We start from the raw sequence: 144179 nt of genomic DNA on the forward strand, positions 1-144179 counted from the left end.
TAGATCTTAAGAGTCTGCAGGAAATGTAGTGTGACAGAGCACAGCACAGTTGTCACTGAGAAGTGTGCCACCTCTGAACCCCGGCACGTGGATCAGCCACTTGAGACTTGTGATCTGGCTTCACAGGTTCGTGGTTCAGGGATGACAGCGATGGACATCATGTCTGAACTCTACGTGGTGAACGGAGGAGTTGGAAATTCATTTGTTTTCAACCTATTATCTCTTTCATGTAATGTTTTCCAGAAAAGAGAGCCCCCAGCCAATTGGTGCCGGGGTTCTCCTGGACTTGGCTCTTTTAACCTCATGGTGGACGATCTTGAAAGGAGGGGACAGCTCTGGGTGGTGATGCACTTACAGCCCCAAACAACAGCCTATCCTGCTACCCACCCACTCTCAAACAGCACGTACTCAGACTTTCAGGACATGAGAGTCAAGGGGTGGGAGGTATCACTATTTCTAGTAGTTACAGGTTTTTCAGAAATATTACGACTTCAATATCAGACTTCGAATCTTGCCAGAACCTCAAAAAAAAAAAAAAAAAAAAAAAAAAAAAAAAAAAAACCCTTCAAGTTTTGTGTTATAAAACTCTTAAAATAAAAAAGACCATCATCACTTGACATTTTTCTTTGCATTTTCCTGTAAATGAAAACATTTGTTAAAAAGTTCATCTATGAAAAGTTCTTATGTTTCTAAAAAAAAAAAATCTTCTGTACATGTGTTCCCATAATGGAGTTGAAATTAATGGGAAATTAAAATAGCCAATGCAAGACAAAGGAAGGCAAATACTGTACACTTGCTGGGAACCTCTCCCACCGTGAGATTCACTGCTTTCCCAGTTCTGGTCATAGAAGCCATTGCAATCTGGAAGTGGTTAAAGAAGCTATGAAAGGCGCAACGTGTTTGGCCGAGGGGCCACAGGCGCATCAGGAGCGGTAGTCAACAAGCATGACTCAGCACTAAAATGTTGGACCAATCACATGAGCTTCTAGTACCTTCCCTCCCCACACGCTCCTTTACCTGGAGTATCTACAATCCTACATGGATGTTTTAAAAACTTGCTGTCTCACATTAAAAAATAAGTGCATCAAGTGTCTTTGTACATTCAAGTCACTTCCTAAGGCAAAATGTCTCCCATATGGACTCCCAACTGCTTTGGTATTTGCTTCAGTTAATTGGGGTGGACGTGGCTGTTTCTGCATGCAGGTTGACTTGGTGTGGACTAAGTGGGTGGACAGATGCTGGGAGCATGCCTTAGATCAACCTACTCAGTGTCTGAAAAGTCAGAGAGTTCTGAATGGGGCTCAAGCCAGTCGCATGTCCAGTCTACACTTGCTACATTATGCCGCGTGCAGCCTTTATAGTAAAGGCGTTTAATTAAGGCGTGAAAAAAAAAATCTCATGCCCTCATAACAGGCTTCGCTCTTTTAGGAGATTAAGACTCTTTCAGATGACTCTGATGAAAATGGAAAACTCCACCAGTGTAGACCACACAACAAGCTGCTGTCAGAGAAAATGCAGACCTAGTTGCTGGTGTCTTCTGAATACCCCATCCTGCCCACTCTTTCTCCCTGGGCATCACTTCAGAACTCTCCACCATTACATCTCCCAATGGCGTTCTTTTCCTTTCCCATTCTTTCTCTCTCGTTCTCTCTCTCCTGCATCCTCTTTGTCCCTCGCTCCCCGCTCTCTCCCTCCCCTCCCATTGCCTCTCTTTCTCTCTCTCTCTCTTTCTCTCTCTAAGACAAATGCCAATACCTAGCAGAAGTCAGTTGGGTGCGCGAGTGCATGGCTTCCAAATGTTCAGCAGAGATGAACAGGGGTAGGTAATTTTGCAGTAACTTGAATTCTAGTGTGGGAACGTGGTTACTTCCCTTAGCGATCAGCAAAAATTGAGAAATATTAGTGACTTGCATCACCATGACACAGTATAGCATTTGGCAGGTAATTGTTCAGTGACTTAATTAGATGAATGGACATTTTAGAAAAGGTAGTTTCAAATTCAAGAATTTCTGGAAACAAAGTTCAAATCCTGTGGTGTGGCTGGCCGCGGTTTCTACAGTTCTATCTTGCATGCAGGGAATGACTCATCTTGCATGACCACCGTACTGCTGCTTGCTAAAACCATGATGTTGAGGTCTTGCTGCTTCTCATGGGTCTCCTGGTACCATTCCCTCATCACCTCTGAGTCGTGTGTTGGGATCAGAGTCACCTACAGAGGGAGAGAAAAGGAGATATTGAGACATTTAACCGGCATAGATGGATGCTGGAAGTAAAAACAGAACAATGTATCAGTTGGATCACTAGAAGAAGGAGACAAAAGAAAAACATTGTTTTCTCAAAAAAATGCAAATGAAGTTTACAACTGATATTTTCCAGGAACCATAACCAAGCTGTAAAAAACAAAAAGGTTTTTTTTTTTTTTTCCATTGAGGGGAGGGGTTGGAAACTAGAATCTAAATCAGCTAATCAGCTAGGGACTTGTCAGTTCATTCATCTAAATTATATTGTTGACTTTTCAATACTGGAGTATTAAGAAGTGTTTGGATTAGGTACCACTTCTCATATTTAGACTATATTCCATATTTAACACAAAAAGTTTTAGTTATTGCAGCCCAGAACCTCAGAAGCCCACTACTGGGCCTGAAAACTGTGTTATACAGGAGTGGGGTGCTGACTGGTACTTCTCATGTGAATACTATGGAAATATTATAAATTAATCTTATTTAAGATGCGAACATGGGTTACTCGGTAATTACATGCAAAAAAAAAAAAAAAAAAAAAAAAAAACCCTCCACAAATCAGATAACCAGTGATCACAGTCCAATAGAGAGACACAGAGACTGGATGGTTCATGGCCAGACCTGAGGGTCTGGAGTTGAATAAACAATGCCACCACTCTGGAATTCCACCTGGAGACCTGATCCCCATGTCCCTAGCCCAATGGCCATGTTCCCAGTTCTAGTCTACTGGGGAAACACAAATGAATGAGTAGAAACAATTCATTAGCAGCAATTCCACAGACACAGGCCAACTTTGATTCACACGTACAACACTCAGCATGCTGGAGGAACAGAAATCTGTTTCAGGTCATTTTACAGATGCGTGAACTCTGACTTCAGTAAGGTAGTTCTCCACTGCCACCAGAGGGAACCTATCAAGAATTTTACTTTGGGATAGGCATGGCAGCATACGCCTTTAATCCCAGCACTAGAGAGACAAAGTCAGTCGGATCTCGGTGGGTTCAAGGCCAGCCTGGTTTACAAATAGAGTTCCAGGACAGCTGGAACTGCTACACAGAGAAACCCTATCTCGAAAGAAAACTAAACAAAGATTCCACTTTGGCCTGTCTTCTGTATGTTGGACTGTGTGCAGCATGTTTCACATGCAACACTCGGGAGGCACCATGCGTGGATCTGCAATCACACAGATTCCCTTTAAACATGGTTCTGTCTCTGCCTCTAGGCCTAGCTCAGATGCAGCTCGGTGGATTTGTCCCCTTACCTGCATGTTGCTTCCCCACTGAGCCTTCCCTTCCAACAAGGCATCCAGGACAGCCCGGCTGGGCTCCTCAGCAGCAGGGTCATTCCCACTCACCACGTAGTAAGATGACCTCACTCTCTTGAAAAATTCCACATCAACATTCTTACTATTGCTGTGGTTGGGAATGTAGCACAGATCCAAATACACAGGAAGGCCTGGAGGCACGGGGGATGACTTGGCCGTCTTAGTGGCTCCTGGTCCTTTGGAAACAAAGACAAAGCAAGTGTCATAGCAGTGTGAAGACACCGATACACCCACTTGTCCCCAGCTGGGTCCTCTGGGACATGGAAAGGCGGGTAATGTTACTGTTGTACAGGTCATCAAACACTGGGAATCTGAGAAAATAAACCACCGTTGTTTATCACCTCAATAAGAAAAATTGAGGAAGAGTTGGCTTCCCTTCGCAGACAACTCATTAGGAAGGAAAACATTCTCAGGGCGTTTCAAAAGAAGGAATGCAATAGTAAGCCTCTCCACCCAAGGATCTATTGATGTCCATTTTAAATTGGAAAGCACTATATGATGGTGGCTTAAACCATGGGTCCTGATGACATATGGATTAAACAACTAAACATGGAAGGATCAAGAATAATTTTTTTCTACAGTAAGAGATTTCTGGTCACCAATGACCAAAAATTAATTGAAAATCAGATGTGTAATGAATGCACGAGGTCTCTGGCAGTGCTTGCCAGCATGGCTCACACAACTTATTTACTTGTAGCCTTGGACGAAAGCATGCCCACTGTGGGATGTGCTTGCCGTCATACTGTGTGATGGCAAAGGACAGTGTACAAAACACACTGCTCTTGGAGAAGCATAATAGTTTAATTATAGAAAGACAGACTTTGCATAGTTTTGTATCATCACCTCAACGTGCAAGTATCAAATGAGTGTATTTTAGATTGATTTGTGCTAGAATGCTTAGATTTAAAAATATAACACAGCTATTTGAATTAATGGCCTAAGCTTCAGGGAAAAAAAATTGTTCAACAAGTTTTGGGTTGGAGCTGGGAAATAATTTCCAAAAATTTCTGAAATGGCCCTAAACATAGTTCTGCCATTCTCTACTACATATTTATGTGAGGGAATACTCTCAGGGTTGATGATGAGAAAATAACAAATATTGGTCAAGTCGGAAAGATGATGATCATCCTCTCCTTTGCACAGTATCAAGTACTCAGCTAGAATTTAATACTTCATCGAAAAAAGGGAAAAGTGCCCTCACTTGACCAGTAAACAGATTTTCATTTTTAATAAATACTATATATTATATATTACTATATATACATACATATTTATATATATATTAAAGAATTGGCTTAAAATAAACTTCTAAATGAGTTTGTATCAATAAATGCTTGATTTGCATACCTATTTATATGCCTGGACACCTAGGGTTATATAAAAATTTATTTTATATACAAAGGAAAAAGAAAAAGGAAGAAGTTTAAGAAGCCCTAATTAATAAACATTTTAAAAATCCACAGGAAGCATTTGTATTTGGCAAACTATAGTTTAATAATCATTTTTAGGGTCTCTGAAAAGTAATTTTACCCACAGTTCACCGGGATTCCCTAACAGTTGATCCAGGAAGTAGTTCAGACCTCAACCCCATCTGATTCATAGTGTCCTTAGCGCCTCCAACTTATCCCGTAAATGGATGAGCTAGCCCACTCTCCTTAGAAAATGGAAATGTCTCTCCCTAGACAGGGTTGCACACCAACCTTTGGCAAAGGAAGGATCTGTCTGGGGAAACACCTGGCAGCCAAAATTCCCAGCCTAAATCAGAGAGAGCTGGGAAAAGCCAAGATTTGATGGTCCCCCAAGTGTCTGGGCGCTGCTGTTTGGTTTAGTATTCTGGACACACTAGTGGAAGGAAGGAGCAGCCTGGATCGGCCACCCGCAGTCTGCCACATAGTCAGAACCGTCTCAGATACTTAGTGACATGACACTCATCTTGCAGAGTCTGACCTAACTGTCACAGGGCCTGGACATGCCCCATGATTCAAATGGTAATGGATTTGAGGACACCGATGCAAAGCCATTCAAAACAGCTAGATTCTAAATGCCAATCTATTCTTGTGCGTGCATACGTGCTTGCGTATGTGTGTGTGGTAGAGACGGAGAGACTGAGATGAAAACCCTCAAAATACCCATTTGAGGACTCCCTAAGGAATTTTGACTTATAAGCCAGCTGTGGTGGCACACGCCTATAATCACAGAACTTGGGAAGTGGCAAGAGACGGGTCAGATGTTTGTAGTCACCCTCTACTGCATAACAAGCAGCATGTCTACACTTCTCCCTTGAACATAAAAATCTTTATCACTAACAAGTGAGTGTTTTGCACAGATGTACCAATCATCAAAGCTATCAAATGTTTACCCGGGTTTGTTTTCAAAGTCAATTTATGATTCATTTTGCCTCTCTTAGAAATCTGAGTGTGAATGGGTTCAGGGGCACATGCATGCCAGAATACATGTGGGGATCAGAGGGGACAGCTTTCCACATTGGCATCCAGAGACTGAACTCAGGTCATTAAGTTTGGGCCATCTCAACAGCACTCTTTAAACGTTAAAAAAAAAAAAAAAAAAAAAAAAAAAAATTAGTTGTATGAGCTAGTATTTTGACAAATTTTTTTCTACTAGGTCCTATTTAGATGAATTCCATGCTTTCTCCTGGGTTTAATCTGATTGTGAAAAAATTCAGTTTGTTTTCCGTGTGAATTGTAGAAAGGCCAAGCCTGACCAAATCTGATGTCCACATAAAATAAAAACCTGAGGCTGTAACTAACATGTCCTAAAGGCACTGGATTTGAAAGCCCCAGAAGTTGGTCTCTGGGGCTTTCCCTCATAGGTCAAGGAAATGCTTAAATAAAGTTTTTGCTTTACACATTTGGATAAATGCATATTATATTGTGATCAAAGACCTCGGGGCAATTATGTGACACAGCAAAATGTTATTACTATAAATGACTAAAGCAACAGGATGAAATCGTGTTGCCCAGGAGCCATTCCATCAAAACGCTACTCATACTGGTCCTGGTGGCGCACTCCTGTGATCCCAGAACAGGAGGTTGAGGCAGAGGTATCACCAGACCAAAAACCAGCCTGCAGTATAAGGCTAGAACCTGTCTCACAAAATGGGAGCCTCAAATCACTGCTAAGAAATGGAGGATGTGTGTATCGGTGGCAAACTGGGAGCTCTCAGCTCCTGTTGAGTTAAATTCCAGTCTGGAAAAGCAGTGTGTTAGAGCGACCATGAGTAAGAAGGGAGAAGGGACAGCCTTTAATGTGTCCTTCTCTTTGTACTAGACTCTAGTGGTCAACAGGAATTTCACTGTTCATGAGCAGGTAAGAATACACGGCAGATGCTTAAATGGGCACAGACTGCCCAAATGATAGCTTTAACAACAAGTATAAATTTTTATAATTTTACATTTCAAATTTTTCAGGAGAAATAAATATTGTGCCTAGAATGAAAATTCCAAGTTTGCTAGAGAAACCCTGGTTTGCTATATAGGCCTTTGGGAGCTCCTGGCCTATCACCTCAATGTGATTTTTAGGGCAAATATGCCTGAAGTCTCCCTGAACAGCCTGAGACATATTCTTACTTCTGAAGGTTTGCAACAGGCCTGCAGGTACATCCAGAACGACACTAACCCAGCAATCCCACTTAGTGGATTCCAGCAGCATTGGGCCTTATACTCCGTTATCTCTAACCCTGGGCCAAGAGGAGTACCTTTAGGCAGAAGAGGAAGGCAGAGGGAAGGTAAAACATCAGTCCCTGCTCCCTAGTCTTCCCAGCAAAAACCCTAACAGTGGTTTCAAGCTTCAAGCGCAAATGCTCTGTAAAGGGACACCTACCTGCTGTTGCGGATTTCGCTGACTTGGACGCAGAAGCATTTGCAGCATTCTTAGTCTCCTTGTCTTTCTCTTCCCCTCGTGTGGCTTTGACCTCGGGAGTGGTGGTGATCTTAGTAGCCTTTTCCACAGATTCTTTCTTCTTGGGAGAAGCCACTCTGGACACCTTGTCAGAGGATTCCTTCAAGGCTCCTGGTTTAGGAGACGCTGCCAAGGGCTTAGACTTCCCATCGGCCTTCTTCACAGGAGAAGAGGACTTGGTCTTCGTGCCTGGTTTCTTGGTCTTGGTCTTCTCTTTCAGGTCCTTCTTCAGAGCTTTGCCTAGATTCTGCTCAATGGCCAAGGCCTCCGGGTCCACCATGGACACATCAGGGTGGCGAGGAGAAGGACTTCGGTCTTGCATGGGGGCGGGAGGTGGATCCATGTGCTTGTATGTGACAGTTTTGTCAGTGGGGATGGTCTCTGACTCATCTTCAGAGTCGATGTTGGCATCAGCTGTAATGGATGGGCACTCTTCCGTCTCCGGGGGGACATCAGAGTCAGTCTGGGATGGGGCTGACTCACTGACTGAGGTGGGAGGAGTCTCGTCGCATTGCCGTCCCTGTTGCTTTCCTCCTGAAGGGGGCGGGGCTCCCCCGGACTGGGTGAGGGGCTTCTCAGAATCTTCAGTGGACTCTTCGCTGGCAAACCACTCGAGAGGATTTGGATTAATGAAGGAAGGCGAGAGCTCCGTCTTGGGATGTTTGTATTCACAGGAGGACACAAGACATAAATCAACATCCTGGCGCGCCTCTGAGGGGGACTTCTTTTCCGTAGTGTAGCATCGTTCTGAGGTCTCATAGGAGTATGTGGATGCCTGCGGGGTCTTGGTGATCTTCTCCATGGTCTCATAACAGTATGTGGCGGCATCTGGACTCCGTGTTGTTTTTGTAGATGTCTCGTAGGAATAGCTCTCGGACTCAGGGAAGCTGCTAATTTTCTCCGTGGTTTCATAGGAGTAGCTACAGTCTGCAAGTGTGTGGCCACCATCCTCAGAGTCATCATAGCCATTGCTAATGTCATCCAGGAGCCTTCTGGATACCTCAGTCTTTTCATAGGTGTGGCCACTCACTGCGGGGGTGCGCGTTGTCTTCTTGCTGATCTCATACGAATACCCTCCTTCTTCGGGGGTCCTTGTGGTTTCCTCAGTAATGTCACAGGCGTAGCCATCTTCTTGGGACTTGGTGGTCTTCTCAATGGTCTCATAGGAGTATCCACTGTCACAGGGGGATTTTATGGTTCTCTCCGTCTTCTCATAGTAGTAGCCACCCATGTCAGGGGTCCGGGAGGTTTTCCCATATGATTCATAGTCATAATCTTCTTCATCTGGGGACCCAGTGGTCTTCTCAGGCTTTTGATAGGCATAGTTAAAGTCGCCGGGTGTCTTTCCTCCACTCTCCTTCTCCACACTAGATGTGGTCAAGTCTCTGTTCAAGGCCAGATGATGCTGCATGGTATCAAACAACATGGAGGCACGGAAGCCATGGGGCTCTGCAGATGCGGCATCCATCGGTGGGGGAGAGGTCTGTCGACCTGCTGCATTCTCTGTGGTTGCAGAGGTAGAATCTGAAAAGCCAGGCGAATATAAAGGCGAGGACTCTCGTGGGGTGAGTGGAGAAATATCGGACTTTGGAGAGAGCTTCTCTCCATCCAGACTTTGCACTTTCTCGGAGGTGAGTGAGGCATATAAGGACATATCTCTGGGAGGAACAACATCAGATAGAGTGTCTTCCTGGAGAGGAGAGGCTATCTGAGAAGGGGTGTGAGCAGAAGAGGTGGATGGGGAAGCCTCCACCTGAGACACAGAGATGAGCTCAGACAGATCATTATCTTGGGTGTAGGATGGTTCCTCCATTGGTGGAATCTTATGTGACAAACTGGAATCCTGGATATCAGAAGGACTATAGTCCACTTCAGTTGGCCCATTTTCGGTGATGTGAAGCATACTTGCACCCATCGTAGGGTGATCAGGAGACTGTCGACTAAAGTCCATAGCAAGGGAGTGCTCAGGGGATTCCTGGCCAAATTCAATAGACATCGAAGACTGTTCAGATCGGTGGTCTTGAACTGGTGTCCTGGACTTGGCCGTCTTAGGGGAGAAGTCTGGAGGAGAGATGGACATTGGTCTTGGGCACTCTTCTTTAGATGGAGACATTTCTGTTTCCTGGAAAGTTGTAGGTGTCTGCACAACAGATACTGAAAGGGAGTCGTCTACCTCTGTGGAGTGCGGGGAGCCCACTTCAGCATGCAGAGAAGGAGACACATCATCTGTGGTTGGTTCTGGAAACGAGCTTGTGGCCACAGAGGCAGTGGAGACTGAGGCCACGCCCTCCATGTGAGAATAAGTGTCTTCTGCCACACCCTCATCCACAGGAGTGGCTGATTTGTCTGAGACAGTGCCTTCTGAAATGGACATCTTGGTGTCTTCTTTGAAGGAGCCAAACTGACTGACATCTATTTGTGTTGGCGATACATCTCCTCCCAATTTTCTTTCATCCAAAGCCAGAGCTGACTGAGAGCTCATGATTTCAACATCATTGATTTTCTTTTCCGGAACAAAGTCTTCCTTTATTGGTATGAAGCCTGTGCCTTCCCCTTCCTGTTCATCTTGGTAAAGGCCAGTGGAAGTCACCTCAGATACTGGGCTTTCTTTGCCTGGGAAGCCTTGCTTTCCATTCTTTCCTTCAAAGGGGCTCTCGGTACCTCTGCCAAGAGTCTTGCCGTCAGCACTGAGAAAGTCTTCATAGGCAGACTCAGATCCGATAAGAGGAGGGCTGCGTAGAGGAGACAGAACTTTCTCAATGGGAGACTCTGAGTCAGGCACAGGCTCATCCATGGGGCTAATGGAAGCTCTCTCGTTCTCATCTTTGGCGTCCTCGCTGAGTTCAAAACTCACTGGAACTGCCTGTGGTTGTTCAGTAGCTTCTGTAGGTAGGTGACTGGCCTTCTCATCAGTGGGAGATTGGTAGTAAGGTGTGTGGCCAGCACTGCCAGTCACAGACTGAGATGGTGACGCTACTTCCAGGGTCTTCTCCTCAGGACTGGCACAATGTTCTTCAACTATTGCTTGGGTCACTCCAGGAGACACTGATGTCACTTCTGCCTCTGCAGAGACTTTAATCTCATTGGGTGTCAGAGAGAAATTCACGCTACGTTCACCCAGGGGAGTCTTCTCTATGGGTGATGGTGGGGAAGGACTCAGGGATGGACTCTTGGTTGGGCTAAGTCTCTCATCTGGAACATCTTTGATGTCCAATACAGCACTGGCTCTCACTTCTTTCTCTTCTGAGCAGTAAGCATCACGCAGAGCAGACTTACTGAATTTGTCTTCTTCCATGGAGGAAGGTGGGGATATGGTGGAAGCAGAAGCATTGTAGTCCTTGCCATCCGTGGCATCTGTTTTTGACCCTTCCGACAAGCCATTGAATGATGCAACAACGGGTTTGGAGTATTCCTGAGAATACAGTGAAGACTCATATTTGGTAATGTTTACGAACTCCTGAGATGGGGACTCCGTTTCCTCATTGTTGGTCTCATCACTCATCACATCACGAGGAGTAGACATGTCATCCATGGGAGTAGGCTCACTAGAGATCTCAATGGTAGACTGAGTATATCCAGAGGTAGCAGTGAATTCCTCGGGCTGGTCTTCTCGATTCTCCTCATCAGACGCGGTGGCCTCACTCTCGGAGCCTCCAGGTAGAGTCTCATCGTGAATTGAAGATGCAGGTTCTCGGCCAGGAGACTGGGCTCCGGGTTGCTTGGTTGGTGTGCTAAGGAACCCATACTGCTCCTCGGCAACACCGGCCTCCGCAGCCTTGTCAACCACAGCCATCACATAATCTTCAGCCTCAAGTTTTCCAGGCTCATAATCCTCCTCTCTGGCATCCTCTGCTTTGTCTTCCTCTTCACCCTCCTCCTCAGATGGTTCGGCTTCCTCTTTCTCAAGTGCCTCATCCATGTCTTCTTCTGCCCGGTCATCACCGCTGGCCACTGACTCCCTCTTCTCCTTGATGTGCACATCCGCCTCAGCCTTTGCCCTTTCATCATCTTCTGTGGGGCTGTGCTTAGAGGCGCTCCCACTCACATTGTCTTCCCCATCCTCTTCGGGCTCCTCAGCCTCTTCAGTTTCTGCCTTCTCTTCGTAGTCTCCAGTCTCTGAGGATTCTTCAAAACCAGCTCCCTCGTCTTCAAATTTCTCAATGTCGTCCACTCCCTGCTTCTCGGCTGGCTCCAGCTCCTCAGGGGTCTGTTCACATTCCCCTTCCCCTTCAGTGGTAGTGATCCCCTCGTCAGGTGACTCAGCAGAACCTTTGATGCCGTCTGTCTCTTTCTGGATGACGTAGGCTTCCACGGGCTCAGTTTCCTTCAGTTTCTCTTCATCGTCGATGAGTTCCAGCTGAGGCTTGATGTCCTTTGCCACGTCAATCTCCTCAGCCTTTAGCTCCTCAAAGTCCTTGGTTAGGTCCTCAGGGGATGACATAAGGGACCTCTCAGCTTCAAGTTCTTTGGCAGGACCAGTGGCCGCTATGTCAGCTGCCACCGCAGCAGCTGTGGTGGCCGCAACGCCAACAGCTGTGGCGGCCGCCTCTGCTGTCTTGCCGTCCTTCTTAATGACTTTAACTTTGCCCTTGTCCTTGAGCTTGCCAGCAGCAGCGGACTCCTTCTTGGAGGGCTCTTCTTTCTTTGCTACTTTTGGTTTTAGTGCAGCTGGTTTTTTTGTTTCTGACAGAGGAGTGGATTTCTTTATGTCTTTGGAGATCTTCTTAATTTCCTTTTTGGGTTCCTTCTCTTCCTTTTTAACTTCTTTCTTTTCCTCCTTCTTCACTTCCTTCTTGGCCTCCTTCAGGGGTGTCTCCCTCTTCACCTCTTTCTTCAGCTCTTTCCTCTCCTCTTTCTTGATTTCTTTTTTGACCTCCTTTTTCGCTTCTTCCTTTTTTGGCTTCTCGTCCTTCTTGAGTGGTGTTTTGTCTTCCTTTTTAGCCACTTCTTTCTTGGGCTTCTCCTCTTTCTTTTCTTCGGGTTTTGCCTTTATTTCTTTCTTCACCACTTTCTCTTTGGTGACTTTGGGTTTGCTCTCGGTGGCTTGCTTCTCGGCCACCTCGGCTTTCACAGGGGACTGCTCCTCTTTGCTGGACACCTCCTTTTCCGTCACTGAAGGTTTGGCTTCTGTCTTTACTGGCTTGTCTTTTTTCACTGTTACTTTCTCTTTGCTTTCAGCTTTGGGTGTCTTTTCCACCTGGCTAGGCTTTGTGACTTCAGGGGCTTCTTCTTTGGATTCTTTCCTCACCGTTTTACTGGGGAGTGGTTTTGTAGCTGGCTTCAGGCTTTCCCGGCTGTCAGCCCTCTGTTTCAATTTGACTTGTTTCACTGTGGGGGTGGGCACCTGGCCAGTGAGATCTTTTTGGGTGGCCAGCGGCTGCTTTAGGAAGTCTAGATGCTTGAGTTTTTCCAGTCCTTCCAGGATGTTGTATTGGGTGCTGTTTCCGGGAAACAGAACTCGGATGATTTTCTCTGCGGGGTTGGCTGGATGCCACACAATCAATGATGAGACTGAAGTTAAGTAGGAAATTGGGATATCTACTTCTTGACCATTGGGCAGGGTTAGTTCAGCCTTGTCTTTGTTGGTACCAGTCCACTGCTGCATGAAATATTGCATTTCTTTGCTGCTCTTGACCGGGTTAAGCACGTACATCTCAAGCTTGCCCACTCCCATTTTTTGGAACAGGATGACAGGCTCAATGGTATTGCCTACACTTCTAAATAGAGGCTCTGGTTTCATCGACAGTTTGTTCAGGTACTGGAGGGTGAAGCATGCTTCTTCGATGCTCCTCTTCATCTTGATGTTGGGCTCTGGATTTTTCAGGCTTTCAGGGACATTGAGAAACACCACCCCCAGGTCAGGGGAGATGAGGTTTTTCATCCAGTCACTGTTGCTGGTGGAACCCTGGGACCGTTCCTCTTCCAGCTCTGCCATCTTCCGCTGCAGCATGCTATTGATACCTGGCAGATTGTCGTCCCCAATGTGGGTAAGCAGGATGGAGTCCACCCGATCCAAGTGCCGAATGAGCTTCCAGAAGCAAGATTTTCTTTCCGATCCTCCGTTAATAAGCATATTGAATCCGTTCACTGCAAACAGGGCAGAATCACCCCGGCCCCCTGGGAAAATGTAACAGCAGGGCTTGGAGAGCTTGAGAAAGCCACCCGAGGTCGGCGGTTCTAGGATGTCAAAGGGAGAAGGGACTTCCACAGACTCCGAGAGATACTCCGTAAACTCAGAAAGTCCCTCCATTTCTGGCAAGATAGAAGCTGAGTTGAGCTTAATGTTGATGAAGTCTTGGAGATTGTGTCTGTCAAGGTTAGAGTTCTTCCAGTCTCCCTCCTCGGGGCAGAAGAGAGTGAGGCTGGCTTTGTTGGCGGGATGGGTGGTGCTCAGGAGCTCCCCAATCTGGGTTTGTGAAAAAGAAAGGAAGGAAGAAAAGGGTTAAGTGATGTCATCGTTGACCCAGCACTCCATCTATTGTTAGTTACTTTAGCATCACTGACTTCACATAGGGCTAATAGCAAATTCTGGTCACAGTTCTGGTTAAAATACTGATAAACTTTCATTTTGGAAGGTGGACAGCCTCTGTTCTGAGTCCTTGTATGTACCCTTTGCCATCTCCTTACCTCTGCCTTGAATCCTCTCCATGTGTGTCCTTTCCCCAGAACCCTGCTTGGGTTCCAAAGCCTGGGACCATAAGAGTGGTTGGTGCTTACACTGCAATAGTTATAAAGTAATCTAAATACTGCCTCTGGGTGTTTGGCATGCAAAGATGCTCAGCAACAAATACTAGGATATCACGGGAGAAAGTGGTATCCGTCATTTCACCATGGCTTAGCAACCTTTACCTTAGCTTAAAGCCAGACAAAATGCCAGTATGGAGAGAGGCTAGGTGTGAAGCCCCACTGCCAGCTAAGGGGCTACTGCGATTGGTAGCTGCTAGAAAAGGGGTTGCCAATTTTCTTTAAGGGTGTGGTAGGCCACACATCCAAGAATATATGGGCAGCACAAGTTGGAGAAAATGGGTTTTAGAAAGATGAAAGAGGACACAATGTTAATTGGTAGGGAAAAGGGTCAGATCTGGGGGGAGTTATGAGGAAGCAAATATAATCAAAGTACATTGTACAAAATTCTCAAGGAACTAATAAAAAATAAAACCTAGGTTTTCTTAACCCACTGGACTTGACAAAAAGAACATGAATGATGCATTTGAGGAATTTAGATATTTCTTGGTATCTCCTTTCAGAATTCAATAGGCACAAAAGAAAAAAGTTTGGTAGCTAAATTCTATGTTTTGCTCTAGGAGACAGGAAGTTATTGATTGCCCACTACTACAACAAATTACTAGGCTCTGGCACCCACACTGTCTAAGTGCCTGGCCCAGCAAATCCTCTCCAAATGCAAATGCTCCTATTGAAGCCATGATGACAAAATGGTCTGGCAATCGTACAAACCAGTGGCCACATTCATCCCTCCACTTAAGTTTAACTCCAAGGTGGAAAAAAAAAAGAAAAAGCAAAAATAAATAAATAGAGAATTCCAAGGTGAGACTCCCATGATCCCAATGGATTCGAAGCAAGCTGGCTGTCAGTGAGTAAGATCTCATTTGGCTTAAACAGTTTTCAACATGCCATTCATTACTTCCCAAGGAATGGAATACAGAAAACTGAATCAGGACCAAAACACGTCTGGTTTTGGAAACAGTTTTCTTTTTCAATATCTAGGTCATATATTTCTTGGTTTTGGCTCAGCAAATGCAAATAATGCCATAAGCTCCAAACTTCTGTTTCAGCAAATCTTACATTTCAGTTCAGAGGTTCAAGTGACAAGGGCTCTAAGTCCAGATGCAAATGATTCAGGGCCAAAACAAATGGCCATCCTTGGGCCATGGGCTCTGAACCCTTGCCCTTGGTTTCTGGTCTCAAAGATTTCCAGAATACTATCACTCCTAAGCTATGAGTGTGAGGGTATGTATGCAGAAGCAATGTATGGAAGCCGAACTTTCCTATATTAGTTTGCAGGAGAACAGCCATCTTTGTTTTGTTAGGCTATCAATCCTGAGCATAACAGTTGATGTCACAAAATACCAGCATAACAATGCTTTGCTATTTTCCTTTGACTTAACTTAATCCTGTTCCATAAAACAGTTAAGAGTCAACTCCTGTTTGGGGAACTAAGAACACTAACACAGCAAATGGCAAATATCCATGGGGGTAAAGGGCATCACTGATCAAATCATTCCTTATAAATGTCAGTCATCCTTGGGAGAACTTTGGTCAGATTATTTGGTGGCCAAAGCAAACATGAATAAGGTTTTATTTTTATTGCCTTCTTCATTCATTCATTATGTATATATGTGTCGTGGTGTATGTGTGTGGCGGTCAGAGGGTAATTTGCTGGAGTGAGTTTTCTCCTTATAACATGTAGACCCTAGGAAGAAGGGGGGGGGGGGGATCTGGCATGGTAGTGCCTTTGCCCACACAACCATCTCATTGGTCCTTTAAATTTTTTTCTTACTCCATTTTATTTATCTTAAAATGTGTGTTTTTTGCTCAATAATTGGCATAGACCCTTGTCACCATAATTTTATCACAATAAGAATTCTCTTATTTCCAACTTTCACACAGAGTATGTGAGAACTATTCATATTTACATAGTAGGGGGCAAATCAAGAATAATCTAAACTGCTAAGACTTTCACAATGGAAATTTAAAAAGAAGTTGAGTTCATTTTAATCTTTGAGATCCAGTCTAGCTGAGCTGAGACAAGCTGAAGGTATAGTTTACCTGTGTGTGCCAGAGGTTATTCACTTATTAACTTGTGTCAATGATGTTAATGTTTTTAATGCATTTATTTTGTTGTTATATGTATGAGTGTTTTGCCTACACATATATATGGGCACTGCATGCTAGCCTGGTACTTCTAAAGGGCAGGAAAGGGTAAGAACTACCATGTGGGTGCTGGGAACAGAACCTGAGTCCTCTGGAAGAACAGCCAGTTCTCTTAACTGCCGAGCCATCTGTTGAGCCCCAGTTTGTAACTTTTTAATATGAAATATACAAGTCACCTCATTCAAGGAGAAAGTAAAAGGACTTGAGGGATATTATCCTACTTTCCAGCTCTTTACCTGTCCCCAGAGAGTTCCTATGAAAAGCAGAAAATGGCTCAAAAACAGATAAGGTTGCTGAGAATTCTGAGGAAGTCAGAGAGCATGAAAGACAGCCAACAGCCATCACTGGGTAGAAAACGATGATTAAATGAGATCAGGAAAGCAAGTCAGAGAACAAAAATTTAATCATCCTGGAAAAACATCAGCACACTACATCCGATGAGATCAGAACGTAAAGACAAGGGTTGGAGAGAGCCAGTCAAGGAAACAGGAGGGATAGGGCAGGAGACAGGAGGATGTCATAGCATCCTTGGGGCTACCCAGCAGAACTAAAGCCCCCATGTCTTCCCATAGTCTAGCTCCAAAGCTCTGTGGCAAGTATCATGATGAGGATGGGATTCAAGGGTAACAGATGACTGAAGATACCCAGTCCATGGCGATGCTCCATCCACACTCACTCAGTGAATGGTGGGATCAGTAAGAAGGATATAGGAATGCTGGCGGTATGAAGGGAATGATGACTAGTTCTTTGAAACTTGGGCTGCTAACCACAAACCATGTTAATAGTAACAACAACCCTATGGCATACCCTTAAACAATGAAAGTTTCTAGTTAGCAAAAACATTTTCTCTCCTTTCGTGTTTTAGTTGTCTTTGTTTCCTCATTGTATAAGCAGACTCAGTACACTAGGTTATATATTGCACTTAATTTGGTCAATTCGCCACATGATGTCTTCTTGCAGCTGTGACAAGTGCCTGCTGATGCTTATCAAACACAGTTCCCCTGCTTCTTAAAAAGATGGATGACAGACATGAGTAGGAGAAACACTGCTTGGAGTAAACTCATCTCTTTTGTTAATTACCTTTCCTGACAAATTCAGGCACACTTAAAGACAAAGAAGATAAAAGGAATATATGGCTTTATTGGTGACAGTAACAAAACAAGATTTATATTTCTAAACCATGGATTTCATTGTATTTCCTTTTTTGATTAAGTGACGTGCTGAAGAGGAAATACTGTAGACAGTGTATCTCTGGGCTTTGGCCAGACATTTAACAGGGTCTTGGGACAGTGTGATAGCAGAATTAGGTGGGTTTATAGGCAGCTACATAAGTAGTGCTCCTTAGTGTCAGCCTGGAGGGAGGTCTGTGATAGGCTGCATCAAGCTTCACTTCTGTCCTGTTGAGCATTGACTAGGATTAAAATGGAGCAGGGTGCTTGTCAAATCTGTGCATGGCTTCAAAATAAGAGGTGTAATGGAATGTGAGATGGCAGAACTAAGGTGTTTAAGACAGCTTTGGACTTCACATAATGCCAAGGCAACTGCAAACAGCTGGGCATTCTAAAGAGATAGATGTAAGTTTCAACAAGCCAGCAGGGTGAAGGATTGGAAGATGTGGCTTAACGACTATATCCCTGGAAAACCTCAGGAGATTTTAGCTGACAATCAAATGGATTTACATGAGCCAAAGAAGCTTAAACTTCAAGGTCCCTCACTAGCCTGGTCCTCTATTGAAGTAATGTACTTTAAAAGTGTATTAATAATGGGTTTCCTGTACTTAGTGGGAATCTCCATATCATGTTAAGTTGCAGAATGCCTCAAGGCCTGTATTTCTTCTCTGTTGACATTTAATTATGCTTGGAGAAAGCTGAAAGCCTTTAGACTTATTTATTAACCGGACTGGAAACTGTATAAATTACTGACTCTGGATACATGAATTCTGGAATATGGTGTCTAGGTTAGGTCATGATATCCAACAGTTGTATGAATGTATGTATGTATGTATGATCTCTCTCTCTCTCTCTCTGTGTGTGTGTGTGTGTGTGTGTGTGTGTGTGTGTGTTGATGCTGGTTGTCAAACCCAAGGTCTTGAGAATGCTAGGCAAGCACTCTACCATTGAGCTACATCCTCTACCCAAATTGTGACGTTTTAGAGAAGCCTGACTAAACAAACAAAACTCCTGAGACAAGTCTCTCTTGCTAGATCCTTCCCTTTGACTTTAGCCTCTAGAGTTCTTCATGCTTCTCTCTCTAGAGTGCATCTATCTTCTGGGCTTTAAATGCAAATATCACACAAAAGGATGACAAATGAATATCACTAAACAAGTCAATGATTCTTAGCTCTGGGCTCAAATATCCACCTGTCTGATAACTCCAAGCTGTGTCAAAGAATGACAAGTGCTGAAAGCTTGAATTCTCCCCATACCTACTAAGACAGGGAACACACAGGGCTATTTGCAACTTATGGAAAACCTAGAGTAAAACCAACCATGATTAATCTAGGGGATGAGTGGAAAGTGTAGGTAGACACAGGGTCAAGGTCCATCTTTGAAGATATAATGAAACAAACAAACAAAAAAAAAAGTCTTTCCTGTGGGAAGGTTGAAAACGATTCTGGGAAATGCTTTCCCATGCTGGTTATGTTTCTTTTTCAGTTGACTAGTATGTTTCAAGGGTTGGAGAAATGCAGCAAGAGTGAACAGCAAATGACCTCACTGAGCCATTCTGCAAGCCTTCTTCCAAGGCAACAGTAAGTGATCATAGCTCCAAACACGAATAGCCATTGATCTAGACTGGTAAGTTTTTAAAGTTTTTATTAACTCTCCTGCACGCCTGTCCGTCTGTGTAGCGCGTGTATGCGGTGCCCTAGATGGTGAGAAGAAAGTGTTGGTCCCCTGACACCTGAGTCACAGAATGTTGTCTGCCACCATGTGGGTGCTGGGAATTGAACCTGGGTCCTCTGGAAGAGCAGCCATTGCTCTTAACCACTGCCATCTCTCCAGTCGCTAGTCTAGTAATTTTTAAGCCATTTTAGCTGTGGCATCCTTGCTTTCATGTCTAGGTAAAAGAAACACAGGCTGAGTTCCATTGGCTTGGCAAGAGGGCAGGCATGAATCCCACACTCCAGCCATCACCCTAATACTAATGATCTAGTCTATTAGAGAAAAATTGTCCATCTGTTTTGTGCACAGAGCATGACTTCCACCAGAGAAGGTAGGGTAGGAGAGAAGAATATGGACGCTCATGACCTCAGTGACGGCTGCTCAGGTGTTAGCATCCACCTTTATTACTACAAACCCTGGAGAAGCTGTCCCTTCTATAGAACTTGAATTCTTTAGATAAGGTTTTCCTTTTCTTTAGAATTAATGGTAAAATTAGGTACATGCACAGCCCATTGCAGAAAGCCTCCATTTCCACAACTTTTAGAAGGGATTTAAGTAGCAACTTCATAAAACTATTCCCTACGTTAAAAGGGGGGATTACTTGGGGCCCAGATCGGTGGCATGTGATGCCTCCTTATATAAGATCTTGGCCGTGATAAAAATGCTTTCCTTTCATATTTCCCTTGTTTGGTTTTCATGACAAAAAAACAAACCCATGATGTGGGCAGAAAGCGAACACTAGGAAGGCACTGCAGAACTGAATAGGAATGCAGGAACGCGTCCATGAGCGTGTAAATGAACCAAGGCCTCCGGGCTGAGATGAGCTTACCGGCAGAGCCCAACATAACACCAGGCCTCTACAGCCCACTCCGCTCCCTGGGACAAGATGCTGACATCTGAAATGCCAGACAAAGGCCTGAGTGCCCTTCGTAGTGCATGATCTACCAACAGGATCTTGAAAAAGAGCTGGCATTGCAGTGACTATTCACCAATTTCGGGGCAGTCTAAATGGGATATCACGGCTCTTTCTCTCGGCATTTCAGGGCAATTGAGCAATGTGGGTGCAATACATCAGCCCCAGAGGAAGAGAGAACACAGCTCTGGAGAAGGACACAGGCAAAGCTTCCTCCTTAAGGTGGGAAGACAGGCCAGCTGTGATGAGCCCCGAGGACTCCCAGGCCCAAGGACTCCGAGCCCCGAGGGCTCCTAGCAAGGAGCCACTTGCCAGCCAGGTTTCTCACTGTGCTGAGCGGGTGTGATGTGCCTGCAGGTACAGACGACCTCACACTCTCTGAGAGAGTGCCACACTATGTAAAATTGTTCCTTTGCATGATTCTGTGCTGCCTAACCCTCTGGTGTGGGGAGAGGGAAAACTGCCTTGTTATCTCGTCAGCGTTTTACTAAAGAATGAATCTGGGCAGCTTGCTGAGAGGATGAGCACACAGAGACTTCTCCCTGAAGTGAGGGGCTGAGGAAGCTTGAATGCAGGAAGACCGGACAAGAGCCCTTCCCAGCACGTGAGAGACGCCAAGGCTGCCATCTCAGGGAGACAGAGCTAATGGCTATGGTAACTCCTCTCTACCCCACCCCACCCCACCCCACCCCAAGCTTTTCCCAGTGCTTCACTCTAAACATAGGGGCCAGTCATTAGAGATAAGAGAAATTAGAAATAATCAGGTCAGGAAAAGTGGCAGAAATCCTATCAGAGATCAAGGCAGGGACATCCTGCTGAAGTCCAAGAGATCTATAGAGAAAGAAGTCTCTCAGAATACAGGAAAGCTGGGTTTCTTGTGGAGTGTTGTCCTTTCTACTGCCTCCAGCATTTCTGCCCACCTGTAAACACTGCCCGCCTAGCACACCAGCAATGGCTCCCACTGCCCGCCTACGTCTCCGACACACCAGCAACTATCTGCAGCAACTATCGGCCGACTGGAACTGTGGTCAAGCCCAGGCCCAAGTCATTTGGCGTCATAGTTTTGTTTATTCCAAAGGGGCCCGCCCCTCCTGGGTTCCCTCACGCATCCGGACACCCTGTGCGGGACCTACCTCTTGATCGGTGAAAATCTCTATGAAGTTCTGGAAGGAGAAAGAGCCTGACTGGAGAATGAGCTCTCCAGTGTTCTCAAAGCACTGTCCTGTGAGCACCAGCAGTTTGTGGCGGGCCGCGTCAGTGATCATCAAACGCACCTGAAACACAGCGAGGGTCACAGAGCTGAGGAGAGGCTGGGAGACGGAGCCTGAAGCTTTTTACCAACCAAACACGTTCATTCCAAGAGTCTAACTTCTTCAGTAGAGGGTGGGGGCAGGGATGCTGGACAGAGCTCTGGCTGTAGGAGTTATGCATAAAATTAATCGTGGCTATTAGTGCGCCTGTGAATACGATTTTAGAGCTTTCCATCAACCAAAGACAGAAATGGTTGCTGACTTTGTCCCCTGAGGCCCCTCCTCTTTGCAAAGCAGTTTTCATAGCTGGCAAGCATTTGTTCCATAGCTGTTGGAAAGGGTGTGCTAGCAGCCTGCAGCCTGTGAGGCCAGGGGAGACTTGTGGATATGTCAGTCCAGGTCCCCGCCCCCATCCCCCCAGCTACCCTCAGAAAAGAGGTGTTTCCAAGTAGCGCCTCAAAGTTACACATTCCTACCCAGGATTCCGTCCTTCTAAGCCACAGAACAAGCACACCATGCTAAATGCAGACTCCAGAGCTAGCCGCAAGGTGCTTGACACTGAACACAAAGGCGACCCCTGAAAGGCAAGCTAGGAAACCGCATTGAGAATTGTCTGTGCTAAAGAGCTCTCAGGGAACTTTCAGTGACAGGGAAGCCAGCTGCCCCCCCCCCCCCGCCACCTCCCGCCACCCCCCTTCCCCACCCCACCCCCACCCTCCACCCCCCCGCCCGGGAGAAACACCACACCCAACGCCAATGTTCTCAAGCGAGGTTGTGAATATTTACCACACACTATGCGGGCCACATCATGTTCTGCACTGGGGAGAATTCAAAACTAAACAGGCCATGACTCCCCCGCCCCCCCACACACACACTAAAGAACCCCACAGGCCACTCCTGGAAAAGCATGCATGCCTAAATAGTTGTTTCAGACTCTGAAACACAGACTAGCTGGATTTAAAAAAAAAAAAAAAAGCTTTCCTTTTTATTTATTTATTTATTTTTCCACAGCTATTCTAGGCAGTCTGTATAGTAATCCTCCAGCTTTTTTGGTGACGGAAATTGCTATCCCAATGCTTTTTAAGACTCCACGCCTTAAGGGATGGTCAGAGCTTTTGAAGGCAGAAGTCAACACTGGCCCGGTTATGATAGCCCCAAAGTAAAAGCCACCTATGTGCTAGCAATTAAGATTGAGCATATGCAAATGTATGCAAAAGGGTACCACACACTCATCCAAAGGAGTGCAGCACTGACACAAGCTACAGCGCAATCGAACCTTAAGCTAAGTAACTTAAGCTGAACAGAGGAAAAAAAAAAAAACAGGTCACATGTTTGCATGATGCCATATACATGAAATGTCTGAAATAGAAAATTCTGGAGAGAAATAATAGGGGTTCCCAGAAGCCAAGGAGTAGTGGAGTGACTGCTAGTAGGTTTAGGACGTTTTGAGGGAGTGATGGGCATGTTTTGGAGGTAGGTGGTGATCATATCTGTTCAATTTTGTAAACTTTCTTTTAAAAAAAAATCACAAAATTACCTACTTTCAGTGGATGAATCTATGGTTTATGAATCATATCCCAATTTGAAAAACCATATAGTCAAGAGTTGCAAAGGCATGGGCAGAAGATACCACAGCAATGATGCTGCCGGGGCCTCTGGCTACTTTAATGTATAAGAAGCAGCTATGTCTCTAAGGAGGTGGGAAAGAAACTCTGTCAATGCTCGGCCAGGGGGATGAAATTCTTATGTCAAGAAGGGTCCTGAAATGCCCAGTTACTCTCTAGAGCAATAATTTCACATGATGCTAACGATACAGTAGCAAAGGCCACCATGTATACTTTAGCCACCATGCATCAAAATGGGGGGGGGGCGGTATGGCGTTATGATCTCCATTGCTGCTGTGCAGCAAAGCAGCAAGATAACTTGAGAGAGGCCAGACCTTGGGTGAAGAAGCCAGGCGATCTGGCCTGGGCTGGACACTAAGTTTCTGATGCTTGTGCTGGCTTGTCTTCCAACTGTGGCTGAGGGCTGGCCTGGAGAGCTCTGAACAGGGATGCTACTAGGATGCTAGCCTTCTCTGAGTCCCATCCCTGGGGGCTTGCAAGTCCTCTGCTGCATTCCTATTCCCCATCCTGGCAACAACACAGCCGATGCATGCCCCCAATTCTACACCCCTCCACAAGTACTCTTCCAGCTGGCACTGCCCACTGTGTTCTGAAGGGAAGAGGCTTTCTGAGGTGATACTAGATGCAGAGAGCCGGCCTGTGGGTATCAAGGGAGACTGGATCCTGGGACTTCTCCTGCTTGCATCCATCTCCAACTACCACCTACCTAGCCCCTCTGATCAGCCAAGCCTCCCTTCTGTGGGGCTCTAAGGAAGACCGCACAGAACTGAATACTCACCTCGGTGCTGACCGCTTCATCCGAAGGGTTGATCAGGACTACTGTTTCCAAAATGTCACTTCGGTGATGAAGGATCTTTTGTCCTGAAGGCACAAAACACACACAAAGAAGAAACCTTTAGCTTTTCCAGACGAAAGCTGCTCGCCTGCCCCTGGGACGGCAGAGGAATTTCCAACTCTGAAGTGGCCCTGGAAACTGGGAAACGCAGTGGGTGCTACTGAGCAGGAGGGTGTACACACAGCAGGCTGAGCTGTGTTGGTGTAGCCTGAGGCCCCCAGGTTCTCACACTTGGTCTTTCATGGTCAATGGCGGGGCAGCCTCCTGACCCAATGGCGGGGTTTTCATCTGAGACCAGGGAGGGATGCCAGTGAAACTCAACGGGGCTCTTGACATTTCCTTTCTCATGGTAATCAGGGATGTTTCTCCCTAACGGCCTTTCTTCTGGTGAGAACTGCGCGGAGATTAATTAGGAGCCTCATTGTGAAGTGAATGACGGCCAGAAACCCGGCTAACAATTAACCCAGCAGCCAGAATGGCTGTCTGAGGCAGGCTCACGGTCTGTTGGGGTATTCACTAATTAATTCGCTTGCCCCGTAGAAGAGTGAAGAGACTTCAGGCAAATGAAAGTCCGAGAACAACCCTCCCACAGGACAGGGTGGCCGAATTGCCCGCCAAGACAAAATGGATGGAGAACAACAACAAAAGCAAGGTGTGCTTTGAGATGAGGGAACCTGTTTAGGGAAGCTCCGGCAGGGCCTTGGATAGCCTTCTCTTTATAGGGCCATCCCGAGGCTGACCAGACTCCGCCTTAAGTCAGCGGAGACCTAGTCTACAAATACTACCCTGCCTTGACAAGATGAAAGACATGGAGTGAATGTGGCCAGCCACTGATGTATGGATGCTCTTCCAGCACACAAGGGACGGAGCAGAGGGGGCCCTCGGAAATGTGGGAGGAAGCCACGTGGTTGGGAGGAGAACATGCCTGCTGTTTGGAAGTACAAAGAAGCTTGGGAGAAAGGAGGAACCAGAAGAGAATCCGAGGGACACACCAACAGAGAAAAACACAAACGGGAAATGGAAAATAGATCTAGGGTCCTTCAAAAAGCTAAACAGAAGCACGTATGACCCACCATTCTGTATGCTGCAATTTGAAAGCAGAAATTTGAACAAATACTTTTTTTTTTTTTTTTTTTTTTTTTTTTTTAGTTTTTCAAGGCAGGGTTTCTCGATGCAACAGCCTTAGCTGTCCTGGAACTTGCTCTGTAGACCAGACTGGCCTCGAACTCAGAGATCCACCTGCCTCTGCCTCCCTCCTGCTGGGATTAAAGGTGAGTATGCTACTGCCTGGCTGAACAAACACTTTTATGCTAATGTTAATTGCAGCTTTATTTTAGTAGCCAAAGGTAAAACAACCCGAGTCTGTCTATAGGTGACTGAACAAAATTTGGTCTACTCACAGTGGAATACTAGTTAGGGATAGAAAAAAAATGAAGCTCTGATAATGTTACAAGGATGAACTTGGCGCCCACTACACTAAATGCAGAGCTGGACACAGTGGGCAAACAAAATATGATTTTATTTTCACGAAATATCCAGAGTAGCCTGGTGGTGATAGTGCATGCCTTTAATCCCAGTACTTGAGAGGCAGAGACAGGTAGATCTCAGTGAGTTCTGGACCAGCCTGGTCTACAACATGAGTTCTAGGCCTGCTGGAACTGTTACACAGAGAAACCCTGTCTTGAAAAATCAAAATTTAAAAAAAAAAAAGAAAGAAAGAAAGAAAGAAAAGAGAAAAAGAGAAAGAAAAAGAAAAAAGAAATATCCAGAATAGGTAAATTCAAACTCCAAGGGGAGATTAGTAGTTACCAGAGGTTTAAGGAGGGGGAATTGGGGAGCTATTTCTTAATGGATACTATTTCATGTTTGGGGTAATGAAAACATTTTGAAATGGAGGTGTTGGTTTACACAACCTTACGGGTGTAATGATCACTCCTGAGTTGCACATCTATAAAAAAAAAAAAAAAAAAAAAAAAGCTACAATGGCAAATTTTTCTTTGTGCATATTGTGTCACAAGATGACAATTAATGTGGCAGGGCACCTCACATGGGTGAGAGCCTGGTATGCATGCTGTCTCGGTGAAGCAGTTAGAAGGAGACAGCTCCATGCACTTGACTAGAGTTTTCCCCTTTGTATCACCAAGGATCTGAGAAAACAGAAACATCCGCACAGTGAGGCTCTTACCATGTCACCATCATTGATCAGTCTTGCTTTCCGCAACAGTAATATTTACCAACAAACTCTAATGAGGCATAGGAGCGGCCCAAACCAAACCATAATGGTCCTGAGCACAGTTCTGAGACACACACAGTTTCACTCAATCCCCTCAAGGGCTCTCACACGGCACTAGGACCATCGCCCACTTCTGCTAAAGACCAAGAGCTGACAGAAGACTCCACAACAAGCAAATGGTCAGGCCAGGGTGTGGCTCCAGGTTGCCTGGCTCTATATCCCTTCTGGATTATCACTTCTTGTGGTGCTAGTTATTAGGACTTGGATTTGGCAAAACGGACATCAAACCCTGAAGAAGAACTTAGAGAAAGACCAACAGGATAAAAGCAGAGATGTGCTTAAAGAAGCAGGAAGTCAGCAGAGGGTACCGGGTGGTCAGCTGAGACAGCACACCTAGACACAGAAAAATAAAATTAAGTGGAACCACGTCAATGTCCGGCTCCAAAAGACTGGTGACAGAGAAACTCCTAACAAGAACCGCTCTGTTTGAGCAGGCAAAGACCCGAGACTCGTGAAAAAGATGCCCATCCATGGAAAACAAAGTTCCTTTCACATGAATGCTATAACTTGTAATTAATTTAAAAATCGCCTTTTGGGTTTTTGATTGTTTTCCCTTTTGACAACCATGCACACTTGAAGCTAAGGCAAAGGCAATGCAAATAAGCAGACGACACAGTGAAAAATGACACAAAGACCTCCTCGATCAAGGGTCTCTAAGCCTTCCCTCTTCTGTCCTCCTTGGAACAAAGACTTGGAGATCTTTGAAGACATGAACTTAAGACAACATTAAGCTGACACTTAAAAACAAGAGCTGAAAGGCTATTTCTTCATCATTTCTTTGACCTGAGTACCCAGAGCACCAGACCATTGGTGAGCCCGGGTATGACCACTGTCATTAACTGCGTTCTTAGGAAGTCACAGCAACAAACTGAAGAAAGGTCTGCAGAAGCAACCCCCTTCCCAAAGCGACACATGCAGCACAGGCACGCTCCTGCCCACACAGTCCAGCCTTCCCAGAGGGGTCTCCAGCCCCTCCCTGCCAGGGGCTTCTTACTGTCCACCAGACATTCTCTTCCTCCTTGGCTTCCTCACTTGCAGACAAAACAAATGCCCAGTAACAGCTGCTGGGAACCTCCACTCTTCCTTAGTCATTTTCAGAGTAGCCTGCCCAGGAATTCGGCTAATGATCTTCTCCCCATCTTTGCAAGCGTTCAGGGGGTAAGGCACCGACAACGCATGCGCAGCAAGATGCCTCTTGAGAGGGCTGATCCAAATGCAAAAAGGGATATAAAGGCAGCCAGGGAAGCTTCCAGCTCTTGCCTCGGCTGGAATGTTGTCCAGATTCAACCTCAAGACTTAAGCAGAGATCAGGCTTGGCAAGGCCAGGGCCCGGGCTGAGGGACCTGTCAGCCTGTCAGACCCCACACCCAGCATCCCGCGGGTGCCTGCTCTGTACCAGCAGGCGGCTGTCTGCTTGGGCAGCTGCGAAACTCACAAAGCCACATATTTGGGGAATGCTTCACACTGGGAACAGGGCCAGGCATTCTGAGGGAGAAAGCCACCAACCACCCTTGCCTGTAAAGGTCCCATTGAGTTGCTTTAGAAAAAAGAAATTCCCAGCCTCTCGCCTCACCCTCTTGTCTGCCTTCTCCATAGATACCTCATAAAGAAACCAAGGGGCACCCTATGAATAGTGAACCGTCCTCGGCCTTGTGGAGGCTGGACATGAAGTGATGGAGTTCTGTCACTCAGTTTCATATGCTTTGAAATCTTCCTAAAAAAAAAAAATCCCACATAGCCATGAGGCTCGACCTGGTGAGGTGGGGGCGGCAGAGAGGGCCATTGTGTGACAAGGGGTCTGCTTCACTCAGAATAAAAAGAGGATGAGGACCCCTGAAGCAGCAGGGCCCTTCAGACAGTGGGGCTTTTGTCTGTGGTCTCCCCAGGCTGTATTGAAATTCAAACAGTCCATACTTTCCAGTTATTGATGGGATTTTTTTCTTTTTCCATTTTGAAAATCTGATAGATTAATTGGATCTTCATGTCTTTTAAAGTTGGGTTGTTTGGGGGGGGGCTTTATGTTTCACTACATCTAGGCGATTTTTGAAATTTCTTAAGATAAAAATGACATTTCCTAAGGTAAAAATGGCATTTCTGTGATTCCAGGGTAACTGTGGGTCTCTTCAGGGAGTTTAAGATTCCCTCTTAGCATGGCTGTGACATGCAGGACAGAGGCTCTCTCCTGGGTGTCAGAGACTCAAGCAGACTCTTCACTGAGGGCCTCCACACAGAGCCTGGACAGAGATGTAGCTCAGGTGACAGAACCCTTGTCTAGCATTCACTAGAGGCCTAGGTTTGATCCCTAGCGCTACATAAAAGTGCTCATGGTGATGCATGCTTGTGACCTCATCACTTCAGAGGTGGAGGCTAGAGGACCAGAAATTCATGATCACCCTTGACTACCTGTTGAATTCCAAGCCACTTGGGACTATCCAAGACCCTGTCTCAAAAAAGAAAAATCTAGAACCTTCTTTTGTACATGTGTAGGGCTTCTCTCCCACACACGGAACCCATTATGTAGTAACTGGGTCCAGAGCAACCCTAGCATCCAGAGCCGCAAGGTAGCTGAGGAACACAGACCTACTACAAGTGTTTACGTTGTTCTTATAAGCACAAGGCCCATCTTGAATTCCCTTTCAATGGTTACAAGCCAGTACTTTATTTGGATGACTTCAATTTATTAAATTGTGTGGTAGGGAAAGGACGAAGAGGGTCAAGATGGTGGCCGGGGGTCTCCAGCAAGAAGAAAAGCCCTGTTGCTTCGTCCCTGTCCCTTCCTCTGCCGGTTCCCCGCTGTCGCGCCTTTGCCAATCACCTCTCTCAGCCTTTGCCAGATGAAATCTAGAGTTACTCTTCTTGGAAAAGGCACCTGGTCTTGTGAATCAACACTAGATAGACCCCTCTTGTAAAGGACGTCCTAGGGTTACACTGGGGAACGTGTGGGCCGAAGGTCTGGCCACTCAGCGGCCATGAATACCCCTGGATGTTAAAGCAGTGAGGAAGATATGGAGTGTGCTTCCATCTACAAACCCCAGCTCTCCACCACAGTAGGGCTGTGGAGGCGAAACCTCTTGCCTCAAACCTTTACACTCAAAATAACATGCCAGGAGTTCAGCTCAGTGTTTAGCTGTGGGTGTCCCCTGACCCTACTGAGGTGGAGAGGTGGCGTTTATGGATGGAAGCACTCTCCATACCTTCCTCCCTGGAATCCAGCTAGAGAGGGAGGAGTGATGAACAAAGGGGTCAGGACCAGGCTGGAGAAACCCACAGAAACAGCTGACCTGAACAAGGGGGAGCTCACGGGCCCCAGTCTGGTAGCTGGGAAACCAACTTGGGGCCAACCCAGACCCCCTGAACGTGGGTGTTAGTTAGGAGGAGTAGGCATCCTCTGGTAGTGGATCAGTATTTATCCCTGGTGCACAAATGGGCTTTGGGAGCCCAACCCACATAGAGGGATACTCCCTCAGCCTAGACACAAGGGGGAGAGCCTGGGCCCTGCTCCAAATGACATGGCAGACTTTGAAGATTCCCCATGGAAGGCCTCACCCTCCCTGGGGAGCAGAAAGGGGATGGAGTGGAGGTCGGTGGGGGACAGGGGAGGAGGGGAGGGTGAGGGAACTGAGATTGACATGTAAAACAAGCTTGTTTCTAATTTAAATAAAAAATATTATTAAAAAAATACAGTCTTTAAAGAAAAAGTAAAGTAACTAAAGAAAAAAAAATCAGCCACATAGTTGGAAAATACACAGTGAGTCTGGATCATGTATGGCGTGGTATTATCTTTGAAATTTTTGATTGCTGATGATAAAATAATAGCTTCTGAAAAACTTATGAAAACTGCTAAATTAAGCCAACTTATACATCTTTAAAGAAAAATACTATGCCGGTGAAGTTTAGCTAAATGGATAAAAGCAAGGAACAAGAGGTGTGCCTCACAGGTATGGAAATGACAGACCTGTGGTAAGTAATTACCTCCAGGCCTCTAGACAGCTTTTAGTAACATACCCAGGCCTCCTTACGCTAGGAACCCACATACTAAGCAGGGCAAAAGTGTGGTCAGTTTAAAGAGACTCGGAGGTGGAATGGAAGGAATTAACCCTGGGCAGAGAACAAGCCTTGGCTCAGCAGGAACTGTCACTGCTCACCCATCAGAGGGGACAGGGGGTGCTGGGAAGGGCCCAACTGCAAAACCAGAGAAAGTGAGTGAACACGGGTTACCTGGTAACAGGGGGCTTCCGAGAGGCCACAATTAGTGGGTCCCATTGCCCTGCACTCAGGGTTAGAGATAGGAAGAAGTATCTAGAGGAGAGGCTGAGACAACCTGGGAATAAGCAATGCTACCTTGCTCCCTAGAGCAAGAATTCACCTCAGCCTAGAGACTCACGATCACAAGGCAGGGCAGACACTAAATCCTTTATGACTGCTTCTGAGGGACTTGAGAAAACAAAGGTGCTAGGGGACTTGGTATGGCCTGATCGCCATGATCCCCAAAGACCAAAGGCATCAGCAAAGAAAACAGAAAGCCAGCTGTTACCAGGAAATGATGCAGCTTCCCTCTGGAGAGGCAAAACCTCTCCCCCTATAGGGAGTTTGATTTCTCTGAGGCTCTCTCACATCAAATCGAAACTTGTTCATGTCTTCCTATTTACCCGTTTAACCTTAGGCCTGACAAAGGAACCTTTTCTAGCCTGGCATCCCAGAAGCAATGGGGACCACAGGTAAAAACCAGCACAAGCATAATCCAATAAATGGGATGACGTCATAGTCATGGTTGAGTAAGAGAACCTTCCATGTGGTTTGTGTCAATCTCTCTGGGTGAAAGGGGCTAAAAGCCCATCCCAGGAACACAGCTATTAACCCTTAAACATGGAGAGTGATGTAGGATAGCTAAGCAATTGGCCTTGGCTGCGGCAGTGGTAGTGGCATGGGAGGAGGGGCGCTGAGTTTAAGTCTTCTAACACTCCTAAGACATTCTGAGTACGAATATTCTCCCTTCTTCATGGACCACAAATCTGGGGTCTAATGACTTGCCCACATGTCACTCCTGGCCAAGGTCAAGGATGTGACAGTATCCCTTTCCTTCCTTCACCTGATCCACTCACCCAAAATAAAGGTTGCCCAAGTGTAATGCCAAGGCTTCCCTTTGTAAGAGGTTAGCACGCAGTGTGGGCCAGCTGACAGTTGTCCAAACCTGCTGGATGCCTTGACCAACCCTCCTACCAGGCTGTTTCTCCTGCATGGCCAGCCAAATTCTCTCCCCCCCCCTTTCCCCCTGATACTCCCTGAAATGACATTTCCTTTCTGTTGAAAATGAATTTTTGTTTCTGACATTTCAGCTCTGAGGCATAGTCTTCAAAGCCACATGGCTCTTCAAATCTATCCATTTGTTTTTCAAGAATATTTAAAAATAAATAAATCCCATTTACACAAATTCGGGGCACATTTTTCAGTGTAAGAAAGCTGCACAGTGCTTGGGAGTAACGTCACTTGATTTCATCATCTTGGCTTCTGGAGATGCAGAACATTCAATGATTTGAGTCTGTATCTTGTTTTCCCTATACTCCCTTGCTGTTAACTGGTTACTGTTTTGTTTGTTTGTTTGTTTTATTGTTGTTTGTGGGTTGTTTTTTGTTTTGTTTTTCGATATCATTTGATTTGGTCTTGGTTTCCATGGCTACTGGCCTTCAAACCATTCTTCCCTTGGGTACTCTCCCCTCCTGGACTGTATATATCCCCAACTTGGAAACAAATAACTAAAGCCCCTTACTCCCAAGGTTCTCTCTGTCCCAAGCTGGTCCAGGTAGACAGGAACCACCCAGGCTTCTGGCTACAACAGGCTGGCTTTTCCCCTGCTGACAAGAGCATTCTTGTTTGACATTCTGCATTCCCTCCTGTGTCACCTGAGTACCAGGAGCAGAACTTGCAAGGGTAGGATGCAAGGTAGTGGCTTCTATTCCCTTTGCAGAGCTCTTACTCACCTTCTGCCATGTTCTCACACCTCTGTCCTCTCTCCAAGCTCTTCTTTTGCTTTTTAATTTCTTCCTTCCACTATCTTCCCTAAACCTCCTTTTCCTTCTTTTTATGTATATGTATGTGTATGTAAAGTCTGCACATATTTATGCACAAGTACGTATGTGGGCCTGTGGAGGCCAGAAGAGGGTATTGGCTCGTCTGGAGCTAGAGGTGTTAGTGGCTGCGAGCTGCCTGACTTGGGTGCTGGGAACTGAACTCCAGTGCTCTGCAAGAAGACCAAACACTCTTACTCACCAAGCCTGCTGGGTCTGCAGCCAGAGTTTCACTGCATGGCTCAAGCTAGCCTCCAACTCATGATCCTCCTGTCTCAGCCTCTCGAATACTTCAGATTGCAGGCACTTGCCACCATAACCAGAACATCTTCACTAGATTTTCTTTCTTTATTCTGTTTTGTTTTATGTTTTTGAGATTTACAACTGGGTGATGGTGGCACACACCTTTAATCCCAGCACTCAGGAGGCAGAGACAGATGGAACTCTGAGTCCAAGGCCAGCCTGGTCTACAGAGCTAGTTTGGGATAGCCAGGGCTACACAGTGAAACCCTGTATGGAAAAACCGATAGATAGATAGATAGATAGATAGATAGATAGATAGATAGATAGATAGATAGATTACACACATGCACACACACACATATGTGTGTGTGTGTGTGTGTGTTTATGATGGTTATATTTTCTTAGAATGGAGAATAAACCATTCTCTGATAATGTTGGGGGCTCTTATTTTGAAATCTACCTGCTATGTGTCTTTGTCCAATATCAGTACTTTCACCTTAAAACAACATTTTACAATTTGATGTAACTTTTTGGTCTTGTGGTTATTGACTCTGGGGACATTGTTTATTATGGTGTAGTGGGTATTGACTAGGGCCTTAAGCATGCTAAACAAGAGCTCTATTATTGAGCTACATCCCAGATCATATATATATATATGGAAAGGTCTCACTAAGTTGAGCAGGCAAGTCTTGAGTTTGTGGTCCTCTCCTGGCTCAGCCTCTTGAGTAGCTGGGATTTCAGGCATGGGCTATTAAGCCCAGATCGGCTTTCGTGAGAATAAGGTTTTTGGGAGAGTTTTTAAAGTTGTAAGGGCCCCCTGCTGCCTTTGTAAAAAGATGTATTTCTTATTTGTTAAGACAAATATGACTTATGGAGGACAGACGTTTCTGGAATTTAGTTGAGACAGATCAGTAGGACTTTCATAAATAAAGCTCTGAAGTTAAAATGTGCATGGACAGTGCCTCTGTCCTGAGAAGAAGCCAGTTTACCAGGAACACTTGTCATTCTGAGCACTTCTTAACCCAGGAAACCTAACTCTGCAACAGTGTCTCATACACAGCACAAGGTCAGTAGACAAAGGAGTAAATAATAATAATGGCTATGACATATTGACTATCTGCCCTAGGTCAAACACTGACCTAACTTCTTTAGGTTCATCATCTCCATCAATGTGCACTTTGAGGCCGTGGGAAGACACACCCCCATTTTACAGGTGAAGATGAGAAACTTGAAGTCCAGGGCCATGACTGCCATGTGGTGTGAGGACCAGAGCATAGCATAGGCCAGGGACTGGGTTACTATTTTATTTTATTATTTCTTTTTCTTCCTTTCTTTCTTTCTTTCTTTCTTTTTTCTTTTCAAGACAGGGTTTCTCTGTATTGCTTTGGAGCTTATTCTGGAACTCACTCTGTAAACAAGGCCGGCCTTGAACTCACAGAGATCCACCTGCCTCTGCCTCCTGACTGCTGGGATCAAAGGCGTGTGCCACCAACGCCCAGCTTATCATTTCAGTTTTTAAAGGCTGGTTTCCAGTACACATAGCTCAGGCTAGCTGCAAATGTTAGGCCAGTTTGTGCTTAAACTCACAATCTTCCTATTTGATTGGTCTCCCAAGTGCTTGGGATTACAGGTTAGAGTTCAACCCTTAACTATCTTAAAGGTGTTAGGTTTGAAGACTAAGGACAGAGAGTTTTGGGGGAGGGGGAGGGAGACAGCAAAAGCAGACAGTGAGTTGCACATGGGATATGCTGCATTGGACTGCCCAGGCGGCTATGTCCTGTAGCAGATAGAAACACGGATCTGAAGCTTGGGTTATAGACTGAGCCAGATCAGGGTCTATTTCTAGTTGATGCTGTTGGAGAATGCTACATGTTTCTCCCTGATTACAGTCTTGAGAAATGTCCATAATTAAAGGGCAGGAAAAGGCTGATGGAGGAGCCAGAGCAAACAAAGGGGACATGAACTCCCAACCTTTTCCACTCACTTTTATCCCACACGAGGTAATCTGTAACTGCAGCCCGTTCTAAGGCAAAATTCAAACCATCTCTGCAATAAACTTGAGGCAGAATATCCCACACACCAAATAACCTAATGAGAACTCATACCTGGCATTCAAATTTAATCCCAAACCCTCTTGGTTTGACCTCCATAGACACTATGATATGTTAATATAGAGGCCTGCCAAATGGGCCAGCTCCCAATGGACTTCATAAAATTCTCCTATGCACAGACCACCCTTAGGCATTCTGATTCAGGAGGCCTGGAGGGTCTGGAGCTCTATACTCTGCAATCGCCCAGGTGGTTCAGATGGGTCCGTGTATCCTCTTCTTTGAGGAACACAACAGTGTGATAATGACTGCTCTGATGATCAATAAGAACACAGTAAGTAGCAGCATTAAAATCATCTTCATATTGTTTTCCTGTTACTCTCTTAATGTCTGAGCATAATGCTAGAATTGTTTCCCTGGAGCAAAATATGATCATTAAAGGCTCAATTAACTTTTCCCACCACCTATTGATTCTCTGAATTCTTTGATAGGTTTATCTGACATTGAATTTGCCACCAAAAACTCCATCCATTGAGTAAACCAAGGAAATGGCTGGCCTTTTCAAATCCTCTTCTGTTGTTCTCAGAACCAAATTAACACAATGCTGCTTATCCTCAAATCTATCTGCCCTCAAAACAAAAGCTGTGTTAGTCCTTTTTAGTATTTGGCTATTGGACCTTGGCTCCTTGACCATGGAGAAATAGTATGAGCTGTATTTGGTTTGCTTGTTTTTATTTTGTTTTGAGACAGTATCTAATGTATGCCAGGCTAACTTCAAAGTCATTATGCAACTGAGGATAACCTTGAACTCTTGGTGCTGCTGTCTCTACCTTCTGAGTGCTAGGATTACAGGTATATGCCATCACACATGATTTATACAGTGCTGGAGATCAAAGCCTGGGCTTTGTGTATGTCAGGAAAGCACTCTACCAAGTGACCTTATCACTAGCCTCACGAGCCAGACTTTTTTTCCCCGTGAAGGCCAAGTGAGCAAAACTACCTGCGATGGCAGCAATCAGTCTAATAGCCCAACAAAAGGGGACCCTTTGGATTCAAGATCTTGACTTAAAAGGCCAAGAGTCAAGATATTAGAGACCTTTATCTAGCTGACGTGAGGTCCCAGGAGCCACCATCCATAACAAGTGACATATAGGTAGCTCTTTGGGTCTGCCCATAACTAAATCTGGCCATCTCTACAGATAGATACTTAACACATAGTCTCAGCCCATATCTTAGTTAAGGTTTCTTTTGCTGTGAAGAGACATCATGACCACAGCAACTCTTATAGGTTTAGGTTCATAGGTTTAGGTTTAGGTTTTAGTTTATGTTTAAGTTCATAGGTTTAGGTTTAGGTTCATAGGTTTAGTCTATTATTGTCATGGCAAGAAGCAAGGTGGTATGCAGGAAGACATAGTGCTAGAGAAGGAGCTGAGAATTCTATATCTTGATCCACAGGCAGCAGAAGGAGACTATGTGCCACACTGGGTGTAGCTTGAGCATATGAGACCTCAAAGTCCACCAATATAGTGACACACTTCTTCCAACAAGGCCACATCTATACTAACAAGGCCACACCTTCTAATAGTGCCACTCCCTATGGGCCAAACATTTGAATACATGAATCTATGGCGGGCTATTCTTACTCAAACCACCACAGCCCACCTCCAAGGGATGTAATTTTTATTGCTTGTTTGCTGTGTTTATACAGTGACTCATTCAAAGGAGGAAGTAGGATGATTAACTTATATGTAGACAGACTCCGGACCTGATTTCCCAACAGTGGTACTGTCATTGCTCAGTCATGGCTACCCAGACAAGTACACCCAGTTCTCGATGGCCTTGGCCTTCCTGCTCATAGAGCTGGGGCCTCTCTTGTTCTTTACCCTGAATTGTACTTTCTTCTGAGGAACTAAATATCTCCCTGCAGTCTGATTATCAACTTCTATCAGTTGGGTTTGAGTGGATCCTAAGTGTGTTCTTTCCATTTCTAAGTGTGTCCTCTTTAAATCCAAGGCCAATGGACAGACATTCAAGGTCTCTGCTATATCTGCTGGTTCCTGGGTTAGCTCACATGTAAACATGAAAACTGCTCATGTGCTCTCCTCCTTATCATCCCTCTCATTTATTCTAAGTAAGGAAGCAGTGAGTCTTTCCCTTGGGTCTAGTTCACCCTTTTACCTTGTGTGTTGTCCCAGACAACTGAGAGAAAGGGATACCGTTTTTTAAAGACTTGATAGCTTCCTGAACAGGAAGCCCTGGGTGTGTGTGCTAGCCACTTATTTATTTGCTTGTTTGTATTTTTTAAACACGGCCTCTCCAAATAGCACTGGCTGTCCTGGAACCCACTGTGTAGACCAAGCTGGCCTCAAATTCACAGATAATATGCCTGCTTTTGCTTCCCAAGTGCTGGAATTAAAGGTATGCACCACCATGCCTGGCATAGTCCTTTATCAAACACTGAAGGAGTTAACTGCTCTAACCATGTCTTCAAAAACTCTGCCACAGGGAATGCTGAGCCCTGTGTAGAAGGCGTAAGGATTCAGGCATTATGCTGGCCTGCCCCTTTCACCTGGGAGAATGCACTCAGACAGTACTCTGGTCAGCCCAGGGTTCCATGGGTACTAGCCCTGTGTAGGAGGTCTTTTCTTAACAAACATATGGTTATCCAATAGAATAACTTCTCTAGCTAAATCCACCAGTTTCCCTTGCTCAACTAAATCCAACCTGGTATTTAACTATTGCGGTTTAATAAGGATCAGGATAAACAATTAGGCTGAACAGATGTTTATTCAGGGAGAAATAACTTACAACCTAGACAGATGAACACCAGCAGGTCCCACCGGATGCTCTCCTCTCCGCTTCCTACCAGCAAGAACGCTCCAGGCTCCTCCTCAGACCTAGTTCCACAGGTCACTTCCGGCCCTGGCTCCACTCCCCAATGGGCGTGGTCAGTGCCACAGAAGCAAAGTGAATATCTCACTACATTTAACAGTAAAATATCTCAGGATTTTTACCCTACTTTTGTTCATTCTAGGCTTCTGAGTTTTAAAAGAATCCGAGTGACAAACCCCAAGCAATGAACTCATCTCTATGAACACAGCAACACACAGCAGGCCACCTCCTCTGCTCACGACAGCCGGCCAGGTTTGCAGGGATCATGGGCACGGAGCAGCACAGTGGAAGCCATCTTGCAAACCCAATCCCTTATTTGCCTTTGTTTCTCCTCCAAGCTCTTTAAACTCTACATTTTGGCATTTCTGCTTTGCCTCGTTGGTTTTGGAGCTTTTACACTGAGAATTGAGAATTTCCTTTGGATGAGAGAGAGAGAGAGAGAGAGAGAGAGAGAGAGAGAGAGAGAGAGAGAGAGATCTAGCAATTAGCATACATTATGTGGCTGCACCAATCTGATAGACTCACAAACATGCCTGCATGGCAGAACAGAGGCCCTGTTTTGTCTTGTTTCCTAGCCTGCCCCGCCCAGCTCACAACCTGCCATTTGCCAACTGGAGGCACCCACCCTTTCCCTTCCTCTGCCTGCAACTTCCCAGGCAGCCACTGCCCAGCCTTCCTTGCTAAGTACTTAATGAGGTTTTAATTCAGTTTTGGGTCTGGAACTGGGCCAGCCACCACTGCTGAGGCTCAAGTTGCCCTGTCTACATCTGAGAATAGTCATAAAGACTAGCTGGGTCATCACCAGCTTCCTGTGAGGCTCTAAGGGAGCATTCACTCGACCTTATGTTATCACAAGGTCTTGCTGGCTTTAGATGACAAAAAGGCTGACCAGGAAGAAGAGGGAAACAACTATTGAGTCAATTTCTTTGACCCATCCAAGGGTTATACAGCTCTGGATATCAGTGGACCTTGGTCCAGTTGGAAGAGAGAAGAGTACAGTACATGCAAAATGCTTTGGGTCAAAATCGTACATATTTTTACAAACACGTGCCTGTTATATAGAAGGATTGTGGAATATCCCTCTTGCCAATAACCCTGTTGCTGGAAAGGGGTCTGAGTGCTTCTCTTACCCACTTAGACCCTGGTGTAGGACACAAAAAGCTCACTGAGCTTAATGTGCTGAGATATACCTCTACATGTTTCAGTTTTTCTTATATTTTCCAAGCCATGGTTAACATATCATACATAATCTGGAGTTTCAGAGCCTGGGACTGCAGCCAGAAAACCTAGGTTTAAGTTCCCTTGCCATCTCTGTGAACGGTGGGTCTCTGAGCAAGCGATCCAAAACCATATGAAAAGCTGACCATAATAATGCCTATCTCTAACAGCTGGTGGGACATCAGAACTAGGGAAAAGATTCCCAATACCATGATTTCTCCTGCCTAGGTCCACTTGTGGCCAGTTAGAAAATTCCCTCTATGGTACTTCTTGGCATGTTCTGCCACCTCATCTTCCAACAGGCACATGCTTTCTTGTCAGTGTATGTCATGCATATGAGTACAAGGGCTCTTGGAAGATAGAGCTGGAGTTACAGGCTATTGTGAGCAATCAAACTCAGTCCTTGCAGGAGCAATACATGCTCTTAACCACTGAGCCATCTTTCCAGCCCCCATCCCAGCTTTTTGTGTGGATGGTAATTAAAATCCTGGTTTGTTATAGATGCTTGATCTAAGGGCCTTATTGAAACATGAACCGATCATGTTTTAAATATCCATTCAGCCATTTGTTCATTAATAAGTATATACTAAGAAGTTCTATGTGCCAAGACATGAGGATATAATTGCCAGCAAGACTCCAGCTACAGTGGGTATAAAAAGGCAAAAGCAATCAAATCAGTGAGAAAAAAAAAAGTTGGTGATTGGCAAAGAATTAAAATAGGGCATATGACTGTTTCTTTGATCAAGGGGCCAAGGCAGATTACATCAAAAAGTCATTAAGTTATTAAAAAGCCATTACCTGACCAAATATTTTAGTTCTAAAAAGCGGGCTTCCTCGGTTCCTAGTCTGTGGTTTAAACCTATCAAGATTCTCTCATGCTATTCAAAACCCAACAGTAGAGCAATATATGGTCCATAACCTAAGTAACCAATTGCTGAAAAAGAGGACTTTAAAATAAAAAGAAAGAAAAAAGTCTGGGTGGTGGTGGCATCACATGCCTTTAATCACAACATGTGGGAAGCAGAGGCCTTAAGTTCAAGGCCAGCCTGGTCTACAGAATGAATTCCAGGACAGCCAGGGACTACACACTGAAACTGTCTCGGGGGAAAAGAAAAAGGAAAGCCTCCAAGAAAATTAGTACACGTCCCTAAAAGACAAGACTCCACAATAAATAAATAATAAAGTTGTTGGGATACAATATCCTTAGCATCCCAGAGGTCAGGGTAACAACGGTTCCCCCAATGGACAGGAAGACCCTGAGATCCTTCTGCCTCAGCCTCCTGCATTCTGTGATAGGGGACATTCACCAGCACGCTGGTTCTGAAAATCTTCAGTTACTTCAGGCACCTGCTCCCTGGCTACCCTACATGAGATCTCCGGGAGATTTGACGAGAAAGCTGGCACCCAGCAAAGAACAAAGGTACCAGCAACGAAATGCTTTCCACCTGGCTCATCACCAATCCCTTTGTCAACTGCAAGAAGAGGCCCAGGACAAACAGGCAAATTAGTGCCATTCAATAAAAAAGCAGAACATCACTGATCAAGAAATCCGGATGTAGAACTCGCAGCTCCCTCTCCAGCACTGTGTCTCCTTACCATGCTTGCCACCGTGATGATAAGGACTGAACTTCTGAACTGTAGTCCAGACCCAATTAAATGGTTTCCTTTATAAGGATTGCCATGGTCACAGACTCTCTTCACATCAACAGTACCCTAAATAAGATAGACCTCAACATGGCCCTGCTATTCTTAGCTATGTTTCATGTGTTTTCAAGATAAAGCTGAACTCCTTAACGTTCATGATCTGGCCCACTTTCGGAATTCCTCACCTGAAGGGAAAAAAACTACTGCCAGCCCCGGAGCTGCTCTCTGTCTTCGCTTTTTTGTCTAGTGAATGCATGTCTTCCTGTGCGCTCATCTGTTTCCTGCAAGGCCTGCAGGTCTTGAAGAGAAATTGCCCTTCCACGAGGTGTTCCTCAGAATACTTGCTGCTCACTCGTAAGCCCCAGATACCACACTATGTTCCTCTGCCCTGGTGTCAGAGGTCAGGTGTCATGACAGCGTGTCTCACAAATGGAGATGCTTGGCATTTATTTATTATTCATCCGTGGGGATGGCACTGAGGAAAAGTCTTCCCGTCTGAGAATGTGGGTTTGAGTTGAGTTTAGTTTTGTAAAAAGAGAGAGAGAGAGAGAGAGAGAGAGAGAGAGAGAGAGAGAAAGAAGTCACAGTAAACGAATGTAGTAGAGTAGAATAGAGGCTTTGCAAAGGGGTGCCTAGATAAAGATCTAGGATTAGGGTTAGGTTAGGGTTAGGGAGTTATAGTCAGTATTTTTAAGTTTTACTGTGTGTGTGTGTGTGTGTGTGTGTGTGTGAGAGAGAGAGAGAGAGAGAGAGAGAGAGAGAGAGAGAGAGAGAAAGGGAGAGAGAGAGAAAGGGAGTCTGCAGAAGCGCTGGATCTCCTGGGTTCTGAACTCTGGTCCCCTGCAAAACTAGTAAACACTCTTAATCAGCAAGCCATCCCCCGGCTCCTATAGTCACTATTTTTAAATAACCACACAAACTATGATTCTTCCTGTTTATAAATACCTCCTTGAGGATGTTGTTAAACATAGCTATCTGGCTTAATTTAGATATCAAATACATTACTAGGGTTTTACCTCAACCTTTTGTTGTTTTGAGACAGAGTCTTCCCATGTCATCCGGGCTGACCTAGAACTCTCTATGTAGCCAGGGCTGGCCTTAAACTCACAGAGATCGGCCTTTCTCTGCCTTCTGAGTGCTGGGATTAAAGGAGTGCACCATCATGCCTGGCAGCCTCAAATATTTTTATATTTTTGGTTGTGAGTCTTGCCTGTAATGGCTGAGCCATCTCTCCAGCCCTCAAATGTTTTAAAATCTGACTGAGTGAGAGAGTTTTGTAGTTCAGGTGCACTGCCAGACAAAAGAAATGGGTTATAGACATCTTATGAGAAAGTGAAGTTCCCCTTGTAAAGATGGATATGATGGACCTACTGGTCTACCAGCCTGCTATCCAGAATGGGTCCTGGTCCTGGTGACCATTGGAAACAAAGGAGTGCCTCTTAAAATGATGGATGAAACCTCCACCTGCCCACTGGGAGTATCTGTGTGGAAGGGGTCTAGGCAGACCGGAGCCTATGCTGTGAACATTGCTAACTGACAGCTTCAGGACTAACTGCCACGAAACATGCTAGAGACCCTTTTGAATCTAAGCTTTAAATTTGTCCCTATTCAAATGAAAGACGTACCTTGTCACATGCTTCTCAGACTTGTAACTTGAGACAATCATAAGAACCTTTTGTTAGGTAGAAAGGAAGAAAGAAATAGCTTTTCAAAAGGAAAGAAAAGATCTCCGGACAAGGGAAAACCAGGAAAAAAGAAGGTTAAAATTAATTAATTAATTAATAATAACAGGAAGCACAGTTAATGTGAGAGGAAACAAGCACCTGAATGGGAGACCTCCTAGTACTTCCTGTTGGGTGGGATTCAACCCATCAAATACTGACAGAGCTGGACTTCAACACTGGGGAGTAGAGACTAGCAGTGTAGGGCATGCATGGACGCCGAGGCACCTTGAGCAAGCCTGAAGCAGTTGGCTGGAACATCTTGCACCAGAGTAGTTCTTGGTACTCTTCTTGATTTGCTAACACCCATCTGCTGGGGAGGAGCTAAGCCCGAGGACTTGCACGCTTGACCCTTGATTTTTTTCCACTGTGCTGTGAGTCAGTACATAAACCCGCTCCTTCCCCTCAATAAATGGCATTCGCAATTCCAGCATTCCTGTTGCACGAATGACCGGCTGTCTTGTCTTTTATTTAAATCTCTAGACCTTCGCCCGATTAGTGGAACAGATTGTAGCTCAGGTGCTACACAGCAGAAAACCCAAGATGGCTATCACCTTCTGCCTCACATACACTCTGGAGAGGACATGAAGCTCTTAAGGACAAAAGAGAACCACAGTGAGAAAGAGGGCTTGGAAAAGCATTCTAGGTAAGATGGCGTTAAGGTAGGGCTTAATGGATATTGGATAGTGGGTAAAGTTAGGGAAGGGGCATATAGTAACGAATCTGTATGACGCTATAAGTCCCAGTGAACTCATCCTCTAGGACAGAGTTTGGTAGTCCAAACAGAATCCCTGTAGCCTGTGTCTCAGGAAATTTGTATGTATGGACTCCGTGGTTTCCAAGCTAAGACATTAAGGTTCAAAAAGACTGACGTGTCCAGTGGCACACTATAAGATAATGGCAGAGACTTTGGTTAGGGGTGTGTATCCAGATCCTTGTGGTGTCCAATACAATCCCTGGAGAAGCTAAGGTAACCTCTACCTGATCTGGTAAACTTTCTCCTCTGTGATGGGACATCTCCCTCCCACCCTGACCTTCTATCCCATGGTAATGGGAGCATTCTATCAAGCGATAGCATCCCAAGTAGCATGAAAGATGTCTTTGATTCTTAATCTAGATATTTCTCAAATTCCTCCCTGGAAGCCACAGCTGGACTGTAAGAGTAGTTCAAATTCAATCCTTTGGTTACTGATTTGAGTCACTGAGGGCAAAACATGGAAATCTCATCCACTTGGCTAAAACTGTTGGCTTAGATCTGCCCTTCTTTTGGAAAAGAAACAGCTAGAAAACATTACTGACTATTTTATAAACTATTTTAAGGGGCTGGAGAGATGGCTCAACAATTATGAGCACCTACTGCTCTTGAAAGGGACCAGAGTTTTGTTCGCAGAATCCGTGTTAAGCAGCTCACAACCATCTGTAACCCCAGTTTAAGGGCATCTGACACACTCTCTCCCAGTCTCCAAGGGCCCACACATGCACGTGATTCACTCGCAAAGATGCACGCACAACATCAGTTTTATACATATAAAATAAAAATAAATCTAAAAGAAGAAAAACGCCAAGCTGTTTCAAAGGAGACAGGGAGACCATAATAGGCAACTTCCAGTGTCTTTATGTGACTCTCCATGCTTTGGTTCTAGTCTTCAGAGACTTCTTATGGAGATTTGCATGTGATGGATGAAAAAGCCTTACATTCCACACAAGAGGGCTTGGAGCTGTGTGATAGAACCCCCCCTTAGCAACACTCACTGTGCGATAATTATTATTCTACTCATGTGCATTCATGAAACCAAAAGGGTTCTTGTTGAAAAGGGAAGGAAACAGCAATGAGTTCATATTTGTTTTTTTGGTTTTTTTGTTTTTGTCCATGTCAGATCACTCACCCTGCACATAAACAGCTAATACCCTGAGGCTTTCAGGGGTGAGAAGATCCATTCAACCAAGCAAAAATTCTACAAACATCTTTGTATTTCCTTAGAAATCCTTCCAAATTACACCACAGGGCAATGTGTGTAGCTGCAAGGAATAAGTGCTTTTTATTTTTTTTTTAAAGCCCATTTTATTTTAATCTCTCCTCCAAAGAGTGAGAGGAATGGAGAGAAAAAGAAAAACACTACACAAAGCTCTAAGGCCCTTGCTTCAAAGATTTTCAAGTTTCTTTGAAAGTAAGGTGCACGGAGAAAGTGAGGTACAGGGAAATTGAGTGATTGACCCAAGGGATCAGATACACCTGGCTGTAGAGAGCCACCGGTGCCATTCCCGAAGATGGCACCGGTTTCCTGTCCATAAGCCAGCAAGGCGCGGATGTGCGATCCACGTCATGGGGTGACCGTTATGAGCGTTGCGGGCTGCACCTGTCAGTAACGGACACAGCTCCGATGCAACTGTCAGTAACGGACACAGCTCCTCTATATAAGCAGAGCCCTTTTTCCTCCTCCGGGTCTTCCCTCAACTTGCTGTAATGAGCTGCGCAATAAACATAGCTGCAGAAGAATCCTGTTGTTGAGCGTCGTTCTTGCAGGCAAGGCGATAGCGCTCGACACCTGGCATCAAAGTGTGCCTTTGCTCCTCACACACAGAGTACCGCTGGGCCAAACTCTTTGACTGACTCGGGCCTGCCTGTTCTCTGTGCCCTAGCCTGGGCTTCTAAAATGTGAATGTCTAAACACCTTGGAGGAAAGCAACAGGTTCCCCTCTAGGGTCAGAATGGAATGTTGCCCAGGCCCCAGGGCTCATCTTTCAACAGTTGTACAATATAAATACTATTCAGTAGTTAAACTAAAGGGAAATGTGGTCTGGGTTTTCTTGACCTGAAAGAAAAATCCCTCATCTCTCTCTGAGCGAAGGCTAGTCCCACATCCTCATTAGGTGACAATGTGAGGCCCAAGACAAGTGAGCCATCACTGATGTTCATGGTCAGTCTGGTTTGCTCTTTAACATCAGAGACAAAGGTTCTGTCAGCCTGTCCCAAGTCATACCCAGGACCTATGACCTTCTAGTAGAAAGAATGAGATCCCTACTGTTTGCCCTATTCTCTGCCTTCAGAGGGTTAAGAAAGTCCTCACAGGTCATTTTGAGGGCGAGGAGTACTGACACAGGGTCCTGCTGTGTACTCTAAGCAGGCCTTGAACTCACAGCAGTCTCCTCCCTTAGCCTCCCAATTGTTGGGATTACAGGGTTGCATCGCCACACCCAGCTTCTCCAGTCTTTGATGCTCTCTCTATATTTATCTCAAGGAATAGGCCTGGCCCTATTCACTCTATAAAAGGCTTAAAATGATACAGAATAAAATGATTATATCTTTAGATTACTACATTGATATAAAGAGAAGACACAATGGAGCAATCTCAGGGACATTTATGACCCCTTCCTACCTCAAAAGAGTGCAAAAAAAAAAAAGAAATACGGTTTATTTCTAAACAGTGTAATCATCGAGTCTATTCCCAGCCTACACTCATTGGTTAGATAACAGTCATGATTGTTTAAATAACTTCAGCTATTTCTAGCTGGGCAAATAAGTATAGGCTCCCAGAAAAATATAGCGTGTAGTAAAAACCTAATGCTACCTACCATGGCTCTTGATTAGAGATGTTACTGGCTTTTATGTCTTTTCTAAAATAGCCGGGAAGTAGCTACAGGAAGTGTTTGGGTTTGGGAGGGTTTGTTTCGTTCCTACCATACACTGAGAACCTCCCTTTATAAATGCTCCATCCCTAATCCACAATAAGAAAAAATTTCCCAACTGTTTCCAGATTCTCATTAATGCTGAAACTGAAAACGGAAACACAAAGAAGAGAAAATGAAGAAATAGCTAAAACGCTTTCCCTCATTAAATTCAAAAACGCCCACTAAAAACCCCAAAAGCCATAGTGTACTCTAAAAGATACCAGATAAAGACAGGTTACAGATAAAAAGCCAGTTGGGCTTAATTCTGATAGAGCTCCATCCTCTCCCAGCTGGAAACCAGTTTCATGCGGACAGAGGCTCTGTGTGACACTGACTTCTTCCCTCATGGCAAGTTAAAACAATCATGAGTAAGTTCTGAACCCCACTCCAGTCAGTCCCAGGAAAGCAACTCCCCTTATTTTTTTTCCTTCTTATTTTACATATCGACCCCAATTCCCTCTCTCTCCCTCCCTCCCATCACCCCTCCGTCACTCCACAGGGAGAGTGGGGCCTTCCAGGAGTGTTCATCAAAATCTTCAAGTCATTTGGAGTAGAGTCTAGGCCCTCCCTCCTATCTCTGGGCTAAAGGTGTATCCCTCCATGGGGAATGTGCTCCCAAAATCCTTTCATCCACCAGAGATACATCCTAGTTCCACTGTCAGAGTTCCCGTAGACTGCCCAGGCCTTCCAACTGAGACCAATGTTCAGGGGGGTCTGAGTCAGTAACAATGCTGGTTTCCCAGCTATCAGTCTGGGGTCCATGAGCTCCCTCCTCCTTGTTCAGGTCAGCTGTCTCTGTGGGTTTCTGTAGCCTGGTCTTGACCCCTCCCTCTCTGCAACTGGATTCCAGGAGTTTGGCTTAGTGTTTAGCTGTGGGAGTCTGCTTCTGTTTCCAACAGCTACTACATGAAGGCTCTAGGATGGCATATAAGTTGGTTATCAATCTCATTATCAGGGAAGGGCATTTAAGGTAGCCTCTCCACTGCTGCTCAGATTGTTAGTTGGGGTCATCCTTGTATGTCTCTGGACATTTCTCTAGAGTCAGTTTTCTCTTCAAACCTATAATGGCTCCCTCTATTATGGCCTCTCTTTTATTGCTCTCATCTATTTATCCCCCGAGTCAATCTTCCTGGTCCTACATGTTCTCCTCTCCTCCCCTTCTCTTCACTCCCTCTCCACTAACTGCTCTCCCTTCCTGTGAGGGACCCTGTATGAAACTCTTAGGTTCCTCCTTATGGCTAAAATCAGCTTATGCCGGAGAGGATGTGGAGACAGGGGAACACTCCTCCATTGCTGGTGGGAGAGCACACTTGTACAGCCATTTTGGAGATCAGTATGGCGGCTCCTCAGGAAAATGGGAATCAGTTTACCACAGGACCCTGCAGTTCCACTATTAAGCATATACCCAAATGATCCACATCCATGAAACAAAGACATCTGTTTAACTATGTTCGTAGCAGCATTATTTGTAATAGCAAGAACCTGGAAGCAACCTAGATGCCCCTCAACTGAAGAGTGGATAAAGAAGATGTGACACATCTACACAATGGAATATTACTTAGTGGATAAAAACCAATGGAATCTTGAAATTCACAGGCAAATAGATGGAACTTGAAGAAACCATCCTGAGTGAGGTGACCCATTCATAAAAGGAGGAACATGGTATGTACTCACTCATATATGGATTTTAGACATAAAGCAAAGGATCACCAGCCTACAATTCACATCTCCAGAGAAACTAGGATACCAGCAATTCCCTTATAATTAGACTTTAGTATGAAACACTAGTTCCTGGGGCTAATGACATTCCTGTTGAATCTTTACAAAGGTTTCCTTCTTCATTTTCATAAACTGATGTGTTAACAGCTTTCTTTAAGACCCAGCAACGCCAGCTTCCCATGACCATTTGGAGAACAAGACAGCACTCTTCTCCGGGGCACAAGTTAAGTCACGTGTGTGATGGCATTTACCAACAATATAACACCAGGTGGCCAACACGCAACAGACAATTGTGCACACACACAACCCAGTAAAAAGATGGCCTGAGTGCATGCTGTGCCAAGATGTGTCAACCCACATAGTCAATGGCCAACGGCAAGGCGGGGACCCATACAAAATTCCCAGCTGCTCTTATTTTTCCAGTCCGTGCACATCAGTAGTCCTCTCTGAACTTGTCAATTCCACTCCCTCCACGAAAGTCCAACACCGATGAAAACCTTGCTCATTCAGCCACTTGACACCTCCCGAGTGTATCTCCTGCTTGCTGTGTGTAAGTGGATCCAGTAACAACTGCTCTAACTGCCTGAATAATTGTATGAAGCAAGGACAAGATGGAAAGCTAATTTTGGTTTGCATTGTTGAGAGATCCCCACCAACCCTTACTGATCCATCCGATTACTAGGAAGAGCTAGCCTTTACTAATGCTTTACTAAGGCAGCACTGTAGTGCTTTGCAGACGTTATTTCCTTCTCCACCACTCACTCCTTCTCATTCATCTAGAAGCCATTACAGGAAGGTTGGGAATTGCTTTTACCACACTCATTATTAGGACATGGCTGAGAATCTTATCAGGAGGGCGAGGCTAGCTAGTCATCATTGTCCGCTCTCAGCGACTGGGACCAATAATTTCTCTTAGTTCTGCTGCCCATATGCCCTGAGAAAGCCAGTCCCTCCCCTACAGTGAAAGACATGCTTCCCAGATCTCAGAGGGCTGTTCTCAGCATTCCATTTCCATCCTTGGCTCCCACGCAGCACCCACAGCTACAGCTGCTGACCTGTGTATTGCTGTTATTTGCATTCCAAATAAGTGCATGAAAACAACAGGCGAAATAGTAAATTGGAGATTTGTGTTTAACAGCAACAACAAAGCCTTTGATTAATCCACAATACCACAGAAAGCAGCTGAATGCACTACTGCTGGCCCTTCACAGACTCACAGAACCTGTCAGTGAACTACCCAATCTGGGATTTCCAAACTGAGCGAAAGTGGATCAAGACAAAGAAAAGGAAATGTGTTGCTTTGCATACAGGTTCAATTAAAGTCAGGCAGCCATCCATCCATCCATCTATTTAACACACATTCACTAAGTCCTGGATAAGTGATGGCCCTAACCCATGGGATTATTTTGGGGGTTTTTATTCCAAATCTATTGCTTTCTGCAAGGAGGAAATCCGAGGTCTGACCCACAGCATGCTACCTTTGACTTGTGACTTATGAGGTACCCCTAGGCCTATGTTCTCATCTGAGCAAAAGTTGAGGCACATGGACAGAAGTTTGGAGTGCCTGCTTGGAGAGTCCCTCAGCTGGAACCATGAGAACCTAGGGTCTTGCCCTGTATCTCTGTGCATGTCAGAGAAAGTGCTGCACCCATACTGTGCACTGAAATAATGAAATTCACCATCATACACAAGTCCTTAAATCCTACCGGGTCTTGGTTTCTTTGTATTCAAATGTGAATACTGCCGATTCTTACCTATGCAGAAGATTTGATTTAAATGAAATAATCCGCAAAAACCCCATTGCACAACACCCCTGGGGCTTAACAGCCTCTTCAGGCTGTTGAAGGCCACTCAAAGGTGGCAGGAAAAGCAAACACGGTGCATTATAAAACATTTCTAAGCAACCACAGTGGATAGACCAGAACTCCACGGCCCTTGGGAGAGGCCAGGAATGAGGCTGTATGTGCCTGACATAATGGCTGCAGGATTTTAACCAAGGATATTACCTTTGTATAGATGAACACTTTGCCCTATTTCCTGATTTTCCCATATTTCATCACATACGTTTGCTCTCAGTACAACTACCAGTTACTTTCTCAGGATACACACCAAGCCACATTCCTCATGCCAACACGTTCTCACCAAGTCACATCCTCAATCACTGCCCTTATGTCATTCCCCAGCTCAAGTGTGTCCAATGGCCCTCTAGTTATGTGGACTTAGACCAGCTTCTTGGCCTAAGCTATTTCACCATCTTGGAAGCTCCTAGAAGCAAACTGGGAAACAAACAAACAAAGAACCATGGGCTCATGACTTTCAAGTTTAACAAGGAAGTGTGTGAGGTCAGGTGATGTAGATAAACTATTTAGAAAATAGTATGTGCCACTACACAGTCAAACACTGAGCCCGTGGAGGGCAAAACTAAAAGATAGTGAGGATACACTTCCCGTCGCCAGAATGTCCAGGCTTTCTTGAGTAGCTAGTAATTTCTTCATGAAAATATCCAGTCTGCTTGTCCCACCCCCACTCTAGAATAATCTGTACTTCCCAACACATGGCTGACATTCCCAAACTGTGGGATGCGCCTGTGTGACAGTTTACTTGACATGGGAACTTGACTGGGTTAAGGACCAACAGGAGGAATGGGTTTGTCTAAGGGCTTCCTAAAGAGGCTGGTATGTCTGTCAGTGAACCGAGTGGGGAAGATCTTTCCTCTGTGTGGAAGGCACCATACTGTCAGCTGGGGGCCTCCACAGAACAAGCTAGAGAAAAGGTGAATTTATTCTTTGACTCCTGGATCTGGGATACTCTTCTTCTGCCTTGGTTTTCTGTCTTTTTTTTTTAATTCATTTTTAAAATTTCTATGTGCATGGATGCCTACACATATATGTCTGTACACCACATGCATTCTTGGTGCCCCCAGAAGCCAAGTGTTGGATCCCCTAGAACAGTGATTTTCAATCTATGGATCATGATCCCTTTGGCTAAACTTTTCCTCAAAAAATATTTACATTGCAACTCTTAACGGTAGCAAAATTACAGTTATAAAGTAGCAACAAAAATAACTTTATGGCTGGGGATCAGCATAACATGAGGAAGTGTACCGAAAGGTCCCAACATTTAGGAAAGCTGAGAACCACTGCCCTAGACAGGGTCAGATCCCCTAACATTGAAGTTATAGAAGGTTATGAACCACTATGTAGATGCTGGGAATTGAACTCGGGTCCTTTAGAATAGCAGCCAGTAACCACTGAGCCATTTCTCCAGACTTTTTTTTGACTTTTTGAACTCTAAGACAGCACCGATGGCTCTTAGGTTCTTAAGCATTCTACCTTGGAATGAGAGCTATATTGTCAGATTCTCTAATCCCAAAGTCTTCAGATCTGGACTAATCTATAACCATCCCAGTGTCTCTGACTTATGGAACTACATATCCTCCACCACCGTGCCAGCCAAACATGTATATTCACACCCCTGATTGGTTCTGTCTCTCTGGGGATTGCTGACAAATGCAACATGGATTTCTCAGACAAAAGCTTCCCAAAGGACACCTAGCTTATATGACACTTGTCAGAAGTCCAGTCATCGGTGGAGGGCAGGACTTGGTAGGTGGCTTGTGCACGGCATAGAGAAGGTCGCTCAAAAAAAAAGAATTAATGAGATGGCTTAGTACCAGTGAAGTTCCAGAACTGGCATATCTAGGGGAGGAGAGGCCCAGGTGAACACAACGCCTAAGCCAGGTCTCACAGAGTGGCTCTGATCACCAAGCCCAGAGGTCCCATCCCTAGCTCTTCACAGCCTGTTTGGAGACCTGCTCGTTTACTCAGGGAAACCCTTGTTGACAAAGTTCATGAGCTCAGGGGGAGGGTACTGTGTGCAGCCCGAATGATAAACTTCATTCTTCCAACATCTCCATCCAGCTCTCTCCTGCTTGTGGCCAGCCCTCTGTGCTGACCAAATTAAATACAACTTGTTAAATCCCCCTTCTTCTCCTGGAGACACTACCTCTGTCTGTTTATAAATAGATGAAGTTGTTAACAGCACACTGGAAAAGGACCAAAACCAAAACACTCAATTGGTCCAAAAACACGTCAGGCTAACACCCCCTTGGAGGAAAGCCCCTAAGCGTGGGTGGCATTGTACATGGGCACTGGGACCTTCCCAATCCTCTAGACATAAATCACGTTCCCTTTGGTCATGAAAACACTTCACATACATTTCTAGAAACCTGATGGCATGCACTACACTTGCAAGTGGCAGAGGAGTAAGAGGGGGCTGGGGACAGGAGACAGAAACGCTGAATTCCACACAAACAGGACTTTGTTTTTTGCTTTTTTCCCCCCAATATACAAGTGGCTTTTAAACTTATTGATAAACTATATACAAATTCTAACCTGAAGAAATGTTTTCATTTTTCCATTTTTTAAATTGAGTCATTATGGGGCATTTGTTGGTTTTTTTAGACAGTTTCTCACTCTGCAGCCTAGGATGGGACCACAGGAATGAGCCACCAGGCTGGGTTATTTACTGCTATTGAAAAGGTATATATTGAAGGTCATCTTGACAGCTTCTGTGGCAAGGTATTGTTATTTTTTCCTGTTGTTTTAGTGGGCATCATAAAAACAAAACAAAACAGATCACAAGAGGCTCCAAGAGAGCAGAGTGTCTCTGGAAAGCTCTGGACACTCAGAGTGGAGCTGTTTCCATCCTTCCCATTTCCACGGCAGTACCCAAAAAAAGGGAGGGGGTCCCCTCTCTCTCCTTGACCAAAGGCCAACAGGAGTGACCCAGGGGGACACAGAGATGGAAGGACCCCTGTATCTTATCTGCAGCCATCAGCCAGGGAACACCCAGCTGTGTGTGGTCCCACCAGAACTCTTTCCCATGACCTTTACAAATAATCCCCACAGGACTGTAGGTCTCGGGTCTACTTGTGGTTGGCTTACTTTGGGTAAGATGATCACGAAAATTGGAATCCACAGACACTGAAAACAAACAACTGTTTCTAACAAACTTACTGTAAACTTTAGCCAATGAGAAGACCTCACACCTGTACCTGATTCAATAAATGATTCTAATCAAGTTCAATGTGATCCCCGAATCCTGTAAGGAGGATGACAGGGGCTTGGCACATTCATACCCTCACTCCAGGCTCTTCTGTGAGAAAGCTGGTCAGTCAAGCAACATAGCCTGTTGCTAGGTAACAGAGCACGGCTAACATGTTGCCTCATGTTTGTAAATGGCAAGGAAAGACAGACAGACCTGTGCATAAGGCTCAGCAAACACAGATGAGAGCAAATACCAGGCAGCTCAGCCAGTCTCTGGCTAAACTGGTCAGAATTCACAGACCCAGACACCAGACATGTCCACAGTACAATTTCCTGACGGTGTTTTGCTTTTTTACACTCACTCCTGGGGCGTTAAATACGCTTTCTTCTCAGTCCTTTGACAGCCTTGGTTTCCTTGTGGTTCCCCTGATGGAACCATATTACCACTTCCTGTTCAAGTGGGCACTGCGGTGGGGGGGGGGCACTGAGCCCAGCCTACCTACAAGCGCATAGCTGTGTGGTGTATTCTATCTTCACTCAAAATGTTATTTCTGCACTAAAATTAGAAACGTTTCCTTCACAGACCTGCCACTGGCCAACACGAGTCTCAAGGGTAAGGAAAAAAAGAAGAAAGAAACAGGGTCATAGTCTTGGGTTTGTATAAGAAGAAATGCTGTTTCCAGAATCAAGAGACCAATTTCATCATCGTCATTGGCTCCACCCCCCCCCCCAGAGGAAAACCACCTAGTCTTTATGTAGATATAACAGTCGGACAAAGGGTAACTGACATATACTGTCTGATTTGTACCTTTAGGAAAGGTCTAAATGACACGTGAGGCCCTGCAATGGCCTAGGAAAACTTCATGGGGGAAATCTGTACTTTAATTAATACCATTCTGTGTCAATTTCTTTGTTTTAACAAAAAGCAACATGGCGGGGACAATGGCAACAGGGCGTGAAGGAGAAAATTGAAGATGCAAAATCCGCATTGTCTTTGCAACTGTCTCATAAGTTGAAAATTACCCAAAAGCAAGACTTTGAAAGAGTCCACCTGAAGTGCCTGAAGGGGTCAGTTACACAGTCATATTCTGGTAGCTACTTGTTACCTAAAGCAAAATAATGATAATAAAACAAAGTGGGGAGGGACTTATAAAAACCACAGAGACCAGCACGTTTTTTTCAGCCTCACAGCTACGAAGTTCCCTTTCAATCCGTAAGACTTCACGAGTGCCCAATGTCAACAGTTGAGACACCACAGATAAAGCAGCGGCCATGGGAGGTGTGGTCCCCTACCCAGGAGCAGTCACTGCCCAGCTTTGATGAGGTCCATCACTACTCCATGAGGACAGTTTTCACAGTGGGGAGCTTTGTTTCTTCACTTAACTTCTCTGGCCAATGGCTTCCCTGTATTGACTCAGCATTTCTGTCACAGAGACCTATCTGCTCTACCAAGTACACATCCACAAGTGACTTAACCCAGTGCCAACTGTCACACAGCTAAGACTCACAGAGTTTTGATGCCACAGTATTACCACAGAAATAAGTGAAGTGATAAAGCCACCCTGGGCCTGCTTTTCTCTGGGCTTAGTTACCTCTCGCTGATAAACAGGCAGGAGGTGGTTATTCAAGGTTTGTGGCTATGTCTGCTTATAGCCAGTTGGTGACGCTTAGAATAAAACACACACCGTCACTAGAGAAAAGGTTAGACCAAATGAGGATAAATTGACAACAGTTTCGAGTAATAGTGATGTGAAAATATTGAGTGATTCTTGCATCAGTAACTAATTTACAATAACAAAAACAAACAAACAATCAAAACGTCCTAGGTAACCATGGTGTTGTCTGACACAAGACAGGCTGTTTATATTGACACCAAGTCAGCATTCATCTTGGTCAAATTTAAGAAGGGATGAATTTCAGCTCAAATCCAAAAGAATGGTTGAAAAGCTAGATAATGTAAAAGATGCACAATGGCCTAGATCCAGCTCTTACTGTGGAAAGTGAAAAATAAGACAGCGGTACACTCACAAACAGCCAAATCCTGAAACCAACTTTATGAACTTAAAATTTAGTAGGATTAAGTGGTTACATCAATACTTAGGAAGAAAAGCTAAATTCAAAAAGGTCAGCTGTTTCTTAGAGGAGTACATTTCAGTTTGTACTGGAATCACTCCATGGTTTCACTCCGCAGAAGAACATTAACCATCCCCTTGCGCTCCTCTCCTGCCCCTCCCCCACACAGTTTTCTGTTCCCAGCAATCATTCCACTGTCTCCATGGTTCCAATTAAAGTCCAGAGGAGGCCCTAGGCAGCCCCACTGAACCAGGCGGCTCTATGTGGACAGCTCCCTGGAGACTAAGAGCAATCTGGCTGGAAAACCAAGTTCTTCAATCTTTGGGTTCTGAACCAGAGTATCACCAATGAGAGAGCAAACTCATCAACACTTTCTGTAAAATTTAGGGTTCCCTAGACAGACATGGAGAGTCCAGCACAAAAACCTCGGAGGAAATCTGAGATGTTTGCATGCTACTCCTTCAAGCACACAGCAGGCTTAACTAATACACATATATTTTCCTGGGGGGGGGGGGGAATTGCTTGGTCAAAACATACCATTTCTTTTCAAGTGACTTGGAAGGGACTGTGTGACACCTTGTAGCTTTGTGAAATCTAGAGAAAATACCATCATCATCAACAACAACACCGGAACGATAACAACAACAACAATGTCAGGAATCCCAGAGCATAACCGAAAGACAGTGCAATGAGCAGCTGCTGAGTGGCGGGCACTACAGCGAGTGTTGGTGGCACAAGACAGCCTCCGTCCCTGTAAGGGATGAGGCAGTAATCAGCTAATCACACACAGTGTGTGGAAGCCGGTGACAATGCCTGACCAGAAAGCAGCGTGGAAAGCGGGCTCCCGAAGATAGACTTCCTAGCTAAGTTAGAACAGGGGCAAGGCTCTCAGGTACCAGCTCTAAATGTTCCCATTTGGAGATTGACGGGTGGGTGGACCAGGAGTCTTCTTAGCACTCTGCCAGTTACGTTCGTTCTCTCCTCAGAACCTTTTTCTCCATCATCACAAATCCTCCTACTTGCCTCAGCACCTCACAGGTGCATCCCCAAAGCAGCATGAAGCAACACTGATGCTTAAGACATAAACCAGAAAAGGCACCTGGCAGTGACAATAATCTGGTGGGCCCCTTACAAATGCAGACTCCTGACTCCTGTGCTGAGGTACACAGACTCCACACCCTTACATTGCTAACAGCCCCTCTTTCCTGCCTAGACTCTCTGCTAGCCATCTTAAAAGAAAATTCAAAACTAGCAGAGTACCTTAGACATGATCAACAGCGACCTCCCTCCCTCCCTGTGAATGCCTATTGTGGGTCCTGATGGGTCTCCATGAACACAGGGCTTGGGGGACTGTCCCCTAAGCCCTCAGGAGACAGGGAGGACCAAGAATTTTTGAGAGTCTTGTAGCCTTGGGATGAAATGGGAAATTCCATGGGATAGAGTTCTGAATAGTCTTCAATGAACTAAGTTTTATGAACTACACATTTGAGTAAGATTCCCATTTTAAAATCTTCATTTTCATTGTAACTATTCTACAGTTTATATTGAGTTCATGTGGATTGTTTGCTGTAAGTGGGGTTAACTCCTTTATAGACAACATGTCTTTCATTTAGGGAACTTATAGGCCTCTAATTCGGGTGGTTTCACCTCCTCTGTAAGCAAAGGGAGTTTGAGACCAAAGTTGAACTCTACAACACCAGTATACTAACACACAGTGTGTGTGTGTGTGTGTGTGTGTGTGTGTGTGTGTGTATTTATATGTATTATGTATGTATTTTTCTCTTGTTTTTAAAAAGATTTACTTATTTATTATATATGCAGCAATCTACCTGTATGTCAGAAGGGGCACCAAATCTCATTAAAGATGGTTGTGAGCCACCAAATAGGTGCTGGGAATTGAACTCAGGGCCTCTGGAAGAGCAGTCAGTGCTCTTAACCTCTGAACCATCTCTTCAGGCCTAGTGCTAACTTCTTACATGAGCTGGTTGGAGGCTTTGTCCCCAGCCCATGACTCTATCAGCAGTGACAGTGAGCAGGGGCTTCCCCTGGCGCATCCTGCTGTCTCGTGGCTTCCCAGGTAATGTACCAGCCCCATTCCATGGAGCCCTCGCTGCGGCTTTCTTCTCCCTTACCACCTGGCCACCAGACCATATCACTTCCACCTGCGGTATGGGCAGGGACAGTCTGGACGATAGGGAGGGCAGAGGCAGCAGTGTCCTCTGCCAACCTTAGCCTGGGCTTCAGTGCCTTGCCAAGAGCTTGTCAGTCTTTCCCAGCCACTTCCCCCCATCTTTCGGTAACTAGTGAAAATGGCTCGCCCTGGAAGTCCTATTTCTTGGGAGATAGGTCACTGGAGTACAGAAAATGAGGCACAGGTGAGCTCTGAGACAAAGCCCGACCTTCCAATGTAGCTTTCTTACCAAAAATGACACTGGGGGCTGGAGAGAGGGCTCAGCAGTTAAGAGCACTGTCTGCTTTTTCGGAGGACCCGGGTTCAATTCCCAGCACCCACATGGCAGTTCACAACTGTATCTCCAGCTCCAGGGGATATGACACCCTCACACAGGCATACATAAAGGTAAAATATCAATGCACATAAAATAAGAATAAATCATTAAAAAATAATACTGGCAGCTTGGTTATGAACTCGGGACAGGGATTCAAACTGTAGGTGGCCCAGGCTGTGGCAGTCCCCAATCCTCCTGCCTTGGCTTCCCAAGGGATTACCAGTTCCCTACTGAAGATACCAGAGATATCTGAGATCTCCAGAGCCTAACCCTCATCTCTGCTACTCCTTCATGTGAGACCCTGCACCTGCTATTCACACTCTGCCTCTCAGGTTCCTCGACCAAACACACCCACACCTGGTGAGGCCTCGGTGAAAGCCATGTAAGCTGCTCCAGCTCTTCGCAACCAAGGCTGAGGACACACACAGCCCAGCTAGAGCACTTGGTTGAATGTGTCCTGGCTTCGATTCTCAGGGCCAATCAACTCGACGTCGTGGTGCATATCTGTAATCAAGAAATGGAGGTGGGGGGCAGGGAGTCAGGGGTTGGGATTATCTTTGGCTACATAGTAAGTTCCAGGCCAGCCTAGGCTACCACTGAGTCGCCCTTTCTAAAGAAAGTAAAGGTCACAAAGCTGAGGATGGTGGCAGAGGCTTCTAATCCCAGCCCTAGAGGGGCTGAGGCAGGTAGGAGGAGAGGAAGCCACAGGCCACTCTGGGCTGCATACGGAAACAAGTCCAAAAGATGACAAAGATCCTCAAAGTACCTAAAAGTACCTAAAAGCTTCACGAAGTGGAGAGACAACCAAAATTACGCAGAGAAAAATTACAGCTGAGAAAGACAAAACCTCTTCCCCAGGATGTGATCCCCTCCCAGAAATCTCTAGAAAGATGGCCTGCCAGAAATTATTTTTAGATTTAATGAAAAAGGCAATCTACTTCAAATTAGGTGAGCCGGGTGGCTGTACACTCCAGCCCCGGGGCACTATTTGGATCCCTGACTCGGTTATCATGCTGGGCTGAAAGAAATTGATTTAAATGAGCTAATGAAAAATTCAGTCCTCCCTCCTCACAACTGGAAGCACAAAGCTCCAATAACCCAAATGAACACACTACCTTCTTGTGAGAGAGACTCTGAAAAAGAAGAAAGCAGACTTAGGGCAGGTAGTTCTCCCCAAGTCATTCCCAATGAGTTTTCTGTTAGGCCCGTCTTTATCCAATCTCAGGTGTTCTGCGGATTCCTCCCCTACAGCCCCCAAGCCCAGGTCTCCCTAGACTCCTGAATAGAGCTTAATGGATGTGTTTTGTGGGTCAACACTGGACCCAGGAGAACAGTACACTTCACGCATAATAAATTGATGACACTTTTGAATCAATAGGGATGGATATGATCCAAGATCTAGATAGAACAGGGCTCGGGTACCACCAGGAATCCACTAAATTAGCGAATGATGCAGGACCATGCAATTTTGCACCATCACAGCCTGAAGCCATCCCTGGTACTCCCCTGCTCCGCAGAGAGGAGATGCCTGGAGTCTGAATGGAATATTGTCACTTCTGAGTTGTGCAACATTTCCCTTCAAAATCTTGCTGATTATGTGAACGCTGGATAACTGCACTGACTCGTGTATTATGCTCGATCAGAATGACAGCCATTAACACTGCCACAGCACTAATGAAAACCAGCAAGCATCTCAGACCACCATCTACCCAGACAGAAAAAGACTTCATTCAGAGGCATGACAGGTGCGTGACAATGGAAACAGGGCTTTTTTAAAAAAATAAGTGTGTGGATGGATGCCAAAGAGTAAAACCATTCTGTGTTTAATATCATTCTCTTTGTGTTCCTCCAATGTTTAGTATTCCCTTTCAACAAAGAAACACAGAAGTTGATACAAGAGAGCCAAGCTCCCCGAGACCTTTCTATAATTTCATACTGGGTTGGTAAACACTTCCCACTGGGGTTTCTGTGGCTTTCTTTAGAGGCTGATGTTGCCCCTGCAACAAACCGGGGTTGAGTGGGCACTAAAGTAATTCTCAAAAAAAAAAAAAAAAAAAAAAAAAAAAAAAACAAACAAACAAACAAAAAAAAAAAAAAAACAAATAAATTGAGTTGAGAAGGGAGCTGGTGCCAAACAGTGTCCTCGCAGCTGTACAGAGAGTGACTTTCACTCCAACAATGTAATTCACAGGAAACACCAGAGATAGGCAGGGACAGGCCCTTCAGCGCCGCACACAAGCATCAACAGTCTCCGGCAGCTCCAATAGCTGAGAAGAGAGGGGTCTGTGTCCGACCCAGAAAAGGGACCCATTCTAACACCCCTTTCACACAGCCTAGCGAGGGTGCAGGCCGCCCCTCTGAGCATCCCATGCCTTAAACTCTCCCTAGCATCCACAACCCCTCGGTGTGAAAGACCCACGCAGTGTATCAGAAGTCCTTTTATCTAGCTGCCTCAGCTGCAAGAAACTCAGTTTAGAATCTAGTTAGAGGATGGCATGCCAGGGTGAAGGCTTGCTACACGCCAGAGTAGAACCAGCTCAGCCAAACAAGTTCAAGGACTTCGCGACCAGGACACACACACACACACACACACACACACACACACACACACACAGCTCAACACTGAGCTCAACTGTACTCTCGTTTCTCTGCTTTAGTCAGGGTCCCTAATGAGCTGTGTCATCTCCTGGGTTTTGTGATCTACAGCAGACTCAAGAGGTCACAGAAGGAAAGTGAGCTGAACTGACTGGCCTAGACCCCCAACGTATGACCTCTGCTCAAAGCAGATCATACAAGATCAGGGGAAGCTTTAATCCAATGGCTGGTGTGCTTATGTGAAGGGACAGAGGACTTGGAAGATGGCTCGGTGATTGAGAGAGCTTCTTGCTTTTCCAGGGAATCTAAGTTCAGCTCCCAGCACCCACACTGGGCAGCTTACACTTGCCAACTCCAGCTCCAGGAGACCAGACATCCTCTTCTGGGCTCCACAGGCACCCACGGACCAGGGTATTCACTCATACAGACACACTCATACACATATAAATAAAAATAAGGCTTAAGAAGAGGAAACGGCCGACCCAGGGAGGAGATGACATGTGACATCACAGACAGGCACCGAGGGTCTGTTCTACAACCAAAGAGGCAACGAAACCACCTATGAGAGGAGGCCAGGGGCAGTCTCCCTCAGAACCCTGAAGGAGCCAGCCTCACCAACCACCCAAGACAAAACAAGAACTTCCTGTTCTTGTAAGCCACCTGGCTTGTGACATGTCGTTACAGTAACTGAGGAACATGGAGGTTTAAGAAGAAACTTCTACAGTACGTGTTATGATAAATCGGGAGGGGAACCTTGGTGGATTCCACGGCAGGCAAGCGTGACTGAGTGTGTGTGTGTGTGGGGGGGGGGGAGACAAACATGCCCAGCAGACAGAGCTTAGTGAGAAGCTTTATTAGAAAGGGAAAGGTTGGGGGCGGGGAGAAAAGAGGTAGAGAGACAGAGAGGGGACAGAGAGGGGACAAAAGAGAAGAGGGAGACAGGACAAGTCCTTTCTATCCAGGGGAGCAGCAGGAAAGAATGGGGGAAAATATAGCGGAGGTGGACAGGGTCTTTCCTTTAAAGGAGTCCTTTGCACCTGTCTGCAGACTATGCAATCATGGAACCCTGGGCTGAGTGCATTCTGCTAGGTGACGGGCAGGTCAGCATAATGCCTGAACCATCCTTACAGTATGGTTCCCGGGGGAAACCAAGAGGGAGATGTTTTCAAAAGACTCTGGTGGCAAGCCAGCAGAGTTGTGTGATGACATCATCCAGTTGCCCTAGCAAAGCCAACTTTGCGTTGGTCACTGAAAGGCTGGCTTTGGTGCAGTGTCCAAGCAAGATGCCAGGGTGCTGTCTCACTCCCTCTCCTAAAAAGGAAGTACTTGCTTTTGTCTCCCATTAAACATTCTCTTATACTTGGCCTCTCAACAGGGCAGTGTACTTACTAAATTCTTGAGACCGAAATTTCACACTGTCTTTGGGTGTGTGTGTTGTGGTGGGGGGGGGGGTCCCAATCAAGTCATGCTGATTATCTAGGGTACGTGTAAAGATCTCTCTACACTTTATCATCGTTGGTATCTTTCTAGCCACTATACACACACCCTAAGAGCAAGAAAGCATTATGCATTATTAGTATCTGAGTCTGTCAAGGCCACAGCAATCCACATTCCACTGTGGATTCCACTTTTGAAAAGCCTTATTTCTGGTGGGTGAGCTAGGACATCAGAATAATTAGAAGTTGTCCTCAAATCACTCACAGACTCTACGCCTCTCCCATCCTCCCATCTGGCGAGAAAGAAAACAGGCGGCTGGGTACAGTGGTGCACACTTGCAATCCCAGCACTTCAGGAGGCTGAGGCAAGAGAACTGACATGAGCTCGAGTCATAAGGCGTCAACGGCCAACCTGGGCTATGCACCTACACCCTGTCTCAAAAGCGAAAACCAGGCCACAGCAGGGAATGTTCACTGTGAACCATATTCCACATATGACGGCTCGCAGCAGTCTGCTACTCTCTGATTCTCCCCCTCCACAGCCGGGACCAAGCTCAGTTTACCTCTTCATTCAGGGTATTGTAACGTTTCATTTAAAATGTACTTTCTTTTTTTATGTGTAGGAGTGTTTTCCCTGCATGTACCTCTGTGCACCACATACATGCCTGCTGTCTGTAGAGGCCAGAAGTGGGCATCAGTCCCCTGGTACTGCAGTTACAGATAGTTGCAATCCACCATGGGGATGCTGGGAGTCAAACCCAGTCCTTTGGAAGAGTAGCCAGTGCTCCTAAACTCAGAGTCTTCACTCCGGACCCCTAAATCTATCTATCTGTCTGTCTGTTTATTTACTATTATCCATCAATCAATCAATCAATCAATCAATGCTGGGAGGAAATATGTCATGGCACATGTGTGGAGGTCAGAGGACAACTTGCAGGAATAGGCTCCCTCATTCCCCTATATGGGTCCTGGGATTGAACTCGGAACACCAGGCTTGGTAGCAGGTGCCTTTCCCTGCTGAACTATCCCAATGAACCCCGTTTAGGTTGTTTGTTTTTAATTCAAACTTATGCTGCGACCTCTTAAGGGAAGTGGAAGGGGCAAAGGGCCGTGCAGGCACAGCACCCCACTCTACGCACCCCTGGGCTCCTCCAGACAATTGTCACTGGATAGGGTCTTTGTCAGCATTTTAGGATTTAGGACTGGGGGCTAAGCTCCTGGAATAGCAAAAAGCAGCCATTACAGAAGCATGAGGCCAGGCATTGCAGGCTCTGCAGGGCTACAGTAGGAGACACACTTGGGGTTCCTGGTCCAAAGCCTCAAGGCACAGAGGAAGGTCAAGATGGATGGCAAGCTGCCACTTTAATGCAGAATTAGGGTAGGAAGGCCTGGACAGAGTGCTTTTTTCTTTATCCAAGCCTCTTAGTAACTCGATACCCACTGCCTTAGGCTTTTCTTTCTTTTCTGTTTAAAAAAAAAAAAAAAAAAAAAAAAAAAACGTAATCTTCTTACAAACACAAAAATACTCTCAAGACTTCGCCATATAAGGCATCTCCAGACAGATGGATTCTGAGCCCTTCTTGGGTTCAGTGGAAGAAGTCATTCTGGCCTGGTCAGACTTTCTGAGCGGGACATGGGGACACACCTGATGGCTCACATAGGACAGGGTCTGGTCTTTCAGAACCACAGCAGGTCAGCAGCAGGATAGGTCATTCTCTGCTTACTAGTCTCCGGGTCATGTTCATGATTTCCAAATAAGCCCTGAGCCCAGAGGCTAGGTGCAACTGTTGGAACAGACCCTGGACAGTGGCTCTGAAGCCATGCCTCTTGACTGTTTCTAATTGAGCAACAGAAACCATTAGATTCCTGCTGAAGAAAGCTGTAGCGCTCCCAAATCCTGCTTAAAGGTTCACAGCTGATGTCTCTGAAACAAGGTGAAATTGTACTTCTGGAAGTAACCATATACCTCCATGCACACGAAGGAAATCTCCATCAACTTTAACCTTGTGGAGAAGAGTCAAAGCTGAGATCTAAGAGGGTGTGGTTTTTGTTGAGTGTCCATCTTGGACTTTCCTTTTCCAAGTCAATCCCAGTCACAGTGTATGAGTCACTATGAACAAAAGGTTAATCAGCTCCAGGCAGGAAGCCCTGGGAGGAGGTAGGCGTGCATTCACTGTCAGCTACCTGCATGGCTGCAATCCAGGGGCTACTGGTACATGCCCAGCAGTCTGCCATGTTCAAAGTACTTGGCACGCCTTTTCTGACATCTATCTGTGACTTCTAAAGCACAGCACAGGGCACATAGGGCGAAGGATCTTGCACCCCAAATTTTACCTCCTCATGATCTCTTCTCACACTCTTATCTGCCAAAGCCATGTCTTTCCATTCCCTTTCTATTTTTCTGCAAAGAAATTTGTAAATACTATTCAAAGTTTGTCCCAATATATAGCCCCCCATTTTTCTCTCTCTCCAATCTTTTCCAAAAGCTCTATGCTAGTGTCTTTCAAAACGAGTACTGCAATACTTTGACACAGCATGAACAGAACTAGTAGATTAAAATTACAGTGATTCTAACAAGCTAAAATAAAATTAACTGCAAATGTCATGCTGTATTACAGAGAGCAGGAACAGATACTGCTAATGTTTAGTTAAACTTTTGCTTCAATTTATGTAAGTATGAGTCACCATATGTTTTATATATTGGGGTCAAGATAAAATGAAGTTTGTAAGACACTCCTATATTAATATATTTCTGAATATTTATCCTTAAGATTAAAAAAAAAAACCTCCTCTATGTGGTAGTTTGAATGTAATTGGTCCCCATTAAGCTCACAGAGAGTGGCACTATTAGGAGGTGTGGTTTTGTTAGGATAGGTATGGCCTTGTTGGAGGAAGTGTGGGCTTTGAGGTCTCCTATGCTCAAGCCATGCTCAGTGCCACACTCAGTTCACTTCCTGTTGCTTGTGGATCAAGATGTAAAACTCTCAGCTCCTTCTCCAGCACCAAGCCTGCCTGCACATCACTGATGATAATGGACTAAATCTCTGAAATTATAAGCCACCCACAATTACATGTTTTTCTTTATAAGAATCACCATGGTCACAATGTCTCTTCATGGCAATAGAAATCCTCTGTGGATCTCTGTGAATTTGAGACAGCCTGATCTACACATCCAGTTCCAGATCTGCCAAAACTAAGACTGTGAACCATATGACCTCAGACACACTGGATCCAAGAGTGTAATGGGGAAGGAGGCTCTGTCTACCTTGGCACTGGCCAATCATCTTCAGAGTAGTCACACCTTGCTATGCAGGGGTAGAAATGGTACCAGAAAGCCAAATAATAAAAATTCCAAACAATAATAATCATCCAACACTGGGGAAAAAAAAAAAACTCAGGCTCAGAGAGTTTGGTGACATACCCAACGTCAAGTACAAAAGGTACTGACAAGCAGCCAGAGCAGAAGCCTGGGCTCCTCAGTGCCAGACCCAGCACCATCCATTTTGACACAGATTTACTACGGAGGCAGCACAATCCTAGGGTTCCTAGATTTCAGAGTCCATTTTTTCAGTCCTGGCTGTTTCATGTATCTACTCGAGCCTCCTTAACTCAGACTGACATCGTGGCTTTCCTTGCTGTGTCATTACACAAGTTTGAGGTTTCTGAGGTTAGAGTCTGAATAGCTTTTCAACCTCTGACTCAAAAGTACTCTATTTCCCTCAGACACAGAACTTACTACTGAATCTCATTTCCACGAGAAAAACAAAGGGGGTAGTGATTCATGCCTCAAATGCTAGGCTTATTGTTTAAAAACTGCTTATGCCTTTTCCTGATGGTAAAGTGACCTGAGGCCACTGCACAAGATGCAAAATGTACACAGAATTAGGTGACCCAAGTCAGACTCTGAGCTCATTTTGCAAAGACAGTGTTTTGGTACTAAACTGAGATCAAACTGTAAATGGCCTTCGTGAACTTTGCCCTTTTACTCACAACTGCCATGTGTCGGGACACAGAATTTGTAATGATTTATAATGTGGGCTGAACATTGCATCCACTTGACTAACCATCATTAATTACACCACTCACTCCTGTCGAGAATTTCAGGTTTTTTTCTGGGTTTGTCACATATATAAATAATAAGACAGTAAGCCACTTTTACATAATTTTTGTGCACATCTCTGCTTATCCCAATAGGGTAAATGTCCAATCAGGAACGACTAAGTAAAATGCTTGTGCTATTTTACGACCTGAGTTTTACTGAAATTCAACAAAGGTTGCCTGGATCCAGTAGCAGAGCAGGAGGTTGGCTTGTGTTCTTTGCCAGCATTGTGCAGTACAGTTTTCAAAGCCGTGTGGTTGCAGGTAAAACTGTATCTTCTTATATTCACTCATATTTCTTCATTCATAGGGATTGTGTATTGTTCAGAGGCGTACTGGCCATTTTGTGTGTATACGTCTCTCTCTACCAATCCCTTGTATGTATATCACTTGTGTGTATATAAAGTGAATGTTCATACCTATACCCATTTTTAGTTACATAATATGCCCATATTTAGGTATTTGTAAGAGTGCTTTATAAAACAAGGATACTAAATTTTTGACTATGAAATGTGAAGCAAATACTTTCAGAATAATTTTTAATTGTGTGGCAATTTAAAGTAATATTTTTTTTCTTTTACACTGTCACCAGCATAGAAATAAGTCATGCCATCTGCTGGTAAAAAAACAAAACAAAACAAAACAAAAAAAAAAAAAAAAAAAAAAAAAAAAAAAACACAGAATAGTTGGTAACTTCTCATGTTTCTGAGGTAGTATGTGTATTGGTGCTTTTCCCACACCAATTAATTTAAAACTAGATACCAAAGATGAACAGCTGATTGGGGTTTTTATGACATTCTGGAAGTTCACATAATCCTGTGGCTACAAATCTTTGATCACATTCAAATATTAAGGCAAGAGAGGGAGGGAAAGGCTTCAGGAAGTTAGACTTGAAGGGAAAAGCTGAAGTTCTAATCTCAATCACAGCTACTTCTGGGGTGAATTTTGAATATAGCTATGTGAACCATGTTTAAAGAAGTCATATTAATTCAAATTCCAAATTTTGTAATGACATAATTAAGGAAAGGAGCCTTTAACATTTACATTAGCAGCAGCTCCAAAGGGGAGGTTTTTAAAACCAGTGCTTGCATCGGGCATAGGAGAAGTTGCTGCCATTTGATTCTGGATAAAGATAGTCTTAACAGCTAATGATGATATGGCTTCCATGGAATTAACCAGAAAGTTCAATTTAATGTGGGTGCCGCATATAACAAGAGCTGCGATTCTTGTTTACTGTTTACAAACTCCCTTGGGAGCAGGTCTAGGAAAAGCAGTGTGTTCAAAGGTGCTGTGGAAACCGACTCTGCCAAGACACCAGCTGAATACAGACAGAGGATCCACCAATTGGTTGCTAATTGTACTCCGATTCATGCCAAGGTCCATGCCAAGTATTAGAGCCAGCATCGACCTGTCTTGACAGACAACAATTAAGTACGCACTCTCTATAGGAAGCTGCCCTTAGGAGTGTACTGAGCTGATCTTTTGGGACTGTGTGAATTATTACTCAGCCTCCCGGTTCTATTGAAAATCAAACTCAAACTATCCCAAGAAGCCTTCAGTTTAGAGCCACGAATGCAGTCCACAGTAGCGGGGAGGGGTGTTTGATCCACAGGTAGCAGACACACAGATCTGAACCTCTCTATAACTGGAAATGAGCCAACAAAAATACTCTGGACTGAGGACATAGATTTTTTTTAACAATAAAATTAATGCAGATGCTTGAGAGTATAGGTCAGCGGCACTTGCATGGAGCCCTGGGCTCAATCCTTAACACTAAAAACAACTGATTTTGATTCTGTGGGAGTAAAAAAAAAAAAAAAGCAACTTCCAGACAAGATTTTCCCTGTTGGGCTTGCTAGCTTCTTGAGCTAAATGAGCAGAATTTTAAGATTGTAGTTCAGTTTTTAAAAATCCAGGGGTGTATGAAGAAGCTTATATGGTGGTACACACCTATAACCCCAGCACTCTGAAGGCAGAGGCAGGCAGAGGGAGAGCGAGGCCAGGCTGGGCAACATAGCAAGGCTTTGTCTCAAAGGTGAAAAAATAAAAAGAGAGAAAAGGGTTGAAAGCCTGGTCACGCCCTGATCAGAAAGCACTTCTGGCCAGCAACTGGGTAAATGGAACAAAACTTCAGGCCAGGTTGGCTTGGAGCAGAATTTGGCAGAAGGCAGGAGTAAAGGACCATAAAAAGCAACCAAGACTATTTCCCTCTTCCCCCCATCCAGGCTGGGGGCAGATCAACAATATCCAAGAGACCCAAACCACAGATGAGTCAGATGACAGCCACTTGAGAGCTTGGAAGGGCCACGAGTGGGGTACCAGGGAAGATGACCTCAATGTCCCTTCAGCAACCTGAAAGAGGAGGATGTGGCCATCTCCAGACAGTAATTTCAGATCTCCAGAGCTAGTAATGACTACATGTCTGCAACAGCCTTACTGTGATGACAAGGTAGGAGAGCTATCCTGTATCCCAAGCAACCCAAACAAGGAGTGCAGACATTTGAAGTGGAAGCAACGTTGTGTGGAGGAAGGAGAAAATAAGCCCAGGAGAAAGTGAGATTCTGGAGGGAGCAGTTACAGAGCTAGAACACAGCTGTGGCATCTCCCTTCTTCCCATACAGGCCAGCATGATAGGTAACCCTGACAGTGCAGTGTTTCCAGAGCCCTCAAACTGAGCCTGGCATGTCCCAGGGTCTTTCCAACCAAATAGCCACCCCAGACCTTATAGGATTGCAGCTGAAGACTTTCGATCAAATTAGTATTGTTCAGAATCTTAGCCCTACAGTATCACTCACATAAACAAAGGCAGCTAGAGAAACACCTGGAAAAGGGGGGGGAGGGGAGGAGTAGCTCACCAACCACCTTTCCAGATGGAACAAGAAGAGGACCGGGAAAGTGGGCGATGTGTACACAAAGAAATGTGATCTGCACCCGACAGAACTAGATGCTAAGGGTGGGTGTCTGGTTTTTAAACACAGAGTCGTGAGCGAGAACCCCAAGGCAAGTAAGTTTCTGTGGACTTCTTCCTTTTGATGCTTTGGAAAATGTTTTTAAAATGTCAAATTTCCAGGGCTGGAGAAATGGCTCAGAGGTTGGAAGCACAGGCTACCTTTCCAGAAGATCAGGGTTCAATTCCCAGCACCCACATGGCAACTGTCTATAACTCTAGTTCCAGGGCATCTAACACCGTCACACCAATGCACATAAAATAAAGTTAAATAAATTACGGTAAAAAGTATGAATTTTTTAAAAAAAAAATGTTACTTTCCAAACAAGCAAGCAAGCAAACAAACAAACAAAAAACCTGCAATTTCAAAGGCTCTGGAATGCCGTTGGCCCTGAATCTCAGTGCCCTGTGTCTTCTCCTCAGGGAGAGGGGCTAGACAGGAGCAGTTAGCTCCCTTGGCTGATGCTGCAAACACCTTACAGAAAATGGGGAGTGAAAGGAGGAAAGGGCTCTAAAGAGAAGGGAAACACTACTCTGTTATCTGCAAGAGGTGAAAACAGCCTTCGAGGGTTTGTGGACCCAGCCTGTGAGGTGTAGCTACTCAGTCAACACACTGTGTAGGAGAGCAGCTCTGGGCAGCTTGGTGAGTTGTCTGGAGTCACACAGCTAAGCCAAAGCCAGGGTGGACTTGAGCCTAACTTCTCCAACTCAGAGCCCACCAGTTGCTCCAAACAAGGAAACAATTCCCCTTTCCCCATATCAGAAAAGGATTTTCTTCTTATTTTTTTTTTAATTATCGATTTTATTTATTTTCCTCCAAGTCTATGTTTACTTTTGTTGGAAGAAGTGAAAACTGTTGATAAACTTCTATCCGGGCTCAGAAACTTGTGACACCTGGCCCTGACTAATTTGGGGGGGGATGGGGGCGGTGGGAAGGGAATTAAGAGTTCTGCTCTGAAACATAACAAATGAGACCCTGAAGACATCCTCCATCAATGCCAATCGTGGGGGAAAAAAAACAGAAGAGGAGGAGGCACATTTCAGAGGCAGATGGGACCAGCTGCCTGTGTCTGTCCCCTCTCCACCGGCAGGCAGCTCCTCTGGCTGTGCCTTCACTTTTCAGAGTCATTTGCTGCAGCATGGCCTAGGGCCATTGCGGCTTTCAGAAGGATACTAGGCTTTTGTAAGGCAAGGAGGTGATTTCCCAGGGACACTTTGTGTGCCTGCGCTTTCACTAATCGATAGGAGGGGCTACAGTGCTTACCTCTGTTCGCTCAGGGTGTGTGTGTGTGTGTGTGTGTGTGTGTGTGTGTGTGTGTGTGTGAGAGAGAGAGAGAGAGGGGGGGGAAGAGGGAGGGAGGGAGGGAGGGAGAGGGGAGAGAGCACACTTGTCTGTTTTCAAATTTTGATTGACTTTTTTTCTCTCCTTTAAAAAAACTTCTATGATCTGAGACAACAGTCATGGGTAGCAAAATTTATTAAAAACCAAATTCTTCTTAGTGGGGGGGGAGAGCAGCTATAGAATTTCCTCATGCTAATCTCCTGTTTAACATGCCATGACATCATCCTGTGGGGAGGGCGGGAGTGGGCAGAAGACAATGTAGTGTCTGCTATAATTACAAGGCTTAGAATGCAGGGTCAGGGAGGTGGCTGTGAGCAGGCAAGCCCTTCTCACCGCCTTCCCGGGGAACACAATGGGACACAGTAATGCACTGGGGGTCTTGCTGTGGTGTCGCTAAAGGAACAGAAATCAAAGGACTGCACGGACCAGCTTTCACTTTCTGATGCAAAAACATCTCCAACAAGAGACCACTGAAATAAAACTGGATTCCCCCTTCCCCCACTGAGCCAATGGAACTGCAATGTCACAGAGGGTGTGTGCATAAGTGCGCTCGTGCACACACACACACACACACACAGAGAGAGAGAGAGAGAGAGAGAGAGAGAGAGAGAGAGAGAGAGAGGCAAAACCAGAAATGAAAGCATTTTAAAAGCATGGCGACACTTACAATACAAAATATCCATGCATCGCTTGCCACAGGGCTCTGTGCTAACTTATAGGAAGCAATTAACCTTACCAGAGGACACTGTTTTCTTTTGTAAAAATAACATTCCTACGTTCCCCCTTTAAAAACACAGCTATTGCCAGGCTGTAGTGGCATATGCTTTTAATCCCAGCACTCAGGAAGCAGGGGCAGGTGGATTTCCGTGAGTTCCAGGCTAGCCTCAGGAAAAAAAACAAAACAAAACAAAAAACTCCACAGGTTTTGAGGTGTATCAAAAATGACAAGAGTTGCTAGCACATTCTCTAACCATGTGGACTTCTCACAAATAAAGTTTCTGTTTTACAGAATTCCTCCAATCAGTCGGTATTAAAGAGGCCAACCAACAGGCTCGAACAATCAAATATGGCTTGTCCAAATTAATGCACGTTGCAAGCAATTTATAAATAGCAACTTCTAGAGTGGCACTAAGAGTGAATGTGACACTTTTAGTAGTGTCACTCACTGTGGCTACAGGAAGAGGTTGGTTTTGAACTGTACAGTAAGGAAGACAGATCTCAGTCAGTTTCAGCATGTGAAGGGCTCTGATTAGACAAAGAGAAGTGAAAAAACTTGGCTCTGGGGAGCTAAGACCATAAGAAATTATAAGCTCAGAGCAACTACTTTTTATGAGTGATGCTACAAATCACTTTGCAGAGTGGCACAATCGGCACCAAGACGAAGCGGCTTTCCTAACATTTCTTAGCATTTCCCCAAAGGGTTAAAAGCGCTACCTGTCACTATAGGTACTTTCCTTTTTAAGAACGTGTATCCCAAAGCCGGAAAAACAGAAGTTTTCATACTTGGCTTATAGTTCAAAATATCTGCATATTACTTAGAAAGAGAACACCGTGCCAGAGTTCAACATAGTGTCACAGACCTGTGATCCCAGCACAGGGGGGGCAAGAAGGGCAGGGCCGCTGTAAGTTAAAGGCCAGCCTGGTCTACATGGTGAGACTTGCCTCAGAAGAGCAAGACACAAAAGAGGAGGCTCTGCTTACTACCATGGAGCCAGTCAACCCGGCTCTTCAACAAATAAATTATTGAAGCACACACTTAGGCATGTTTCACCCAAGGAAAAAAGTAACAGGTGACATTCATGGATCATTTAATAAGGTCTCACATGTCTACCTTTCACACGGTCTGGAGCCTCTGCATACTCGTTAATCCTCTGTAGGACAGGAAGGAAACTGGGGGACTGAGAACTAAAGTATGAAGCGAGCTCGCATTTGAACCTGTGTATTCCAGCACCAAGTGCTTGTCTTTAACTGGTCTGTCAAACTCAAGAAGGCTTGAACTCTCGTCCTTCACACCTGTGCACAATTCTAGGCTATAAGACACACTTCAGCAGAAACTTCAGCAGGTACCCATTTATTGAGCGCCCCCCCCCACAAGAACCAGACAGAGCTTGGTATAGAGGAGGCTTCTGTGGGCATGACAACCCGAGTTGAGTGGTATTTCAGGAAAAGCCCCTGTAAAGGGTGAAAACTCAGGATTCCAGTGGGGTATATAATGAGATGCCCCAAGGGGGCTATGCAGCCTTGTCTGTTGTTGACACACACTGAGCCTGGATGGACATTTCCATGTCCAGGAAGACAACAAACAGTACTCAACATGGGGCCTTTGAAAAGGGTCTACAGTACAAGATAAAATGAGTATTGGCCTGAGAGTTGGTGGAAAATCTTATCTCAAAATAAATTAATAAATAAATAAATAGGCTTTCTTGAAGGAACAAGGTGAGGTGAGGTTCTGGGAAATAACTGGTACCCAAACACATAAGGCATGTCTATGAAACCATCCAAATAGGATGAGCTATGATGCGAGGAAGCAGCAGGACCCTGACGTGCGAAAAGCAAGTGGAGGAGATAACTGGACCGGCAGGGGCTGGACCATCATCACCTCCTAAGCATCCTGTAAGCAAATGCAGACACAGAGATGCAAAGTAATTTATCCACAAGAGCACAAATCTACTTAGCAGAGGTGATTAAAGCCCAGGCTCTCTGTCCCATTGTTCTGAGCCACTGGCCGCTTGCCTTTGCCAAGTCTCTGAAAGGTGGCAGTTTATAAATGAATGGCCTGCTACACCTTAGTGTTTAAAGGAAATCTATAACTAGGAAATTGCCTACAGTGTAAGTAATCACTGCACCTTTTCATTTTCTAATATGGCTTATTTCCCACTCTATAAGGTGATTGTAATTTCTTGAGTCTGTGATACCTCATGACTCACCACTGTGTCCCTGTAGACCTAGTTCCCGGAATTACCCTAAGGCTCTTTAACTTAAAGCCTCTTTGTCTCCATGGTTAAAAGATACCCACATTCCTTCTTTCCTACAAGTTTGTTGCAACTGGGAAACAGAACCACATCTGAAATTTAGACTCCTGAAGGACTTTGCTCTGAAATCTGCTCTGTGATTGATTTAAGGTCTCTGGTCTCTCTTTTTCTTATTCAAAGTATGGTTTTGTTTATTTCTTTTATTTCCTCCTTTTTGAGTTGTAAATTGGAACTTTTCGTTGCTAACTAGTTTCATATTTGTAAGGAGGCTGCCTACCAGGCATGGGAAATCCATTTGCTGGGTAAAGTTTGCCAGCAGTGAATCGTCTAAGGATAGAATCCTATTTCTAGATGACCCCACGGAGTGAACTAATTTGACACATTATTTCATATGTATTTGTATGCTGGAATGAAATTCGAAAGTCTCTAAATAATCTCTGTTCTGTGTACAAAACAAATCAGCAAAAAGCAGACAGGGTGTAATAGCATACCTAACTGACCATGATAACAAACACTGACCTCATGCTAGGTGTCTAAAAATAACCCAAACTAATATTATCTGTAGAAAACATGGCTGTGATTGGATCGTAGGGAGACATACCATTTAAAAATTGAAATGGAGAGATGAAAAATGGGAGAGGAAGAGAGGACAGGGGATGAATGAGTGACAATGACAAGAGACAGCTGGAATGATGCGTGGGGCTATCGCTGTTTGCACATGGCACACTCCAACAGAAGACATATTCCCCCGTAAGTAGGAGTATATTCCAAAATCACAATAAGAGCTATCTTTTAGCAAACACATTAATCAGTGGTAGTTGATTGCCGTTATGAAGCATGATGTATTGTCACAGTAGTATGTGCTACACTTTCACACAGCGGGCAGTACAGATGTTTACATCAACATGGACAGAACCCCATAATGTTTCAGTATGTTATGGCATCCTTAACCAATAGTTTCCCAGCTCAGTTACAAGTCTGTGGAACAGCTATTGTGTGCTCATGTGCAAACACGCAAACACACACACACACTATGATTCATGGACATGTAAGTGGCTGCAAAAATGTAGCCTTAAAAATTGCAACTTAAAGATATTTGGGCAATAAGCTTTTTAAAACTATTTAATTTTGCATTCCCTTTAGATCAGTGATTCTGAACCAGTAGGTCAAGATCCCTTTGGGGTCCCATATCAGATGTCCTGCATGTCAAATATTTACATTATGATCCATAACAGTAGCGAAATTACAGTTGTGAAGTAGCAAACAAAATAGTTTATGGTTGGGGGTCACCACAACAGGACTGTATTAAAGGGTCTCAACATTAGGAAGGTTGGGAACTATGTTGTAGATCCTGATTGAATTTTTGTGTTTAGTGACTTACAGGATCGTGTAACGGAGGAAACAGCCGTGTGCTATAAACACTACTCTTTCATAGAGAAGGCATACAGGAAGAAGGAACGTATGGCGGAGACTCAGTGAACATGCCTGTTGTCCATGCATCAGAGCAACACGAATATAGCATGCTAGTGCATCGCCTTCAAACTCTGAATGGTCTCCTTCCCACCCACCCATTCCCTCTGCAGTGGTTTTGAGTTCTTCTGTGTCATGAAAAACCAGTGACCCTTCAGAAGCATTAGCAGTTACACAGAAAGCCAAAGCTCTGTACTGACAGACAATCCCGCTAGTGCTGAAGCGGCCATTCACAGGAAGCCATGCCACTGCTTGCCAGCATGGGTTCCAGTCTGTGGTGGAATTGCCACCATGGTTCATGCTGAGGGCCTGAAGGCACCTGGGGAAGCCTAAGTGGGTTGGTCTGAGCCCGGATTCCAAACCAGAAGCAAGGTGTGTTCTCTTGAGTGAGGGTGTCTTTTGGCCTGTTTCCAATAAATGACAATATTTGGTTAAAGGGTGAACTAAAGCAGAAAAAGGTACAGAAATCTCTCTGGCCCCTCTCTCCTCCTCCTCCTCTTCTTCTTCTTCTTCTTCTTCTCTCTCTCTCTCTCTCTCTCTCTCTCTCTCTCTCTCTCTCTCTCTCTCTCTCAAATATCACTCTAGAAAGGAGAAGGAATAGTGAATTTCCAAATTCATATTGACTACAAATAGTTTAAATATATCTTAGGCTGACATTGAAATTGGTTTAGGGTTCTAAGTTAATTTTGAGATGCTTGCCTTAAAAAACAGCTGTTATCATTGTTGGTTTCTAAACTTGGAAAAGTATAACCCCACAATGAATTATCATCAGAATCCTTGAATGACTGGTCACCGTACTGTCATCAATACACATTATTACCAATGAAACTACTATACGTAAGTAAGTTTCTTTCAAGTTTTAGCATGCTATGTATAGTTTGGTGTAACACACAATAGTGTCATTTAGGTGTTACTAAGTAAATTAAAATAAGCTTTTAGGAAAAAAATGATCAAATTAGAGATGGGACAAATCCAAGCAGTACCTTAAAGGCCTCATATGTAAATGAGATGTGGTGGCTCACACCTTTAGTGCTGGCACTCTCTCAGGAAGCAGAGGCTGGCAGATCACAGAGTCTGAGACCAGCCTGATCTACAGAGTTCCAGGATAGCCAGAGCTAAACAGGGAAACCCTGCCTCAAAAAAAAAAAAAAAAAAAAAAAAAGCCTAAATAAATAAATAACAAGGTCTCAAATGTCAATAGCCAATCCTAAGCCCTATTACCATAAAAATCACTTTCCGTTTGGACAATCACAGCTTTCTGGTGACGATCACCTGAATGCACTTTGTTGGTAATAATCTGATTTGAGCGTGGCTCCCCAAGGGTATTCCCATCCTCGTGTACTGACTTGTTAAATTATGCTATGCTAATTGATGTCCACACGACAGGATATGCATAGCTGGTCGTGAGCTCTAAAATGCTGGCCGTTCCCAATTATGTACAACACAGTCAAACTGCAGGCAATCCCCAAGTCTCTATGCCACAGTCCCTCAGCCTCCTTCCAAACACTTGTAAATATAAGTAGCTAGTCTGAGGTGGAAAGCAACACCAAAAGCCAACACACAAGTTCTCGTTTAAAGGGGAAAAGACAATGGAGTTACTTCCGATTTAGCATTGTATAGATAAAACACCCACAAATTCGACTTTTGAGATACTTTGCACACAGGTGTCTGCCATTGTGCAAACACAATTAGTTGTATCTGGTTTGCACTTTCTACAAAAAGAGATAGGAAAAGGCAAGGGTCAAGAGTCCTGATGCTGGGACTCTTAAGCTCTGAGCATCCTAAGGCTGTGGCTCTTTCCTGATTGATAGTCCTAGTAGGTGAGACAAGCAGATTTTCTAGAACAATTTTTTTCGTGGGCCTTTTAAACATGGTTTTAAAGACATCTTGAGGTGCATGGAAGACAAGCCCCCATCTGCCTTTCAGTGCTGATCCACTGTGGTAGCCTTCATGGCGTCCTGGGTTACAGTCAGCTCCACCCTTTTGCAAACTATGTTCTGCAGAAGTCTGATCCACCGTGCAAGTGACAGGTGGAAATGTATGCGCCAATAAACCTGAAGTGGTTCATTCAGAGTAGCTTATGCAGCTAAAAAAATAAGATCCCAGAACTCTTGCCCATTTATTTATTTAATTTATTTATTTTGAGCCTTCTGCAGGATATTTACATGGACCTAATGTAGTTTAATCCCTGTATTTTCAGAAAAGGAAAGGACACAGCAACTTTCCAGAAAGCTCCAGGACTGACAATAGATAGATAGGTTCCTATGTGGCCAGGGCTGGCTGCGTAGGTCAGGCTTTCAGGACCCTCGGAGGAAGGGGGCAGGCCCGCCCTGCTTCCCCTGACAAAGGGGCAGGCCCTTTCCTGCATCAGGGCAGTGAACCGGCTAACTCACTTTTATTTCCTCGGGACTGTCACAAGTCACAATCAGCCCGGCGGAGTCTCCTGTCCTACTGCTTCTCTAGCACTCAAGATGAAGAATTAAGCATCTGCATCCTGCCAGAGTTTGGTTCCTTCGTCAGGGGTCATGAATCCTTACATTGCCATTGGTGAACTGAAGGACGTGGCTCTAAAACAGTTTCAAACTCAGTTTGAACACTTGAGTTTGGGTTCAAAACTTCCCAGGTCACAAAGAGATGTCAACATCATATATTGTATGCACATGTATTTTTTAAAAGTGTATCCTCAATGAAAAGAATTTATAGGGCTCTCTTACAGATGTCTGGTTTGCACACAATGTAAGCTTAGTTGACTTGTTACGAAAATAATTACTACCAGCTCTCGGCCTGGGATTTATGGTAAGCCGTCTAAGTCATCTTACGCCTGCAGGGTTCCAAACTGAACTGCACTTGCTGCCCATGTTTCTAACCACAGACTGCCTGGCAATGGACACCATCTCAACAGGCATACCATAAAATGTGAGTTCTTCTGCCAGTGGATCAGAACAAAACTTTCTTTCTTTACCCTTTCCCCGCTCTCTCTCTCTCTCTCTCTCTCTCTCTCTCTCTCTCTCTCTCTCTCTCTCACACACACACACACACACACAAGAAAAAAAAACAAAAACAAAAAACAAAAAACCTTCCCACTGAATTTTGCACTGAGAAAGAACCTGGAATTCTAGTTGTGAGAACATCCCCTCCTTATCTAACCAGGCATCCACTGTGATTAGAAAGGAGTTTTCATGGGTCTTTGACACACCCTATCTTCCAGGTGAAAGCCTAGAAATGGTAATAACTCTGCAAGATGGCTACAGGGCTGTTCATCATGATGGTGTGGTGGTGTTCACCTAGGAAGCGGGGTATATATTCCACCTTTAATCTTTTTCTAGTGGGGTTTTTGTTTGTTCGTTTTGGCCAAATGTGATAGTTTTGCTGAATTTCAGGAACCCCAAAGTAACACTGTGAGGCGGGGCCTCAGGGCCAGGTGTGCGGTGTTCTGAGCACTCAGCTACTCCACCCCACACTGTGGGAGGCTCCCAGAGGAATATGAATCTGGGCCAGCGGCTCACCAGTGACTGTTTTCATAACCACTGCAATACCACCTTATTAAGGAAATCCTGGTGTAAGGCAAAAGGGCAGATATAGGGACTTTCCTCCAGGACAACAAAGGCAGTCCTTAGGATGTGTTTTATCTTGGTCCCTCCAAAACGTGTGGCAACAGTTAGAAGCAGACCCCATTTGACAAGTGAGGTGTGGCGGTGCCTGCTTTCCATCACATACTTCTCTCAAATCACACATGGATCTCTCGTCTCATTTTCCATGAGTATCCATCTCCCTAGCCCTCGGTACCCATGAGCAGTCCTGTAAGCCCTGGAAGAGCCTATTCCAGTCACTTGTTCTTGTCTTGTTTGTGTTAGCAGCCCAAGCCCTGCAGCTCATTTCTAAGGTGCTTTCCCGGGCAGAGGTACTTCTGACTTTCCCACATCTCTCCAGGACCAAGGAAACATGACTTCACACACAACAGTGATTACCCTCAGACCGCAGTGCCAAAACAAAACAAAAGCCGTGAACCCTGGAGTATGATGTTTGGAGATGCTCGATCGTTGCCTCGGCAGCAGTTCATTAGTCTTGGGTTGCTGCTGGGGGCGGAGTCCTGGTACCTGGGCAACCTTTGTCAACATGACTAGTCCCGGGTTTGAGCAATCAAAACTTGGGGCTTGTTGGACTTTCCATCTTCACTCCTGATTTTTAGGAATTAGAGTAACCACCCCCCCACACACACACAATTTGTAAATTAAGAAAGCGGTGTCTGTAAAATAGGGCTGTGTTTTAAGGGAATGATGTCTTTTCCTAAGTTATGAACAGTGGGATATCTTCCCGCACACTTCCCTTCACACCTCATTGCTTATTAACAAGTATCGTTTGCCTGAAGTCCGAGACACAATCTTTCACTTTGTGTTTGATCCCTCATCTGCCATTCTCTCTAGCTCAGTACCACAAATACAGAACGTGGCCTGAAAAGTGGCGGTAAGCCTGGCTACTGTTGCGTGCTTTTAAAACCTGACGAAATCTTCCTGAAAAGGAAGGAAAAAGCACGGAGGTCGCCTGCAATGCCACCCTTGGTGAGCAGTAACAGCTGCCTCTCTGGACTGCACTTAGCTGGACTTAATGGATGGTTATTGGCGTTGCCTCACACAGCTCCTGAGCCCAGGCAGCCCACTTGCTGCCACCTCCCTGCCTCTGCTGGTCTGTGTGGACTAGTTCCACAGTGCCCATTAGGAACCCTTGAGAGCCATTACTGTCGGCAGACTAAAACATCCTTTCTACTCAGGTTTTAAGAGAGAGAGAGAGACATGAATAGTTATTTCTAGGTGGTCTGAAAGAGCCATCATTAACTCCCTAAGGAATGAAGGCGCCTGAACACAGCAATGACACAATGTTTTTTTCCTTTATGTTGTCCGCACCGGTACCAAAGGAGGGAAGTCACCTAGTGTGTTAGGATGTGGATATAAAGAATCCTGACATTTCAAAGCGGAGAGGAATGTCAATCTCCCCGGAATCGAGTCTCGAGCCTTGTGCTAAAAACACAAGATCCCGAATAAGATGGCTCTGGAACTGTTTTGGAACTTGCAGACTGCATGCTGCTGTCTGAAAGGGAACGATGGGACAGGAGCAGACAGGGCCAAGGGACACTAAGCACACAGCCCTCCCTGCAAGTGGGCTGGGCAGGCTGGGCAGGAGGGCCGGGGGAGGCAAGCCCCATTTACCGCAGTGAGTACTGAACAGAGTCTGGCTATTTCGTGAAGAAATAAGGCTTGCTATTTTAGCGTCAGCGTTCCTTCTGTCATCTTGGGCAATGACATCAGGAAGAACAAGGAAGCCATGGGGACAGGGACCCTGCCCTGTCTGTGTACCTAGGACAAAGGAAGCAGTAGGCAGTAGAGCGAAGCCTTGGCTTTGCAGAGGTCACAGGTTCCCTGAGTGTGAAGTCAGTCCCTTGAATGCAATGCGAGCGTGCGTTTGTGTGCTTTATTGCTTAAAGGCTGACAGCAAGGCTGACAATATATCCATAACTCACCATCACACAGCAGTGGGCGTACTCGGCACATGCCACTCAGCCATAATCCTACGTACTGACTAAATAAACAGGACTAGCCACAGAAATAGGATAAACACATGGTAAGAACAGTCGTATCTTTCCTATGACTCTGAAGGCAAATGTTGGCCATGAGACCTTGACTCAGGAATGTGGAAGGAGGGAAAGGACTCGCAAGCATGGAGTTGAAAGGGCTGGTTTTAATTCTCTACCTACACCAATCTCCGGAAAGGGTATTTCTAGCAGCCACTGAGCACAGACTGAAAGATGCTCACCTGCAGCCTGTTTGTCTTTCATCATCTATAGGAAGACCCTGAGTCCTTAAACAGAACCGCCCAGGTACACATTTCAAAATCAGTCACAACCATACAAAGAAAGGCTTTTGTGAATGTGATCTGTAGCTAGTGGCGATAAAACTAGTCACAGCGTGTACATACACCAACGTTGTACTATTTATTCATAAACCACAGGAAATCTGAGTTTCTTCAAATCGGCAGTGCCTGTAGTCACTGGTGTGTTGAAGAGGAAATGGTGGTGGAATTGAAGGGCGATTGGAAGGCTGGGTCACCACAGTCAGGGAGACAGCTAGGGCTCTCCCCCTACGTCACCATCCTTGTTTTCGGTGTGTCAGGCCATGTTGCAATCGGTCTAACCTCTGCTCTACCCAGCAGTACTCTAGCATACAGCCTTCATTTTGCTCTGGTGCCCAAGGGACTGAACACGGCTGAGAATACATGTGTGACTGGACTCAGGGGGTCTTGCCGCCCCCTACACAGAAGGAAAGGAGCAGAGACAACAAAAGGAGCCAAAGGCAACCGTTTCTGAGACTGTCCCTGATACAAACTAAAAGTTATTACAGGAAGCCAGCCAGCCATATAAGTGAGCTTGGCACTTCCCACAGACAATAAGAATCGCCACACACGTATGTCACACAGGTTTTCTTTGTGAAGATGGGGGATGGCTACTCATTTCCATTTCGTTTCCCAGAAGACACGTCTCAGGGTGTTTGTATTCATTTGGTCTCCGTGAAAACCATGAAGCAGAAGTAAGTAGTCTGCATTATAAGAGAGGAAAGTATCTGTCCAAGGTCATTCGGGGGATAAAAAAAATCCACCACAGGGCTAAGGACAAATGTGGGGAGCAGGCTCCAGAATATGTCCCTGTCACTTTGTGCTGATGGCAAGGAACTGAGTGATTACTAACTTTAACTATGTTAAAGGGCAGAGGAAAAGAGCCAAAGGGGAGAAAAGAGAAGATTGAATGAAACTGGTGTGCTTTCCCTTTGGGGAATGACTTCCTTCCTCCCTCCCTCCCTTCCTCCCTCCCCTCCTTCCTCCCTTCCTCCCTCCCCTCCTCCCTCCCTTCTTCCCTCCCTCCCCTCCTCCCTCCCTCCCTTCCTTCCTTCTTCCCTCCCTTCCTCCCTCCCTTTCTCCCTCCCTCCCTCCCTCCTTTCCTTCCTTTCTTTCCCTCCCTCCTTTTTTTTTTTCATTTTTGTATGACAGGGGTGTCTCTCCATCACAATCTTGGGATACTTCCTATGCCCTCCGATGATAACTTCCCCTGTAACTATATGCACCTAAGTCTACAGTTAATCTCAGGAAAGAAACAATAGAAGGGAAGTGAATAGAATTCTGTGCATCATGGCAAGCCTGGGGTTCTGTAAAAGCTGATTCTTACTCCTGGAAACCTGCAATAATGACTCATCATTAAGGCACAAAAATCATATACACAGCAAAAGCTTTGTGATGGCATGGGGACTTAGAAATAGAAGGGCATATAGCACATTGCTTTATGTTCGAACACTCAGCTGCTGAGCTGTCTCTCGAGCGAAAGATAGGCTGTTGTCTCAGGACCACTGTGCCTACTAGGCCAGCTCTCAGGGCCAGAAAGCTTCAATCAGGGAGAATCAGCAGGGAATGATGGCCTTGGCACACAGCAGCAGGAGTGTGCTGAGTGACTGTGGGGCAAATCCGTGCTCAGCTGGTTAGAGACACCGGCATAGACTTCAATGGCTGACCAGTCCCAAAATCATACAGTCCGCCATGCCACGGAACAGGACTGATGTTCTGAGGGAGTCACACTGTGCCAACCTACCCAGTGTACCAAAGGCTACCTACATCCCAGGTCCTGAATGACAAGTCAGACTACTTTTGAATGAGACCTGATTAGACTCCCACTGAACCTCAAAGCCCCAGGACAATGTCTACAGTAGTATGAGAGTGAGGGCCAGTTCCACCCATGCGATCGGCCCTTTGCAATTAAGGTAACACTAATTTTTCATATGTGGCCTCTGAACCCTAAAAATAATAAAGGAATTAACAAGCAACATAAATGGTGTACAATGGCTCTGACATCCACATGAGCCCTTGTCTACTGAGTCATGGGTGGTAACAAATATTCTACAGTAAGGCTCCTAGCTTAAAACTCACCAAACCAAACCAAATCAACCAACCAACAAACAACGACAAATTTCCTTCTTGTTCTTGTTTGTTTTTCAAGACAGAGTTTCTCTGTGCAGCCTTGGCTGTCCTGGAGCTCGCTCTGTAGACCAAGCTGGCCTCAAATTCACAGAGATCCACCTGCCTCTGCCTCCCCAGTCTGGGATTAAAGGTGTGTGTCACCAACACCTGGTCAAGTAAACCTATTTTATGCCTAGGGTACAGGATTTTATGCCACTATGCATGTGACGCCTCTTCCTCCCCTGGGGACAGAAGTGTGACAGAGGTCCCAGCTGCTCTGTTACTCACTTCACCCTTCAGAATCCATGGCATATGCTAGGTTCCTTTGAATAGTTTTAAAGCAACTGAATGTCTTGTTTTTTGTTTTTGTTTTTTAGGACTCCATCATTCGTCATATTCCTTGTCTCTAAATAGACTTAGATGTTTGAAACTCTACAGGAGGAGGCGTGGCTGATTCCACTGTGAGTAGCTTGGGAGACACAACTCAGCATTTAGTGAGTTCCAAGTGAGTGGGAAAGAGACCGCTAGACTTGATCGCGTCTAGAATCAGATGAAATTTCTCCAGTGTGTTCAAGAAACTTCGATAAAGGATTCCGTGAGCTCAAAGTAAGGATCATCTTGCTATCTCCACCCACCCCAGCCTGTGCGCTTGCTTCTTTCTACAGCACTTGAGATTCAATTGTTCCTTTGTCAATGACAGATTTTAGAATTTGGATTAAAAAATTCTAGATTTGAGCGTTAAAGATGCAAAGGCCCCAAACCCAAAAATCTCCAAAAATGTGACACTCTTCTGGCCCCAGACATTTTAGATATGGAATACTTAACCTGTACCAGAGTCTTGCTCAGAAAACTTCATGCTTCCACAGGGGCACCATGCATTGGCTGTGCTCAGAGGGAAGCTGGGCCACTGAGGGACAGTCCTAATACTAACTCATTCTGCAGCTGGCCAGAATGCTAAGGGCACTGTGTGTCCAAAAGCCAGTCCCCAAACCTAGTGCTAACACTACTAAATAAGCAACCTGTTTTTATAGCAGGTAACAGCAGGAGGGACAGGATGTGTCCGGCTAACGTGGCAATCTGGAGAGCTCTCTTTTTCTAGTCTCCAAGAGCAGTCCAAGCCAGGACTTTAGTCTGGAAAGTGTTAACACTTCAGCAGTTTTTTTGCAATCCTTCATTTTGCAATACACATTTGTCATCACATAAAGACAATCCAAATACGAACATATACAACGAAAGCCACATGTTTACAAAAGAAAGAAAAAAAAGTCTTATAAAAGAGAAATCTGAAAGAACATACAGAGATGCTTGGTTTTTACTTGTTGAAACAAACATACTTGTTGTCAAAGAGCACTTATCTTTTGTGAGATGGCTACAGGGATTTGCAAGGCATAAAAATAAAACACAATAATGAAAAATACCTTAAGCTGTACCTAGCCTTCAGCAAAGTACGTGATGATGGTCCCTAGACAGCATCCCTTCCATCCCCCCCCACCCCACACACCATCTTCTCTAAGTTCTGTGCTTGAAAGCTACAGTTGCAGGTCACTGAAATATACAGGGTTTTATTCAAATCTCAATTCAAGAGGAAAAGAAGGGGATGGTCCAATGGCCATATTACTGAGTTAAGAATGACTCATAAAGGCATCAACATTCCACACACATGGTTTGGAATCTCAGTATGGGATACTGGAATATGATCTAATCATCTAAAAAGTCCAACCTTCATTCCTGATGTTCTGTCAGTGTCAATAAGAGCACAGAGAAGAGAGGCATATACAGAGAAAACTCTTGATTTTATACAAGATTCAAATAAAATGTTATCATTTCAATAGCAACACCTGGGTTTAGAAGGTTCATGATTGAGAACACTGTTTTATAATGCCGAAACGGGACCAGATGGGAGAAATGCATCGATCACAAAGAAAGAAGGGATGAGTCTGCATAAATAATCACCAAAGCCCAGAGATGTGGGCGGGGCACATCCTCACCGAGAGTGTTGTCGGGGAACAACTTTGTTTATGACCATTGTTTGTGTCCTTACCTTTGATTCTCTTATTGTCTTCTTTTTTATTCTGCAATAATAAGGCTGGGATGTCAGACTCTTCTGCACACTAAGGAAGATCTGCAAGCTGCAAAACATCTTTTGTGTCTGAAACACCATGTGTCCTTTCTCTTTCTAGAGAAAGGAGTTGGAGGATTGTAGGGACACCCAATTTATACTCACAGCTTTGAGTAAAATTAATATTTGAAGTAGTCTGTAATCCCTTGAGTTCAGAGACATTGAAACAAAAAAAGGGAAATAACCTGAACTTTGAAACCTCTCACCTAGAATCCATGCCCTAAATAACCCACAAGGCAATCACTTAAATTCTTCTTTCTTAGGTTGTAGCTACTGGCTAAAACCACTGACACAAACAAAATACAAAGACCCTTGTAGCGATGAGAGGAAGTTTGTTGTTGTTTTTTTCTTTTCTTTTCTTTTTTTGTCGTGTACCCCCACCCCTACATGCTAGGCAAAGCTTTCCCAGGCAATGGTCATACCCCTCACCCTTTATAGGTCTAGGCTAACACTAATGCAAGCCTCACCTGGAACTTCAGGAGAGAATCTTGCAGAGTGTCGAGATACAAAAAGTTTGAGTTCTTGGTCCAAGTTGCATTCAATCAGGTTTGTGTCCCATGATCGGATCCCTGTGGAGGAAAAGGAAGACAGTTGGCAGGCTTCCAGTGAGACAGCTCCCAGTGGGCTTGTGGGCTTGGAAAGCATCCCTTGACTAGCAATGGATGCCCACATTGGAGAAGGGGAGGCCATGCCACTGAGACACTGAGACACCACCACAGTGGTAGTCCCTTCGCAAAACACAAATGCAGCACTGCAGGAGGCTGGAAAGAAAGCCGTTACTAGGGAAATGGCAGGCTGGAGGACAGAGAGAAAGGGCAGAAGATGCCAGTTCTGGCCAAGAGGCTTCAGGATCCACGACTATGTGGCCAGGGTCAGACACAGATGGGATGGGAAGCCACCATTCAAGCCCAGGCCTCTGGCTTCCAAAGGATGTTCTTGAAGTATGCTTGTGTGGTCTCTTCTTCACTCATTTTCACCTTGGTTTCTTAACCTCTGGATATCAAATCCAAAATTGTGTGCTCTTTAATAAGCATGTGGAACTCCAGGCTTGGCCTAGGAGTCCTAGCAGCCATTTCTTAGATCAAATCAACTTGTCAGGAAGTGCTTTCATTCACAAGTGTAACTTGTGCCGATTTTTTTTTTTCTTTTTTAATTCAGAAGAAAAACAATCCTATAGAAAAGCAGCAACTTTTTATACTTGATAAGACCCTGATGGGATTGGGAGCGGGCATGAACTTCCTTGCACTATCCTGGAAAGAACAACTAGGGGCCAGACTAACCCACAGTCAGGAATGAGAATGATGGTGGTTTCTGGTTCTGACCACACCTCCTAAGTCTCTTCCTTACCTCCCCTTTTCCTCCTCATCCCAAAGGGGATGCCTCAGAGGGAACACAGAGAACATTAAGTCAGGAGAACACGGGACAGAAGCCAGAAAGAGCTTCGAACCCAAGACAGCTTATCTGTATTTGTGTTCACGTATATCTGCTTAGAGTTTCCCCCACAGATTGGTCATGATGGAGCTAGTACATAGCACCATGACATGCTGTACACTGGTGTGAGCATCCTCAACTGCCAGGGACCAACTTCTGAACCAACAAATCTTATTATCCTTCTCCTAAGAGAGGGACTTGAGCCCTTAGGGCTAACTCTGCAAGTGAACTGTCTCTAATCAAATAGCCAATGGTTGGTTGGTTGGTTGGTTGGTTGGTTGATTGGTTGATTGATTGATTGATTGATATTTGTGCCATTAGCCTACAGGGTTTAAATAGCAGTGCATGAAACCCACCTCTAAATCATTAATGTATGCCTGTATTTGTCATCTTTTATGATTGATTAAACATTCTTACCTTAAGAGTAATCATGTGCATTATACATAAAATAAAGGTATATAATAATATCTTAATTACATGCAATACCTTAGTTAAAGATATATTAGTTATATATCTTCTAGAAGAGTATGGATCTCAGTTCATTGTATATGTAAAGCTATCGCTAACATTATTCTCTCTCATTTTTGCTGTTTTTTGAGACAGGATCTTGCTACACAACCAAACCAACCCAGAACTCTATCTCTCTATCTATCTATCTATCTATCTATCTATCTATCTGGCTGCCCTTGAAATTGTAATTCTGATATCTGAGTTTCTAGTTTGTTGGACAAAGACTGTTTCCATCACAGGAAGATTTTTCAAACAGCCACGTGCCCCTTAGACAGAGGCAGACTCTCTCATAGGAATAACGGGAAGAATTCAGACAAGAAAGAGTTAACATTCCCAAAGAGCATTCCTAAGGAGAGGCTAAATTATAAGGGGAAATTTTATGAGTCTCCCTGGAAACATTAAATGGCCTCAGTTTGCATTTGTGCTAATGGAATATTTAAATTTTAACAAGAAAGGCATGTTGAGAGTTTGTGGGTCTTTTTAGAGGAGAAATGATAAATGGCTTCTTTTTGTTCCCCACAGAGCTTGACAGGTTGAGAGGTCTGAATTCATTAGAATATTTTACTTCAACATATACACTCTATACTAGCCTCTCGTGGAAAGCCATTGAGTTCCTGCCTGAGCGGCTTAATTGGAACTGTTGACGGAGCGCCACTTTGTCTTCTGGCTTGTCAAGCTGGGTCAGTAAGTTAATAATGAGACATATGTATTTAAATTAAATTCATACTATTTTTCCATCTTTGTTCTAAGTCACATCTAAATGGCTACATTATTTGAATGACTTCATCAGGGGCCAGGTGTCCACTTGCCCTTGCGCTGTTGTTTGTCATTTCCCCTTGTCACCACACAAGTGGTGAAATGTTCGCTTTATATTCATTTATGCATTTTACATGTATAACCTGGCAATAGGAAAAAACGCTCAACCTTAAGAAACATTGAGCTAATTCTTAAATTAAACCAGTAGACAGCTAACAAAAATAACTTCCCTTGCGCAAACTCCCAATGAAAGGAAAACTTCAAGTTTCTTTCTTTCTTTCTTTCTTTCTACAATAGCAATTCCCAGCCAAAGTATTTCTTAATGATGTACAATGGCTGCTGCAATTTATAAAATAAAGATTAAGTGAACTCCCTGACTACTTTAGGTGGAAATGAACATTTTTACAGCCATATCAGTTTTGGAAATAAGAGACTTAGTAGACAGACTTGGCCCCTTATTACTAATCTTCTAGATCTGCCCCTTTTATGCCTAACTGGGAGCCAAAGTTGGAGCTCTGATTTTGATAAGCCATTGTCATATTCTCCCTCTGGATGTCATAGCTAGAGGGGATGCACAGGTGTTGTTAGGAGGTTCTGAAGAGATTTGGAAACCAGGAACACATGCTGTATGCCTGACATTCCCCCCCCCCCCCCCGATGATCCTCTATTTCTAAGGACAAGCCCTTGATTGAAGCTTTGATTTTGTAGCAATAAGAGGACTTCACTCTGACTGGATTACCCAGGGGCTAGCAACTGGAGTCACTGGAGGTAGGAAAGCCTTTGTATTTCAAATGCTCAAGGAGCATCTGGTGCTGGAGAACGCTCCTGGCTGCTCCAGAATTCTGGCTCAGCCCAGGGACTGTGTCCATCCCAGGTGAGTAGGAAGCATCCAAGCATCTTTTCTTTTCAGGTCTCTCACCCCAGGTGGTAGCAGAGCACAAAGAAGCCAACAGGCACGTGGCTTTCACCCGATGGAAAGAAGGGGAAGGCCGGTTCAGAGAGAATCAAGGTGAAGAAGGGAGAGGAGTATTGGTCCCCAGGTCTGCAGGCTGGATTGTGCCAAGTGTACCCTGATGATGGAGGAATTTGGGGTTTAATAAGACAAACAAGCAAAAAAAAAAAAAAGCACCTCTCCTTCAGTGGATGAAAAGTGCCTGTTTCTAACAGAAGCAGCAGGCCAAAGAAAGGAAAATGATGACCACACAGTGCATGCCAGTGCTCAGGGGTTCTATGTGACAGTTCTGTGGCCTTTCACAAGCTGTTTCCTTAATGGGCCCAATTCAATTGTCCCTTTGAGAAACAGGCCTTTGAGTATTTCTTGTAAATATCAGAATGGCCAGCCTGTAATCCTATGATTCTGTTTGGAAAAACGACACCAAAAGGTAACCTGAACCTAGAACACAAGCATAAACCCAGAGAAATAATTAACAGAAAATGTTAAGCGGCTTTTTTAGAGGAAAGATTTCCCAGTTTTCCTGTGACCCAACCTTTGCTTTGCTTTTTTCTTTACAAAGCCTGTAATCTAATGTCTGTCGCACATTCGGGTGTGTAATGCAAATGACATCTTACAGCAGTCATTTCAAAGCTTTGGTAGTGAAAAACTCACTATCATAGAGAACTTCTTACAACAGAAGCAAACAGTGATTTATAAGAATTTATTTCTTAATCTGAAAGTTAGAGATTACTTTGAGAAGTAAGCTTTTATGGAAGGTTAACAGAAAAGCATCAATTTAATGACCTTCCATCTGAGGACTGACCGGCTTGTGTTTCAACTTGGATCACAGAGCCCTTAGTGGGTAACACTAATTAGGCAGTACAAGCAAAAATCCATCTGCCTTCTGACTTTGGAAGTGTGAAGATGACTATAACAAATGTAACACATTCTAGCATCTCTTTAACTCCCACCATATATGGTTTTCACTTTTTTTCCCTTGCTTGAAGAAAATGAAAATTAAATCCCAAAGCTGTCCCCAGGTCTCCATTTCCTGGCCTACCATTTTGGACAGAACCTAATGGGTAAGGTAGCCTCAGACTGTTACAATGTACCCAGCTCAACTCACATCAAAAAATCCAAGGCAGTGGATATTATAGTTCTCTATCTTCTTAGGAGCACATTTTGTGCATTCCCAGTGTCACCTAGAGGGACAGTTGCCTTATAATAGTAATTGAAAGCCTCAAGCTGACACGTAGTATTCATTAGATGGCTTGGTTTCTTTAAAAAGAATGGTATGAAACAATGAAAACTCATTGTACCAGGCTTGAAAATTCAGTTTGCAGGGTATTGTTGCATAGAGTCCATGTATTAAAATACAACAAATGCCAGTATTTTGCTAAAAAATAAATTAGGCTAACTGCACCCTGGGGCCAACTGGGTTGGGGTGAATGAATCAGTGGGTGGCGGTCGCTAAGATTCGGAATCAAGTCTGATGTAACTACATCAGTGTAGCTGGACCAGTGCAAGGAAGCGCTATTGTTTGAAGCTCTGGGGAAGAAATGATCAACCCTGACTTTGACTTTGAGCTTTTCGAACACAGTTGAGCAAGTAAGAGTGACCGATTAGCTTCCCTGGTCTCAAGAAGCACTTAGCACCCATCCTGGGGTGTTTCAGGCCAGTCGCTTTACTGCATTATCTACCATCCCTCTGCAGAGGTTGAGACTTTCCCCCCTTTCCAGAGCGCCCTAGGTAATCAATCAGATGGCAAATATGGCAGTCTCCAGGGTCTCTAACTGTGCACGCAGTGCCTGAGTTTGGATGGGAAAGGAAGAGGAAATAAGAAAGGCTAACAGATGAAAAGCTGTTTTCCCAGCCTGCAGGCAGCTCACAATCAGAGCTGAGCCCCCTGATGCAGCTCCATCTTCCTTCACATCATGTAACCTGCAGGCACCAGCAACAATAGCGGTGGCATCGGAGTGACCTCTGGAGGAAGCCCAGCCGGGATCTGCCAGCTGAAGCAGCAGTGTGTCATGCCAAGGAAACAGGGTCTGCCTCCCTGTTGCTAAGTCATCTCAGACTATCTGAAAAGCTGGGAAGCAGGATGTTCACTTATCCTTGAAAGGCAGGGCAGTGTGGGCTGCTCAGGAGACCCCAGGACCCAGGAGAGCACTCTCCAGAGGATCAGCAACATCTGTTACTACCCTGGAGGAAATGGCTGTGCTCACACACTTGGTTGGTTCTTAATGAGATCGATATAACCATTTCAGAGATCTACTCAAAAACCTGGCCAAATTAGGGAATTCAAAACCAGAAAAGCATGCTGATTGCAAAGTGAACATTGGGGTTGGTAAGTGGGGTGGCTTCTGGGAGGATGGTAATGGCTGTTTCTTCTCTGGACAACACAGGTGTGCTCACTTTGTGAAAATTCAATGAACTGCTAGCTTATGGTTTGTGCATTTTCCTCTCACTCCTACTTTAATTGAGACTATGTTTTTATGTTAATAAGACAAATCTGGATTTTTGCATTAAATGCAAAATGCAGCGTAAAATGAAGTAAAGCTAGGAGGTACATCACAGAATTCCTTAGCTGCTTATTTTCTCCTCCGACAGAAAGAGGCTTGAATAAACCCTGGCGCGGAACACCTAAAGGATAATGAGACCAGTAACAAAGCAGGAAGATAATTGTAGTCTAGTCTGAAGGCGATGGCCGAGCCACCTCCCTGCACGAGCGCTGCCCACAAGTGGACGACTGTACAAAGACAAGGTCTGCAAACTGCTGGCTGAATCTTTCTCTGACGTTAGCCTGCTCACACTATGGCCCAGCAAACAGTGACCCTGTGTACCGGTTCTCAAGTCACTGCTTCACAATATGACCTTGAGTCTGTCCCTCACCCTTCCTGCCTCCCTGGGTCTCCAACCTCTAAAAATGGGCGTGAGGATTCTTCTCCTGGCACCACAATGGGTGATCCTGAAAATTCTGGAGATGAAAAGGCACTCCTTAATATGTTATTTCCCAGCAATGCTACGTAAAGAAATTGCTTTTTAAAACACCTAGCCATTAATTCCCACAACAGCCACACCCAAAGTCAGTGCGTGTGAGCTTTCTCCAGGAGTAAAATGTGCAAATAAACCCAGTTTGAGAAGCAGATCAAGGGTTTATAACCTGAAAATGGATTACTGAGATGTTCGGATAAAGCATTGCACTTCTAAAATCTCTTATTCTTGATTACCCCCCCCCCAATAAAAAACCATGACTGGCTTTCTGATCACTTTGTTATTGTTGTTGTTGTTTTCTTTTTAGCTGAAAGGGAAAATCTGTGCTTTAAAGTTAAACAAAAGAACCGGGTCTGCAACTCCAGTCCCCACCCTGCAGCCTTTTGTTCTGGGGACAAGTGGCCATTTCCAAATGCAAAGGCAGGTGACAAGCTTCTGTTTATTTATTTATTCACCTAAACCAAAATCATTTCATCCATCTTTTATTGGTGTGAGTGGGAGCGGGAAAGGAGGGCTGCGTGAACGCCCTTTGTCCGCCTCGGGCTGCCGTAGAGACCGCAGTGCGGACTGCACCACGCCCACCAGCCGGTGTCTGCTGGCAGAAACGTTTCAGCACCACCCCGGGAGAATAGAGCGCTCGGGCTGCGCTGCGCTGCGCTGTGCGGGGACCCGGCCAGCGATGGAGTGGAGGGGAGGGTGGGGGACTGGGGTCGCAACAAAGCGGCTCACAGCCACGGTGGGCGCGAGGCCCCCGAGCGCGCGAAGCTCGGGCACAGTGAGCTCGGGGCCAGCCGGGGGCGCCGCAGTGCGGGGGCAGGTGCGACGGCCGGGTGCGGGCACTGCGGCAGGCCGGGTGGGGCTGAGTGAAGGGCGGGGCCGATCGGTGCCCGCCCGAGACTGCGCCCTCCCGGGCCCTCCCAGCCCCGCCCAGGGTTCCCCGGGAACCGCTATTCCGCCTCTGCAGAGCCCGCTCCCGGGGCGCGCAGCAGCCCAGGAGCTGGCCCTACCCCGCCACCCCCTCTTCCCATTCAAGCTAGGGTCCCTGAAGCTGAGACTTTTCAGAGAAGCCCACCCCGCACCCTAGGGTCCCATTGTCCTTTCTCAAAGCTGAAGCTAGGACCCCAGGGGCAGGATGAGGCCGAACTTCGTTGGTCTGGGAACCCGGTGCAGACGGGTTCCAAGCCTGTGTCTTCGGGGGTGGGGGTGGGGTGGGGCGGGCGTGGCACTAAGACTAGCCTAGTCATTCCCGGGAAAGAAAGGATCTGGAAGTTTTAAGTCAGAAAGGGCATTCTCCATTCTCGGTCGGTGTGTGTGTGTGTGTGTGTGTGTGTGTGTGTGTGTGTGTCAGGATCGGGTGGCACAGGGTGGCTATGATAAGCATGATTTACATGAGGGCCTTGGCACATGGGTTTTCGGGTAAGGGGAGGAGGGTCTCAGCCTTTGCCTAGGGCGAGAGGAGAGCTAAAAGGAGAGGTTTGCTAGGTCCACCCCACCCTTTCTCCGCCTGCGGTTGCGGTTTTATTATGGCCTCCGCTCCTCTGACACCTGCATTTTCACTGAGCATGAGAGGAGGTGACCAAGTCTGCGGTGGCCGCAGACTCAGGCAGGGGATCCATCCCTGGGGGCTATCAAAGATTCTCTCTTTGGGTCTCAGAATATTTTAGAAATTATCTCAGGGAAAAAAAAAAATCCAGATGCAGTGCGGGAGGTGGCCTGGAGAGGCGTGGGTGCTGGGCACGCGGGAGAACAAGGTGGCCGTCGCGCCCTGGGTGGGGTCGTTCTGGCGCATCTGCCTACGCACGTCCCTGGGGGGCCGCGGGGCTGCTTACCCAGCTCGATGTTGCCGATGGCACGCCTCAGGTGCTCTTCGGTCACCGTCTCGCCGACCACCACCAGCAAGTAGAACTTGCTGTCTAGGAAGCGGTGCGACAAGCTGGGCGAGGTGGACGCCGCAGGGTTGGCGATGCTGCCTGATGGCTCCGGCTCCGTGGCTTCCACCACCACGGTCGCCATCCTGCAGGCGCTGCTAAAGCCTAGGCGAAGTGTTCCTCTCCCGCCGCTCCTCTGCTCTGCGGCAGGAGAAAAGATTATCTCCGAAGGTGCTGTCTCCGCTCCGCCCCCTGCGTCCCCCCTCCTCCCGGCGCGCGTCGCCTCCTCCTCCGCCCTCTCCCGGCGCGGAAGAGAGGAGCGGGGAGTGAGAGGCAGGGGAGGAGGAGCCGTTTATATGGAGACTAGGCTAGGAGCCTGGGAGGAGGAGGAAGAGGAGGAGGAAAGGACCACCCGGCTCATCCTCGTGGTAGCTGCCTCCACTCCTGTAGCCCTTGGCCCAGGGCTGATGTCATCTGCAGCAAATCATTTCGCCGGCGGCCCGGAAGCTGGAGGGACGAGGTGTGTGGACAATGGTCTGGGCAGGGCCAGGAGCCAGGCTCTGGAGGACCCAAAGAACTCTGCTGTAGCCCTGAGGGGAACCCGCACCACCACCCTTCCATACACACCTTCCTTGCCCCAAACCATCAACCCTCCTGTACGGAAGAGGGGATGACTTCCTGTTTCGGTGTGGGAATATATCCTGAGTCTCGAGTGCACATCAAGCCTCTTCCTGTATCCCCTCCACCATGAAGTTGGAATTTTCGTAGCTGCAGCAATCACAATGGGCTCTGGGTTAAGGTACCCCACTCAAGAAGACTGCCTTTTTGACTTTGTAGATTTAGAAAGGAATATTTGTCATTTTTTGTTTGTTTCAAACAACAGGAATATTTGTCACCTTCACTTAAAGGATATTTTGCAAGCCCTAAACCTAATGTGTTCCGGCTTTGGAGTCTAGTCCGGAAAAGAACTGGCCTTTGGTGCTCATGGGAAATGAATGAGAGGAGGCAGACATTATGTTAGATACAGATTTCTATTTTTTATTAATATGCTGAACAGATAGCATCAGGCAGAACAAAGCATAGAGAAGATACTGTCTCTGCCCAGCAGGGTTCCAGTGACTATGATCTGCTTTTCAGTTCCTTGGGGATACACAGGCAGAGTCATTTTGTGTGAAAATGATGTCTTTTAAGATACACATAGCTTTGGGAGTTTTTATTGTCTTTGTCTATATTTAGAAGAACTCGTAATAATGTTTCTAAAGGCCACCACATATATCCACTTCTCACAAATCTAATGAATATGTTTCTGTCTTAGGACAGGAGGAGAAGGCAAACACTGCATCATCATACAAACTGGGGGTTAGAGTTTTAGGGAAGAAAGTTAGATGGAAATAGGAGTAGTCAATACACTTAATATTAGAGTATATACTAGTTTTTAAATGCCAACTGGAGGGGCTGTAGCTCAGCTGGTAGAATGCATGCCCGTTCCAGCATCCTAGCCACTAGGCAGTGTAGATCAAAACTTCAAGGTCATCCTCAGCTATTGATGAGTTCAAGACCAGTCTGGGATACATAAGACTCTGTTTCAAAACAAAACAAAGCACCTATTGTAAGATTTTTCAAAATAGCCCAGTGTCTTAGGTGTGCTCTGTCTTGGCTTAGTAATTACATGCCTTTTGCCCTGTTTCTTTCTTGAAGCCTGACAGGCTATCCGATGGGCAACCAAAGACTATGCTAGTCTGGTCAATGGAGACTAAAGTTAATGCCTGACATATAGCATTAGGGGTCTGCAACAAGCTTGCTGCAGAGATTTGGCCACCAGTGAACAGAAACTGCCTGGGAAGCTGCCTGATGTTTGGTGAAGACAGGCAGTTACTTAGGTAAGGGCAGCAGGGTGGTCCATGGCTAGGGTGAGGAGGTGAACAACATCTTTCAAGAGGTCAGCCATCAGAATGGCTTCTTGGGGTGAGTTTCTTCCATTTCTCGGAACCACCATTACTGGGGTGCATGATGGAGTGTTTATGGTACTTTTTGTCCCAAGTTCCTGTAAGAGACTGTTTGGTGGTAGGAAGGTTTGTTTGTGCTCAGGTTCCTATGTTTCCGGCCATGGTCTGTTGCTTCCATTTCTTTGGGTCCTAGGTAGGGCAGACTGTCATGGTGGGAGTAGCGTAATGGAAGGACCATTCACGTCCTGCAGCCAGGAAGCAGCAGAGACACTGCTTTTCGCCCTTTCTCCTCTGTGCCCAGCCTAGGGAGTGGTGCTGCCCACATCCACGGTAGTTCTTACGCTCTTAGCTAATCCTCTAGAAACAACCCAGCAGACACCCAAAGGTGTACTTTACTAATAGCCTAGGTGTTTCTCAACCTAATCAAATTAATAATCAAGTTGATATCTGTGCTCTTTTACCTCATTTATTTTACTTAAATGGATTGGGGGGGGTCTTATGTTTCTGTGTACATGGAAACACTACTATTACCAATAAATAGGAGGTAGCCCTCAAAATATCCAGAATGAAAATAAGATAACTAATTAAATTTCTGCTATAAATTGCTCTTATTTGCTCAAGATTGAGCCTGAGGTTTCTACTATGTCAGACAAACACAGAAGGTGAAATATGCTAACACCTAACTGAATTGTTCCATATGTTGCAATGGAACGTTGGATGAAAAGTACAAAGGAGGCCAATGAGATGACTCGGTGGGTAAAGGTGCTTGCTGCCAAGCCTGGGAACCTAGGAAGTTCAATCCCCAGGACCCACAAGTGAAAGGAGAGAACAGACTACCAAAAATTGTCCTCTGACCCACACACACATAATCGGTCAATCAATCAATTAAAAGAGAAAAGTGGCACCAAAGGGCTGTTTCTCTGTGGTGACCTGTACAACGAAGCCACGCCCACACACCACTCCAGTCTTCACCCTTGCAATGCAAACCAGGGGTGTGCTGGCAGAACACCGACTAGCAATGGGGACTGCTACTTTACACACACACACACACACACCGTGACGTCAAGCAAGTAATTTGGCTTTTATGTCCAGCCCCTTTGTTGCAAAAGTGGGAAGAGCCAGGATTTTGTGACTGTGAGGGAAGAGTGGATGCTAGAGACTTCCGACTTCAGGCACTCCTGATTCAGTGGATGGAGCACGGAAGCTTTACAAGGTGTACAGGTGACTCCTTCAACAAAAATAAAAACCAACATATTCAGCCACTCTTCTAAACTAGAAAAGTCCCCACCGCCTAGAAAAACGACACAGTTCTAAAGAAAAAGAGAACTAACATCTGAAGGAGCGTGCCTACATGACCAGCTCGTCAGTGACCCCCACCCAGGCGTCCCAAAGGCTCTGCACACTGGGAATGCTCCAGACGCAAGTCATCTTTACCCTCTAGGCCTGAGCGCTCACATCTCCTGTTCCACTGAACAGTAGCGCCATCTATTCCGCTATGTAAGCTGGAAACCTCAAGGAGATGGTGGACTCTCCCCTGAAGCTTGTTCAGCCAGCTCTGCCTGGAGTCTGTCAGGCACCTTCTCGATGCCTCCTCAACCATCCACTTCTCTCCATTATCACAACCATGGTCCTCACCATTGTGAGAGGTATTATACATAGGTTAAAAAACAAGAGGTCTGGACTAAAGGTTGCCCTCATCCAGACACATTGGTGACAAACCCATGGCTTAGAGTAGACTCTGTTACTAACTCTCTCTGAGGTCCTAATTTATTAGCTCTGTGACCTTGGGCAAGGTGTTTAAGCACTCTGTTCTGGTTTCTTCTTCTTTGTAGCAGCAATGGGTACCAGCTTCCCGGCAGGGTGCTAGTAGGATATTTTTTTTTTTCTTCATTTGTTGCCATGCTGGGAATGAAATCCAAGGCTGCATGTGGTAGGCAGGCGCACTCTCCAGTTTAGGCTCCACCCTCACCCAAAGGGACAGTTTAAACAAGTGCTTAAAAGTGTCTTGTATGTATGTAGTAAGTGCTCAATATACAGGTTAATTGATGTCTTATTGTTTTACCATTCAACATAGACAGTTTCAAACATACACAAATGAGACAACTTCATGTAGGATTGTAATTATTGGGGATGATGCTTTTAGTAGCTTGCTTAAGTCAAGGTCAGAATAAGTTCTATGTATTTAAACTAACCAGGCATTTGCTTGCTTGTTTGTTTGTTTTGAGACAGTGTCTGCTTACATAGCCCTGGCTGTCCTAGAACTTACTGTGTAGACCAGGATGACCTTGAACTCACAAAAGGTCTGCCTGCCTCTACCTCCAGAGTGCTAGGATTAACGGCATGCACACTAGGCTCTGTTCCAAGCATTAATCTTTACCTGTGTGCCTGACTCTTCTTGCTTTCCTTGTAATGTTTCTGTTAAAACATTTTTTTTTTGTCACCAAGAGTTTCACAGAATCTGAATTTTGCTGGGTACATGAATGTTTTGTTACTCTCTGTCATTTCCCTGAAATGTGTGTGTCTTAATAGGGAGATCTGAGAGCTCTATCAGAGGGGTGAGATCTGCTAATTGAGGTAGTGCTGCCTTCCCATGAAAGAGGTCCTAGATTTGGCCCCTGTAATCCTAGCTCCTGGAGGAAGAAGTAAGAGACTCAGAAGGCCAAGGTCATCTTCAGCTATGCAGCAAGTCTTCGGAGGCCAGTCTGAGCTATATGAGACCTTGTCTCCAAGTCATTTGATTAATTAAAAGATTGGCCAGAGTTGGATTTTTGCAACTATTCTTCATAGATGGTAATGGTTTCATCCTATGATTTTCATTAGGCCATTACCTGATCCATTATTTATTACCAATTTGAAAATTCTAATATTCTATTATTTTTTTTGACACCAAGAAGGCATCAGTTAGGAGAACGCTTGTCGTTTGGTTAACTTAAGTTGCAGTCTGTACAGGAAAAGAAGAAAACACATGGCTCTTTATTTGCTAATTCTAACATCCGTTCTCTCCACCCCAGCCTCCCAAAGTGACTGATATCTTTCTCTCATTAAGATCTAATGTGCATCTGTTATGCATATCGACACTTTCATTTCCCTGTCTTGGCCAGGAGTAGGCAGAATACTTCCCACCTACCTTATATTTAGCCACAGAACCAGGGTTTATCTGTTTCTCTAAGGAACCCATGTTACTTAAGTAAAAAAGTAGGATTTAGAGACTATAATTTTGATTGAAGGAAGGTCGCTACCATCTTGGTCGTTGTTTCTAGATATTTTCAGTAAACACAAATGAAGGAGGATTTTTTTTTCTTTTCTTTTCTCAAGAAGAAAGACACTATGGGTTGACCATGATGGCAGTAACTAAGGTCAAAGCCACAGGGGTTTTGCTTGTCCATCTTTGTCATATACCTGGAATTCCAGTCCTCAAGACAACAAGGAGAGGATTAGATAGATCAGAGAGCCGCTCCTTTTCTCTGCCTTACACTCCAGTAGCTGGACCATAAAAATGCAACACTTTTGCCAACTATATGGTTACTAAAAGACCATTTAAATATTTTTACAGTTATTTTCATTTTTTAGCTTGTATAGAAAACCAGAACTCTCAGTCATCAGGCACTGGGGATGGTGGTTTCTTTCTACTCTTCATCATGAACACAGCACTGTGGGGACAGCAGCAAGATGGCAATATCAACAGGATTACCGAAAACAGCTTGCAATTTCTTTTTGCGATAGCTATCTCCCCGAGGCATACAGTTTTATGCAGTCTAATTAATTAATTCCTTTTTATAGGATGATGCCATTACCTCAATACACAGATTCATTGGCCTCACTGGCAGTATTTCTGAGTTGACTTTTAAATTTAAGTTTGCCTTATAATTATGAATGTATGGTTTCAAGGTCAAATTTACAAGACAATTTTTATCCAGACGACTTCAGTTTGTACTTACACTTCCTCCACCATGCTGACCGACTTTGCCCAGAAGCACATGCCCTCACCCCCTACTCCATTGCCTGGGCTTTAGTTTTTCCTTTAAAAAAGGCAAATACAGGGTTGAGGGTATAGCTCCTTGACACATCACCTACTCAGCATGCACTTGACTCTGGGCTCAGTCCCCAGCACCAAAAAGAAACAGTAGATACATGCTACCTCATAATGTGTTCTGGTGAGAACTCTATAATGATATATACATATAATCCTCATTCTTTTCTATTGCTGCATAGTAACTCGTGTTTATTTACAACTTATTGATAGTGGACATTTGAACTATCTCTAACTTGATTTATATTTTGTAAGTAATAGTTTTTATTAGTTACTTTTCCTCTTGCTGAGACAAAAGCAACTTGAGGAAGGAAGAGCTTAGCTTTGGCTCACTGTATGATGGTACAGTCAGTCCCTCCTGCTGGGGAAGGTGGTGGCCAGAGCCTGAGCTAGCTGGTCTTGTGTGTCCTCCGTGAGCAAGGAGAGAGAAGGGATTGCTCAGACTCTCTTCAGGTTCTCTGTTTTCCTTTTTCTTCATTGCGGGACCCCCACTACTGAGACGGTGCTATCTACATTCAAGGTGCATTTTTTTTTCAGTTCAGTTAAAATTCCATGAAAATGTCTGCACAGTCATGCCAAAGATGTCTTCAAGGGACTTGGAATCCTGCCCGGCAAATAGTGAAGATTAGTGAGCACAGTAGTTGTTAGCATTGTTTTCTCCCTTAGTAAGAACTGGGTCACCTGACTGGCTCCCAGGTGTTTATTCTGACCCTCAGATGGTTTGTGATTCACACCGGAAGGAGAATGATCTAACCTGATGGGTCATTTTTCTCCACTCCCACTGGAAGTCCCATACTGTCTTCAGGATAAAGACCAAACTACCAAACTACTACTGCTACTATTTCTTCTGGTTTTGTTCTCTTCCTCCTCCTCCTCCTTTTCTTTTCCTCCTCCTGCTCTTCCTTCTTGTCTTCCTCCTCCTTCTCCCCCTCCTCCACTTCCTCCTCCTCCTCCTTTTTTAATGCAGAGTCTCACCATGTAGCCCTGGCTAACCTAGAACTCCCTATATAGACCAGGCTGACCTCAAACTCTGAGATCCACCTGCCCGTGTGCAGACACATGCACACCAGCTCATTTCAGTATTCATAGTCTGTGTACATTTAGTAGCTGAAAGGCCTCTCTGATGACACGATGACCGTGTCTATGAGTTGTGTCTCTGTGTGAAGCATTTTGATTGCGTGGCCTTGAGGTAATTCCCACCAACTTAACTAAGCACTTGATGATGTGGGTTTTTGTTGTTGCTTTGTGTTTTTAAGAAAGAAGAGATACAACGTTGGGTGGGTAGGAAAATGGAGGGGGGAAGCTGGGGGAACTTGGAAGAAGGAAAAGAACACTACCCACATATGTTTTTATGCAATTCTCAAAGAATAAATAAAAACATCGTTTAAAATTAAAATGATTCTAGAATGTAATCTAAGGCCACTTTTAGCAGCAAGGATGTAGGCTGTGTTTTATCCAGCATTAATTTGCTTTGTCTCTCCAGTTTCTAAGCTAGCTATAGAAAACAGCAAAGTTTGGGAAGAAACAAGAAACTGGGGAAATGTTTTATAATGTATGAGCTATTAGAGACAATTTTAATAGTACTATGTGCTGTGTTGTTGGCAGGGGGTACTGTCCTCTCAGGGCCATTTAATTATTTCTGCAGGGCATTTCTGTCAATTCAGTGCTTGTAACCTCAGCTTCAGGGAAGTATCACATACTCACTTCTATCTGATTATGCTTGCTGGGGAAATTGCCTCTTCTTTTGGAAAGATACTGAGGAATGGGGTATATCACCTTAGGAGGCAACTGTGGTAAACCCCTTCTGACTGCATGAACTGGTCCCTCCCAACACTCTTCAACAGCGAATAAATGAACTATACAGACCCTACAACTTGATAGAGCACAAAGTGCATATCCCCCTACTGTTAGTCAGCAACTGGTGTGTGTATGTGTGTGTGTGTGTGTGTGCGCGCGCGCGCGTGCATGTATGTAAACACACACACATATAGAAATAGTTTTACACACATCTGCAAGTTCATATACATATACGCAGACCGTCCCCTAAGTCAATAATAATTTACATATGGTTCTTCACATAGCTTTTCCCTCTTTGAAGTTGTCTTCAGATATGCGAAAATTGACCTCATTTTCAAAACTCACACTCAGGAACCCACAGTCTGAATTCACTCTTCACTGTTCATTCCCCTCTTTCCCCTGATGGCAGTCCTGCAGCTGAGCTTTGCTTTCTTCTAAGTGGTGTGGCAATGACCAGGTTTCTATGTGTGTTCAGCTCTCTGGGAACAGATGGCTGGAGTAGAATAGATGAGCTGAACGTGCTATCGTGTTTTAACATGGGCTGCCTCCTGCCAAGTAACTCTCCCAAGGGAAGTCAGTGGCTGATACTCCCACTATATCACAGTATGAGTTTTGATGAGGTTTCCTTGTAACAGATAAATGTACTTATTTAAAAATTGAGATTTGGGTAGGGGGAGGTTTGGCTTTGGGTTTTTGTTTTGTTTGTTTTGTTTTGCTTTGTTTGAAATAGGGTTTCTCTCTGTTGCCCTGGCTGTCCACTCTTTTGAACCAGGCTGGCTTCAAACTCACAGAGATCTGCCTACCTGCTGGGATGAAAGGTGATCTCCACCATTTCCCAGCTAAAATTGAGATTTGCCCCACACACAAGATTCTTTTAAATCACATTTCTCCCCTTCTATCAACTAAACACATGTGTTCCTACATGTCTCCCCCCTCCCTTTCTGGATTGTTAGCTTTTTGTGCTGTTACTGATGTCTTGTGTTTGTTGATTTCTTAAACTTTCTATGTGTGTATGCGTATGAGTGGCAGGAGGGTGTGTGTGTGCCCTGATACACACTTTCCAGAGCTGGCTCTTTCCTCCTACGATGTAGGTTATGGGTATTGAACTCAGGCCATCAGGCTTGGCAGCATATGCCTCTTTTTGCTGAGCCATGTTGCTTGCCTGTTCTGTTTTTGTTTTTGAGATAGAGTTTGATGCAACCCAGGCTGGCCTAGAACTCACTATGTAGCAGAAGACAACCTTGAATTCCTGGCTGTGCTGCAGCTGCCTTCCAAGTGCAACCTACCTTAAAAAGAAGAAACGTCTTCCTTTAGGAGTGACTGGGATTTATCTTTCTCCAAACCTTAGCATTCTAATAATTTTACAGGCATGTTCAATTGCGAGAATATCAACAAAGGTTTATAAAGGAAGAAATATTTGAAATTGCCCTAGAATAATTTTTTTTCCTCTATTAGGCATAGAGAGTGGACAACCTCCATGAAGGGACAGCTTGTGCAAAAACAGCCAGCAGGAACAAACACACTGAGCTCACTCTTGAAAATAGCTGGGAGTCTCCTCCTTTCTTTTGTATACGAAGAAATGGTGGTGTGCTGAACAAACTGTCCTGCACCTCGCCGATGGCGCATCTCCACACACCCTCATCTTCATCACCAAGGGCAGGCACCCCTGTTGCTTCTGACCAGTGCATAGAGCTGCTTTGTGAGTGCAAACCTTACTGCATCCCTGCTGTCTTGATGACGACTCCCAATCTTTTCATCAAAACAGCAGTGCTACTGTTAAAAACTAATCAGATAATGCAGACAACACTGCAGCCAAGGGCATTTATCTTAAGCAAGAAGCTCTCCACGGGAAAAAATCTTCAGAAATTGCTGAGTCAAGGGAAGCACATTTGTAATATTGAAAGATGTTGAAAATGTGTTCCCTTTACATTTTGTGTCGGTGTGTACTCCACCAGTAACAGACAGCTGCACAGTTTCCCTCAATGTGAGGATGCTTAAGCTTTATTGGTTCCAGTGTTAAAAATAATAAATGATATCTCTGTGATTTTAGCAGTGTTGTCTTTGTGTGTATGCCTGTGCATGTGTGCCTGCGTGTGCCTGTGTGTGTGCCTGTGTGTGTGTGTCTTTGTGTGTGTGCCTGTGTGTTTGCCTGTGTGTGTGTGTCTCTGTGTATGTATGACTGTGCATGTGTGCCTGTGTGTGTGTCTCTGTGTGTGCCTGTGTGTGTGTGTGTGTGTGTGTGTGTGCCTGTGTGTGTGTATATGTGTGTGGTGCGTGTGTGTGTTTGTGTGTCTGTGTGTGCCTATGTGGAGGGGAAGGCTGAGGTTAACTTCACTTGGCTTTCTTTGATCACCCTCCACTGTATTTTTTTGAGACAGTCTCTCACTGACCCTGAAGTCCATCCATTTGGCTAGACTGGCTGTGCTTCAGGGATTTGCTTGTGCACCCGATCCCATCCCTGCCCCACAGGAGTTATAGGCATACGCCACTGCACGGTCTCTTAGTTCTTTTGATCTGCACCCAGGTCTCTCTTCTACAGTTCGCTCCCAGGTCCAGCTGCACTGTCATATGAGAGAGGCTCAGTGGGTTTTCATTCCAGTGAGCTTATGCTTTGCCCTTTACCTATATTTTGATGGATAATTTGTGTTTTTCTTATTGATTTGTGTGTACTCTTTCTATATTTGGGTAATTAGCCTTTTGTGGTATGACTTGCAAGTATTTTTTTCCCTCAGGTCATCATATTTTATTATTATTATTATTATTTTGCTATTTTGCAGATCTTGCCATAGGGAATTTCTTTATGCAGCTGTTTCATTTATAGATTCTCGGTCCTCTATTATACTTAGGCCTTAAAATGGCCTTGCAATTCTTAGATTATACAAGAAGAATTTGCCCAGGTTTTGCTCAGTGCTCCAAAGACTTTTTAATGTTTCATATTTTGGATTTATCCAGAGGTAGACTGAGATCTATTGCTTATTTGTTCCTAAGTTCCTTAGCACTTTGCTGACACAAGATTGTACAACGTGGTGTAACCATTCGGTATCTTATCTTTCTCCTCAATTGATTTTGGGATCTATGAAAGTGAGTGCTTTGGTTTTATGCTTTTATTCCCTCAATTTACCTTGCCTTCTGCCCACTTCAACCCCAGCCTGAGCTTCCGGAGTGGAGTCAGCAATTGGGCAGCTCAGATTTGCTGCTGCTCTTCAGTGCTGGGGGAGGTAAGATTCCACTTGATTTGGGATGAGGGTGGGGTAGGGGTGGGGTGGGAGGGGAGCTGAGGTGAGATTGGGAAGTTCTTGTCCAGTGCCTTTTCATTCAACTCTGACTCTTAAGGAGTACAAATGCCAAGTGAGTCATTCTGACACACCAGAGGCCTGCATGCCAAAAGGCAGAGAATTGTGCTGGAAATAGCCAAGCCTGCTTGAAGATAGGTTTCTCAGTTGTCAGTGCACAGGCAGCCACCCAGCCCACAGCAGAGCAATAGTCATCCGATTTGCAGCTAATGTCCCATGCAAAGCTACAGGTATAAATTTGGGTCCCTTCCCAGGGTACCAGCAGCCCCTGGGGACAGTCTTCCCAGCTTACAATCAGGACAGTGTCTCGGGCTAGCAGAGATACTCTGAGTTAAGAGGTGTGCCTTGAGACTGTAGCAGGAACATCCAGGTGGCAGGATGCTCAGGGAGAAAAGCTAGAGTCCCCCGCAGAGCACAGACAGCCATAGCTGCAGCAATCTGTGCCCCTGTGATGCTGTTCTAGGTTCCCTCTTACTCCATGGCTAGCGGGGCGGCCGGGCGGCCCTTGAAGTCTTTCTTTCCTTGTTCTACTTTGTTGCTTCCTTCCTCTTCCCAGATTTCTCTTCCTATTTATCCTCTCTGCCTTCCAGCCCCATCTATCTTATCTCCTGCCTCACTATTGGCCATTCAGCTCTTTACTAGACCATCAGGTACTTTAGACTGTTAAAGCTGCACAGAGTTAAACAAATGCAACATAAAAGAATACAATGCATCTTTGCATCATTAAAACAAATGTTCTACAGCATAACCAAATGTAACGCATCTTAAAATAATAATCCACAATGGGGGGGGGGTCTTCCAGGAACCTCCAACCTTCTTCTACCCACAACTCAGCCTACAAGAACCTGGAAGCAACCTAGATGCCCCTCAACTGAAGAATGAACAAAGATGTGGCATATTTACACAATGGAATACTACTCTGTGGAAAATAAGAAACAATGGAATCTTGAAATTTGCAGGCAAATGGATGGAGTAAAAACAAAAGATCAAAGATAAAAAAGAAAGTAAAATAACCAGCATCAACACCCCTCTGGCTTGCCACCTCTCGTCCCTGATCTCCTTGCATGAACAGCTGGGGCAGGGCATCCACCCGCAGCATCGTATGAAGCTGCATAAGAGTACCCGAACATTCTATGAACAGCCATACAGTCAGCATTGTGCCTTAGAAAACTGTCGCTAAGTACTTGATTTCCCACTAGATGGTTTGTTGCTGTTGTTCCTTTAGATGGTGTGTTTTCTTGTCTTGTGTTTTGTTGTTTTGGTTTCCTTTTGTTTCTTTCTCTTTTATTTGAGACAGAGTTTCCCAGTGTAGCTCTGGCTGTCCTGGAACTCCCTCTGTAGACCAGACTGGCCTTGAACTCACAGGAATCCCCCTGTCTCTGTCTCCTGACTGCTGGGATTAAGGGCATGCCCTCCCACCCCTCCCATCACCCCAGCCAACCACAGCAACTCTTTTAAAGAGGGAGCATTTAATTGCTGCTGCCTTACAGTTCAGAGGTTTAGTTCCCTATTGGCATGGCAGGAGGCATGGCGATGTGCTGGCAGACACCGTGCCCGAGAAGGAGCCAAGAGCTCTTTGTCTGGATGGGCGGGCAGTGGGAAGAGAGAGTGACACTGGGCTTCTGAACCCTCAAAGCCCAGCCCAGTGACACACTTCCTCCAACAAGGCCACATGTCCTAATCATGCCATTCCCTATGAGTCTAAGGGGCCATTTTCATCCAAACCACTACACTCCTCAAGCAGATGTAGGAAACAGGAAAAATAGAGAAATGGGTACTTTAAGTATTCCTCTCTCTCAATTGACAAATATGTGCTTAATGTGATGGTTTGATTCCCACAGCATAAAACACTTACCACCATCAGATTACTTAACATAGGCATCGCCACAGTTACCACGTGGGGAGTTTTTGCACACACACACACACACACACACACACACACACACACACCTGTGTGTTTATGTGTGTGCATGCATGTGGTATTTGTGTGTGTGTGTATGTGTGTAGGTGTGTGTCAGGGAGAGAGAGAGAGAGAGAGAGAGAGAGACCTACCATTCTTTTAACATTTTTTTTCATAGAGAATTAGGGAAAGTTCAGTAGCCAAAATGCAGCTTAAAAAAAACGAAAACAAAAAACCAGTGATGCTACATAGCCCATGCGGAAGGTGGCATCGTATATTCCCTTGACACACTGTAGCTCTAGCACACTGGGCAGCAAGAACAGAGCCATCGTAGTAGACCTAGTATAAGAAAGTTCCTGGCAGTGCAGGAACTGGACAGGAAGGGTCCGCCCAGCTGAGGGTGTGCAGGATTGTGACTGGGCGCTGCTGCTGGACTGTCTTCTCAGCGTCTCTGCAGCCCAACTCCCATTTCCCAGAATATTAATAAGCACAGTGAGGTCAGCAGCACTGCGGATCACAGCTAATATTACAGCCCGAGGAATCAGGGCACAATCATTATTGTTCAACCTTTTAACCTTATATGCTCCTCTGTGGCAAACAGAAAATCGACTACTTTTTTTTTTTTTTTTTTTACTTTTTTTGGAGACAGGGTTTCACTGTGTAGTCCTAGCTACACTAGAACTCACTCTGTAGACAAGGCTGGCCTCGAACTCGAAGAGATCCACCTGCCTGTGCCTCCTGAGTGCTGGGAGTAAAGGAGGAAACCACCACCAGGCCCGGCCTCAATAAAGAGTAATTGTAAATTAAGGAAGGCTTGGATCTGATTGGGAAAGGCACTTGGTTTCAATCTTGGGGGCAGGTGAATGAGTAAAACCCTGGAAAGTGAAGAAGCTTTCTCACCTGAAAAACAAAGAAATGACGTCATCTCTATGCACACAGTTGAGTCAATCCTTGCTGACTGTATACCAATGGGGAGTCAGACATGAGGGCGGATGCTGAGGACAGGGCATCTTTAACTACCTGATGCTCTTAAGAGCTACTGAAAGATACAAGCCATGACATCCCCAGCACAGGGCGGATCTTAGTTTCAGGGAGGTTTGACTTGCTCTGACCTTTGCTGCTTTAATTTTGTTGTTTGTTTGCAAATGCCTTAGAATAAGAAATGCTACAGTTCACTTTCTAGGTACCTATTGCTTTGCTCAGGAGCCATTAAAGACGCAAACAGATGATGTGGAAGACAGTCTAGTCAAGCGATCCATGTGTATTTAATGAGCCTGTCCAGTGTTCTCTGCTGAGCCTTACAAATCCTTCTGTAGGTGAAGTAGAAACATTTCCAAGCTCTCTTCCCCCTTCCTAATACTGTGTATACTTTAAGACCAGGGTCATCTTTCAACCATTTGTTATAAATATGTGCCTATTTCACTGAAATGTTTATGCAATCAGTACAGACTAATTCACCACACACTACTTCCCGCACATCACCGGTGCTTGAGATTAAGCCTCACTCTGGAACCTAGATAATCTCCCCCCCCCCCTCTTCATCTTCCCATCCCTCTCAGCACAACTATTTTCTCCCTGTGGAGTTTCAAGATCTGCAGCCTAGGAGTGCTTGCCTTTGTGGAGGGGGACATTCAAGGAATGTACCCGACATTAATGCTGCCGTGACCACAACACCTAACAGCAATAACTTCAGGGAGGAAAAACTCACTTTGACTCCTGGATTTCTGGGACTTAGTCCATCCCAGAGGGAAGGAAAGGAATGGTGCTTCTGCCCATGTCTGCAGGCATGTGCGGCTCATATCATGGGTGAACACAACATGGGCCACAACCTTCAGAGTCCTGCCCAGGAGAACCATTTACCAGCTTGGCCACACCTCCTAAAGGTTTCTTAGTCTTCTACATAGCACCACAGGCTGTGGTCCAAGGCATTCAAAATTAGAACCCATGGGGAAATTTTCAGATTCAAAGCATAGCAAGGGGCGGGTAACGTTTCCAACTAATAGATAGTATGGATTCTCTAGAATAGGCCAAGTGTTGTGCCAGCCACTGGGGCATGGCATGACTTAAACAAACACCTGCCATCTTTAAGTTTGGGGGCTCATGTCTATTTGCTCTGAATCTGCAAATAGTCACAAAAAAAATTAAAAAAAAAAACATACAAGATGATTTCAAAGGACAGTATATTCATGAAATTATAGAACAAAGGAGGTGTTGGCTTGTATCTGGGGGAGAAGGTTCTTGAGATTGTTTGGCCAAGGAAGGCATTTGGAAAATGGACATTGGAATGACCCACATGAAGAGTAGAAGCCAGCCACACAGTGGAGAATCTTCTAGATGAGGCTGGGATGAGGCCAGGCTGGGTATACTGGGAGATGGACAGCATAGAACAGAGAAGGGGTGGGGGGGGAGGCATAAGTGAAGTAGGGAATGTAGACAGGGTGATATCATGGGAACACATGTTGTTCAAGCTCGTCTTCCGGAAGAAGCAGGCTTTGTGAGGTACCATCGAAGTCACATGTCTTGGGACTTCACTGGCTTCAGAGATCATACCTGTGACTTTGTGGAGTTTTTTTCCCCATCCTGGTAATACATAGCCTGTGAACAGTTGAGTATAGATGGGTAAGCAAATATTTCACACCTTCTGGTCACTCCATGGTGAGACCAGAACACAGAATCGTCAAGGTCAGTGACTGCAAGCAGGCTCACCTGGGCCTTCCTCTCTTCCTCCCTTCTCCCCTCCCTCCCTTAGTTTTCTGGTCTCTAAAATGGAGTGAAAGCAGTACTTGCTCAAATGAGTATTGAAGGACATTTAAAAAACAACTAAGGTGCTTAGGACAGGCGGTTGGGAAGCCTAAGTCCCTCCAGGGTAATGCTGGGAGTATCTTCTCTTGTGTTGGTGCGTCCTGCTAGCCTGTGGGTAGGTCCCGTGCCCAGTGTTACCAAGGCTTCATTGAACTTCAGGATGCAATCACCTCCTAGAGTCCACCTAGCCTTCCTTGGCCTTTTCCCATCCCTCTCCCACACTAGGAAACTGCTTGTAGGCTGAGACTATAGAAAGAATATGCAAAGAACCTTTCCCTCCCCAGCTCTGCAACTGCAGCCTAAGCACCCAGTCTGCTACGTGACCAATTTGAAAGCACCTTAGGTTTCACATGTCATATATGTGGCACTTTCTTTGAACTCACTGCTCCCAGCAATCACAGATTTCCCCCTTGAAAATAATCCTGGTTGATCCTGGCTCCATTTTGCTTCATCCACATTTTTTCACGCACAGTGTTTTTTTTTTCTTGCTGTTTTGGGCAAGCTTTTCAACAACAGAAATTCAATCCGAAGCAAAAAAGTATCTTCCATGCCCATGATTTACTTGTATTCAAAATAAAACCAGATTTTAAAATGTGTTCTGATTGAGCCTATTTATTTTGTCTGTCCAAAAAATGCTTACCAATTACTAATTATTCTGTGTCACTAAAAACAAGACAAAAAGCTATGTGGTTGGGTATAGTGGTATATAGCATTGGAACCCAATCCAACATTTAGGAGATTCAGATAGGATCAGGAGCTCAAGGCTAGCCTGGGCTAACTAGCAAGACCTTGTTTTGAACAAACAAAAATTAGTGTTCAAATGTCTGCCTGTCCTGTGAATTCATGAGTTTAAGAAGGCCAGTGTGTACAACAGTATCTCTTTGATTCATTTTATGTCTCTACTGTTTGTGTACAATTTGAGTCAGGTGATGTTTGTTGAATGAATACGTGAATTTTTAAAGACTGGGACTTTATTTAAAAGAACAAAATCCTGCACACGGTTCTGTTGCATCCTTTAGGGCTTTGGGGACCCTGTTAACTAAGAGAGGGCAAGAAACTGTTTTAGGTGAGGTAAAGTTGCAGTGATTTCTAGGCATGGGGCTGGCCAGAGCTAATTCTTCCTTCTGCATGACTTCTAGCCCATCAGATTTATTGAATATCAGATACATACTCACTGGGGAAATAATTCACTGCAGAAATTAGAAGCTATAAATACACAGACACTAATCAAACCCAGAGGAATAAAAACCTAACGTGGGCTAAGCAGAGCCCCCACTGGAAAGTCAATCAGTTCATTAAAAACATTTGTAAGATGGTAGAAAAGATGACTAAATCTGAGCTAATCACAGGTTTGGCATTTTTGTAGAAATATTCTGTGTACATGGCAAAGGAGTTTACCAGTTTTATTAACCTCATTACTCAGTGTGTTGAATTTACAAAAATCTAGAAAGCCGATAACAGTAATTAAGCTTGGGAATGGGACAAACCTGTGAACGGTGAGCCTCCAGGCACAGAGCCAAGCGCTCTTAACCACCTGGCAGCCGTGGCTTTCTTAGAAGAAAGTAACAGGAGTGGGGGGAGGGAGGAGGGGAAAGCAAGGACAGGAAGGGAATGATTTGATTTGCTTCCAGCCTTGGAGTTATCAGTCCTCACCCCTCTTATCTGCAGCCTCCCGCCTCGGTGCTGGAGACTGTTTGATTACATTGAAACATCTCAGCAGCCCATTTCCTGGGACCAGTGACAGGCCAGATCACAGGAGCTGCCCTGGCCACTCAGCCCTCCCTCCCTCCCTCTCCTCAGAGCCCCTCCCGGCTCCTCCCATCAGAGAGCAAAGCCAAAGTGAGAGGGTAGGAATAAGGGGAAACCACCTTGGGATTTGATCCCCAATCTTTTCTGTTGTTTTTCTTGGAGTATAATGCTGGGAGTACCCATCCCCCAAGGATCCCCACAAAAGGCAGATTTGTAGCATTAATGTCCTGGGCATGGGGGGCTACTTCCAGGATCTCAGAACACAGGGAGGAGGTGCCTCCTCTGTGGTGGAGCTGAATGCAGGAGGATTTCCAGATGTTCTAGGATTTTTTGCTTTTGGAGGGGGGAGGTTGGGTTGCCTTTTAAGTAGCTCTATTTTATCGCGACTTAAGTGCAGTTCATCATTATATGAGCACCACCACCACACTGATCTGTGGCAGCTACTACAGAAGTAGAAAGATAGGAAAACATCCCTTGCTTCATAGAGTTAAGGCCCTGTCGCAGGAGCAGACTTGTGTGTTGAAGTAGCAAATGCAGCTCAGAGGAAAGGCAAGGTGGACAGCTCAGAGACAGCAAGGTTAGCTTATTGTGAGTCTAAGAATGGCTTCCCAGAAGGATGACAAGGCCTTGAGCTGTGGAGCTCAGAAAGGGCTTGGAAAGCATGGGAGGAGCTGAAATCAATCAATTCCAGAGCCTGGACACAGGGACTATGGAGGTGAATAAGTTGGACAATCAGAGTACCAGTGTGCCCGAAGGCCACACTGAGAAAACTGGGTGAATTCTGTTGACAGTGATTAGCCCAAATGGCAGATGGATTCTAAGTGACCACCCTCACTGGGTTATGGTGGAGGACAGGGAGGGGAGGCTGAGAGGCTGCATATTTTAACAGAAGTCACAGGAAGATGCCATTGAGGCTCTGACTTGCAGCTGTGTAGAAGACAGCTCTTCAGTAATGCCTCTGGACAAAGTCCAACTTCATTAGCGTGCTTGCTGGTTATTTTCCCCATCAGTGGGGCTTTGCACATTGTGAAACAACAGGAGGCAGAGAGCCTGGACCAGAAGCTCAGCTGGCCCCTGACACTCAAGCCTCACCTCTGGCCCTCTGTCTGCCAGCCAGGCCCCCTCCCAAAAGGGTCCACAACTTCCCCAAACTCCTTACCAACAGGGTCTAACTGTCCACACACATGGCACCAGGAGGAACGTTTCCCATTCAAACCTGCACAACTCAAGAGGCTTCTACTCCATCTCTCCTTCTCTAGATCAGTGTCGCAAGCCTTCATCTCCCAGAAGCCACTCGGAGCTTTCCAAGCCTTTGTACATACTGCTTCCCTTTGCCTTTGCCTGAAGTCATGGTGAGGAGGATGAGGGTGATGATCATGTGATGATGGATGACTACAGAGTGCAGCTATGAGCCGGTCCCTGGTGGAAGTGTGTGTTCTTATGCTTTTCCTGAAGAGGCTTCAGGGTCTAAGTGGTGCTGTGCCTTGGTTCATCTTCCACAAGAGGCTGGTGCTATTGCTATTGCCATGAGAACAGAGCTAAGATGGGCAGCGGGGGCTTTTGGCCCATGTTAGTGTTCTTGAGGTACACTCTTAATTGTAACTAAACTTTATTACAAAGCTCTAAGACTGCTATTTCCCATTTTAGGTGCATGTTTCTGTATCTGTGTATTATGAGGAAAATTAAAACCATACCAACAATAACTAGGAAATGACCAACATATTGTGAATTCATAAAAGCGACCTTATTTTGTTCACCTCTGGCTGTATCCACAACTTATGAAACAACATCCTGGCACATAGAATAACATGATATAAGTTTATTAAGGGACTCAGTGAATGCATGAATTAATGAAATGCCTGTGGAGGAATGCTATTTCCCAAGTCAACCTCTGCTCTTGCCTCTACTCCTCCCCCCCCCCCCCGCCCCCCAGCATAGTCAAACCTACCAAGACGACTGCCTCCATTTCACAGCACGGCCTGTCCTGCTGTGATTGCTCTTCATGGCAGGTCACAGAGGACAGAGCAAGAAATGAGGAATAAATCTAAATGTCACTGATTCCTCAGCACGCTAGTCTTCCATCCAGAGTGTGCTGAGACAGGTGAGTGCTGTCAAGAAAATCAATGTCCCAGAGGTCCGGGTTCCAGAGCAAGGCTGTGGTAGATAAGAAAGAACCATGTTTTCCCACCACTTGTCACCCTTTCTCAATGGGGAAGATGATCCCGAGCATCTATGAATGGCGTACTGAGGACTAGACTTCCGGAGCACGACGCCTGCCATGGCATAGTCCACATCTGGCTTTGGAAGTTTGAGGACACAGCCCTGAAGACCAATGGTCGTTGCAGTCTGAAAGTTTTCAGATTCATCTTCTTTGCAGGTGGTAGTGAGAGGCAGGAGCCAGCATGGGCTAAGGGGTGAGAGCAGACAGCGTGAATGGGACTTAGAGATGGGACCGAGGCTTTGTGGTTCCTGCTTGCTTTATTGACCTGAAGAGACATTGGATGTACATCCTTCAGGAGATACAGACTGCCACTCGGGGAACCAGCTCACTCACATGTTATCTTCCCAATTACAGGGAGAAGGGGAAGCCAATTAGTGATAGACAGGAAGAAATAAGACAATGATCAAATAGAAGTGAAAACTGGGAAAAGCAGGAACTTCAAACGGATATTTCTTCACACAGGGAAAAACCCAAGTTTTGTTATGGCACAAATGGATCATTTTAGTAAAACAGAAAATGGAGATCAGCAAATAAAATAGCCACTCAGAGAAAATCAGTTTTACATTATAAGCCGTATCCTCCCTGACTTGCGTGTGTGGAATTCATATTTGTTTTTCTGTTTTTGGAAGAGGAGTCATGCTTATGCTGCTTGGGGCCCAGAGTGGATATAAATTTTGTGACTCTAAAGCTTTAAACCATGGGAGTCTTTAAGAAAATGTTTTAAGGTTATGAATTTTGCAAACACACGGAGGAAGGGCTTTGGAAGTGAGGGGTTCTGGAATTTAAACTTTATTATTTGTGGTACTTAGTGAATTCCTTTTTCCATGTCCCAGGTTGGTTTATTTACTCATTTGTTTGTTTTCCTATCTGAGTATTAGTACAAATTAGAATAGACATCCATTTACAGTTCCCACAAGCTCCTTCCCCTCTCATTTCCTTAAGATGACATCGGAGAAAATAAAACTCACAAACTGGGCATCTATTGTGTACCTGGCATGGAATGAGGAGGTTGAGGCACCCAGACAAGTCCTTATCCAAACAGGAATACAGCAAGTAGGTGGAGTGGTGGAACCCAAGGAAGCCGGAATGGATTTCAAAGGTGCTACAGCGAATCTGCATGTCTCATTAGTCCTGCTACCCAGAATACCTCCGATGTGTGGTCACTATGGAAACAAGGGCTTGTTTTTCAGAGACCTGGAGGTCTTCTCTATATATTTCAAACCAGTTGATCTTTCTTTCTTCCTCTCTCTCTCTCTGCTCCTCCTTCCCTCTCTTCCTCCCTCCCTCCTTCCCTCTCTCTCTCTTCCTTTCTTCCTCTTTTCCTCTCTCTTTCTTTCTTATTTTTCCTCCATCCCCCCCCCCTTATTGGCCTTTGGGCAGAAGTGTCCCAGTGTCCATTTCCACCCTCATTCTGACATCTCAGTTTTCTGAGCACAAGCCCTCTGAAGTACAGACCGTTGATCCCTTCAATTTACCCAGTGACCATTGTTTTTTCTATACCTGAGGCCATTTTGTTTTAATTCCACAAACACCTTTAAATCCTAACCTCAGGGAGCTAGATTTGGGAGTCTGGGGTTCTTGCTTGCTTTAGGTTGGTACCTCTCAAATAAACTAGAACTTTTCTAGTTTGCAAACTCCTCATTTCAAAGGTTGGCACACTGCATGGCATGGATGGCCAACATGGCCTTGTTGGTAACAGAAGCCCGAGAGCTGGTAGCCCCTGGTGGCCTGTGAATGCGTTGAGGGGAAGGGGGAGCCTGGCAGCATCAGCGTTCAGTTGGCTTTGGCTGAGGACCCACCCAGAAGTTTCTCTGCAAGCTTTTCTACAGCTGGACGAATACGCCTCTCTTCTAACAGTATGGCGGTGGAACTCAGTCCTGAGTGCTATCAAAAATAGATGTCATTATGACAACGGTATGAATAATGCAGTTCCAAAAATGGGGAGAACGGATTTGAGGATTATAATTAAATATAGCTTGAATGTTCTTTAAGGTTAATCGCTCACACTCCAAGTTAGAGGCATTTAATCATGTTCTAGTGCATTGTGTGTAAGGCGAAGGGAACTGTATCCAGAGGAATTTAGTGGTGGTGGCACAGAGCAAAGACAATGTATTGGTTCACTGTTTTGAAAACCAAGTCAGCACAGCTGCATTTAAGCACACACAGGTATACTTTGAAGCTATACGAAAATGCTATTAAAGTTTACACACACACACACACACACACACACACACACACACACACACACACTGTAAAAGTAATAGAATTCTTTTTAGCAACCACCCAGTGACTTGTGTGGGTGCCAGATCCCGGAGACCAAGTTCTCAGATGACAGTGGTTTGAAAAGAACTCTTCTGGAAAATGAATGTATTCCTTACTTTGCGATGGTAACAAACATAATGACTAAGACCATTAAGAAAGGAAGAGTTTGTTGGACCTACAGTGTCAGGTCAGGGGCCACACTGGTGGGGACAGCATGGCGCCAGACATGGTGGCCAAAGATGGAGGCTGAGAGCTGAGAAATCACATCTCAAAGCAGAAAGCCAATTCCCAATGGCAGTCTTTAAACTCAGACCCGGTGTATTACTGGGGGTTCTCTAAAGGAACCGTAAGGGACCTGAATCAGCTCAGGACCCTCAAGATCAAGTTCTCAGCACAAAGGAGATCTGTTTGCCCCAGAGAGACAAAGGGCAGGGAATAAGAGACGAAGACAGGAGACAGAGGATGAGGGCAGGGAGTAAGGGGGCAAGAGAATGGGTATTTGTGCCAGAGGACAAAGGATGGGGGGAGACAGGCGTGGCACATAGGCAAATGGCAGTTTATAAAGGTAAAGGGGAAATCTCGTGTTGGGATGGGGTGTTGAATTTTAATTGGACATGTTAATTAGGTGAGCCAAAGGGGGCTTCTGATTGCTGCACTTCCATACCTTAGTAGTTGGACCTTGTTAGTCAGCCTCGGGAGGAGGAAGTGGCCAAAGAAGGGAATAGACCTCGGTGGCCAGCTTTAGGAATGTAATCTAATGGGTTTATCTGTCTGCCTGTCTGTCCGTCCGTCATCCGTCCATCCATCCATCCATCCATAGGCAAGGCAGAGAGAATGAGGGGGAAGGGCAAGGTCTGTGAGAGCCATGTTTGCCATGCTCGGACTGTCTAGAGTACCTTCAGGAACACTAATGGAAAGAACTTAGTAGAGGCTGTGGTCTGAGTAGTTCAGCAATGGTTATCTCCTGACAGAAAGGCCAGGTATCCAGTGGCTGTTCAGTCTACAAGACTGGATATCTCAGCAGTCCCAGGCAAGTGTGAGAGTCCCAGGCAAGTCCTAGAGACCTGCAAGAAATAGGTTCTAACACCAGTGAAGGAATTCGTCAGGAACAGGGTGAACAGATGGACTTGCCAATGAGATTGAAAGCAAGAAGGCCTCCTTCCATGTCCTCTTATGTGGCTGCCATATAAAATGACCCAAATCTGAGAGTGGGTCTTCCCACCTCAGATGAACTAATCAAGAAAAATGACTCATAAGTGTGCCCAGATGCTTGCTGTGGTAGTTTGAATGTAATTGGCCCCCATAAGCTCAGAGAGTGGCACTATTAGGAGGTGTGGCTTTGTTGGAGTGGGTTTGGCCTTGTTGGAGGAAGTGTGTCACTGTGGGGGTGGGCTTTGAGGTCCTGTTTGCTTGAGCTTCACTCGGGTAACACTCAGATCACTTCCTGTTGCCTTCGGATCAAGATGTAAGACTCTCGGCTCCTTCTCCAGCACCATGTCTGTCTGCACACTGCCATGTCCCACCATGATGATAATGGACTAAACCTCTGTAAGTGTAAGCCACTCCAAACAAATGTTTTCCTTTATAAGAGTTGTCATGGCCATGGTATCTCTTCAGCAATAGAAACCCTAACTGAGAAAATTGGGTATTAGTTAATTCTAGACATAGTCAAATTGACAATCAAAATAGGCCATCACATGCTCCTCCAGTAACATAATTTCTCTTTAATGAGGCCACCTCCTAAATCTACTGAAACAGCACCACTAACTGGGACCGATCAAATTCCCCAGACTATGGGGGGCATTTCTCATTCAAACTGAGGTATTTATCAAACTACTGTGTATAGAGAACCTAGCTCAAGTATTAAAAAAAAAAAATCTCAGTGGTCAGGACCAAATTTAAATAACCAAAGCACAGGAAGTTACTATTCAGTGTTAGAAGACAGCATGACAAGAGCAATAGCCCATTTACATAATGGAGTACTATATGGCGGCAAAATGAGAAGGCTTTTCAGCTGTCTACATCCAAATGAGTCCAAGATGTGCTATGAAATGACGAAAAGCAAAGTACTGGACATGATGTACTGAGACTTTCGGAGGAAGGCGCAAAGGGGCACGCTCTTGTTTGAATATAGACATCTCTTGAAGGACACACAAGAAGGACGGAGCTGTGACAAGAGAAGGCTGGGAAACTCACTGAGTGTCTTTTTAGAGGTATGCACCTCCCCAGCTCCAAGCCCTGGTGTTAAACTGGGGGCTGCAGACATGCTAGCCAAGAGCCCTATTACTAAACTGCGTCCACAGCCCTCTTCTGCCTTTGCGACGATGATCTCACTAAGGTATTTATGCTGGCCTTGAACTCACTCATAAGCTGAAGCAGGCTATGAATGTACGATCCCCCTGCATCCCACCAGGCCAGGCTCTTTGTGGGATTTTGACTCAAGTTACTGTATTACTTACTCTAAATATTTATAAAAACCCAAAGTATAATTAGTTGCCACCCAATGAGACATTACCATGGCTTGAATACAATTTGAACATGATTCCTAGCCTTGAAATCAGAAGTCTTCACACTCTCGTTAAGCTTGTCCTTAAAAAAGTTAATCATGGCAGCACTCCACCTCGATTCCCCTCTTGCTGCACAATTAACCAGAAGCAAAACTGCAGAGTGTGGTGTCTTGACCCTGAAAAGGATCCTTCTGCTCCCTGGATCATTCCTTTAATTCCCCCATGAGAGGAGAACAGGTGGAAGGTTCCAGCAAGAGAAGCCCAGTTGGATTCCAAGTCAGCTTTCTGAATTGTGTGGTGCTTGGCACCCTCCACACCCCCACACACTTCACGGTGGCAGAGGGCAGAGCAGAGTTGGGGGTTTCCTCCTGCCTGGGCTGAGGCATGAAGACGCTTGGAAGGTGCTCACGGCTGCATAGGCCTGCGGGGTGGGAAGTCCGTGACTTGTGGAAGAGGGACATATTACACTCGGAGCTTCTCAGCCTCACATTTTGGATCCTTAAAACATGGTTGGATTTTGCTTTGCGCCTGCTCCACCATTTCTTAGGACCAGTCTCCTGAGGGAAAGGTGGGGCTTTACTTCTGCTCCTCGTGGGCATTGTGGAGGTGAAGTTTTGTTTCTTACAACATCAAATGTTCCTAAAATAACTAGCAGAAGACGAGTGTTAGCAGAAGAGAAAAGACTTTTGGGCTCATCAATAACTGGGTGGGGATAAAAATAGGCCAGCGGGAGCCACTGCAGAAAAGGTTCTCAAAGTTCTAGGCTGTGGGAGGAAATGGATTCTCTGGCGGATATCTGAAAACAACTCAGAGGCATCTGCACTTCAAAGAGGCCCCTAAGACCTTGGTCTCTTCCAAATGCCCTCCCATTTCAGTGCCTGTCAGCAATATTGCAGAACCCGAAAACTATGCATTTCTTGAGCGGTACACCCTCTTCCCGATGTCCTCTACATTGCTGCTGACAAAGATGGCTGGCCCCCAGATGACAGCGCAAAGCCAAAGCTCAAGTGATTTGTCAGTATTTCCTCCGTAAGAATGCAAGCACCAGATCCCCAGAGTGGAAGGTGGTGGGCCCCGAAGAACAAGGCAGTTTAACCTTGGTATAAAAAGGAATCAAGGAAGGAAGAAAACCCCCAGTATTCTGCTTGGCACTAACTTGTGCCATAGCCTACCCAAGAGAATCTGGTTCTCAGACTCCTCGTTTGTTAGGCAGAGACTAGGAACCCACCTGACAGGGCTCTGGGGAGGGTGGAACGAGATGGGGAACACCTATGCGGCACACAGCCTGTGAGTGCTGTGTGGCTGTTTCTGTGGGCAGATTGGGAGGAATAAAGCAGAGATGCTTTGGGAGGAGGCCAGGTCAGAACAAAGGCTGTTCTTGCATTGGTGTTGTTGTTGGTGGTGGTGGTGGTGTTTCCAAGCAGGTCCCTTCTGGCTAGGTCCTGGGAAGATTATCTCCCACCCTGCAGGCTATCACTTGCATGTGAGTCCCCAACCCCTCTGCATCTAATAATTCAGTCATCCTCCCTGTTTATCTGTGGCTCCTGCCACACGGTCAAGCAGGCTATCCCAGAGTTGATTTGTATCCAACACAAATGTAATCAACACAGTTATCATATCGTAAAACCAAGGTCATGGGAAGGTGTAGATGGGTAAAGAATTTACTAGGTCCAATGAAATAATATGAGCAAATCATCTTGATTAAAAAAAAAAAAAACCATGACAACAGGAAAACACATAAACTTAAACAACACTTCACGATTTTAAGGGATTCTACCATTTGCTTCTTGTGCTTTGTGGTTTGCTGGCTTGCTGGCACCTCGACTTTCAGCTTGTCTGATGGAGTCCTCTGTTGTCTACCACAGCAATTCTGTGGAGAACTGTCCCTAGAAGATATTTAAAGAACTATATATAATATCTGTATTGAGACCACAGGCAGCTTTCAGTCAGATTATTTCTTTTTAAATCTGTGTGTGTGTGTGTGTGTGTGTGTGTGTGTGTGTGTGTCTTTTGAGAAGGAGACTCACTGTGAAACCCCTCCACTAACCTGGAATTTACTCTACAGATGAGGTTGGTCACGAACACGAAGATGTCCTACCTCCACTTTCAAGGTGTGGGATTATAGGCGTGAGCCACCACATGTGCTATATTTGTAGTGGTTATTTAAGATTTTATTTCTGTTATTTCTGATTTTATGTATGTGAGGGGGGCATGTGCAGGTATCTGGAGGTGCCTTCAGAGGTCAGAGGCATCCGCTCCCTTGGAGAAGGGGCTGCAGTGGGTTGGGAGCTGATGTGGTCGCTGGGAACCAAGCTTGGATCATCTGGAGGAACAGCAGCTCTTTACAGCTGGTCCATACTTCTAGTCCCTTGTTTGCTTGTTTCATATGTTTCGTTGTTTTGTTTCTGAGACAAGGTTCCATTCTGGCCCCTAGAGTCCTCCTGCTTTAGCCTCTGAGGGTGCTGGGATTATACACATATGCCATCACACTCAGCTCAAATAATTTCTTATTGACTACTTGAAAGTAAGAAGCTGTTGGTATGGACTTTATGTTGGGTTACATGATTCTTCCCCCAAGGAAGGCTTCTAGTAGTTTCCTTCCCTACCCTGGTAAGGATGAATACAATGACGTGTTGGTCAATGGGCAACATCTTCTTATCTTGGGGCGCACCCAGCACTGGATCAGAAAGGGAAAAAATTCACTGAACTTCTGAGGCATGCCAGCAGTAATGTAAGGTCTCCCTAGGTCTTCCACAGTTTGCTTGTGTATTGAGCACCATGTCTCTGCTAGGGATTAATGCTCAGGTCCACAGAACACAGATAAATTGTATAGGTAAAAGTTGCCAGGGCTCTGGGTTGCCTAGATTTTTGAAGACACACACACACACACCAGCTCCAACAGGGTGAACCTGCTTGATCTGTTTCCTAGTTTGTCTGATGTAGCTCAAGCAGCTTGAGGGCTCTCTTTGTCTTTTGGTTGCATAGTAACCAGTCAATGTTTTCAGATCCTTTCCAGGCCCCAATCTCCAAGCCTATGGTCTCTTGTAGGCAATAGCTCTTATTGTTGGTAAACGACAGTGATGTAACAAATGATGTTGAAGAAGTCTGTCGTTGTGTACCAAGCGCTTTCGAGTGTATTTGTAAAAGACTCAGAAGCACATTATGCTTACGCCATTACTGCCCCTAAATATTTATATGCATGACCACAGTTTAGAGGTATCTGGAGGCCTTTATAATTTATTTAGAAAGCTGTTTTAAATTAATCCAGCAGAAGGCCAATATAACAAGACAAATAGATCCTAGCCCACCTTTGGTCAGCCATGTCCCAGAAGATAGCATTGCAGAAATAAATAGTCCACACCAGCAGTAGCTCTACCCACTTACATAAGCAACACCACAGATGGATGCACGGGCACTTCAGCCTTACTCAGCACTTTTCCTTTAGTATGTCAGCAAGAAGTTTAGCTTTGTGGGCTTGTCTTAAGAGCCAGTATCTTCCTGACCCCAGCCTTCTAGCTTATCGGAACTCAGATAACAAGTGCTTAGTGGTGTGATAGCCCAGTATTTCTATCTTTCCAAATAGCAGCAAATCAATCATTATGTGTCCTCTCTGTAAGGATTTCCCTTCTTTTATGGCATTACTCTTCAGGGTCCAGGGATGCCTAGGGCAACAGGAATGTGTGATTCCTTTTCCTTCTCTTAGGACAATAGGTGAGACAAACGACAAGCAGCTCAGTTTTATCTGGGTGGCTAGACATCTGACGAAATGTCTCTGTCTGGGTTGCATCTGGGTAGAAGTGTTTGAGAAAATCCTGTGAGAGACACAAACCCATTGGCCTTTGATACAGCAAGCAGTTTGGCATGCATGGCCTCAGTCAAAAGTTCATGAGATCAATCTAATTTTGAAGAGAGGTGTTCCTGGAATTGTTTTTTTTTTTTTTTAAACCAGGAAAAATGAATGTATTGTCTTGCTCCTCTATTTTACTGAGTGTGCCTGCCCCCCACCTCACAGTTCTTAAAAGAATACAGGGGTTTTTTTAGCTTGCATTAAGAACCTTGCTTCCCAGCACAATATAGAGAAGATGGGTAGTGAGTGTCAGGAAGAAGTGATAAGACGACACAGGTCTGCCCCTCTGTTCACTCCTACAGAGTGTTCCTATGTGGGCAGGTATCGAAACACCAGCCGGGCTTTCAAGCATGCTTAGTGGATTAAAAGCCACTATTTGTTGCTTTAGTATTGTGCCTTCTTCATTTAAGAAAAATACAACAAAAATAAATAAATAAATAATCTCAAAACTGCAAAAACTTGATTTTGCAAAATATGTGAGTGACTATTACTTTTCCACAGTCATTTGTCAATGAACTTGGCATCTGGCTGCCTTATACTATGCACTAGTGTAACAAAAGCTATGTTCAATTTTCATTTTGTACACAATGTATACACACACACACACAATATGTATTGACAGGTAGCATTATTTATTTATTTAGGTTTTTCAAGACAGGGTTTCTCTGTGGTTTTGGAGGCTGTCCTAGAACTAGCTCTTGTAGACCAGGCTGGTCTCGAACTCACAGAGATCCGCCTGAAAGGCGTGCACCATTGCCACCCAGAGACAGGTAGAATTTTTATTACCTATGTAAACATTGCAAATACTCAGAACAATATGGAGTTCCCCTTCACTGAAGCTCTATTAAGTGACTGAGGCAGAAGAATGTCCTATGTTCCAGTACAATGCATCATCTGACATTAGACTGACTCTACTTAACCTTTACTCGGTGACTGGTACCCTGGATGTATGTGCAGCAAGCATCGGCACACTGCTAATGATGCCTTCATGTGTGCACGCTATTGATCTGCCTGGGTTCCAGCTCACTAAGCCCAGCTGCTCCCTGCTCACAGGGAGAAGATGCTGAATAAGCAGATGGAGGAAGGGACCAGCCCCAGAGACCAATTCTTCCCTGTCCACTCAGAGGACTTATGTGATCCTCACCACCAGCTCCTAAAACTGCACGATGAGCCTGCCCATGGGAGAGTATCGGAAAAACAGATGTTAGATACGACCTTGGCTTCTGATAACCCAGCCCTCCTCCTATATCCTCTGGGGCCTCACAGCAGGGCAGAAAATGTTTGCTTGCCTTTATTTTCTCTCATTGAGAAAGCAAGTATCAGAGAGAGAGAGAGAGAGAGAGAGAGAGAGAGAGAGAGAGAGAGCGCTCTGGAGAATGGTCAGGGTTTGTTCTACAACCTCCTAAGTGATGCCTTAGTTTTCATGTTTGTAAATTGGGTCAGTATCCTCCTCACTAAGATATTGTGAATTTAAATAAGATCATGCCAGGAAAAAGTGTTGTATGATGATTTACCATTCAGAAATTGCTCAGGGCTGTTGCCGCCAGGCTTTTCTGAGCTGATGATGGAAGGCTTCATTCAGAACTGACATGAGCTCCTCAGACAGAAGAAAGATTGTCCTACATAGCCTTGATGATGTACTTGGTTTCTGCTTGAAGGGCAAAACATTCAGACTCCCTTTCCACTTCCATTCCAAAGGCAAGACATCTATTTGTTGCCTCTTCCAAGGCCCTGTATTTTGTTGTTTTGTGTGTGGTACTGGGGATCAGAGCCAGGTCCTCTCGTGTACTAGGTAAATATTCCATCACTGAGCTACAAGCCCAGTTCAGGTCCCTGCATTTGTAACCTGCCATGTTAGACTCCGGTGTTACGTTTCTCAAACAAACTTAGGAAACGAACAAAACTATTTCCAGCTATTGACCCTCTGAGTGGTTTTTGTGTGGAACAGAACACAGGGGGAAATCATTTTCCCTCCTCAAATGAGAGGCTGGTTGTTTAAGACTGCGATGCTGTGCGGCTGTGACTATGCCTCAAGACGTGCATCTAACTGAGGCTCATTGGCTGATTACTTCTCTACCGGTGAACAGTTGCTTTTCCTCTAACTGGGAGTCTGCAGAGATCCTAGGCTTGGAGACGTTCACACTTTATTGATGAGTGCTCAATGCTATCGATGGGTCAGGAACCCATTTCTTCCTATGTTAGTGGTAGAACCCATAACTGACTTCTTTACCCTCCTTCAACATGCATGAGATGTCAAGTTACAGTCCTGAAGCCATAGGCCTGCCATAGGCACCTCATTTTGTAGCTGGGGACATGCATGAAGCAGGCTCTGTGTAGGGTCTGCCCCATGGTTCCTGTCTTTGCCCAGAGTGATGCAGACCTCCCTAGCTTCCGTAAGAGGCCCAAGTGAGGGCTGTTTTCCATCAACATTTCTGCCTCTTGTTCCCCAGAACCATTTCCAGTTTACCTGACTGTTCATGGCATCAGAGTTAGTTTGAAACCATGGTTCCATGTCCCTGCAGCTGAAGAGATCTGGGGTGTGTGTGTGGGTGGGTGGTTCCCTCTCTTTTCTTTAGGCATTAGATCCATGGTTTCCCAAACAAAGGTGAGTTCTGAGCTCACAGGTTGATATATGGTAATTAATGGCTTTGGTCATTTGCTTAGAACAAGAGTGGATGGTAAAAGCAGGCTAGAGGCGCCTAACCTCCTGCATTGCCCAGACATTCCCATAGGACAGGCTGCCCAATGCGGCCAGCATCTCCAGTGCCTCTAGACTCTTCCAGACTTCCTGAGGCATTCTTCTCCATATCACAAGCCTCTCCTCCCTTATTTAATACTGATCTCTAAGGCCACCATCTCCTCTTTTTAGAAGCTGTCTTCAGGCTCATTTCTAGCTAGGGTATAATCTCAGGAGCCAGTCTGGTCAGGATGCAGATGCTAAGTCCTCTTACTGCTGACATTCATCACCATGGGCTCAGAATGGGCTTCCCAGGACTAGAGAGATGACTCAGCAGTTAAGAGCATTGGCTGTTCTTCCAGAGGACCCAGATTTAATTCCTAGCATCCCCATGGCAGCTGACAACTGTCTGTAATGTGGCTCATAGTGACTTGACACCTTCATGCAGACGTAAATGCAGGCAAAACACCAGTGCACATTAAAAATAAAATAAAAATGGACTTAGGAATGGACATTTGATGACTGTATCTGAAGTCCTGCTTGCTAGTGCTGCTCCCTCTATATCCTGGTCTCTGACCTCTTGCCAAACTTCTCCGCTCTGCCTGCCCACCTACTCACTCCTTCTGGTGTAGCAGATGGTTTCACCTGTTGAATTTTGTTTTTACAATGGACGTGCGATCTTACAGCCCACCCCACTATCTCCTGTTTATGTGCTCGCTCTCTCTCTCTCACACTCTCTCTCTCCTCTCTCTCTCTCCCTCTCTCTCTCTCTCTCAGTTTCTTTCTTTTTTTTTTTTTTGAGACAGGCGCTCTCTGTATACAGCCTTGGTGGTCCTGTAACTTGCTCTGTAGACCAGGCTGGCCTCGAACTAACAGAGATCCACCTGCCTCTGCCTGCCTCTGTGTCCTGGGTGCTGGGATTAAAGGCGTGTGCCACACGTTTATGTTTTCTCTTCCACTTTCGTTCCCTCTTTCTCTCTTTTTGTTTTTCAGTGCTAGAGACCAAGCACACAGCTTTGTATTCCATTTTCTTTAATTACATAAAATTTAAACAGTGGGTTGTTTTGTTATTTAGAACAAAATGAAAAGCAGCCATTTCACTCTTAATTTCACTCCTAATTCTCCTTATTTCTTCCAATCTGGTGTACTATTCCAGAATTTGCCCATGCATTTATCTATGACATAGGCAAACACCATTTAGAAACTTGGGAGAATGAAGGAGAACAAATGGTTATATGTCAAGAACCATGTAGCGTGTCATGTTGTTATTCTCCCTCTGCTTATGTTCGTAATCTGTGTCCCCTGGCCGGCTTGCCTGTCTCGCACCTGTAGTCTGGGGCATCATGCTGTTCTGCAGAGCTACTGCTTTACTGCACTTTAACAGCCGCATTTCTAGCTCTGTTGGCCTCCTGCCGTCTCCTCTCTGGTCACATTCCCTCTGGATTGCTTTCTGCAGACAGAGTCAGAAATCACATGTTCAAATATTAGAGCACAACACAAAGGTGGATGACTCCACCTCTCTCTGGGTACTTCAGAACTGTCCCGCACGGCATGTTTGAAATGATTTGCAGCTCACCTGAACTCTTTCTCCTCTCTTTAGGAAATGTGGTCTCCCTGTGTAGCCTTGGCTGGCCTGGAACTCACTCTGCAGATCAGACTGGCTAAACTCAGAGATCCTGCCTGTTTCTGCCTTCTGAGTGCTGGGATTAGGGTGACAACTCAATCTCTCAATCTTTGCAAATTTAATGAAAACATTTTTACAACAACCTTTTACAATGTAATAAAATGGATGGTCAGTCTCACAGCCCTAAGGCAGACACTGTCCTTTGTGGAAAAATCCCACTGAGCAACAAGAGCTGAAAACAGACTTTTGAGAAGCAATGAGTCATGGCCTAAATGAACAAATACATTAAATGATAAATCAGATTGAACACAAATGCCACTGAAACATCCGTGCTGACTTGAGGTCACTGCCTGTTTCTGGAATGTAGGTGTTTAGAGGGTCTCAGGACTACTGGGGTCACAAACATTTTTCTCCCTGCCAGCTCTGTTTTCTTGGTGGTTCCTTTATCTTAAAAATGTGATCTACACTTCCCTGTGTGTATGCACGTGCGCACGCACACACACACACACACACACACCATACACACACTATACACACCACACACCATACACTCCCCAACACGCACACCATACACCCCCCACACACCATACATACCACACACACCACACACCATACACACCACACACACACACACACACCATACACCACACACCATACTAGTCTAGACCATTTTTTTTTTCCTTCTAAATGGCTATAAACCTACCTTTTAAACAAACAACCAGGCTCTGTGGGTTTATCAGGGTAACAGCCATGCTAACTCCTGATCAGCCAGGTGAGGGCCCCCTAAATGACCTTGAGTTAGGCCTCCTACCCCTTTCCATCTCCACTTACTTCCTCAGTTGGCAACACCAGAGGCTCCTGTACCCTGCTGACATGAACAATTGAGATTACGGGAAAGCTACCAGCTAAAAAACTGTTTGTGACAGCCAGGATGAAGAAACAGGTTTGCTCCTGCCAGAAAGCTCTGAATTCTGAAGCTGGCTTCACCTCAGCCATGGAACCTGGCTCACCTCAACTTGGTACCAGGCACTATGCTGGCAGTCGTGAGAAAGGGAGAGGGAATGAGTTACACAGCCCATCTAACCAAGAAGACTTGTCCAAAACGCGCAAAACGCCAGCCAGTGCTGGAAATGAGCTAGTGTCTCCAGGGCGCATAGCAGCATATAACTTCTGTATTTGAAGGTGGACTATCCCAGAGGCCAGAATCCCCACCTCCAGTGGTGTGGGCCTTCTAGGGACTTCCCCTCTTCCCTGTGGAGCCTTTGCTCCAAGCCTGTTTAGGGACCCTTGTCCTCTCACAAAGCTTGTTGTTGTTAACTACTTCTGTTGCTGCTGTAGCAAAACTTGTGACACGGCAGTCAAAGTGAGGGCAGACTTGCTTTGGCTCTCAGGTTCAGAGGGCTCCGTTCATGCTTACTTGGCTTCCTGGTGGCAGGAACATGTTAGGAGTAAACTCCTCACGGCACATAGGATGCAAGCAGAGTGACAGGGTGAAGCCAGGAACAATAGTGTCTTGATCTATCCTTAGTGACCTACTTCCCCGAGGGAGGTCCCACCTTCTAAAGTGTTCAGTTCCTCCCCTAATAGCCCCACCAGATGGACTAAGCATTCAAGATGGGGGGGGGGCATTGATGGGAGATGCCATTCTGTGTATGTTTCTCATACTGGGTAATAATAAAGCACTGTTGGCCAATAGGAAAGGAAGATAGGAGAGACAAGGAGGAAATAGGAAGTAGGAAGGAGGAGCCAAGATGGAGAGCCTGGAGAGAGCAGTACGCGGCAGCCGGCTCCGGGTAAGAAGATCACGTGGAAATACAAAGATTAACACAAATGGGTTAATACTTAAGACAGAGCTAGCTGATAAGAAAGTAGTAACTGGCCAACAGTATAATATCAAATACAGAGTCTCTGTGTGTTAATTGGGGCTGGCGTGGTGGCGGGACAATACGAGTGGCGGCAGGAGGAAAAAAACCGCACTCGATACAGGGCATGTTATGAGCCTTATTAACTCATTTCTATCATTCTAAGTATTTCTACATGGTCTTATCTTGCCAAGAGAACAGACTCACATGTCCTCTTCTTCTGAGATCACATCTGGACTCTGTCCTACGTTTCCCAGAATCCTCCACCTCTCCTAGTCCCACCTATCTTGCTTCCCTATTGGCCAAACAGTGCTTTATTCATTAACCAATAAGAGAAGCAAATTTACAGAATGACATCTCCCATCAGGGACATTTCATATCCAAATCACAACACTTGTCTTCTCAAAGAGGAAATTAACTTAAATATTTCTGTTAATACTTAAAAGTTCATGAACATATACCGTACCAGGAGCAGACAGATACTACAAGAAAGATGGAATTTCCCACTTGATTACCCTAGAGCAAACAGGCTGGTGAGGCTGGCCAACTTCAGGCAGCCAAATGTCCTTCTTCTCTGGAAGATTGGAGCTTTTAGCTGGCGGATTCTGTCCAGCTGGAAGCTCAGGCCAGGATGAGACAGCAGAGCTTACAGCCAAGCCTTATGAAAAGCAATCTCTTAAAAGCAGACCAGGAGAGACGCCGGGTCTGGGGCCACAGTGCATCTTGGGATTTCTGTGACTCTCATCCCACCCTGAGCCAGTTTGCTTGTCTGTAAGCTCCTAGATGAGACTGGGGGTCAACTGGACTCAGCAATGAGCCTTTCCTCTTTGCGGAATGAATGCAAACGCCCTTGCTGCTGGTGTGTCTGAGCCTCACTAACCCACCCCACTGCCTTATTCCAACCCTTCCTCATTCTCTATTGTAGTGTGCTTTATGGGAAACCGTGTCACGATCTCAGCATGCCAAGGAGGGCCAGAGATAGGCTAGGATTTAGATGAGGGAGCAGTAGCAACAGGAACAAATAGAAGGCACCTCCATAGAAGGGCAATGACCTCGCAGACCCAAGTCATCGCTGCCATGACTGTACTTGCAGGGTTTTTTTTTCCTCCTCCTCAAGAAGATCAGAAATCTGATTTTTTTTCTTTTTCTAGACATGATTTCTTTGTGTAGTCCTGGGACTCATTCTGTAGCTCAGGATGTTGTTGAACTCACAGAGATCTGCCTACCTCTGCCTCCCAGGTGCTGGGATTAAAGGTGTGAGCCACCACCATCCAGAAGCCATTTTCGTATTTTAAAGTGATGTGAGCAAAACCACAAAAGGGATTATGGGAAAAGGCTTCTTCCTTTCCATCTAAGACAGCCAGTCATCAGGAGAGCTGAGATGGGCACACATGCACATCCAGGGCGAGGCAGTCAACAGAGACGGCTTTCTTCCGAGGGTCAGCTCTTGGCAATACAGCCAGCTCTTTGCGGTCCCCACCTCAACAGGCTGGATAAGGCACACTCAGCTGGGATACAGGATTTGTGTCAGCCATGGTGGCTGCAAATTCTCAGTTCCTAAAGGTGCATCATGGTGTTAAACCGGCTAGTTTGCTGGACTTTTCAGTCTATTGCTGAAGAGAGAGATGGGGGGGGGTCCAGTGGGGGCTTTGAGAGTCCTGAATTCTTGCTGGGTAAGTGAAGATTCTACATATAAAGTCTTTGAGGTTATCTTCATTGGGCCATTCCTTTAAGCTCTCACAGGAACCCTGACACTCAGTGGATCATCAATCCAGTCCACAAACACAGGCAGATGTGTGGGCTCACACTGGCAGGTAGCAAGAACCATGGGCAATGAAAGGGCCACAAGGACTTGGTTGGTGGTTCTTGCCCTGCTGCGTGGAGACCCTAACCCTCTAGCACTATTGCCACTAACGTAAGATGTAAGTAACGTTTGCAAAAATTTATACCTAATAAACAATTTAGGGCAGTAAAAAAAAAAAAAAAAAAAAAAAAAAAAAAAAAGGAATGAAAGAGCCACACCTTGAAGACTTACAAGGTTACCAGTTTGCAGTCTCTGCTGTGCCTAACAGCCGGGCCTCTGGAATCCAATTAATTAGATTTTAATTCTGTGCCAACTGTGGATCTTGAGTGAATTATCTAATCTTACCACCAGCAATTAAAAATTCACCCACCGCCATCTTTTGAGAGTTAAGCCTGCTTAACACAATGCCAGCCCTCTAGTAAACGCTCCGTAGGGATTAACTATTTCTACTCTATCTTGATTTCCTTTGAAAACTTTCTATCCTCAAAAAGCAGCGTTACAAAGACCCCTCTTGCTGAAAACTGCCCAGCAACAGGCTCCACTATAAGCTTTGGAGCTGCAAGCTCGGTGGAACACTGATTGCTTCCCCGCTGCTCACAGGAGGCCAGAAACGCAGCCCCTCCCCCATTGGGCATGCCCAGAAAATGTAGATCCGGCCTTAATTACCAGCAATTAAACCGGCTTCAGCCTGCAGTGCCGGGTAGCCTCCTGAGGCCCTTTCCGGAACATGGCTCAACCCTTCAGGAGCCTTTCCTACCCCAGCCCCTATCATTTATTTCTCTTTAAACTTCCAGATGCTTTGAAAAGCAAACCTGGGCTCCTAGATTCTCTCTGTACAATGAGAGATGAAGGCAATGGTCCTGTCAGTATACTTCATTTGTGGGGGAAAAATCTGCAAGAGGGGGTGTTCTTATAACTGTAAGGAAATGATACATTAAGTGGAAAAGAGAATTGAAAATAGACACATAGATGACAGGTGACACATAGATGGTGCATACATAGATGATGCATACATGATTGATGGATAAGTAGATATAGACGGTAGGTAGATAGACAGGTGCATAGATAGATGCTGATCTTCTAGTGTGGGAGAAAGAGCAGCCATGCAGAGGCTTTTATCAATGCTTGAATGATTGAGTCAGAGAGGACACAAAGGCAGGACTGGAGGTACCCTCAGCATCTCTGGGTCTGAAGTAACATGGGTATAGGCAAGAAGGAGGAACTGGAGTACCCGAGGATCATCTTTCCGTTTGCCACTGAGTCTCCATCCCTGATCCAGGCTGGTGAAATATCCAAGAAAGTCCCTTTTCCTGGCTTTCACTCACTCTGTGGGTCTCAGGGTAACTCTTGCTTGCCTCTGGGGAGGATAGGTCAGTGGCCTGCACCTGCTCTTGGCTCTGCAGTCCTGAGGACAAGTGATATTGGCTCCTGGAGGAGCTGAGTTGCCTCCAGCTGAGCCCTGAGGTTTCAGTGAGCCTCTGAGAGGGCAGGAACAACTTCCTTGCTCTCTATCTCACAGTCAGTGATCTTCTATCTCAGCTGCAATTCACTAATGAAGATTCAAAGTAGATTCTTCATGTATATAAATCTTCTGATATCAGTCCAAAAACAAAACAAAACAAAAACAAAACCCTCTCCAATGTTTGACCATCATGATTATCCGTGCCAACAAATTCTTATCTTGTTTTTCCCTTTGAAAATTTAACCAGATGATTAATTGTTTGATGAACCTTTGCTTCATCAATCTTAACAGAATGAATTCCTGGGCACTTCACCCATCTGGTCTTTCCCCTGTTCTACAGTGTCACTAGCTATCACCAAATGATTGACCTACAGCCCCACTAAGCACAGTCAGCCACATAAACAAAGGGTAATGTTTTTACATATCTGTCAACCTCAAACCACAAAATTTAGAAATCATGGCAAACCAGTTAGATGCATTGAGAAACTGTAGAAGTCATCTTCAGAGATTGAGAAGTCACACAGAGTTAGGGCTCTGTTCCACACAAGGATATGAAGTGCAGACTGGTGGTGTCTAGGGAAAATACAGGGAAGTTCAAATAGAAGCCAGAAAATTCTGTGTGGATGCTCTGTCACTGGCACCATGAATAGGTCACAGTCAACTGGTAGAAACATTTATTGGCAATGTTAAGAACAACCCCACAGAACTAGCCATTTCTCACTGTATCTCATCCAGTGGGTCCTGAATCTTTACTGCACAGGACGAGTGAATGTGCTCTCTGCATCCATTTCCTCAGTAGCAGAATTAAGGATTTATGCCAGATACACCCTGAAATTCTTTCCAATCATAAGATTCTGAATTTTTAAGAATCTTTTTGGTCCATTCTTTGTTTTTTAAGATCCTCACTCACACCACATTTATTCACATGAACAAATGTGAGCCCGGTAGCCTCGACTTTTTAAAGAATGAAGTCATCAAATATTATCCGGCAAACGATGTTTCAGCACCACGGAGAGCGACAGCCTCACTCATCCAACCATTAACATTTCGGCAAGGGTGAAGAGTCAGTCATTAATAGTCTTGTCTAAAAATTAAGCCAGCTATATCACTCCTGTGTATATCACTGATGGTCTCTAATTCAATATACAGCAGAAATATCTGCATACATATGTTTATTTAAGCATTCACAATAGCTATGGAGTTATGGAATCAATCTAGATATCCATCAACAGATACTGTGGATAGTGAAAATGTGATCTAATGTGGTATGTATGTGTGAGTATATTTATATATAATATATAATTGAATTTTACTTATCCATAAAGAAGAATAAAATCATGACAACTTAGACAAACATTGCATGTTTTCCCTCTCATGTAGAATCTAGACTTTGTTAAGACATGAAAGTATCAGGGAGACTAATTGGAAGAGGGAGGGAATAGCAGCAGGGGGAGAGAGAGAGTGATCAAGGTGTGCGATATGAATGAATAAAAATGTCAAGATGAAATCCATTGTTTTGTACAATGAAACATGCCAATTAAAAATATGGAAGTTCATGAACCCAACTTAACTATCAAGTTACAACACAAATATTTTCTTGTGTAGTCAAGCTCTTAATTTATAGAATATTGCCAATCAGTGCAAGCATCTTCATGGAATCTCCTTTCTCCACAATATCTTTCATGAGCGACCATCAGACTTTGGTCTGATTATTTCAGGGCACAAATAGCTTCTTAACTCCTTGGAGATTATAAAATCTTGATCAGAAAGGCGTTTCTTCTCTTGAACTAAAGTTGCTTACAGATGATTCTAATGTATCCATATCCATAAATATCACTTCTTATTCCCTCTATGTCCTAGTTAGCTTAAATCAACTTGACACAGCCTAGAAAGAAAAGGAAAAAATAAAGAAAAATGGAAAAGAAGAAAGCCTTGATTGAGGAGTTAGCAAGATCAGTTGGCCTGACATTTCAGTGAGTATCTGAAAAGATAGGTAGGAACTTCCCTGGATTATACCTCACAAGTGGCTCCTTTTTCTATCCTCAGACAAGACTCAGTAGCAATTCACTAGGTCTTAATGTTTCTATCCACCCAAAGTTAAAAATATGTATTTAAAAATTTGTCTTAATTATTAGTTGATGTATGAGGGTTTAAGGCCATCATGGGCAGTACTATTCCTAGATATGTGGTCTTGGGTTGTATAAGAAAGCTAGCTAGGCATGATCCTATGAATGACTAGGCCACCAAGCAATGTTTCTTCAAGGTTTCTCTTTCAGGTTTTTGCCTTGAGTTCTTGACATCATTCAAATAAGAGAACAAGTACTGGAAGTGGAAGCCACATAAGTCCTTTCTCTATACAAATTGCTTTGATCATGGGATTTGTTATAGCAACAGAAGACAAACTAGAACAGAAACTGATACCAGAAGTGGGGTTTACTTGTCATAGAAATGAAACTAGAACATGCCACAACTAGTCCTATAGTTCATGTCACTATAAAAGATAAAAAACCAAAACTCACTAATGTCAGTTTATTCCTATGTATTCTCCAATGTTTTTTCCCCCTTAGTAAAGACAAATCTGATCATCACCTTAAAGGTCCTTCATAATCTGCTTCCCTCCAGTAATCTGTCTCTCACCTCATCTGCTATCCTTTCCTCCTTCTGTTTCTTTATTCCTCCATCTTTCCTCTCTTCCCTCTGCTCTAGCCATACTGGCCTTCTTTGCTGTCCCTGAACACCAAGGACATCCTTCATCAGGTGACTGATGGGAGATGTTTTTCTGTAAACATGTTTCTCCTTTTGGTTAATGAATAAAGCACTGTTGGCCAATAGGAAAGCAAGATAGGTGGGACTAAGAGAGGTGGAGGATTCTGGAAAACGTAGGAGTCACAATGTAATCCCAGGAAAAGAGGACACATGAGTCTGTTCCTCAGTAAGATAATACCATGTAGAAATACATGTATTAATAATTATAGGTTAATAATTTAGACAGAGCTAGCCAATAAGAAACACTAGTAACTGGCCAACAGTTTCATAATTAATACAGTGTCTCTGTTATCTGGGGCTGATGCAGCTGTGGGGCTAGGCTGGCAGGAAAGTGCTTGTAACAGGTAGCACTGATTGCTATTTCCTGTACCAAGAATACTCTTTCCTCCTAAATCTCCATGATTGATTGTTTTACTTCTTTCTGGTCTGCTCAAATTCTTCTCTAATGGTGAATCCCGTTTAAGGCTTCATACATTTCCAATCTCTGCTCCACTCCTAGGCATTGATTGGTGAACATTAGTAAATATTTGACAACTAAATGCAATTTGTGGCCCTTGATGTTTTCTATACACATACATGCACATGTGTAATAATTACAACCAATTTCAAGCTACCAAAGCGTTCCTCTGAAGGCAGAACCAGGAACAAATAAAATTCAGCATTCATGAGTGGGTATAAACCAATTTGCCAGGTCAAAGGGAATATTATCCTGACTGAGTTTACTGATGGCTGTGAGGTTCATTCAGAGTGCTTAAAATGAAGAAGTAATTCATGGTGGGTGGATCTTAGTAGAGTAACCTACTAAGCTTGACTTAGCTTGACTTCTGTATTCCCAGGTACTTAAAACAAAAGGTTTATTTTTGTAAATCATGTGTGGATTTGTTGTGTGTGTGTATGTGTGTATGTGTGAGAGAGAGAGACAGAGACAGAGACAGAGAGAACTCAGGTGCCCATGGAACCCAGAAGAAGGTTTTATATGCCCTGGATCTAGAGTTACAAAGCCACATGGCATAGATATTGAGAACTGAACTCAATTCTTCAGATAGATCAGTAATACATGCTTTTAGCAGCAGAGTCATCTCTCCAGCTCCATTTTCAAGGTTTGTTTGTTTGTTTTGGAACTAATTACATTTTTTTCCCATTCATTTCCTGAAAACTGTGTTAAAAGTCTAACCTACCAATATCTTCCTATATTAGTTACTTTTTGTTGCTATGATAAAATACCATGACCAAAGGCAATTTATAGAAGAAAATGTTTATTTTGGCTTATGGTTCCAGGAGGGGAGTCCATAATGGTAAGGGAGGCATGGCAGCAGTTGGCTGGAGCAGGAAACTGAGAGATCACATCTTCAACCACATGAACAAAGCAGAGTGCACACTTGAAGTGGGGAAAGGTTATGGTGTTTCAAGCACCCCCCCTTCCTAAAGCAAGGCTGTATCTCTCCCAGGTTCCATCACCTACCAAAGTGCACCAACGGAGAACCAGGTGTTCAAAGCTGTGAGCCTACGGGAGGCACTTCTTGTTCAAACTTCATTCCCAGCATCAGCGTTTGTTGGGTTTTCTGCTTCTGTTCAACTCATTACAGTTCTTCCCATCGTTGACCACTTAGCCTTCCTTCCCTTGCTTATCACTCCTTTCCAGGAGTCCTGATCCTTCATGCTAGCAGACAATTGTGTCCTAGAAGAAAACAACACTAATTTACTGTCTCCATGTCCCATGAGGATGCTTGTAAGTAACTCATGGTTCCTTTCTCCGGTTTGTTTGCATGATAAATTCTTGTTTTTAAAGGCATTGGAAACCCCTGAACCTGTGCCATCTCCTCACACACTAGGCCATGTCCATCTGACAGGTCCTCCAAGTCTATCAGTACAAATTGTCCTTATCCATCACAGAATATCAGTTTCTTAATCTTTTGGGAATTACAGGTTCTTACTCCAAAAGAAAGTTACATTCCTGACCTCTTTGGTCACCAGGCATGGACTTGGTACACATTACCATAACATTTTACAAGCAGTTTAAGGATTACACAGACCACCCATGTGGCAAACTTATTGATCCTTTATGTAGTTACATCTCCCTGTTAAGATTGCTTGACCAGGTGAACTCTACAGTGTTCTATGAATTCTGATAAAATAATTTTCTTTTGCTCACACAAGCTAGTCAGGTGTGTGTGTGTATGTGTGTGTGAGTGTGTGTGTGTTTAACAGTAAAATTATACCTACTTATGATGTTTTGCAAACAATAATGGTGTTTAGTTATCAATTAATAAGGCATCTTTATGTTATTTATAATGTGTTTGCAAACAAATAGATGTGTTTTTATAAATTGTTTTATTGAGTGGTATGACTAATGAGTTAAAACACAGAAACTGAAAATAGATTATAATTGCAACTTTACTTTTATCATTCAGAGTGTTTACAACAACCCAGTGCAATAAAAGATAGCCTCTAATAGGAGACTCAGTTTCATTTTTATTATGAGAAATGAGCTGTTGCAGTTGGCTCTGAGTACTGATTTTATTTTTTACACTGTGGTAGACTTTATAATGATGTATAACAATAAATGTGCTACAAAATTCAACAATGTTATAAGAGTCGATTCTGTTCTTGATATTTTGCAGCCTTCAACATTGTCCTCTTTTCATTAAAGATAATGTAGAATTTTCCAGGTATGGTGGCACGCACTTTTAATCTTAGCACTTGGGAGGTAGAGGCAGGTAGATCTCTGAGTTTGAGGATAGTCAGGGTTACACAGAGAAGCCCTGTCTTGAAAAACCAAAGTACCAAAACTCAAAATCAAGACCAGATGAAACAAAACTTAACAAAAAGGAATACCCTTGATGCATATCTGGGGTGCTGGAGGCCATCTGGCCCTGTCAGGGGAGGAGTGTTTGAGAATGGAGTCATCCCTAAGAGACTAAGAGAAAGGCAGGGGCGGGGTGTGTAGGGGATGGGGATGGGGTGGGGATGGGGTGCCTATAACCTCAGACCTCAAGAGGCAATGTGAGGAGAAATACTGTAAGTTAGAGGTTAGCCTGGGCTACATAACAAGACCCTGTCTCAAAAACACAAATGAGAAAGATAGCTCAGTGTTTGCTCAGGTCCCAGTAACTCCAGTTCCATGGTATCCAGTGCCATTTTATGACCTTGCTGGGCATCAGGCATGCACATGCTACACATATACTCAAGACAAAACACCCCTACACACAACATAAAATAAGCCAGATATGGTCATGCTTGCCTTTAATTTCAGTGATCAGGAGGCTGAAGCAGGAGGATCTCTGTAAGTTAGAGGCCAGTCTGGTTCACGTAGTGAGCTCCAAGGCAGCTAAGGCTACATAGAGAAACTTAGGATCACGTGTAGGCAGGAGAAATGTGTGCTAAAGCAATTGAACAAGAATAACACAAGATTTTAAGTGGCACAATTCATGTACTTACATATATGTGCATTGCTTTTGAAAAAACTTGATACATGCATTGAGATGTATACTAAAACATGCTTCTAATATGAATCTATAGATATTTTTTCAAACAAAATCTGGCCCACTGGTACCAATTTGCTTCCATCATAACAATAAAGTTGAAGAGACTTCCTATAGCTTGACATTTTTGTGTGTGATATAGGGGTTCAAACTTGGAGCCTCACCCATGCTAGACAGGCACTCTGCTGCTGAGGTAGAGTCTGCCAGTCCTTGCCTGACCTTTTACTAACTTTTAAAAAATGTACGTGTGTGTGTGTGTGGTGTGTGTGTGTGTGTGTGTGTGCCCATGTGAGTGGAAGCCAGACAACAGGTGCTGTTCACTCAGTTTTTTAAATAAGGTCTTTGGTTTGTCTGAACTGGCTGCTTAAGCTAGATGGTTTCACTTGTCTGTAGCTCTCTGTACCTCTCCAGAACTAAGATTGCAACTACATGCTACCACCTCCAGCTAACTCTAAAAGCTAATTAAGATGAAATTAACATACCATAAAATGTACACTATTAAATGCATGCTCTAGCAGTTTCTATTATTTCATAAAGTTGTATAACTATCATTATCCAATTTCTGTCACCGACTAGTGACCAAGTTTGATTCCTGAGTCCTCTTTGTCAACCATGAATCTACTGTCTCTATGGGTTGCCTATTCTGAGTCTGTCTCTATGGGTTGCCTATTCAGAGCATCTGTTTTTTTGTTTTGTTTTCTCAAAACAGGGTTTCTATGTATTGTTTTGGAAGCTGTCCTGGAACTAGCTCTGTAGCTAGGATGGCCTTGAATTCACAGAGATCCTCCTGCCTCTGCCTCCCAAGTGCTGGGATTAAAGGCATGCACCTCCAACACTCAGTTGGGTTGTCTATTCTGGTCGTTTTATATAAGCATAATTATATACTATGTAGCCTTTCATGTTTGGTATTTTTCACAGAGCATTATGTATCCAAGGTTCATTTATGGTGTAACATGATTCAATACTGCCTTCCCTTTGATGGCTGAAGAAGATTTTGTTATGTGGATGCATCACATTTTATTTGTCTTTTGGTAATTGGTGAACATTTGGGGTGTTTTCCCTTTTCGTGAATGTTTATAGGTATCCATGTGCAGACGTTTGGTCAAATATAAAATTTCAATTTACTTGAGTATATACTTAGGAATTTCTGGGACATATGTATGAGTGGGGAGCAGACAAAGCCCTGAGTGAGTGTGTAAGGAATGGATGATGTCCTGAGTGAACATGTGTTGCTGACGTAAGCATTACCATGTCAAGGACCTCAGTGCCTCTGACCCATGGGAGTGACAAAGCCTCCCTCAGGTGAGGCTCAGAGGCAAGGACAGTTTTCCTTCTGGACAACTGACCAACATGTACAAAAACTAGCAGCTGCAGCCTCCTCCTGATCGCCTACCAACAGTAGCTAATGCCTCCTCATTGTACTGTACATAGCAAATATGCTGAAGTTCTGGGCTCTTTACATGTTCTGGATATGATCTAATATTTACAAAGATTGTGTCTTGTTTTGTGGATCATCTTTTTGCTTTCTTGTTCTAAAGCACAACTGTTTTGAATTTTCACAGTGTATCATTAACCTGTTTTTGTTTGGTTGTTTATATTTTATGTGTTTTTTAATAGGAAATCATTGTCTGATTCACAGTTTTGTAAATTTGCATCTTATTTTATTCTAGAAGTTTACAGTTTTAGCTCTTAAGTTCAGCCCTTTTATTTTTTTGCATATAAGGTATTGTGTTCAATTTCATTATTTTGTATAATCAACCTCATTCTTTGATTTTTGAACTAAGGTCAAACGTGGAGGTCAAAAAGTTCTAAGTATGTCACAATATGAATTTATATTCATTTTAGAGCTCATAGGGTTTGTAGAAGAAAGTGTATTCCAGAAACTGTCCATATCTAGCCACAAGATTCTGGCTCCATCAGCGAAGAATTGGGGAGAATGAGGAGAGAGTATTTGGAATATTAGGTCTTTATGGTGAGTGGCCTTTTATCCCCCCCCCCCCCAAAGTTGACTCAAGTGATGAAGCTCCAGTGTGTCTGCCATTCCAGGCCCTGAATGATGTATCTGCTAAGGTTGGGACCAATGACTTGGTCAGAAGAAGATAACTGAGGATAACTGAGGCTAGATGATCACTCAGGAAGGGGAGTGGCAGGGCAGGCTGGTCAAGGCTCAGGGCACGTCTTGGTGTCTATCTCCCTGGCACACTCTTAAGAGGGACTGTGGCAAAGGGAACCCCAGAAGCAAAAGGCATGTGCTGCTGGCATATAAGACATGGGGCCACAGTAGGTCTTCATCTGTGCAGTGGGGTCTCCCTGACTTCCTGCAGGTTATGCACATGCCCATGGTGAGGTCAACTCGGGGAGGCACTGCCTGTTCTTTGCAATTGGGTTTATGTGCTTCAGGAAGTTAACTGTATGACCACAACAGCTGAACTTTGAAATGAAAAAAGTTACAAATTGTGGGTTTGGGAGGCTGCAGAGATGGCTTAGCAGTTAGGAGCACTGGTTCCTCTTCCAGAGGACCCTAGTTCAAATCCCAGCACCCACATGACAGCTCCCAACTGTCTGTAACTGTAGTTCCAGGGACTCTGACACCCTTACACAGGCATGCGTGCAGACAAAATATCAGTGCACATAAAATAAAAAATAAATTATTAAAAAAAAGAAAGAAAGAAATTGTGGGTTTGAATTCTAACCACAGGAAGGGACCAAGTTTTTCCCCTTGTCTTCAGTTAGGTGTCTCTGCTAGGCAGAGAAAACAAGTCCGGCAGAGAAGATTAAATTAAGGGTATAAAATTAGATCAGATTAGATTAGCAGCTTTCCCGCCAGCCTGGTCCCACAGCCACATCAGCTCCAAGTAACACACAGAGACGCTGCATTAGATATAAAGCTGTTGGCCTGTTACTAGTGTTTCTTATTGGCTAGATCTGTCATAATATTAACCCATTTCTATCAATCTAAGTATTTCCACGTGGTCTTATCTTACCAAAGAGAGGGGCTGGACCTTCTTCTCCCTCAATTCTCTACAGGTTGAATCCTCTCCTACCTCTCTCCAATCCTCCTTGTCTTCTAGACCCACCTATCTTGCTTTCCTATTGGCCAACAGGGCTTTCTTTATTCATTTACCAGTATGAGAAACTTATTTACAGTTATTATCATCTCCTTTTTTCTGTCTAAAATAAAAAGAAGGGTTTTAACTTTAAGATAGTAAATCAAATAAGAACCACAGTTAACAATATTTAGTCCATTAACATTTAGCAAGATTTAAAGGAAATATTTCATTATCTATCCCATCTTTGTGAGTCTAAAGTCCTATATGTAACTTACCTTTAATCCCAGCTAAGGAAAACTATAACCATAACTGTCTTCAACCCCACCAAAGACCACAGAAGGATAATATATAAACTCTAGAAATGACAGAGACATGTCACTACCTGGTCAGTCACCTGAAGTTTTTCTGTAATGTTCCATCTTCAGCCTGAAGGCCATAGTGTGTCTGGCAGACTCCTCAGCAAAGCAAGAAATTTTAAAATATCCCATTTGTGTTGGCAGCTTGTCAGTCACTTTTCTCTGTGTCCTGCAGACTGTCTGGCAGACTCTTCCATGAAGCAGAAACCCTGTAGCAATGTCCATCTTTTTTCAGCAGTCACTTTTTTGTGGGTCCTGCCTCCTGAGTGCTAGAATTAAATGTATGTGCCACCACACCCAGCTACTCTCCTTTTTTTAATTTTTTTTAAAACCACTTTAATCCTGTTTCTTTTTCTTTCCCAAGCCTACTTATATTTTAAAACACACTGTAAACCTTTAGAGTTTTTTCTTTATCTGAATCTGTCTTTCTTGTAAATCTTTATCTTTTTCTGACCATGAGTCTTTTATCTGCTAAACAACATTGCTAAAATTAAAGCCACAGCTGTATTAGCCTTGGTCTATCAAATATGACAGGGGGTATGTTTACCACCAGAAGTGAGAGCTGTGCTCACAGCCTTGGTCTACGCTACCATCCAGCATCATGGTGCCAGCTTGGAGATGTGGCCACTGCTATTGCCAGCTCTTGTACACACGATTCAGTTGTTAGAAGGGTTTGCCGTTTATGCTGAATCAAGAAACCTCCCGTAAAGTTGCCACGCAAATTTCTGCTTGTCTCTAGCAAAACAGAGCCCAACCGAGAAAAATGCTGCTATTAAGAAGCCTTGCTTGTCTCTGTTCTTTTGTTTCTAAAACCCCTTTTTAAGCTTTTGTCGAGTTTTAAGTGAAAGTTCTTAGTACCCGCGTTGCAGGTGCCATTTTGTTACAAGCTGTTTTCCCGCCAGCCTGGTCCCATAGGTGCGTTACCTTTATCAGCAGCTTGCTTTCTCACCTAGCCTGGGGTTAGTTGCCCCTAAGCTGAGGTCAAGGATACATAGAATACAGAGGACAGTGAGAAGTGATCTCAGGTTTAAAAACCATGTCCATACAAAGTCTTAGGCTATTATAGCATCATAGCATTTACTTGAAGAGAGTAAGTCAGAAGCCTAATAACTTTCTGAGAGAATAGTATTGTCAAAGAAACGACATGCCTGGCCCTACTACAGCACTATCCGGTAGCATTGAGAGTACTCAATAATGACATGATCTCCTGTTGAGACTGAATAATTGCCATGGGCCATTGTCTACTGTGGGTTTCCCATTTCTTATCCTTTCCAGTGTTTACCATCCTTACTCTAACACTACATATGTGGAGTGTGTGGGGTGAATGCATGTTTTCTGTAAACAGATCTCAGTAAGTCCAACCTTGACTCCTGGAAGGATGCCAAGGCCCCGTGGCAATAGTATCAGAGAGGACAGTACCTATTGGAAGGCAGCCGTGGATAACACAGAGGGATGGTGTTCCCAGAATTTGTCCTTTACACCTACTGCCATAAAACTTTCACTGGGAACATGGCTGCTTGGAAGACAAACCAAATCCTTTCCATTCTATCTGGCAGGCGGCTTTGGCCATGAGACAAAAAAGCTCAGACCAGGTAGCAAAGCTCTGGCCAATGGAATAGTAGCAAAAAGTGGTGGTGAGGTTTGTAAAATAAGGCGGTGTGCTCTTTCTCTTTCCTTTTTTATTTCTTTCTGGAATACAGAAATACAGATGTGATGGCTAGAGGCTAGAGTGATCTACCTTGCACTATAGTGTGACCTTGGGCAAAGCCATGCATTACAGGGCAACCAATTAGAAGCCTAGATTCCTGAATGGTGGAGTGCCGTCCTCCAGAATATGGATTCTGTGTTCTGACTTTTATAAAGTTCTTTCCCATTAAAGCTGCTGTAATTAATTATTCAGAACCAGTGTGAACCCTGCTATGGTAAAGCTTTTATGCTGCCATATTACAAATCCATAACTGTACTTGCACATCCTTCCATGATCAGGTGTGTGTGTGTGTGTGTGTGTGTGTGTGTGTGTGTGTGCGCGCGCGTGTATGTACAGGTATGATGCAGGAAACTCTGTCACATATTCCCAGCAGGGAATCATCAACTGTGCTTTTTTTTCTTACTTATTTACAGTTGTCATTTATTTAGTGTGGGGGTGAGGCACACGTGTGCCAAGGTAAGTCTACAGGTGACCACTTGTGGGAGATTTCCAAGCCACCTTGCAAGAGCTGTAAGTTGGGTGATGTTCTGAAACTCTGAACATAGTTTGCTCTAAAACCATTGTCTTGTTTCAGACACCTCTGCTCTCAGCTCTCTGATTTTGTGTTATCTGGTTCAGAGAGGCCCACCCCGCCAATTCTCCTCCCTGTGCACTCCTTTCTTTCTGGGGGGGAATGACTGAGAATGATAACATGGCATAGAATAATCCTGACCCCTTTGCTAAATCTCCACTCCTCAGTCCTGTTAGTAGCACTGAGAGCCCACAGGACTTCAGTGTGGTTACTGAGGTACAGAGGGAGTCTCCTTGGGGACCCCACAAAGACTTTTTTCCTCAGATCAAGGGACACCTAGGACCACTTGCTGGGTGTACCTTCTCTTACTTCCCTTTGCTTCTTTTGCACGTGTATTGGTGGTTGTATCCAAACCTGGGCAATGTGGCAAAATGACAGAGTGGAAAGCTAGGAAGGCAGAGCCCCTGGTACAGTCCCCAGGCTACTGAATCAAGCCTGCCACTGCAAGTTAAAGCATGCTTAGAATGATTTAAACCACTGCTAATTTTCTTCATCTATATTTTGGTATTAAATGCTTCCCTAACTCTTATATGCCACAAATACTTGTTAAATGCATAGCATAGGCTACCCAAAGGACACAATTCAATTTAGTTGTCCTGGTCACTACCAAAGAAAGGCTCAGTCAGAAGAAAGCTTTCCTGGATTTCACAAAGCCCTGGGTTTGAACCTCCAAACACTGCATGAACTAGACTTGGTGGCATACACCTATAATCCCAGTACTTGGGAAGGGGACCAAGGAGGAGCAGAAGTTCAAGGTCATACTCTACTATAAAGTTAGGCTGGACTGCTTGAGACTGTCTCCATCTGTCAAAAGAAGAAAGAAAGGAAGGAAGGAAGGAAGGAAGGAAGGAAGGAAGGGATAAAGGAAAAAAGAAAGGAAGGAAAGACAGACAGACAGGAAGGAAGGAAGGAAGGAAGAAAGGAAGAAAGGAAAAGACTAAGTTACACATTCTTCAATTAGTGCACCCTCCCACGTTTCTGGGTAGAATGTGCCGTTCCTAAATATACTCCTACTGCTTATACACTTTAAAACACGTTGGAACAAGCCCTCTCCTGACACTGAGTTTTCTGCTAGGATCGCCTGCAAACATCTTAAGGAAAGGCTGACCAGGTAAGCTCCTGTCTTTCCCCTTGCATCACAGGCTTCCGTCCCCATGGAGGTGGCTCCGACCCTGGTGAGCTGGTATATCACACAGGGATCTACTGTGAGGCAGACATTTGTCAGGGTGCTCATTAAAGGGGCCCAAATATGCTCTGAATACACTTCCCAAAGGCTTCACTTGAAGAGCCAACGTGAGGCAATTGTAGACACAATGCCTGAGATTGCCCAACATCTGGCTTAATTAAAGCTGCCAGGACACCGATGGCTGGTGCTCCAGGCCCAGAAATTGGTGATTCCGATGGGAAATAGATGGGTGGCACATGTAGGATGATGAAAGGGTGAAGACATACGTGGCTTTGTTCACCCTGGGAGGGTCTCCTGAGAATCCCCAGTGACGGCAGATTGGAGGGTAATGTTGGAGCTAAATGACTTGCTCAGACATGAGAGTCCTCAGAAAACACTGAGTGAATGGCCTTCCCTTCCTATCTCCTAGTGTAGGGATGCCATCCTCTACATAATCACTTCCTTACTGTTGTGAGTTTTCACATGTAAGAAACCATTGCGTGCTGTCTGAAGGAGAGGCGGACAGAAATTATAATGAAGCCATTTGTCTCAGCTGGGCGTGGGTGGCTCATGCCTCTTATCCTACAACTGAATCAGGAAGATGCTGAGTTAGCCTGGGCTATGTAGTAAGTTGTGGACCAGCCTGGATTCAATATGTAGCAAGACTGCCTTGAAAATCAGAAATACTAAATCTCCCTATTGTGGGTCCTAGTAGGTGAGCAGACATTCCCTTCTCATATCTGCTTAATGAGTTCAAAGAGCTGAATGTTTAGGAGGCAGCTAACAGAGTCTACTCATGGCACACACACACACAC

The 144179-nt window shown here is 44.8% G+C and overlaps 1 protein-coding gene across 1 annotated transcript; it reads right to left on the reverse strand.

Annotated features, from left to right (window-relative positions):
• Positions 1-1737: 1737 nt before the first annotated feature.
• On the reverse strand, positions 1738-92665 carry Map1b (microtubule associated protein 1B). Its single transcript, XM_051182833.1, has 7 exons — positions 92445-92665; positions 84458-84559; positions 23823-23905; positions 21303-21443; positions 7405-13888; positions 3502-3740; positions 1738-2209 (listed from the first exon to the last, which is right to left on the reverse strand). The coding sequence occupies exons 1-7, from the start codon at positions 92626-92628 to the stop codon at positions 2054-2056; spliced, it is 7389 nt and encodes a 2462-aa protein (XP_051038790.1). The 5' UTR covers positions 92629-92665; the 3' UTR covers positions 1738-2053.
• Positions 92666-144179: the final 51514 nt, after the last annotated feature.

Source organism: Phodopus roborovskii, unplaced genomic scaffold, assembly GCF_943737965.1.
Source record: "Phodopus roborovskii unplaced genomic scaffold, PHOROB, whole genome shotgun sequence".
Taxonomy (NCBI): domain Eukaryota; kingdom Metazoa; phylum Chordata; class Mammalia; order Rodentia; family Cricetidae; genus Phodopus; species Phodopus roborovskii.

Excerpts from the sequence above, each read along its gene's own strand:
- Map1b (XM_051182833.1), bottom strand. The coding sequence starts at position 92,628 with ATGGCGACCGTGGTGGTGGAAGCCACGGAGCCGGAGCCATCAGGCAGC. Across the intron at positions 21,444-23,822 it reads ATGAAGCGGTCAGCACCGAG|GTGCGTTTGATGATCACTGA; the intron begins GTGAGTATTCAG and ends GCTGTGTTTCAG. Across the intron at positions 2,210-3,501 it reads AGTGGGGAAGCAACATGCAG|GTGACTCTGATCCCAACACA; the intron begins GTAAGGGGACAA and ends CTCCCTCTGTAG.